General features: G+C 39.3%; 3 protein-coding genes across 3 annotated transcripts in view; 1 reads left to right on the top strand and 2 right to left on the bottom strand.

Annotated features, from left to right (window-relative positions):
• The first annotated feature begins 7,487 nt into the window (after nt 1-7,487).
• Nucleotides 7,488-110,883, top strand: SHOC1 (shortage in chiasmata 1). Its single transcript, XM_065656948.1, has 30 exons — nt 7,488-7,614; nt 8,805-8,926; nt 57,931-58,008; nt 60,981-61,110; nt 61,724-61,805; nt 67,667-67,848; nt 70,453-70,615; nt 72,510-72,612; nt 73,311-73,461; nt 75,514-75,618; nt 79,006-79,135; nt 79,994-80,088; nt 81,059-81,301; nt 82,448-82,897; nt 85,291-85,416; nt 87,195-87,371; nt 91,010-91,117; nt 92,868-93,055; nt 97,877-97,949; nt 99,392-99,461; nt 100,004-100,182; nt 100,699-100,804; nt 102,589-102,700; nt 103,679-103,800; nt 104,716-104,809; nt 105,849-105,980; nt 106,180-106,329; nt 107,431-107,602; nt 107,822-108,379; nt 110,783-110,883. The coding sequence occupies exons 1-30, from the start codon at nt 7,488-7,490 to the stop codon at nt 110,881-110,883; spliced, it is 4,629 nt and encodes a 1,542-aa protein (XP_065513020.1).
• Nucleotides 110,884-114,142: 3,259 nt separating this feature from the next.
• Nucleotides 114,143-120,717, bottom strand: GNG10 (G protein subunit gamma 10). The gene is made up of 3 exons (XM_065656149.1): nt 120,561-120,717; nt 116,456-116,587; nt 114,143-115,015 (listed from the first exon to the last, which is right to left on the bottom strand). Exons 1-2 carry the CDS (start codon nt 120,639-120,641, stop codon nt 116,462-116,464), a joined length of 207 nt encoding a protein of 68 aa, XP_065512221.1. The 5' UTR covers nt 120,642-120,717; the 3' UTR covers nt 114,143-115,015; nt 116,456-116,461.
• Nucleotides 120,718-124,494: 3,777 nt separating this feature from the next.
• Nucleotides 124,495-125,333, bottom strand: part of DNAJC25 (DnaJ heat shock protein family (Hsp40) member C25) — a 7,954-nt gene continuing 7,115 nt past the window's right edge. The window contains exon 4 of the mRNA XM_065656148.1: nt 124,495-125,333. This exon is cut by the window's right edge and continues 81 nt beyond it. Within this exon, the coding sequence (XP_065512220.1) occupies nt 125,292-125,333 (42 nt within the window). The 3' untranslated portion in view covers nt 124,495-125,291.

Genomic DNA, 125,333 nt, shown 5'->3' with positions numbered 1-125,333 from the left:
GTGGATGCCCCATCCCTGGAGACATCCCAGGCCAGGCTGGACGGGGCTCTGAGCAACCTGAGCTGGGTGAAGATGTCCCTGCTCATGGCAGGGGTTGGACTAGTTGAGCTTTGAAGGTCTCTTCCGAACCAAACCATTCTATGATTTTTTTAATTTACTGTTTCTGAGTCAGAAAGCTGTCTCGGTGACAGCTGCGGGACAGGATTGGTGTTTCCAGCATAGGTGTGCACCTGAAGGGCACTGAGGGTGCTGATCCTCCCAGCGCTGTGGGCTGATGCTAGCAGTCACGCTGCAGCCGGCATCAGCCGGGCCCAGGCACTGATAAAGCAACCTGGTGACTACCAGCCTTGGCTAGCTTTGGGCTAGTGTCCAGGTAATGAGCGTTGCTTGTTACTAGTCATCTAAGCCATGTGCCTTTATTTCGTTGGATTATTTTTAGCAATTCATGTTGCTGCGATGTTTCCCCCCTTTTTGAGGGGTTTTGTACAAAGAAACTTCCCAGTGCTTCTGTTCGGCTTTTACAGTTTACACTAGCATTTTAGGTCTGGGGTCAGAAATGTCAATTTATCTCTTCTGCTGATTGTGTAACAGGCAACCCCACGTTGCATTAACTGTTTTAAATTGAACTCCATTAATCTGGGCTATGCTGTGGAAAGACAACATTACTTGAAGGCCTGTACCTGCGTACTGGGCTTGCAAGATGCAGGTTCTTTCTGGTCTGGAAGAAGCACCACCATACATAAGAGATCATGGTTACCTGTGCATGTGAAAGTACATTCTTTCCTCAAGACTCTTGACCAGCAGCACAAGCTGAATGCTACCGTGTATGCATGCTCTCTAATAGGTTTTTTTCTTCCGCAGCCCTCAATTATTAATGCAGATAGAGTGTTCATAAATTCTGCTTAAGAACTGAGTCATGTTTTTTTAGAAAACGTTCTAGTCACCATAATGCTTTGAAACTGTAGAAGAACTATGTTTCAGAGTAGCTTTAGTTGTGTATAAGAAGTTAGGATGTAGAGATTTAAAGGCAACTTATTCTCAGAAGAAGCTAGGATCTCACATTTATATTGACTTAAGATTGTCTTAATGAGCTTTATATACATTTTTAAGCCATGATTTGAGTTGTCATGCTCAGTTTTGGCACTGTCACAAGACTAGTCTAGCTGGAGAATTATGAGCTGATATGTATGAATTGTTAGAATACAGCTAGTATAACCCTTATCTGCTTGGATTCCACCTCTCTTACAAGGCAGAAACAGCCTATGGAAAACAGTATCTTGCATTAAGATATGAAGTACAGTGAATTTAGGAAGACTGAGGGCCTGTCTTCAATACTCAGTTGAGAAACAATCACAGTTATTAAACTTTTTTCTGGTTTTGAATAACTATTGAGCTGAATAACTATTCTTTGTCCTAGAAGGTGTTTGCCTGGGAGATTATGTTGTCAGGCTGCTTATTTTGCGATAGCTGGGGTAAACGTCCATGCAAACAAACTTGGCTGAGGCTTCTTCATAAATAAAATGCACAGAGGTTGTTTAACCTGCTGCTGACTCTGATACTTCAGCAAACCACACCAATGTATGAGCAGTCCTCAAACAATATTACGCAGGAAACTGTCAAGCTGGCCTAAATAACTTTGGTTTAGAAAAGGACACATCTTTCTGCCATCCTCCCTGGGACAGCATTTTTTCCTGCTGGCTTTGTTGTTTGGAGAGAAAGAATTCTCTCATGAAGGGTTTAAGGTTAAAAGCTGCAGCACCCAACACTCAGGTCAATGTCTGATTAAAATGGAAAGCTCCAATACACTTTCAGGAGATTCTTTGGGAGTGTTTTGGAGGAAAATCAGGTGGGGTAAGGCCTTCAATCTGAGTAACCTCTCTAGTCAAACCCTGCCACATGATTTTTTAATCAGGTACATTAAGCTTAGTGGGGGAGCAAAGAGTAAAGGTTCCCTGAGCAAGGGGCTATCTGGAGCTGTGACAATTCAGTGGTAGAGAACGTGCTCCTGGTATCCCCTCTGTTAGTTGGAGTGCAACAATTCACAGTGTTCTTCAGATGGTACAAATCTGCCTCCTCCTCAAAGATGCGTCGTCGTGCCTCAGAGGCATGATACACCCTGGTGTTTTAATCAAATGCTTTGGACTTATGCTAATGTGTGCTGTGTTTAAATTAAAACAAAAACCCAACTCTTCCACGTGCTATAGGGCTGCTGTTCTTGGTTCATTCATCATTTTGCTGAAAGATTGATGAATTTAGTTAACAGTGTTTGAGTGTGGCTTTGTTGCAGACTGAAAAAGTTTATTTTAATAGAAGTCTCCTTCCTAAGGGTCCTAAATGGCCTAGATATGAGACTTGTTGCTCCAGCAGAAAAATGATGCAATATAAACACTTACATAATTTTGAATGGATATAAAGGGATACGTATATTAGATCATTGGCAAAAGAAAATCAGTGTGTTAACCTGTAGTGAAACTGGTATTATTTCTGAGAAGACTGTGGAAACCCAATCCACAAAGTTTCTCATACTAATATATCTGTAACCTTGTAACCCCTACACAGACTTCTCGGTTTCCTTCTTAACCGACAGAGTTTCTGTTGAAAACCATCGTTTACATAAGCTCTGGAGAGAGAAAATTGTGATTTATTATACTTCTCCATCTTCAGATGGCAAAATAGTTTGTCACCTGAATTCCAGTTAAAAATGTATTTAAAATCCACTGAAATGGTATCTCACAGCTTGTGCATGCCTTTGTTAGTGTTTCCAAGTACTATTACTCTTTCTGCTCAGAATGATATCACTGAGATTCTGGGCAAATAGGAGGCAAGAAAAAATTAGCTTTCTCTTGCTTACATGCATTTTTCTTTATGAAGATATGGAAATAAGGAGGCAGACAGTGCAAGTTTTCCCTGTGCATAATGATTTGATCCATTCATGCATCTGCACTCTGAAACTGCTTTGTAAAATACCTTATTATAAAGGAAATATGCATTGGTATGAATTGTGTGTCTTTGAAATGAAGTTTTAAGTTTTAATAATTTAAACTCTGAAAAGTCTGCCTCCAAGGCCAAGCAGAGTGTTGGATATGTATAAGTAACCTTTTATTAAAATACCTTTTTGTTCCTTTTCTTCGAACAAAATGTGTATGTTGCCGCTCAGCATGTTTGTTGTTATACAAATGTTCTATGTTGCACCTTCCTCTTGTTTGAATCTCTTTGTATGCAATCATTAGTTGGATTTGATATAAAAATGTATGCAATTGCTCTCTGCCTGTTAATCTCCCTGCCTAAGTGAGTTCAGAATTTTATCCAAGTCTTAGAGCAAATATTGAGAAAACATCTGCCTAGTAGAATGGAGAGAGAGACACCAAGCTTATCGGACAACTCTGCCTGTATCCTCTTTATTTGGCAATAACAAGCTCTCTAATCAGCACATGTAAAGTGGCCCATGAGGTTTAACAAATGCAGTTCTAGGCTAGCGGTAGTGCAGGCTGTCTCTTGTCTGATAATGTCTCAACAAAACAAACACCAGAGCTCTTACAAATGCCCAAGAATGGAAAAAGTTAAACATACAGCTTACAAAGAAGCCTCAAAGTACAAATCTGTGAGGAAGGAGACTTCACTACTTTCAATCTTCAAAAATCTTTTTGTAAGAGAATGTGAAAGCACTTTTTAAAAAAATTTCTCGAACAATATTGAGAGATCCACACAGATGTTTCAGTTACATGGTGTTTTTCTTGAGGAACTGATCCAGGTCTACACTAACATATAAACCATCTCCCAAGTATTGCTGTGGAAAAGTTATGCTTATGCAGTGAGCATTAAAATATGGAATACTTGGGAAGAGTTAAATTTATAAAACCAAAGCAAATAGTTTCACAGGGTCACAGAATAGCTGAGTTTGGAAGAGACCTCTGGATACCACCCCTGGTTTGGGGTCTGTCTCCATCTTCTTTACTTCCCCCGACCAGGTATTTGTGCACATTGGCAACATTCCCTGGAGCCTTATTTTCTCCAGGCTGAACCGTCCCAGCTCTCTCAGCCTCTCATATGTGAGATGCTCCATTCTCTCCATCATCTTTATGGCCCTAAGCTGGACTCACTCCACTATGTCCATGCCTCTCCTGTAGTGGCAACGCACACACCAGTGCGAACCAGAATGCTGTTTGCCTTCTTTGTCACAAGGGCACATTGCAGCTTGTGGTCAACTTTGTGTACCCCAGCACCCCCTGGTCTTTCTCTGCAAAGTTGCCTTCCAGACAGTGGGCCCTCAGTGTGTACTGATGCCTGGGATTGTTCCTCCCCAGATGCAGGAATTGCCATTTCCCTTTCTTGAACTTCCTGTGGTTCCTGTCAGCACATTTCTCCAGCCCCTTAAAGTTCCTCTGAATGGCAGTCCACTCACGTGTGCTGTCAGCCGCTCCTCCCAGTTTTGTATCGTCTGCAAGCTTTCTGAGGTTGCACCCTGTCATTAATGAAGATGTTAAACTGCGCTGGCCCCACTATTGACCCCCAATGTACTCCAACAGTGACTGTCCTCCAGCTGGACTTCTTGCCACTGATCACAAGGCTTGGAGCCTGGCTGTTCAGCCAACTTTCTGTCACCGTAGCCTTATCTAGTTCATTCCTTGTCAGTTTATCTGTGAGGATAATACGGGGGAGACAGTGATGAAAGCCTTGCTAAAGTTCAGAGTCACATCATCTAGACATCACCCCTTGTTCAGCAAACTAGTCATCTGGTCATAGAAGCCTATCAGGTTGATTAAGGATGATTCACCCTGCATAAATCCATGCTGACTACTCCCAAACACTTTTTTGTTCTTCACATGTTTAGGAATTGTTTCCAGGATTAGTTCCTCTATCACGTTCCCAGGGATTGACATGAGGCTAAACAACGTGTAGTTCACTGAAGTTCTTTCTGTTCTGTAAAACAAGAGGGATATTTGCCTTGTCCCAGTCTTAAGGAACCTCCCTTGTTCCACTGGACCTTTCAAAGACAATCAAAAGTGACCTCATGACGATGTCAGCCAGCTCCCTCAGCACTTGTGTGCTTCCCATCAAATCCAATGCTCTCATGTGTGTCCAGTTCTGCTCAATGTTCCCTAAATTGATCCTTCTCCACTGAAGGTAGGCACTGAGCACTTCAGTCTTCTCCATGTCCTTTGTTACCTGGTACCCTCCCCGCTTCAGCAGCGGTCCCACATTTTCTGTAGTCTTCCTTTTGCTACAGGGTACTTGTAGAAGCTTTCACAGTGTTCTTCACATTTCTCATCAGATTCAACTCCAGATGGACTATGGCTTTCCCTACAAGCTCAGAGAGTGTGTCTGTATTCCTTCTGGGTTGCCTGTCCTGCTCTCACCTCTTGTAAGGTTCCTTTTTATGTTTGATTTTGGTCAGGAGCCCTTGCAGGCCTTTCAGTCTTTTTCCTTCATACACTCTGAATATCTACCCCTTCTTTACTACTTTTCCCAGACTCTCTTTTGGTGTTCTTGTTCTTTACTCTGGAGGCCCTGTAGAGCTCAATCTTCCTTGTATTTTAATGGCTCTTTCTCCTGCCTTGCCCAGTGTTCTTGTCCTCTTGTTTTGTGAATCTCTTCTTTATCCAAACTCACTGCATCCTTGCTTGCTCCCTAGATTAAGTTTTGACACATTTCACAGGCGTTTGTTCTCCAAGGCCTACCCTCAAATGTGTTTGCCCTTTCTGGTCCTTGGTTACATACTCCAGAGTTTCTCCTGTTAATTTCCAATTATCAATGAGCAAAACCAGTGTGGGTTTGTTATAAGTAAGTGTTAACAGCTCCTCTTTTCCGTTTTCATCTGCCTTTTTTTTAATTATTATTCCTTTACCTTCCCTTGTCTGCATTCATTTTTATTGTGACATTTTCAGGAGAAGGATGATCTCTCTAAGGTGAAAACACATTATTTTCCAATGTACAGACTGCCACAAAATGGTCATAACTACACACCAGTGTTTTCTTTTGCTTTTTAGAAAATGTAATGTCCTATAAACAAATTACATATTCTTTCTGGGGAATATCATGCTATCCTCACCTCCTGGAAAACAAAACCACCTGACCACGGTATTTCAATTGTTGCTGAGCTACAGGCTAAGGAGAATGGCCAAGATTCTCCCTGTGTGGTGATTTGAGAAAAAGGGATTGTGATCAGCGGTGAGAGCATCTGGTTGAAACAGCTTGATATCGGTGATATTTTTCACATCCAAAGTTTTTCCCATGGAATTTATGCAAATCCTTCATGGACAACAATATCTGAGGTACAAAAAGGAACAGTATATATATTTGTAGGCTCAGGTTTTGGGTTTTTTTGGTTTGGGTTGGGTTTTTTGTAAGACTAAATCCTCTCACTTTGCAGGGCTAGCTTTGTTTCAAAAATAATCTGTGTTCTGGTGTTTAAATGCACATCAAGAGGGAAAGAGAAGGCCATGAGGTGTTACAACATTTTGCTCTGTTTAGATGCTGGTTTAAATTTATGTTCTTCATTAATAGTTATGAGAATCAACTTTGATTTTTTCACAAGTATCTTAAAAAATGTGTATTGATCATTGTCCAGTCAGATACACACTATGCATGGACTTTTCACTCTGACTAATTTATTTTTTCATTCATGGTGCTCAATCGGCCATTAACATCACCTCATAATGGTTACTGTCCTGTATGGACCATTCAGTTTTATAAATATAGGGAGAAGAATCAAACAAAATTGCAAATTGATTAGAGAGGCAAATCTTGCACGACTTTTCCAAGAGCAAGCATTCACTCAATGGGACAGTTTCTGAGAGTTTTCATCAATACAAACATTATTGTAAATAAAAATCTCTCATAAATAAATGCTGAGTGCAAGTTAAAATGCATACTACCAATAGAAATATATAGGTGGGTTTCTTTTTTAGAAACGTTGGACCCAAGCAGACACTCCCAGTTCTTGGCATCTAGCAATCTTTTTTGCTGTGAAACTGTTGCATTCTTGTTAACCCTGGCAAGGGCACTCAAGCCCAATTTCGAAGCCTTAGTACATTCAATAAAGGGAAAGTTGGTCAGGGAGTAAGGAACCAAAGGTAACCAGCAAGGGCTAGAACTAGGGGAAAGAATTTAGTCTGGGAGCAACAGAATAGAAATTGGGCTTGGAGGGCCCTCTCGGGCTGGAGGACCAAAAAGATAAGTGCTTTTTTAAGCTAAGAGCAAGAGTCAGAAAGGATGAAATCAAGGGAAAACATGATAGTGGGAAGAGACTCCATCCATAGAAGAAGTGAGCAGTGATGTTTCATGACTGAATATGACACTACATTTTAAATTAATGTTTGATGCTTTCGTCAACAATGTTTGATGCTTCCATCAACAAATACTTGATAGTCCAAGAATATGAATAAATACAAATAATATTGCTAGATGCAAACTAACGCAGAAATTAGTCCTTTAGAAAGCAACTGGTGTGCTCCTGGGCTCAAACACTGGACATCTATGGTACAAAAATGGTTGGCAAGGGTGGGAGGTGGTTCCTGAGTTCCGTGGAAGCAGATCCAGGAGCAGCTGGAACGCCTCCAGTCCTCTCTCACTGCTGCAGCCAGGAGACACTAGAAGCAAAACTGCCTTGGCCAGGTAGGTGAGCAAAATCTTAAAGATGTTTTTGTCCTTACTTATCAAAGCACCCCAGTATTTGGGGAGTAGAGGAAATATGTGCTTTGGAAAGATATCTGGCTTAGAAATCAGGTTCAGCCCCGCCTTGATGAGGAGTGCCTGGCAATTTCTGAAGTCCACAGTTAACACCTTGATTACAAGATATCTCCTGTGATTGAATATAGTCATCAAGACATTTCACAGGGTTTCCTGCTAATGTCTCGAGGGTCAGAATTACAGCATGCTTCGCTAGCTTCATCAGAGGCATCCCTAAGGAATGTCTCTTTCACAAGCACCTGCAGAGGTATGAGCTGTATTTGTGTCTTCCCCAACCACCACACAGCTGCCAAGCATTCAGGAATACTCCCTCATGGAGTGCTGAGATCTCCTTCTTGATATCTGTGAGTGTTTGCATGCAGTCTCCCAGAATTTGAGTGGAGATACAGGCTGAAGCCAGAATGAGCAGTTGTGTACGAGTAGCCAGAGCTCCCTGAGACATTGGTTCTGCCCCTGTGTTGGTTCTCATTGCAGAGTCACAGGTTCATAGCAGTGATTGAAAGGGACAGTTTGACTTGTCCAGTTTCTACATGGGTGCTGCTGGAGGAAGCTGGGGACAGTGTAGCCTGAGGAGAAAAATACACAGCTAAAATTGCTAGAAGAAAACTCATCTGGCTTTTTCTGACTGCTTTTTTTTAAAAAAAAAAAAATAGTGGCTATTACCCAAGTGTTTTAGAAACGGTTGTTTTCTAAATAGTTGTTAACACAATATTTCAATCGATCAAATATGAATGATCCCAGAGTTGCTCACTTAGCTTTTACTGCTCCTTCTCACTCATACCGCTTTGCTTTCTGACATCCTTGTTTCCTTATTTTGTGAAACCAAGCTCAAAAACTAGAGCTCTCCTCATAGGAATGTGATAAAAACTGCTGTGCAAATAATATTTCACCACAACTCTGAGCAAGTTTTCCCGACTCTTTCTCATGATCACATCTTATTAACCATGTCAAATACAGATAAACGTCCTGCAAAAGCATTACCTGGGTTTCAAGTAACACACCCTGTACCTAGGAAGCTCTGCTGCCCCAAAATATATTTATAGCGTAGTCCAGACTTGCTGTTTAAGACAGATAAATGTTTTTTCCAGAAGGGTACAACCACTCTTTTGTTGCAGGCTTGCAGTTGCACAGCCCTTTTCACAATTACATGCTGAACTGGGCAACGCTAATAGGTCGTGATGACCTGGGTGGCCACTCCTGCATGGAGTGTGATGAGCTGAGACTGCCTGAAACAGGGGTGAGCCCGTCACACTGAGAGTTTCAGATCAGTGCCTTAGATGTTCTCAGCACACTCACCCAGATCATGGGGATCATCTGTGCCCGTTTTCCATGCTAGTTACAGGCTCTGGCTTTGCACAGGGATGACCATCCAGTTAGACACAATGACAGTGGGGAACTAACATGGTGACCTGACATGTCTGAGCTGCCAAGTTTCCTGTCATGTCTTTGTGGTGCTTTGTATTTCTGCTGTGGTTATTTAATTACAACTCTCACAGTGAAGCAGCTGTTAAGTGGCTCAGAAGACTAATATACATTGAGTCTAGACAGGCACAGTTTGAAACCAGAGCTTTCAGTTTCTCTCTAGATAACTGATGCTATCTGCGTTTCTGTTTCTAAAAATATTCAATAGCATTTTTAGGCTCTCCGCAAATGAAAGATCACCCTTAATTGTGTTGTTACATCCTGCTTGACATGAGTTATTTGTTAAGAAACCAGGGAAAGCTGATGGGGAAATTAACAAGTTTCAGTTACCATTTAAGCCCATTACAAAAGCCCCACAGTTTAATGCTCTTCTAAATTTCTTTGCAATGGAATATTCTTATAATTAAGCACACAGCAGGTGAGAAAGAAGGCTGAGCTTTGATGCATTACAGAGGAGGTAGCTCTGAGAAAAGTCTAATAATGCCTGCATTTTAAACGGTGATTTTCTAAAATTCAGCATCCAGAATCACAGAATGTTAGGGATTGGAAGGGACCCCAAAAGATCATCTAGTCCGATCTCCCTGCCGGAGCAGGAACACCTAGGTGAGGTTACACAGGAAGGTGTCCAGGTGGGTTTGAATGTCTCCAGAGAAGGAGAATCCACAACCTCCCTGGGCAGCCTGTTCCAGTGTCTGTCACCCTCACTGCGAAGAAGTTTCTTCTCAAATTTAAGTGGAACCTCTTGTGTTCCAGTTTGCACCCATTACCCCTTGTCTTACCGTTGGTTGTCACCGAGAAGAGCCTGGCTCCATCCTTGTGACACTCATTCTTTACATATTTATAAACATTGATGAGGTCACCCCTCAGTCTCCTCTTCTCCAGATTAAAGAGACCCAGCTCCCTCAGCCTTTCCTCATAAGGGAGATGTTCCACTCCCTTCATCATCTTTGTTGCCCTGCGCTGGACTCTCTCCAGAAGTTCCCTGTCCTTCTTGAACTGAGGGGCCCAGAACTGGACACAATATTCCAGATGAGGTCTCACCAGGGCAGAGTAGAGGGGAAGGAGAACCTCTCTCAACCTACTAACTACCCCCCTTCTAATACACCCCAGGATGCCATTGGCCTTCTTGGCCACAAGGGCACAGTGCTGGCTCATGGTCATCCTGCTGCCCACCAGGACCCCCAGGTCCCTTTCCCCTACACTGCTCTCCAACAGGTCATTCCCCAACCTGTACTGGAACCTGGGGTTGTTCCTGCCCAGATGCAAGACTCGTTTTCCTTTCTTTAAGCAGAACATTTTTGTTTCTTCATTGTAGATATTAAGTTCTTTGGTGTTGTGTGAACTGGATGCACACTGGGGACTACTAGTTAGAAGAGACGTGGGATTACTAGAGCTCTTAGCATCATGGCCTTTTCATGTAGTGACTTCTGCTTTTACTCAGGATTTTTTTCCCCAGCTCAGTTCTTGACATTGACCCAGAGAATGAATGTTATATGAAGGTATACAGACAGGAATGAATTTGATTTGGTATGGACAAAGGGCAGAATGTGTCCAAAATTATGCCCCTGAAGTGGAATATATACTCGCCAGCTTCTGGAATCAACTGCCCCTACCAACCATCACTGTCTGTCATCAGGCATGCTGATGTTTGTAAGAGAAGAGTCTTGCCAGGAACAGGAGTAGAAGCAGCTGCTTGCTGTTGTGTCAATGTTGGTGATATCAACCTGGACATCAAGGAAGAAACAGTGGGAACAGCTGCAGGATCAATCAAAATTTTGCCGTGTACAGGAGCATGATCTGTTTCATTTATTGAAAAAGTGGAGAACAATTTCCCTCACTTTCTTTTAAGTCTAAGACCTCAGCCCAGAGTGTGAAGGTGAAAGCCACAGGGTTAGGACTTGATTTCTTCCTTCTGCTTGTCTCTCTGTGCCAAAAAGCCCCGTGGCAGACAAAACTGCCACTCTTGAATAGGTTTTCCCTTGAGTGAGCTTGGAGATGTTGTGGAAGTGTTGGCACCATGTCTGCAAGACACAGCTGCTGTGTCCTTTGCCTAAGGACTAGAAGTTCAGTCCTTCACTAGCAAATCACAACTAGGTGCATTACCTGAAATACAGGGAACAGGTTCATTCTGCATACTTGCCATTGTGAATCACCGTAGCATTGTGTGATGTATTCCAACCCAGTGGTGTCAGTGTAAGGCGTGACAGTTAATTTTGATAAGTAGGAAGCAAGTGTCTACAAATTACTGCATCCTCTGAAAGGGGCTATTACAAGATTGTATCTTCTCATCCATTTCTTAGTGACTTGCTCTGGTTTTTATTACATCGGGCATGTAACTGTGGTAAGTTTGGATATGGAAATACTACGTTCTACTTCTAGTATCACACCCTTAAGGGCCAAGGCGTCTGTAGAAGCCAGTAGGCATTTTTTTCTTCAGCTGACTCCATCACAAACATTTTGTGTACCCCCTCCTGCACTTTCTTTTTCACTCTCAAGCAAAGAGAAATATTGCTCAGGCAGCAAATATGTTGTGTGTGTGTGAGAGAGAGTTCAAACATCAGATATGGCTAAATGCACAAAGTTGCTTGGCCATCTGAAGACAGTTTTCTTGCATGTGTATTTATATGCTCATACAGCCTTAACTTGCTTTTCATTGGGGTGTGACATACTCTGCCAATTCCATGAGAGATCAGGAGGCTCGCCTAAGAGGCTTATGTCATACGAACAGGTGTGGCTTCAAAAGAAACTCTAGAGTATTTCCAACAGGAACTTATTCTCCACTGAGTCTTTTCACAGTTACCTACTCATAAGAATGGAGCTGGTAAACAAACTCTCTTTGGGCAATAAAGCTACGCGTAAAATCACAGAATCATGGAATAGTTTGGGTTGGAAGGGACCTTCAAAGGTCATCTATGCATGGCATGAAGTAATCTCTTTTCTCAAAAGGCAAAAATAAAATCTCAGACTTCTCTGGCTGGTTCAGATATTCACATGGCAACTTCCCATTTGAGATCCTTTTGCAGGCCCTTGATTTTTGAAGAGAGCTAGCAATTTTACTCCAGCCTTAATGATACAAATTACGGTAAAATGAGTACATCATAAGTCATACTTAAAACACAGGATTTGAGATTTTCTGCTATATGTCTGGACCAGGCAAAAAGAAGGTCATGGTAGCTGTAAACTCTCCAGGTACTTAGCCCTGCAAGACTAGATGAAGTCCAAAAAGCCTATGGCATGTTCCTATGCGCTGCAGGTCTGTATAGACCCTCCCCAGCACAGGCAGCTTGTTGCAGCTTCCTCGCCATCCCCAGCCTTGATCTGCTGCAGGGTAGGGTTTCTGAGGAGGTCTGTGGCTCAGAGATCTGTCTTCTGAAGTGCCTGCATGGAAAAAATCCTCTCCTGGCTAGATACAGGAGTTTTCCAAGCCCCTTTTTATCACTCTTGCCTTACTTAGATCTGCTGCAAAGAAGCAAAGAACTCACCCCACATAGCTGAGAACAGACGAGAGGTCTCATACCAATATAAAAAAAAGGATGAAATGAAAGGGTGGTTATATTTAAAAAGCAAGCTTAATTATAATTAAAAAACAAGCAAAGAAACAAAACCACCAAAACCCAACAATGACCACAAAAATCAGAAACAAAACCAATAAATGTTTGTTGTTACAGAGCCAGCTTGGGTAGGCAACGGGAAAAGTGGATCAATTGGGGAGGTGGAGGCCTTCGTATGTCTTGACAGTCACTGAAATACGTTGTAAGAATGTTGCTCAGAAAAATATATGGCAAAATTGTTTGGAAATATAGCCATGTGCTGTATGGGTTTGGGGCACATGGTTGTTTTTACAAAGCCTATGTATATGTCTGACTTGCAATAATTACTGTGTGTGCAGCTTACCAGAGAAATCCCAATCACTGTTCTGCAAGTGGGATTTCTCACTGAAACGAATGAAGGGCCTGCTGGCACAGCAATGTGCAGGAATGTTTGGCCCACAGAATTACATATTTCTGGTGATATGTAATGAAGTGCAGCACTAGGAGTCATTATTGACTAAGAGCTTTACTGAGAATATCTGCAGCATACACTTGTGTATCTCTCATGGTTGTGATTATGATGCATGCAGTGCCAGCCATACCATCAGCAATACACAGGGCAGAAAAAAACCTCCTCCCTCCTTCCCCAAGGTTCAACATGTATTTCCTACCTTTTTTTCCAACTTATATCCATTTATGTTTGTGGTTGGTTTGGTTGTTTTGTTTTTAAATTTCCATTCTTTTTCAAGTATACCAGATCTAGAAAAAACTAATTTTTGCACAAGGGACAGAACTGAAATACTGTGCTGATTTGCAGCCATTTCAGAATGGAGTAGGGTTTTGTTTCCAATCCTTCTGTAAGGGCAAAACTTTGTTTTTCTGACACTAAAATCATAGTTGCCATCACTCCACAAGAGCTTTTTCCCATTACAAACATTAACCTGAGTCCTAGAATTATGTGGTCTGTCTGTCTTTAGAGTCATGCCTTTAAACATCTTTAAGAAAAGTTTCCAAATTTATGCCCAGACCTTGCTTTTTCACTGCCTTTTAAGCCCAACCCCAGATGTTACATGGTATTTTAGTGCTAATAGTCCATTGCCTTCCTCTTCTATATACATAGTAGATTATTCACAAACCTGCTTACAAGTAAGATGGTCATATTTATGCAACATCTTTTGCAATCTTAGGTCTTAGAAAAAAGCTTATTTTTGTCACTGTCGGAGAACATGAATTCGAATGGTATGAAATTTAGTAGTGCTTAAGCAAAACCTGACCACATTGATCTGAATTTTATGGCCAGTGAAAACATGAGGTTTTATTCCATGCAGATTTAATTCCTTGGCTCTAGCAGGTGGGAGAAGCAGAAGAAATGCTATTCAGAAGAAATTTAACTCAGTGCCCAGCAAAAATGAAATGACAACCATTTGGCTGATGGACATCAGCAAAACATTGACATGAGATGTCCTGACCAAGATTTTAACTTCTATCACTCTACATCCATTTGGCCTTATTGGATTTTTACTGTAGGCAGAGGCCTAGCATGCCCAGAGCTCCTCACCTTGAGGAACAGACATACATACATTTTAGAAAGTGAAAGCCTTTCTGTGTGGATGCAGAAAGCAATCTCAACTTGAGAGTAATGTGCCTTCAAGTGATACCATTCATACCAACAGCCAAGCACTGTCACTACTGCAATGGTTTACATGGCAGGGCATGTATCAGACAATTTGAATGTAAGAATGTTGTGCATTTTGTGCTGTTTTATCTTGCCCAATGCCTTGTGATGCTTTACTGTCTCTATGGCATTTTGATGAGTCCAGGTGACAATATCCTTCTGTCCCTTTCTTGCTTGTATATGGGCGTATGAGCATGCAGAACCTTGTTTCACTGCTTGCACAGGTGAAGCAACCATGTCCCATTTCCTTTGTAAAGTGTATTACTATCTATAGAGCTCTGCAGTTTACAAATACGGTTGACTACATCAACCATAATATCTCATGACTGCTCCCTATTAAAGTATTACCAGGTACCAGGGTGTGTTCAAGGACGCCTGGGAGGAATACTGCCAAACCCATGATAAGCAACAGCAAACACACGAGTCACCCTCTTTTCCTTCGCTCTCATGTGCATTTACTACAGCGATCCTGACAAGCTGTGAGCGGGAGTTGCTGCAGGGCTGGTCTGCACCGGAAATCCTGCCAGGAGTGTCTCAGCACTGTTGTCGTCTGCCTGGCTGATTTTGTCCTGAAATGATTACTATACTGGGTATATATATATACACACATATATAGATATATATACACACATATATATATACTGCATATATATATATATATACACACATATGTATATACTGCATATATGTATATATATATATATATACAGCGGAAAGCGCACCCAGAGAAGCAAGTTTTAACTGTGATCTTTTCTTCCCTCTGCTCCTTTGTTTTGTTTGGGGTTTTTTTTGGTTAACGTTAACATTAACTGTTCTCTTCCCTTTTTGAATGTTTAAAAGGCATCCGTTTTCAGCCTGCAAGCTGATTATGAGCAATAATTTATTCTCACAACCCTTCAGTGAGGCAAGCAGGTACAATTATCACCATTTTACTGAAAGGATAATTGAGATGCAAAGTTTAATGGACTACTTAAGGCCACATGACAGTTAAGGTCTTATTTTTATTTACAGTTTTTGAACTATTTGGGAAGTCACACTCAGAGAAAAGAATCTCAAAAACGTTAATCTACTTCAAAGAGCTGTAAAGATCATTGATCCCAGTCTAAATTACTTTTTTCATGTTAGCCAGTGAGATCAACACTTGGTAAAATTCACTTAACGGTCCAGCTGTCTCCCTCCAGACCCAATACCATCATCCTTCTCTGTGAGAAGGGGACTCAACAGCAACATTCAGCACAAACTTTACTTTAAATTAGTTTGGAAGCAAGGTCATGGTACCAGTGCAAAGTCTTCCGTCAGTCATCTTCACTCAGAGTAAACCTTTCTTCTGTCTTCAGTTCACCTTGGTGATGGACTTCTTAAGCCACCTGACACTTACTGAAGAGTAGGAGAACCTGCACAACAAATTGTCTTGGAGTAGTAATAGTAACTTCGCTCTTCTCGCAGATGTTTTACTTCCCTGTATCTACACAACCCAACCATCCAATGTAGGAAGAAATCCCAGAAGATGTGAGCTTCTGTGCTCCTGTTTTCATCTTTGCATCTTATCAGCTATAGCATAGGGTAAAACTGTGATATCTTGCCTTATAGTCTGTTTCATGGCAAAACAAAGCTGACATGCCAGCCCATGCCCAATGGAGACCGTCATGCATCAGTCACTCCATGTGCTAGCAAAAGTATCAAACTACCTTGCCAAATATATTCCTTTCTGAAGTTCTTTGAGGTGCTTCTACATAAGACATACTAGGTGGAATATTTTTCAAGTCCACCAAAGTTGGCACCTTCCAGGAAGGCAGAAACCAGATACCCATTTAGCATTATTTCCTTTAATCCTGGTAGGATTTATCCAGGAATATTGCAAGAACAAACTCACCAGTAAGAACAGTGGTTTCCAGTTTTCATATTATATTTAATGCTTCATAAAATTCCAGGATACAACTGCATGGTATTAATAAATATACTGTACAAAACTAGGAAGTTATATTTCAGAACAAGTAAGTTCCCCTTTTTATTTTCATAGGAGGGTTCAGTCCATTGAGCTATTTCTTCATTTCTATATATATTTTTATTAATGATTTACATTTCAAGTCACATTTGTCTTCATCTATTGTTAAGTCATTATATATTGTTTTCTGTACTTCAAAAGTGAAATTCCCTCATTGGGTAACAGTTTTAGTAGGAGTGAAAGCACTGGAAGCAAACAGAGCCTCAGGAAGCCCTGCCCCGGCTTTTATTTTTACTGGGCAAAAATGCACTCCTCATGTGGACGCCCAACATTAGCACTGGTAACAAAGGAGCATGGGCTAGTGTAATATACATGAGTGTCATCCCTGGCACTCAAAGAGTCCAAGAAATACAGCATATTGCAAGGGAAAACCTGGATTGTAGCCAGGCACAGTTTCTCCATGCTCTGGCCAAAGCTAAGGATGCATTGCTGCTTCTTAGTTCCACTTGCAGTGTCTGTATTGCTTGCACTTCACGCAGTAGAGTGAATTTTGCCCTTAATATGGCAGTTTTCATAATGCATGGAGCCATAAGTGTGCTACATACTTTCAACTGAATTTTGCCCTATTTGGACTGATGGGATCAATAGGCTAAAAATATGTAACTGATTTTTTGTGGTATGCAGATTTCATTTAAAAATACTATAATTTCTTCCATCCTGAGTCCTACTAAAGCTTCCTTTGTTCTTTCTCCTCTATGCTTCATGAGCAGCTTGCAGCTGCTCTTTTAAACTGGCTTAGCTGAACTTTCTGAATCTTTCCTTTCTCAGTTACCAGCAGCAGAGCCAGAGGTTCCCGTGGCAACACAGGGGAAAACAAAGAAAAGCTTATAGGAGAGCTGCCTGATCCCCAGCTTTAAGTGGAGCTTCACAGTTGTATTGCGGTTGTGCAAGGGTCAATGTTTGAAGTGCCCATGCTAACTCTTAAAAGAACAGGCAAAGGACAGCAGACTGACTTTTGGGATAAGAACTATAAACAGATCTACACGTTTTTGTCTAGTATCCTGGGACCACTTAAGGAAGGTTGCTATAATGTATGTTTTTTCTCCATTGTCCTGCATGTCCTTGTAATTCTAAGATCAAGCCTATTTTCCTCATTTCCATAGCAACACCCATTAGTATGATGGAGCTGTTCAGCTCATTCCTTTTTGCTGCTGATTTTACCCAAAAAGCTGCTTTTGAAACTAACAGCTAAGAAGAAATATCCAGTCTGTGGTCTTTATGTCTCTGCTCCTCATGTGATAAGTACTGTGGAGACTGGGCAATGTGACCTCTTCCTTCCAGCCATTACATACTTTATCAGAACATTAGAGAAAAATGAAATTTTCCAACTAGGGTTTTCAATATAAATAATCTTAGCAATAGTATCTTCATTTCTTTGCTGTTACTAGGACTTGGGCAGGACCTATGTCAGCTCTAAGTCTTGAGCTTGCAGACTTGTCTATGTCCTATGAGTAAATCTAAGCTCAGGATCATTCAGTTCTGTCTCCTTCCCTGAATAAGTTTCCCTGTCTTCCTGAGCTTCCAGAGCTGGCTTGTCACCAGACGGGGGCTAGCTGAATGCCTATCTTGTCAATGTGAATTATGGGTCCTGGGTTCCCATTTCGTACCACATATAAGTAAACCTGGGGTATAATACCTCTGACAGGAGTACCTGGGGGCTGTGGCCACAGGATTGGTGGTATCTTGGTCATGCATGGCTTGTGTCACATTTATGTCGTGCACTGCTTCAAAGTTCGAGTGTGATCACTGTCACAGTGGTGTCATCTGGCCATGCAGTGTATGGTGTCCTTAATCCTTACCCATTGAGCAAGCTCTGCAGTATCTACAGATTAATCCAGGACCATTGTTGCCATTGTTCATATCTAAAACTATGAAAAGTTAAAAAGGGGGCAAAATTATGTAAAGGATCTGATTTGAGATTCATAGTGTGCTACTTAAGAAGGGAGGATTCCACAGTTCTTTATGAACTACTCCCAAAAAACTCAGCTGCTGGCACACAGGAATAAAGCAGACAGACAGCACTTACTCTTCTTAGTATTTACATTCTGCATAATGCATAGAAACTCCAGGCATGGATAGAGATGCCAGAATGGTTGATGTTGCACTGACAAAGGATGGAAAGACAGCCCTTACTCTAAAGAGCTTAAAGTTTGTAGTGCTGTTCTCCACACAGCGACAAGTGACAAAGAACAGTAAATGAAATTTGGGATGCAGCCCCTTGCTGTCTGGACAGTGGGGCATTGCTGGTGCCAGAGGGTGTGTATATACTGCTTGCGTGCGCAGAAGAATGGTGCTCAGCTCACACTGAGCCCCACTGCAAAGGCAGGTGTGAACATCTGTGCAGGTGTTCTTCAGCAAATGAACTGTGTGTGTAAGTGTTAAAGGAAGCAGACTTGACCTAAAAATATTTCATATGCATGGAGTTTTTCTTTTCCGCAAGGGAGACCCATCAGTGCAGATGCCTGGGAAGAGTGCACTGGATTTGTATATCCCACCATAGTGCCTACAACAGGGCTCCACTAGTTGCAGACCAGAGGTGAGGTCACTGGCTAGTGGGACTCCTGCAGCTGTTCTGCAGATAGACGAGTTCCCACAAGATGTCCTGTTCTTATGTCAGAGCACATGCCATAAATTTCATTTATGTGGACAGCTAATTGCAGTGACATGGTCTTTCCCCGCAGCTATCGGTGACACTAAAGTCCAGCTGGCCTGAGGGTCGGTAGCAGGCAGAGCAGGAAGATATCCGCTCTTCTCTGTGACCTTCCAAATACTAAGTACTTCAAGAAGAGAGCCACAAAGAGAAGTTTGTCCTCAAAAACACATCCCTAATCAGATGCCTACCCTGATTCTTAACAGGTGTGGGAATCCACCTATTCTGTGAAAATGAGATGATACTTTCATGATAGCCAGGAGGCAGGTTGAAAGCTATTGTCTCTATGAGTACTACATTATTTCCAACTCCAGGGAAAGAAAGAAAGGAAGGAAGGAAGGAAGGAAGAAAGAAAGAAAGAAAGGAAGGAAGGAAGGATCTGATCTAAATTCTTTTTAGTTTGACTGTTTCTTTCAGATCATTTATTTAAGAGCATTTACCTTTTAATCATCTCCAAGAGCAAATAAATCTGTTTTTGATGGAAGCAAGAGCTGAGACTCTAGTGTAACCTCAGGACTACAGAACCTGAGAACTCAAGACAAACAGCACCAATTACAAGAGTCAAAGAGAGGATTGCCAATATTGTTTATCTAGAAGTAGTGCTTTAACCCCTCAGGGGTTCTGTTCTGTGAGATATTGCGTACACTACATTGAAGGGTGGTCCCACCCAAAAAGAGCTAAACATTTAGCTGTAGAAGACAAGCTGAAAAGAGGAATAACTATATTTTAAGCACAGTTTTATAGATAGTCAACTTAGTTTAAACTCAAACTTATAGATAATACGTTTAACTAAGACCTAGATCCATATTACCTGCATCTGATCACACACAAGCTAAATATCTGTTCTTAGTGAGCCAGTAGATTTATTCAGTGATAAATGAAGAGAGAGAGGGACATGTCTGTAGAAAGGCACACAACCAAACTTAAATACATGTGAATAATGCCTTTCTTCAGGAGTAATTTATGCAAGTAGTTTGAATTAGACTTTACTTCAGTGATAGCTGGATGGGATGAATCACTCTGTGTGACTTGCGCAACATCACACAGGAAATTAATGATGGACTATGACCCAGAGTCGTCAGTCCAATACTTCAGCCCTAAAAGCACGTCTTTTTTAATGTACTGTTTTTAACTTAGTATGCTGCAGTTTACCTCCCTTCTGATCCAGCAGAAAGTTCAAGTTGTTGATGTAACCTAAGAAGTAAATGAAAATTAAACCAAAATGTTAGTAATCTTGGGTCGTTTCTTTTCTATCTGGGGTAGCAAAAGATCATTCTTTTCACAACAATTTAGTCTGGGAAAATACTGTGGGGTTTCCTTTTCATCTGAAGTATAGTAAGTTTCACTAAAGCTCTGTGTGCTGTGCAATGTAGTTTAAAAAAATATTGGTATTCAAGTATGAGACCAAATCCACACTTAGAAGCAGAGACCAGCTTTTTAAATTTCAGTATCAAGAGAAGTTATCTTTCCTCTGTACTGCTTTCATCACTGTGTGCTTATAAAAATGCTCTGTCTGATATTTCTGGGCTGATCCCTCCCTGCCCTCTGACAGTAAGAGATCGTCTGCGGTTATTGGAGATAGGCTAGGTCAACATCAGGCTGGCATTTCATTTAGCAAGTGGGCAGCATTGTGTCATCCCCTTCCTATTCTGAGTAATGCAGCTGTCATGAGTGTCAGGGGCTCGGGGAATGACACACTGGTCACTCATGTGAACCTCTGGTAATGATCTGGAAGTGCACACAAAAAAGATAAGGGCTCGTTGTTCCCTGACCGAGGTCCTCTGGCAATGCATTGCACAGAGGTTGCCCTAACATTCTTGCTGGCCTTCAAATCTTTCAGCTGGTAGTCACCAGAAGTCTGCCACAAGCCTGTGTTTCTTGAGGCTGTAAGCAGAGCACGGGGAGCCTCTCAGTCCTCTCACATGGGAAAAACTAATGGATCTCGATCCGGATGGAGATTTTCCAAAAGCTGTTCGTCACGAATGTGCAAATATCATGACCAAATTCCTATAATTGGCTTTTTAACGTGAGAGGTAGTAGTGAAAACTACATTATACTGATGTCTGTGAAGAGCGTAACCATTTCCTAACACCAGGCGTGCAGGTGTACTGGAGAGAGGCCTGTGGTTCTGCAGACACCGCTCCAATTCTGGCAGCAATCATCCAGCTTGCCCAAATTCCTTTTTCCTGTCTTTTTTATTTCTTTTTTGTTTGGAAGAGACCCTCAGACCATTGAATCCAGCCATTAACCTAACACTGTCGCTGAACCACGTTCCCAAGAACTTCATCTACACGTCTTTTAAACCCCTCCAGGGATGGTGACTCCACCGCTTCCCCGGGCAGCCTGTTCCAATGCCTGACAACCCTTTCCAGGAATAATTTTTTCCTAATACCTAATCTAGACCTTCCCTGATTCAACCTGAGGCCATTTCCTCTCATCCTATCACGTGCTACCTGGGAGAAGAGACCAACCCCCTCCATGCTACAACCTCCTTTCAGGTAGTTGCAGACAGCGATCAGGTCTCCCCTCAGCCTCCTGTTCTCCAGAATAAACAGCCCCAGTTCCCTCAGCTGCTCCTCATCAGACTTGTGCTCCAGACCCTTCATCAGCTTTGTTGCCCTTCTCTGAACTCTCTCGAGTACCAGAGTTGGTCTCCAGTTCCAGAGGTGTTCACAGAGTTTCCCATGATGTTTCCCATGTCAAGGCATGTTTCTGTCAACGTTCCATGCAGAGAAATTGTAGAAGTTGCATGAGCAGTGACAACATTTCAAACTATTTTGTCATATAACCTCCCCACCACGATTGAAAGAATATGAGAGAGATGGTGGAGACGTGCCAAGTGCACTACTCTACTGGAGCGGCTTTCTGCACAGTGCAAAATGAGAAAAGCCTACTGTCACTGGAATGAAATGTTAATTTTTATCAGCGTGCCTCAGCAGAGGAGTTGCTCACTGTGCTGTTTGGTGGTGCTTTCAGTAAATCCTGGATGGATGCTCTGAGAATAGCTGGGGCTGTGATCTTCATCTGGGCTCTTTCGTACCTGGAAAATAGCATGCTATGATGAATCTTGCAGTATTATTCCACAAGTAATAAAAAGCTGCTATGATCTTAGGCTGAGGATCAGTGACAGAATGCCTTGAATTTTTCATTGTACCTGAATTTCCACCCTGGTTTTTTCCTCCTAGTTTTATGCCAGTTTTATGTCATCAGTGTGTGGGCTAAAAGACTGCATGTTTGTTAATAGCTTAATTGCTTTATTTTCCGTGACTGGTCTTATTACAGGAAGTATTTTACACTTACAATCACGTATTTACTGCTTCCTGGGAGAGTTTCTGTCTCATAAAAGACCAAAGAAATGCTGCAACTTTCTGCAGAGTTTGCTGGGACGTCCAAATCACAGACACACGCTTGTGCAGGATCTGTCTTCTCTTTGCAGTCCACATTCTGCAGTTATAACACTCCCAATATTATGACTTAAAAGAGAGAATATATACAAGTTGTTAAAATGTCAGCCTTCTTTTTCCTTTGGATGTTCCTAATTCCTGACCAACCTCTCCTGATGATACTCATAGCTCTTTTCAAAACCAGCATTTCTCCAGATACACACATCCATGTTGGTAAACTGACCAGACATAAAAACATCTGCAGAAGCCACATAGCATAGTCTGGGTAAACAATTAGTACAAAAGGCTCAGTTAGATGAAGAGTATCCTTGAATTTTATTTGCTTTTCTCTTAGCAACAGCTATACAGTTCAAAAGCATGAAGTTCTTTGTGCTGCCTGGTTATCTTTGTATTTGAGAGAAGACCGTGCAAACATAACTTCAATGCGGGATAGTATAGATCATGTCAAGAAGAAAAATTTCTTCCTTCTTGGTTTAATTCCGTGGATAAATATGACTAAATGCCTCTCTGATCCTGATTACATCAAAGTTTATATTTGTGACAAGTAACTCTCCAGATCACTTTTCTCACAGTACAAGCTTTCCATGTTCTTCGGCATATGAAGGTTCAACATTTCATTAATGAAGTTCTTTGTCACAAGGAATTGGCTATATTGCTGGGAGAAGGCAAAAAAAAAAAAGAGTCCATATCTCCCACCTGATCACCTGCATTAATTCTGTTCAGATGAAGCACACGACTTTTAAAATTATATGAATGCTGTGCTTCTGATAGACCCTATCATGAAAACCCTGGAATGTCTCAGCTGTCTTGCATGCTCTATGCTCTCCGTAACGAGATCTGCAAATCTAAAGATTGTCAGATTATCTTATTTTACAGTAGGGTTTTTTGCATATTTTACCCACTCTGGCAACATAACGGGAGTAAATAACAGCACTTTGAACAGGGGACACATCAGCCAGAGAATACTTTATTGTAAGGAGCATTATTATACTTAATTGTAAGAAACACTACAAAAAGATTTTTTTTTTAATGCACTTGTAGCCTGTTGAGACACAAACGCATACAAGATTTTGACCTGCAGGTTGCTAGTTCTGGTAAAAAGCACCATAAGCAGAAGAAAACGGAGTGGAAAAATAAGAGAAATGCGGACCCTGTCTGTTTATTGTGGGCTCAAGTAACATGGGGCACACACATCCCTCCTCTAGCTAGAAATCCAAGCTCATCTGTGTGGCAGGACTGTGAACCTATTGTGCTTGCCTGTATAATACTGCCTTCACCTAAGATATTATCTAAATAATAATAAATGCCATATCAATAGCTTGGACATTTCTTGTTTCTCACCCATCTCTTCTTTGGAAATGATGCTGAATGAGACTTATCAGTTTGAACAGACACCAGTCTACCTTTGTGATTATGTGGGCTGTGCTGCTATTAAAATCAATGATATGTGTATACAGGAGACAGCACAAAACTCGGAATGCAGAAAGCCCATACTTGGGACAGTTTCCAAGCTGGAATTTTCCCAAATGCACTATGCCACATATTTTCTAAATTTTGGTTTTAAAAGATGAACACATACAGTTAAATATATCTGTATATATATTGAGACATTTTGCCAACAAAGTAATGAGTCAGGACACCAAATATATGATCTGGCTTTAAAATGATGAAGTTTGCTCTTTTCTTATTAAAACAAATAGGTATCTAGTTGTATTCAGAGCTTTAAACCTCTTCAATTTGAATTTTTGACCATACATCAATGTAGCTCACATGTTCAGGCTTCTCTTCATTTTGTAAAATATTGTATTTGTGGACAAATCTCTGAAAAAAAAAGGCATCATGCTAAGAAGGATCTTGCATAAAAGCAGTGCAACATACAGCAAAAAATAAGTTCACTCTGATCATTAGTATTTTTTTTTCTTGCAACATGTTTGCTGCACCAGGTCAGCTTGGTGATCTTATAGTTTGGATGGAGTTTTAGCCCTCTATGTCATTTGCATGATAATACTAGAAGCCAGTTTCACTGAAAAGTACTTTTGCTGATGAAATCTAATTATATAGGCTTCGGTTCAAAGGAGCGCTTTAGTGTAAAGCAAATTCAGTGAAACTGCCTTTATGCTTGGAGCTACCTATATATCTAAATTATGTCCCCTTTCCACAAGAAAATGGTTGATATGGGGAAAAGAGAGGTGTGTGAAACCTCCTTATTCCAATTCTTCTAGAGGTCGTGCTTACTTGTGGTACATCTTCTCCATCACTATGTGCAAAGTAAAAGGCAAAAAACATTTCAGCTAACATAAACAGCAAAGATTGACAAGCAGAGTCTGATGGCCTTAGAAGGAGTTTTTCTAAAATATCTCACTAGATCAAATAACTATCTTGTATTGAAATCAAGGAAGGTTTGACAATTGTGCATGTAAGTGTCTTTACATCTTATTATCATCCAAATGCTTTTAGAAATTCAGTCTGCACATGAGCTTAGGTGTTACTTGTTCTTGTCTATCTGTACAGGATACTATATGAAGCAGTAGTTGGTAGAGCGTTAATTTAAAATAATTAGAATCGTAGAATAGTTTAGGTTGTAAGGGACCTTCAAAGTTCATCTAGTCCAACCCCTGCCATAAGCAGGGACATCTTCACCCAGCTCAGGTTGCTCAGAGCCCCGTCCAACCTGGCCTGGGATGTCTCCAGGGATGGGGCATCCACCACCTCTCTGGCCAACCTGGGCCAGTGTTTCACCACCCTCACTGTAAAAAATTTCTTCCTCATGTCCAGCCCGAATCTCCTCTCTTTTGTTTAAAACCGTTACTGCTTGTCCTATCACAACAGGCCATGCTAAAAAGTCTGTCCCCATCTTTCTTGTTGGCTCCTTTTAAGCACTGAAAGGCCACAACAAGGTCTCCCTGGAGCCTTCTTTTCTCCAGGCTGAACAACCCCAACTCTCTCAGCCTGTCCTCGCAGCAGAGCTGCTCCAGCCCTCTGATCACCTTGGTGGCTCCTCTGGCCCCTCTCCAACAGGTCCATGTCTGTCCTGTGCTGAGGGCTCCAGAGCTGGACACAGGACTCCAGGTGGGGTCTCAGCAGAGCGGAGCAGAGGGGCAGAATCACCTCCCTCCACCTGCTGGCCACGCTGCTTTTGATGCAGCCCAGGATACAGTTGGCCTTCTGGGCTGCAAGCTCACATTGCCGGCTCATGTCCAGCTTTTCACCCAGAGACACCGCCAGGTCCTCCACTGCAGGGCTGCTCTCAATCCACTCATTGCCCAGCCTGTATCCATGTTTGAGATTGCCCTGACTCGTTTGCAGGGGCTTGCATTGGGCTTGTTAAACTTCATAAGTTTGCACAGACCCACCTCTACAGCCTGTGGAGGTCCCTCTGGATGACATCACCTTCTCACTAGAGTATCAACAAAGAAATACTCCTCTGTAAAAGACTCTAATCAGTATTAATCAGGATTCTTGCAAGTTGCTTTCATTTTCCATATATCAGACATGTAATGCTCAGTGAATGTCAAGTTGGTTTTTATTGTCACTTGCTTCAGCTGAGAAAATACTTACACATGTTGCACTTCCGAATTATGTGGGGTGTTACCTGACATGGGTGTTCAGTCACCCATTATCTTTCACTCAGTCACCAAATTATCTTTCACTCAGATAAAAAATAAATCAGGAAAATAAGTGAGAACACGCTAGCTATCAGCTGCCTGCACTGAGCTCTTTTTTTTCCGTCGCATGATCCCAGATTGCACAGTTCAGGACCAATCTCTTGCACAAATGAGGAGGCATTTGTGGAGAAGTAAAGGAAGGATATTTCCTGTTTTTTCTAACAAAACTCCGTTTCTGTTTCCAGGAAAGCTGCCTCATATTAGTGCCTTTCTATCGTCTGTCTGTGAAAGACATTTCCTACATAAAATATTTCCAAAAGCTTTTTACATCTTGCAGTTCTTCAAATAAGAGGATTTCCAACTCTTCCTCTGTGTGATCACCTCCAGTCTGAAAGACATCATTATGAAGAAATGTGTTTCCTGACAACCTACCTATGTATTCTTTAACTCAGTTTATCTCGTTATGCTCTATTGTACGATGGAAATAAAGTGTTTCCTGGTCTTTCAGCTCTAGGCCAAAAGCCTGCTAAGGCCTGCTAATATCTATGAATATTATTAGAACTACAGGACTGAACTTGGATATATTTCAATAAAGCTGTTAAAAATTAAATTTTCGTGGTGTTCTACATGCTAGCAAGTCAGACTTTACATGTAGCAGCAAATAAAACTTCATATGTAGCACCTAATTAAGGAATTGGGAATCTTTTTTTCTTTATTTCTTGTGTTTATATGTTCACGTTCTTTTAGTTGATTAAAAAGTCTATTTCTCACCCCCTGTTGAGAAAATAGTTTTCAGCTTAATCTTCCCCATTTCTTTGAATCTCATTACTTGTTTACTTGAATCTCTTTTCTGCTAAGAACTGGACTTCTTGGTTTTGTTTGTTGTGGTTTGGTTTTGGTTTTGGTTTTGTAAATTTGGGGTAAAAGGAAGACAATGAGCTATAAATATTGGCTTACAGAAAAAAAATTACTAAAAAAGGTGGGTTTTTTGAAAAAAAAAAAAATCTCATAGCTTCTACATCCTTTAGCTTCCAATGTTTTGTATGTGTGTGTGATTCATGATCCTACAATTAAAAATGGGTCTCTGATGGGATGTTGCATCAGCTATGGTGATATGTAGATTGAGAACAACAGAGCACACCTGAACACGTTCCCACAGCATTTTTCAGCCAACTAATTTACCTTTTGCAAACATGCTCTTTTTTAGATAAGACATAATTTTTTAACAGGAACTACTGTACTCCATTCAAAACTTTGAAGATGACTGAAGAGTGTAAGTTCAGGAAAAAAAAATCAGTTTCAAGGCAGTTTAAACAATATGACAATATCCTTTATCACATGCTTGTGCTGAGGATCTGATCTCCACCATAGCCTTTCAGGTGCTCTTTAATGCCAAGGATAGAAATAAAAAGACATAGTTGCAATTGATTTAGGCTAAGAAAGCAGCCTTCATGAAGACTGAAATTATTTTATATGCACTTAGGCAGTCTATACCTGCCTACATGTAGAACAATGACAGACTACCTAAAAACATGAGAATATTATAAAAAAAAATCAAATGGGGAAATCAAAGATAGGCACTAAACAATACTTGTCTTTAGTTCTGTCTTCATCCATGGTGAAATGTATTTATGGATATATTACTGCCTCCTCAACTTACCCGAGTGGTTCTTTGACCAATACGGTGAAGATTCAAACTTTCATAATTTGAGCCAAATTATACAAAAAATTGTTTGTCCGCTAGAGATCAAACACAAACTATGGATATGGTGTCCAGACCCTTTTTGTATGGAAGTACAAAGTGACTCTCTCTCTCTCCAAACCACCCTACCACTCTGCATAGTGCTCAGCTCAAGTGCTTTAAAATTAGGTCATAGAATAATTTAGATGGGAAAATACACATATAGATCTTTGGTCCAACTCCTTCTCAAAGCAGAGCAACTAGATCTAGTTGCTTGGTGTCGTGCTAGAGCTTCAGGAATATGGTTTCAAATGATTAAAGGGAAATAATCACATCCATTAAGCTTGGAGCATGCTCCTGACCAATGTGTTGTCAATGGCAAAGATGAATACATGCTGTATTTACCAGTCCTCACTGGCACATTGATTATAGTCTTGCAAGAAGTCTCTACCACAGGACTGGCTGGATTGTTCCTGGAGAAGCTGACGCTGGCAAAACAGTGTATTAACTGAGATGCAAGAATTATGTATTTTTACGGTCCAGAAAACAGGCCAGATGGGCCATCTTGGCTATAAAAGACACATTATGGAGCGTTTGCTGGGGACTGGGAGTACAAAGTATTGCTCCTTAGCAGAAAGAGACTATCTACGAATAGCTCTGAAACTCAGCTTCCACCAACTACCTTGAAAAACTACTGTGTGTGTATCGTATCTTCATCACAGCAAGACCAGAATTTAGCAGGGTATGACAGCTTCCTTTGGCATTTATCAATGAACAAAAAAAGTGGGGTTTTGCCCTTTGAGAACACCAGTGTTTTCCAAGATGCATCCTAACTCTGACTGTCCCTCGTTTTAGGTTAAAAAACAACAACAACAACAACAACAACAACAACAACAACAACAAAACCTAAACAAACGAATAATGCAGCATAAGAATGGGAAACCTCATAATCTTATTAGAAGAGTGGAACTGCATCTGAAACATCTTAGCTAGCCACCCTGAAAAGTAAAGACCTGTGCCAACCAACTAGGGACTTCATGAGAAGGCCCAAAACAGGCTTTTTCAGGCAAATCTGTCATCTTCATAAGCCCAAGGCTCTATACCCCAGGAAAAGAAAGGCCTTGGACTTTGTAACACAGTCAGCATAGTTGCAAAGAACAAGTAGAGCCTCTTTCTTCTACCACTGATGTGCTGCACTGACCTGCAGGCATTGAGATGATTTGCATAAGAGAAGTGGTCATCAAAGGCCAAAGAAAGACCAGTGGAGAAGGGGTTGTCTTCTCCACACAAAAGCCACAACAATGAGGAGCCAATTGTGCTGAATGGTGTTTAACTTCTTCCACATCCTGACACAGAGAGCAGCCAATGAAAATCTGTGTAGAAACTGCCAAGCTACTGAGCAAAGCATTGGTTTGGATCTAGTCTTAAAAGTAGCCATAATAAAAGATCCTGTCAAAAGACAAACAAATGCAAAAGACCATACAGAATTTCAAATACCAATGTCTCTTCGTCCTTGACCTTGCTCATGTGGATTGTTTTCATCATATACATGTCACCGTTTTTCAGTCAACACCCTACTTCTGAGTCTCCCCAGAAGATAATTGTTAATTCTGTGTTTCCTCCAGGATGTCTGTGAAAGCCTTCATTTGTTAAACTATTTTCGGGAACACTAAATACTCTTACATTATTTATAGCATAGCTGAAGCTGTTTCCCAAATTGTAGCTGTTCTGTAATTATTTTCCTTCTCGTTTTATTCAAGGTACGTGGCAATTACTGTGATGTTGTTCTTGGAAAATGTGCCAGAAACTCCCATCTCCAGGATTTATTTTTTCTTATCTTTTGCTTACTGAAATATTTCTAGTATAGAAGTATTTTAAGCATATGCCACCATACATATTACCTAGAAGCAGTTAAGAGATATCCTTTCAGAATATTAGTTCCTCTATTCCTTCATACATGCAAATTCATAAAACCTTGCTGATCCAATGTTTATTTTACTAAAATAGATATAACCACTTACCACCCTAACAAAAGTTGCTAATACTGTATTGTAATATAACTCAATCGATCCTGATAACTAAACGTAAGAGGCCCAGCATGACTGGGCCCAGATATCACCAAACAGGAAAAAACACAAGCAGAGATTCTCGGCATGTTTGTAAGTTCTTCATATAGACAGGAGCACACACCTGCAAAGCAGAAGGAAGACTCTTCGGTAGTGGATATGCCAAATAGCACTGGAGTTCCTCCAATACCTTGAGCAGACACACACTTCATCCACCAAGAGCTCTGGGTGCAGTGGCTTAAGCCGCCAGGCGCGCACACACAGATATTCACATTCCTCTCTCTCTTTGCATTGTCAGTGCTTCTTCAAACACTCACTGATGAGCTGGAAAAACCGGTCTTGTGTTTATTTCTGCTTTTTGGTTACATGACACCTAGCACAAGGAACTCAGACTAAATGGAAGAAGGAGAGGAAGACTTCCCTTCTGGGTGGCAGCTTCAGCCAAAACAAGAAACTGCATTGGTAAGCTGCAGTGCCGTGGCAGTGTAAGGAGACCCAGCTGCTGGCTGTCCTTTCTGGGGCTGCAGGTTTTCTCCCTGAGCAAAGGGTCCAACAGGTGCCAGAGCTGGCCAAGGGAAGGGCTGGGATGTACTCTTAGGGTGGAGGTCCAATCAGGATGATGCTGCGCCACAGTGATCACCAGGATTATCCATAGCTTCACAAGGAGGAAGCAAATTGTGTGTTAATTCTTGGAGCTGAGGTCTGCATTAGCTGATATCATCACCAAAGTCAGTGTCTTTTAAATCCACCTCTCATATCCCTTCCAACCAGGAAAAAAATCAGCCCTTATATGTGAAATAACCCTAAATAACCCTATAGACCTATGCAACACCAATATAGAGCAATCAAAATTGTCCTAACTTGAAGATTCAATTCTTCAGTAAGTACGAACAAAATATATGCAGCGTGTTTAGTAGTTTACACCACAGACTTTCACATTTGCAGACGTCTGAGAACAGACATTTTATTCAAATAGAGAAGTCATTTCAAAAGAGAATGATCAGAGCTGATATATACTGAAAGCAGAAAGACAGCTATAGGAACTACATCAAAACTCAGAGACACCAAAAGGGAAGGGCAGTCCCTTACTCTGAACCAAGAAATAAAACAGCTAAGATATGTACATTCCAAATACTCAAGGGACAACATCTTTTCTGTAAGAAAACAAGACAGTAAAGCTAGTAGGATAATGGAAAGTTAGGAAAACTACATGACAGACCAACTGACAGTACTGCACACTGGGTAAACACACAGCCATGAAGCCTATCTTTATGTGGCTGCAGTATTTGAAGCATTGTCTGCAGTCGTGATGCATTATTATAATTACAGTCGTTTAAACAGTGGCAATACTTGGATAGCATGTCCTGCAATTAAATATCTTCTGATATTTTCTCATCACAAAAAGGTGGATGACTCATTGATACATTTACTCCAGTGATGAAGGTTGCCTGAGAAGCTCCTGCATCCCTGTTCCTCCTGCCCTGCTGCTTGTCACTCAATGGCCCTCCAACACCCCTACGCTCTGCCCTGCAGCTGTCTGGGGGCTTAAGAAATTACTTGGGCTAAGGGTCAAACATTTTTTCCTATCTGAGAGGACTTATTTGAAACGCAGATAGTTCCAGAAGCAAGTCTGATCTCCCTATCTGCTTAAGTGTCCACACTTTGCCCCATTGTACTGTCTGAATGACAGCCATGTCATTTGACAAGCCTTACTTATGTTCCACCTTGCCAGAATTAAAGGGTGGGACTCACTTACTATTATAAGTAACCCCGGTAATGTGGGGGGGGTAATCCCCAGGTGGGCGGTCCACGTAGGTGCCCATGAGTCATCTACACAGTATGAACAATAAATATTAATGCTTACAAAAATGACATTAGCTCTTACTCATCTTTGTGGCAAGAAAAGAGGGAGTGCATCCAGGTGGCCACCTTGTCAGCCTAAGTAAAGACAGCTCCCAGGGTTAGGGTGTGGTACAGGTGAACTACTCTAATTTTGGGCTGCTGCTGAAGAGATCGGTTAAATTATCCAGCTGCCCTGCTCTCTCCCCTCTTCTGTGCTTGCCACTCCTCTCTCATCACTATTGGTGCTTGTTTGATCAGCCTGATCATAAAGCTAAACTGATATAAAAACCAGCCCTACCAAATAAATAAGTGAATAGTTTTATCCTTGTTTGGCTTCCTAAACTGACTCACCTCACTCAATTGACTCCTTCAGTGGGTCCCAGTTGTTCTGCAGTGTTTACCCACCATAATCATTACAGCAGTGCCCTATCTCAGATATCAGAAAGTATCACCATTAGCCTAAACGTAGGTAAGCCAGCAAATATTGGTTTGATTTGCCTGGATTTGCTAGCATTTGATCTGAGGGCAACATCTTTAAAAGCAACTACATAATACTGAGGAAGTGTTTTGCTGAAAGACTTGGCACAGAGCTTCTGAGGGCAGACAGGACAGGAACTGAATTCCTGTGAGTGCAGAGAAACTTACTCAGCGGTTTCTGCATCAAGCCTGTACCTCTGCTAGATAATTTCTGCACTTCTTTTCAGCAGATCTCCAGTCCTGGAGGAGATGAAGAACCTCTGAGTTAAGTGTGATTTCCAGTGATTAATTGGCTTCATCGTTAAAAATTCATGCCTTACTTCCAGCCTGAATTTGCTTAGTTTTGACTTACAGCAAGTGAATCTTCTTATACCGTTGGTCCCTTGACACTGGTGTCCGTTCTACATACCTATGGAAACAGAGCACCATAAAAAGCAGCTTTATGAAACTGTTATTTCACTATCAGGCTCAAATATTGCTGATAAGAAGTGGATTGCTGTGAATGTTCATATTGTCCCCTTCATCTCTTTCCTAAGGGCTTTAGGAAGAGCTGTCAGGGGAGATGCCTTACCATAGCCGTAGCATTTGTTGCTCTGCAAAGTTCATGCAGTCATGCTGTCAAAAAGCTGGAATGATTTTGTTTTTCTGAGAACAGCGTACTCAGCTGCATGTATTAGGGATTTTTCTTTTTAGCAATTATCTGATGTGCTAGGCAATGGCCACAGCTGGAAAAGAGACATCAGGTTGTTGAGACCACTGGGCAGGCGTGATGCCAAGATATCTATTCTTGGATGCTCAAATGATCTGTCAACCTCATCAGCAGACTTACAAGCTGGGACGACTTTTCTGAAGTTTGACTGGAAGGACTAGCTGGTTTTATACTTATTTTGGAGCTGCAAGATAAATAATTTGATGGATCATCCCTTATAAGGTTGGTGTGCCTTCACTGCCTGATGAGAAGAAGAAAGGAGTCCAGGCTTGCCTTGGTACCCATGCAAGCCATGCTGGTTGGTGGTAGTGACTTCTCCATTAGAATCTCATCTATCATGAGGGCAATGGGCCCTACCTATGGTGGCCTCCAAGCCTGTGAGAGAAGCTTTTTTATCATGATGTTGAGCTTCTGTATACAAAGCCCACCTTCTCAGCTTTAGAGCTGGAAAATACATTCATGACATTCAGTGAGTGAACCCCAAAGGGAAAACAGAAAGAAACCCTGTAGAGTGCTTTTTTTTTTTTAGGTTTAGTTATCAGTGAGACTTTGCAGATTATTTTGCCTTTAATGTAATGCATATATTAATAAAACATCCACAGATCTCTATGTAGACATGTGATATTTAATAATATAGGTAATAAAATTATATTATATAAATAATAAAGAACTAATGTAATGTGTCCAAAATTTCCTAGGAAAGAAAATCCCAGAATACATAACAAGCTTTCATTTTAATGTCATGGTTTAACCCTAGCTGGCAACTAAGCACCACACAGCTGCTCACTCACTCCTCCCCCCTCCCAGTGAGATATGGATGAGAATCGAAAAAAAGTAAAACTCAGGGTTTGAGATAAAAACAGTTTAATAAGACCACAAAGGAAGAGAAAATTATTAATAATAATAATAGAATATACAAAATTAGTGATGCACAATACAATTGCTCACCACACATTGACTGATGCTCAGCCTGTCCCCAGGCAGTGATTCCAGCCCCCTGGCCAACTGCCCCTGGTTTATATACTGAGCATGATGTCGTATGCTATAGAGTATCCTTTTGGTCAGATTGGGCCAGTTGTCCTGGCTGTGTCCCCTCTCAGCTTCTTGTGCACCTCCTTGCTGGTAGAGCATGGGAAGCTGGAAAGTCCTTGACTTAGTAGAAGCCCTTCTTAGCAACAACTAACACATCAGTGTTCTATCAGCACTATTCTCACAGTAAATCCAAACCACAGCACTATACCAGCTACCAGGAAGAAAAATAACCCAGCAAAAACCAGGGCACTTAGTTATGAATTAGTTATGAAATAATCTTCACCATCTTAAGATAAAGCTGTATGCTACAGGGCTTAGTAAGGGTTGCCATAGCCTCTAGGATATTCCTAGGATTTAGTAACGTGAAGAAAACAGCTGCCCCATGCAGCTGCACATCTGTGTGTTCTCACAACCAGCCATGCTGAGCCTCCTTTTGTGTGCCGCTCACTAGCAGCAGCAGCTGGGATGGCAGTCCTTGCAGGTGCTAAGACATTGAGCCAGTTTCACCCTCTGAATTTTTCAGGCCATTAACCACCAGCTGTCTTGCCTCAGTGGGATGGTTCTACCACTCCAGAGCCTTGCCATACTCACCCTCAGGACAAGCCCTGCTGATGGCTGAACAGCAACATTGCCCTCCAAGAGTTCTGAGGCTGCAGAGTGCATGTGCCGCAACGGCAAGACAAATGCCCTTTGCAGCCCAGCCTCAGCAGGGGAGTTGAGTCCTGCCCTCTTCCCTTCCAACTTTGCTCTCCTACAACAGAAGAGGAAATGATTCAATGAAGAAAAGGCTAAGTCCAGAAGCAGTCATGTATTTTTCATGGTGACATCTGTAATCCTTTATCTCTACAGGCACAGTTTATCATCCTTTAAGAGGACAGGAAGTGCTCTGCACAGTCATAGTCACGGTATTAATGCACAGTCCATGCAGAACTTCAGGTATGCTGACAGTATACATATCCCACAGAGCTGCTGACTTCCCCTCGTAGGCGAAATATCACGTGCTGACACACTCTGTGAACTGTTCTTTGGACTCGTCTTCTTATACATTGTTCTGAAAAGTCATGCTGTCAACAGTGGATCATTTGTGAGTGGGGGTCAAATAATGACTGTCACTTCTGCATGAAAGAGGCCTGGTGCAAAATAAGATCTATCATACTGCTACACTGTAAGATCTGTTGAACTGAGGAAGATACACTGCCTTAGATACAGAACTATTTTCTTGGCAGTCATATTCATGTCTGCCTGCAATCCCAGCCTGAGAGTGTAAATACTCAGCACTCAAGACCAAATGGGCTGCACTGAAGAGTGATGACCAACCTCCTTGCCAAACTGCTTAAATATTTGAAAGGTCCTCACCAACTGAAGAAAAGTAAACTTCTCTTCACCTATCTTTGAAAAAGATTTAAAGGACACACGGCGGAATCGCAGGGCAGTCAAGCCCACCAAGGCTAGACCAAGTCCTCTTGAAGCACTCTTCTGGGTGCAGGAAGGAGGAGTGACTGTGGACAGTCATCATGGACCATCTACTGGTAAATCATAGAATCATTTCAGGTGGAAGAGACCCTCAGGATCATCGAGTCCAACCATAACCTAACTCTGGCACTAAACCATGTCCCTGAGAACCTCATCTAAAAGCCTTTTAAACACCTCCAGGGATGGTGTCTCAACCACTTCCCTGGGCAGCCTGTTCCAGTGCCTGACAGCCCAGCTGGGTGTCTTCTGTGATGACCGGAACTGAGGAGGAGGGGAGAGTAGTGGATGTCATTTACCTTGACTTGAGCAGTGATTACAACACTATTTCCACAATATCGTTGTATTCAAGTTGGGATATCACCTCCTGGATGGGTAAATAAATGGTGGGATGAAGTGCCTCAGAGGCTGGTGGATAGTGAGTCATACTCTGCCTTGAGGCTGGTAACCAAGAGGGTCCACAGGGGTCTGTACTGGGTCCAGTCCTGTTTAAGATCTGTATCACTGCCGAGGTGGACAAGGCGAAAGAGTGAAGTTTCATCGAGTTAGCAGATGACACCAAGTTGCAAGGACCAGTTGATAATGCATGAGAGCAGGCCTGCCGTCAAGAGGGACCTGGATAGGCAGGAGAAAGGGTCCGATAGAGTCCCCATGCATTTGGGGCTGGAGCAATGTGTGGCACTGCCTTGGGCAGGCAGTCTCATGGCAGCAGTGCTGGTGGGGTTGAGGTCAATGATGGGGAGAATGTCCTGGGGCTTGGTGGGCAGCCAGCTGAGCAAGCACCAGCCATGCCTCTGATCAGCAACAGGGTCCAGCAGCACCCGCCGCAGTGTGAGCAGAGCTCGGCTTTGCAACAGAGATGGCTTTGAGGCACCTAAGAGCTCTCCAGCAGCTATGGGGAGGGGATGGAGAGGGCAGGGACCGGCTACTCACTGTGGTGCCTGGGAAGAGGATGAGAATTAACAGGCATAAGCTGAAACCAAACAGGTTCAGGCTGGAGCTAAGGAACAACTTTTTCCCCACAGGGACAGCTACACAGTGGAGCAGGTTTGAACCTCAGATGGACAAAACTCTGAGTATCCTGGTCTTCATAGCAGCTGATCCTGGTTTGGGCAGAAGGTTGGGCTAGTGTCCTCCCAAGGTCACTTTCAGCCTGAATGACTCTGTGAATGTTTTTTATGTTGAATAGTCTAAATCCTTTGTGTGAAAGAAAAAACTATCCTTGAGCCCAAAAATTCCTATAAGACTTTTCATCCTCTGTGGTTATCTTTGCCAATGTACTGAGAGTGGATGCGTAATTGGAATTATTCGTATGGTTTTATTGTGATAGAAGTGCCTTTTGGAGGCTTTTGGCTGTATTTCCTCCTGATTATTTGTTTCTAGAGATTTAACTCTTCTGCAATGTCAGAAAAAGCCCTCTCAGCCTTAGAGTCCTTCATAAAAATTCCTGTGGCGTTTTGTGCAGCATTCTGACTTTCTGGTCAGGTTTCACATGGCTAAGCACTGAGTTGGAGTAGATTTTGGCACGCCAAGGCAAAAAACAAGTAGGCTTGGCTTTGTCCTGCACTCTGGTAAATCTTTCAGCCATGTAAGAGTGCTGTCTCAAGACACAGGATCTCAAGACTGTTCTGTGGATGTGAGAATTAGGTGAAAGATGAGTGTGGAGCAAAAATCACTGGGAGCTGAGTCAGGAACACAAAGAGTTTCGTAATATTAAAAATGTTTCTCTCTTCCAAACAGATCCTACTGTGTAAATACTCTAGTATGTAACATTGGGTCTGACTAAGAAAAGCCTGTGCTTACAAGCACATTTGGAGCCGAGGTTCAATCTCTTATTAAGTGTATGTGCCCAGTGCAGCATAATGGTGCTCTGGTTTGCATCGGTATCTCTAAACTGCCATAATAAATATCAGCCACAGTGAGGATGTTCACCTTGGGAAGAAAAGACAAATGGCTTGATTAATGTAAGACTGGGCAAAACACAATGAAATATCACATGAAGATCAGGGAACGGAGTATCTGACATTTGAAAGAGTGATTTTTATCTTTGGTTTCTGTGATTTTAGTGTCTCTAACATCAGCTGCAGTCACAAATACAGCTGCTCACAGAAAATGACTGTATAACTGAAGAAAGCCTTTGCTGGTTTGATTTTTCCCAGCAGAAACAACAACTCTGTGTTCCCTGGCCAAAATTCAGGGGTTTTGTCTGTAAATAAATTTTGGTTAAGAATAATAACAAAATTTTTAAAAAATTATAGAAGTTAACATCTGCAAAATTAATATAAAAGGGAGAGTGTAATTGTGTCAGAGGGTATGTAAATCTTGGTGACAACATAGCTGCCACAAATTTCAAGTACTCTTTGAGTTGTAAGTTGCTTCTTTGCTTCCGTCTGCTTACTAAAAAATTTCCAAAGGGAATTACTTTGTTGCCTTAGCCTTGCCCTTGTACCTTTTAGGAAACTGTTGGTTGTCCCAAAAGTCATTTTGCATAATACATATTTCAAGGATGTATCAATCCACCCCAAAAGAACAGAAAGAGCCTGACAACTCACTTTAATACCTGTCTTCTTACAGGACGAGCTTTAAGAAAAAAAATTATCAAGATTGTTTGTTTCAAGTAAAAGTTAAGTGGTTGGTTATTATAGTGCAAATGAAGTTAAACCAAAAGAAAAACAAACAAAACACTTTTTTAAACTGTTTGAAACTGTGATGTTGCCCAGTAATTTCAGTTCATGGCACATACTAACATGGAAATTTCCTTGTAAGTCTGGTGTTAACAAATAACCAAGAGATGCTTCTCGGCTTTCACAGCTGAGGGCCTCATTCCCGGAAAAAAAAATCACCACAGCCTCCAAATGCTCCATTACAAAACAGGGCACAGGCATGGGATGCAGCTTACTGAACACAGCCTGAAGTTGTTTCAAATCAAAGTATCAGAGACCTGTTCTTTAATTCACATTAGATAAACTCGTAAGGGGTGTGAACAGATCAGAAACATCTCTATATTGTGTTTTACCTTCCTTCTTTCTACCAAATCTACGAAAATACAAATTAAGCATGGTTAGTTTTGCTTCTTTGTATAGAAATCTGATTTTTATGCTTTTGCTGTTCAAGATTTTGCTCCAATAGTAATTCTCTGCTTGTCACCCTGCTCAGCAGATGGTAGGGAGAGCTGACTGGACTTAAACTTCAGCTGGACTTGTTCTTAGGCCACACAACACACATCATGAAAACCTTCCCTTAATTTTCCAAAGTCAAACAAAAGCTATAATCAATGTCGTATTGGTAACATGGGAATTCTGACAGTCTCAAGACTTCTGACAGATCCTGTGAGTGAGACACCGGAAGCATGACATGACATGTCAGCATTGCAGAAGACAAATATAGATGTCAGTACGCACCTGCCCTCCCTACAGTGCTGATGGAACACACAATTATGCTCTGCAGGTGTAACGTAACCTTCTTGCATGACTGTATCATTCTTACACCTGTGCATTATAAATCATGCACTGTAAGAAGCTTTCTCATTCAAATAACTTTTGTAATTTACCATTGCTGCGTGGCATTGCAGGGCAACTAAACATGACACATGAAAATGGATGGACGCCAGGAAATGGATGTCAGAATGGGATTACTTGGCATGCTGTGAGGATACAGCCTTGGTAGCTTTCTGATCTCAAGAACAAGGAAAGGGTGTTTGATTTTTAAACTTATTGCTTTATGGGCTTGGCTTTTTATGCCTTCCTGGAGGAAAAATGGTGGTAGTATGAGTCATGGACTAAGCAGGTCCAGGACAGGAGTTAGCAATATTAGTGGGAGTTACAGATGGAGCGTGCTAACTGAAGCTGCTGCTCCTGCTGACAACTGAAAAATGACTGTACTACTCAACTGACAGTACAGGTGTCTCCAGGTGTGTAGAGAAAATGGATAGAGACAGTGCTATTCACACAGACCCGAAGGAGGGGAAACAAGAATGCACTTGAAACACAACTGTGTAGAAACTCATCTCAGGTTGGTGAAACTCTCAGCACAAAAGCAAGCTGCAATGATACATGTAGCAGGGACTGGGTCATGTTGCCGGAATGTGAAGCAAAAGCAAAAGCTGCTTGTGACTGCAAGCACAATCCAGTGGTAGTGGGGACATCTGACAGACTGCACAACCTTCTCCTGTCTGTGGGTGGTGGTATGACAGGAATGCTGTGATTTCACTGCAGAAGAGTATCCTGGTGATCCTTAAACTTGTTCACCTCAGGATTGCCACTCACTCTCTGTTTAGTAATCTTCATACAATTGTTGACGCGTGAAATTTTTGCTGTTACTACAGCTTTCAAAGCTATGATTCTTTCACCTTTTCCATGAGTCACATAGAGGGCAGGATGATTACAGCCTATTGGGACAGATTCTGTACATAAGTTGTTCCAACTATATTGACAACCCTATGAATTTGCACCAGCTATCTTCTCCCTCTTTTCCGTGTCTTCAGTAGTTAAGTGTAATGTTTCAGCAGGAAGCCAGGCAACATCAATATCATTAATTCCTATAGTATAAAACCCCTGCCCTTATGCACTGCAGCCAAGATAGGAAGGGAGAGCTCCAGCCCAGAATGACGAACACCCTTGCAAGGTCTTGGCATACCAAACCATTTGCTTGAATACAGTCTTAAGCAGAAACCTGACTTAATGACATTTCGCAATGATTATGACATTTTTCGTCCGTGATCCTGAAAGTACATAGTGATGAAATAATTTACTCAAGGTCAGGCTTGGAGCCAGGGATAAGAATTGGCATCAGAAGTGAGAAGGCAACACTTAGCAGATAAAATAAAGCATGTTGCATGTTTTTAGTTTTATCTCTAGCTGTTGAGCAAATAACATCCTCGATATTGTCAGTCCTCCAGATTACATTAGATACTGCATGTTAATAATAACTTGTGGCTACCAAGGGTAACATATGCAGCAGAAGAACTGGACCTATTCCTCAAATGGATCTATCCTTGCTATGAAGTACCTATAGAATCTATTTTCTGTATGTTCTTTTTTTTTCCTTAAACAAAGAAAACCCTTGTAATTTGATTTTACAGACCAATAAAGACAGAAACATTTTACTCAACGACAATTTCAGTTTCAGTGATACAATACTTCAGTAAACAACGGAGGGCGGCTTTTCAGTAGTTAATCTTTTATGGCACTTTAATGTCAGCCCAAAACAAAGCCTCCCTCTGTGCTCCATCAGGGGTGGAACACGAAACCAAACAGATGACTAACTGGAGTCTGAAGAAAGTTAGAGTACAAATTCCTGGAGACTCACAGATGACATGTAGCTTCCTGGATTAAATCACTATTACATCCAGCCCAGTCTTGCGCCTCCTCCAGCAGTTTTCAGTATTCAATGCTTCTAAGGACTGGCTAAACAGATAATACCTGGTTGGTGTGGAAACACCTAATGAAAGGTAAAAGGTGAAAGGAAGAGGAATAGTCTGTCATTACTGGTGTGTGCGAGACTGTCTGACCACAACACTGTCTTTCACCACCACCAGCTGTTGGAGTGATAGTTATCAAAGTACAGCAAAAATAGCATCAGCACAGACCTAAGGCAGACAGCTGCACATGGACATCTCCTGAGCTCAGGTAACTTCTGATCTTGTTCATTATGTCAGTGCTTCTGTGTGGTTAGAACTGAGCTCTCCTCGGAGACACCACTGCTACTGTAAAGCCTTGAAACTTTTAATTGTAGAACTCTACTTACAATAACTCCATAAAAATCACATTCTTTAAGGCCCCTTCCCTATACCAAACATCACAGTTCCTCAGTGAAGTCCAAATAGCCAGTAGTGTGGTATCTGATTTATTAAGTCATGGGCCTAGCAAAAAGATGCGTTTGTTTTGGATTATAACGTCCAAGAAGCTGTCAACACTTTATCCTTCTGGAAGTGTTTAGTGTACAGCTAAGCCTACAAAAAAGGAATTCACTACCAGCTGTCAGTCCTCCTGAGATAACGATGTCACTCCCTGCTCGCTGCCCGCTGTGGTAAGGACAGGGACACTTACCCCATAGACAAAGGATTTCACCTGGCAGTTACTCGCTTCCTCAGATTCTCCAGCTAGGAACAGGTGACCGCAGAGAAGATCAGGTTCGAAGTCTGCAGTGGCCATGGGGAGATCTTTTGAATACCTTTTCTAGCCAGATAGATAGCGCTAGATGTGGTCATGCAACTGAAGAAGGCTCTCAATACACAACGTCCATCCAAATGTCAAAGCCCACATCCAGTCTCCTCCTGCCTCTGCCTGTCAAGAGCATTAGTGTTGCCAAACTTCCAACTGCTCTTTTCTTTGGAAGTGAGTTTTCAGAACATCATATTCTCCTAAGCCAATTCCTTCCCTCATTTATTTACATATTTGCTGTATTTGTTCAAGGCCCTTCATTCTAATGATCACAGGGCACTGCTGACTCCTTTGGCAGGGGGAAGGAGCATTTTCATCCCGTGTTTTTTTCTCATTATTATCTGAAGGGCTTGACAGACAGCAGGCCATCCTTTCAGCAGGAATGGGACTACTCAATGTTCAAACTAGTCCTGCTGCTCTCCCACTTGTAAGTCATTCCTAACCACAGTAGAAACTGCTGAGATAATATCTGAACTACAGCCTTGTTGCGAAGCTGGCACTTATCTGGCTTCCAAGTCTTTGGAGCTGGATGATGCAATTACCTGTCAAAACCAGCACACTGCAGGATGTCAACCACTTGGCTTCATTTCAGCTCAGACCAGAAGATGTCAAGTCTGAGACAAGAAAGCATCCAGAGAAACTGTCAAAAGTCTCTGACAACTCCATCTACGAAGGGGAACTGCTTAATCATAATTACAAAAGCCCCTAAGTTCAGACACTGTCTAGATGCACCTGTGCTTCTTTTCACCATAACACCAGAAATATCTTCCTCTTTTCCTGCATGGAAAAAATTACTCTCTCTTTTCTATGATGTAGTGCACATCTCTATCATTCAAGCTACTTACAGCAGGCTATAACAAGATATTCTCCCTGTTCAGGAGACTTATGTAAACCTCCTCTCATGAGGTATAATGCTTCCTACCACTGTCAGCATCTCCTTATTTCTGTTACAGTTTCTGTCCTGGTAAATGTAGCTTGCCAGGTATAACTGAAGTGCTATTGTGACAAAATACTAAACATTAGCCAGTCTAGATGTTTAGAGATGCAAATCATATAATTGTGTCTTTATTACAGAGTTATTCTTCATTTTATGTGCAAAAATGTTTGGTTAGAAAAGATCTCTGTATTTAAACGCATATGTAAGCCTCACAAGTTAAAAAGTGTCATGCATAAACCAAGCAGACAGATTTTTACTAAGCTTTTACATTGGTATGCAATAGTTGATAACTCACACAAACCTCACAGATTTGCCTTAGCATCCTATTTGCTGCCTACATATACATCACAAATTATTTGACTTAACAAATGTTCTTTTCAACTATATTATTCAAGGCTTGTTATTTTGCTATTCATTAAGAAAATGGCCACATTGGCAATTAATACTGTGGCCAGTGCTGAAGCACTTATCTTCTCCACTCCCAAAGTGCCTGAGGCTGCTGCTCAGGATGGCTTCCCAAGATGCTAGAGCAGTTTTATCCAGTCATAGACCTATCCTGAAGAGAACTATTCAAGCTATTTACAAATATCCACTGAAGCCAAGAGAACAAAAACCTGCAGCTAGTCAGTAACTTCGGGTCAGTATTAATGCTGGCTTATCGGATACAAATAGCCTGTCTATTGCCTTTTCTATTAAAAATTTCATTAATATCTAACTTTTCACAATTCCGTATATGCAGGAGAAAGCAAATGTAAACGCCTCAGATCTGTCACCAAATGAGCTCACAGAAAGTAGCAAAAACTACCAATAGTTAGCAAGTACAGGAAATGTACCTGCCTCTTAGGGAAGCAATAAAACACTTAGTGTTTTGATTTCTTTATTATTATTATTATTGATTTCATCAGAATAGTTAGATAAACATGGAAATATTTGCAAGAACAAAACTCGGGTCAGTTTAAAGACTTGATAACACTGAAATGCAGGTCAGCAAAAACTAAGGATGTAGGGAGGGCACTTTAGGTCTTATTATTTTCATACGCACACACATATATATATTCACACCCCAACTCCAAACAGTTATCTTAACTATGTTTGCAAGGAAACTGAAATAATAGGCAGAAAGGAACCGTGACGATACTGCAAGAATTAGTCATGTAGCAAAACTAAAGGTCACTGCAACTGGTGCCATCTGAAAGGAACCATCACTGTGCACATCATAAGCATGAAGTTATTTTAACCTGATAACTACCCTGCTATAGTCTTTAAACATCATTAACTTTTACATATTTTTAAAGCCTAAGGTTATGATTTTAAATTATCTACGTGTAATGGCACCCTAAGTAGCATTCTGGAGAGCACCACAGTGTCCACAACTTCAACAGGACAGGGCAGTGTGATTAAGCACTAGATTTCTAGGGGAAGAAAACCAAAAACCACCACCTCTCACTTACTCAATTGAAAAGCTTATTACCTGCACTTCCAAAGCAACAGACTATAGCAATATTGAATGCAAAGCAAAACAGACCCATCTGGAATACTCTGAATTCTCAGATCAAAGCTACACATCTTTTCTTTAATATTACAAAGGATTAACAGCATTTGGATGCACAGAAACTGTCTTTAGAGTGATGTCTGCAGACCTCTGAGTCATATGTTAAAATGTCTTCCTAAAAGATAAGAGTCTTGGCACTTCCTCTGGAGGGACTGAAAAAAAACACAACCAGAGAAGGAGGAAGAGAGGAAATACCAAGTTTTTTTCTCCAGTGATAACAAAATCCCGAGAGGATAAGATGTTTTGTGCTGTCAGAATAAAAATCCCAAAAGAAACAAACCAGTTTAGCTTTCCGTTTGAAAAGATGCTTTTGAGTCAAGACCTGCTCTTTTTCTTTCCCAAGCTTGAAACCTCTCTTCAGTTTAAGACTGCTTTCAAAATACTGAGTGAGTTAGAAATTCAATGTACACACTGGAACATGTATAGAATCTTATGGAAAAAAAACCCCTCAACACAATAGTGCTACACTGGCTAGAAGTCTTTGAAGTGTTCTGATGAAAAGACTCAACTTATTTCTAGGAAATAAAGTGTCTGGGGCCAAACCCACCATGATGTTCCAATCAAATGTAAGTTTAAAAAAAGAAAAAAAAATTGATGTATTGGAAAAAGCTGTAGAAGAAAATGGGGACAGAAATGAAAAACCCTTCAGGGAGTCAATGGTACAGATTGTCACCATGCAATCTAAACATTCTAACTGTAGATATATATTCAGAACAAGTGTGTCAAAAGTAGCACACTCCCTGGCAGAGGGGAGTGTGTCTTTCCCCTTTAACAAGCTAAAGCAAGAAGATCTCACTGTATTTTGAGCTAAGACGCAGCCGGCAGAAGGCAGCTTTTCCAACAGATCACGCAAGGCAAAAGGATCAAGTACAGCAACTTCTTTGCAGTCTCTCACTCTCAAGCCCCCTTCTTCAGCTCTTCTTTCTTCTTCTGGTGATGGGAAGGAAAAGCATGTCCTGCCCTTGGGAGCCCACACCATACCCTGCCTGTCTATGGGAAGAGCCAGCACCTGAGATTCCCCTACAGAGACATTTACACACAGAAATCCGTTGAGTAGCGTATCATGGAAGCATAAGCTGCAGCAGACATGATTTAGAATCAGTTATTTTTTGTCCAGGATGACAAAATGAAACCAGCAATTCCTTACTGTATGGAAATTCTCCTAAAGTAGCAGTTGCTCCCAATATCTGTCAAGTTTTTAATATCATGGGAGAACAGATGCAGCCAGAAAAACATTTATAACGACTACTCTGAACTACACAGGCAGGCACAGGCAGCTCCCAGTTTAATTTAGTATACACAGCACCACTTGGCTGTGAGAGCAGAGTCACCACTGGCATGAATTGGCAGTTTTAACACAAGCCTTTTTCTTTGTGTGTGGTGGGGGGATAGCAACATCAGCTCACGACTTGTGTTTTACATAGACTTGGGCCATAAACAAATGCAGCAGATGTAAAAAAACTGAAAACTGACAGCAGCTGAAATATAACTTATTCTTCCATTCCATCGACAAGTTATAAAACTATCTATAACGTGCATTTACGGAACAGAACACAATAACTAAAAAAGTCTTTTATTGAGAACAGATCAGTGCGTCTTTACAAGAAAGTCACAAGTTCAACATACAAAGTCAGAATTATCATCAGCAATGCACCTTTCCTGAAGAGGAACTCCTTGTCTTTTATCAAATGTCAGCTGCAAGAGTGTGTAAACAAAATGAAACAAAACAAACAACACACACCAAAACCCACTCATACCCCAAAAGCTCTATTTAGCTTACATATATATATATATAACATGCCTTCATAGATGAAAACAGTATCAATTTGTACTTCAGGTCCTTCTCCAGGAACTAGCTATAAAAGAATCAGACAATTTTGTGTTAGTGGCACAGATTTAAGTTCTACAAACCCATGCATGACGGTTCTTGCTTTACAACATTTTAGCAGATGGAGACTCCATGGTTGACCACAAAAGTGGTCTTTAGATTCAGTGCCCCTTCCATGCACATTGGCAAAGAACACTCGCCTTTGAATGTTCCCATACTGCTTCATTGACCACCAGGGCTCAGGAAGCAGATAAGAGAGATGAGTCCCTGGCTTGTATCCTACCAGAGAGACTATGGGTGCAAGCTGGGGAAATCAAGCCATTTTTTTGAGGCCTCTGCTGTTCTGGATACCCAAACTGGCAAGAGTGGAGTACGTGTGGGAGACAAACAGGATGATTGTCTAGGTGGTATTGGTTCAGGACAATAATGTCAGTGTTCTGGAAGATGACCAGTCAGACCCAGCCCTGAGCCTCCCACAGCTGTGCAGCGGCAGTTCTGCCCTTGTGTGCCCTGTGCCCCAGCCCCTCACCATCTCGAAGGCGATGGGCACTGGTGATGTGCCAGTGTCCTCCCTGTCCTGGGGAGACCAGAATGGGACACAGGGGTCCACATGTAGCCCCGAAACTGCCAAATGACAGAGGAAAGCACTTTTTAAATATTGGTATTAGGTATTAGGTCACAATAAATATTGGTATTTATTGGTTCTACCTTTTTTTTTTTAAACTGGGTTTTATTGGGTTTTTGTGGTTTACTTGATTGTTTATTGGCCAATCTTGCTAAAAATTCTTCCTGTCAGAAGTAAAGTCTGCTTTTCCATCTTGAATGTTTCCAGGGATGGGGCATCTACGTTCTCTGGTGATCTGGTGCTATCCTCTGTGGACTGCCAGGGTGGTTCTGGCTCCATCTTCACCCACCGGTTCGGTATCAGAGGGGAGAGCTGACTGAGGACAGACACCCTCCATTGGCTTCCTCATCCTCAGATGGAAAAAAAGCCACCTCAAGGCCCCAGTAGCCTCCAGTGGTGCTCCAGTGGAGTCCAGTGGTCTTCAGCGGTGTCCTGCAGCCTCCAGCAGTGCCCTTCAGTCTCTGACGTTCTCCAGCAGTGTCCTGTTGTGTCCAGCAGTGTCCTTCGGTCTCTGACAGTCTCCAGTGGTGTCTGTCTGTCTCCAGTGGGATCCAAGGGACTTGTCCTGGTGCTACAGGATGCCAGCCAGAAGATAGCAGCCCCTCTCCTCACCTCTTCTCCAGGCCTCAGGGCAGAGGTGATGCCCCCCTCACGAGGGGTGGGGGTGCAGGATGGGAAGCTGGGCTCATCTGTGGCTTGACAGCCGGCTGATCTTTCTGCAGAGCCTGCCGGAGGGAGGTCGGTGTGGAGGTCAGTGTGGATGGCCCATCTCCAGCTAGCGTCGGCTGTAGGGGTGGCACCACTTTTTGCGAGCTGGCTGTTTGGAGCATCCCTGAGAGCCTTCAGCCATCCTGCCGTGCCAGTATCCCAGTATCAGTGAGGTATCCGCCCAGTTTGGTGATCCCCACTGGCAAATGGACTAAAAAACAAGAAAAAAAAAAAACAACACCCCACTTCTTTGTGCTAGAACTGACAAAGAGAAAAGAGGTGATGTCTAAAACATGTTGTCAGACAACATAAGCAAAAGTCATTAATGACTTGGTGCTGCATGGCTGGATGCGCCTTCCCTTTGATGACGGAGCCTGCAGGAGCAGCTGTAAGGGCCACATGTGTTCTTTACAGTGCAAGTAGTTCCTCAAGAAACCACAAAATTCATGGAATGATTTACCTATCAAATGTGTAACCACTGAGCACCAGAACACAACAATTTCTGCTAAGTGGTCTCTCCTTTCTTTGAAACCTGTTTAGCCCATGTGCTGTATTTTAACAGGGTTATAAGAATCTACTAGGAAAAAGTGGTAAGAAATACTCTGTAGCTTTGTCTGTGAATGAAGTTCTGAATAGTTAATTGAAAATTTAGTATTTATTCACTAGAATAAGGGCTGTTATGCTAAATGTGTTGCCTTGAAGTCACAGTCTTTCTTCTGTTTCACTGAGTTAGAAGTTTAAGAAAAATCCTCTTGTTTGAGCTATACATTCAGCTGCTCAACAACCACATGGGCCTGATAGCTTGACCACCATGGCTTTTTGGCACAAACCATATTTTTTTGTACATAGGGGTATAAAATGGGTCTGTGTCATTGCACGTGTTCCAATGTATAGGAAGTGGCTGACACTGTTTATCCTAACATGTTATAAGTTAGTTCAAAAAGGTAGGAGAATTGGTGTATCATTTCAACATCTCAAATATATACAATGAACATTTATCATTTACATGAACATTTATAATTTATAATTTATATGAAACTCTGAAAAGTGTAAGCAACTTGTGCTGGCAGTAGGTATCATATAAAGAATGAAGGACAGTGATGGATCAGATCACACCTATTCTGAAACCACCTCATTTTTCCAACACCCAAGTCACAACCATGCATAACTTAAAACAGAGGGGCCTTCCCTGGGCAAAATCCAGACCTAATGGGACTTAGATCCAGCAATTTATTTTGTCATGGTCAATTTTATGAGCAGAGGCTCTATACATAACATTTATCTCTCTTGCCTTTTAACTACAGTTATATAGGGAGAAAAAAAGACATCAGGCAGCCCAGACTTTCTGTCCTAGAACAGGTTGAATTGCAGATTCTGGAGGCCACTATTTACATTCTAAAGCATTATAACTAGAGGGAAAAGATTATGAATGCAAACTGTCCCACATCATCCCAATATTATTTAAGCACATTAAATCACTGCTTATATTTTTAATAAGAAAACTGCAAGTAATGGTACACGGTGGCAACAAATTTCTCAACAACAAAAAGCCTCCTGTAGTGGGCGTCAGATTACTCTTGCACTGCACCTGCCATGCAAGGGCTCCAATACCATGATCTAGAAGGAAAAACAAAATACCACAGGATAGGGATAGTGCAGAGCGAATTGTTATAACTCCTCCCATTAGCTACCCATTAAAATTTGACCTTATAATACTCTCCTGGGTCCTGCGTATCTGGATCTTGCTGCTTGGAAGTACTGAGCATCTACAATCTATCTATCTATACCAAGTACTCGTCCTCAGCCCTTCTATACAAATCAGTGTGGTATGTACTTGAAATTTGTAAAATGCCAAAGAACTAAGTGGTTATGTTAGACTGACACCTACAGGCAGTCTGTGGTGGTACGGTCTATATAGCATGTTACAGACTTGCATTATTTCCTAACTGTGGACATAACACCGCTATTTTTAAAAATTTTGAGAACCTTTGCAATTTCATTAAATTATTGCATGAATAAGGTCCACGTGCTGCTGAGTACAACTGTCTCACAGACAAATATGGCAGCAGATTGCAAAATAAGCCTCCAGAGATGGCCGCATTTGGTGCAGTTTGGATGTTCTAAAACAGACATGCATAAGCTGCTCACTACAGAACAATTTTCAGCCAGAATTGTTGAAGTTCACAAGCCTGCTAGAATGGGATACAACTACAGGTAATCTTACCTTCAATAAAACACATTCCAAGAAAACCTTCTGTCAAAGAATAACAAGCATTAGATAATGACACCAAACAGAAATATTTTAAAGCCTTAGTTTCCCTGTTAGCCACATTTGCAGGTGAAACCAAATTATCTAAGCTTGTGCAGCAAGTCTCTGACCAAGGCAAAGAACAGCAAAGGCCCCTTCCCGTTTTCATCTCTGATGGCTCCTAACATGAAAAACTATGGAGCTAACTAAAAATATTTGGCCAAATGAAATTATCAGACCCATCTTTTACAAGAGCAGTGGAGTCTCCAGACACAGTAGTGTTCAATTCCAGCCAGCACTTAAAGCCAGAGAGGCAAGTTCCTCAGTGAAGTGATCCCATGCAATGAGGACAGCTGGCTTCCAAACAGAACTCACTGCTCAGGGATAAATACATACCTAGTGCAATCACAAAATGGCCATCATGAAATCATGTGGTACTCCTACTATTGCTTCTCAGCACTGCTACTGGAATTGTCATGTCCCACCAAAGAGGGAGATGGAGGATGACAGGAAGTGCCCATCACAGCTGAGCATGGACACCATACTCTTTACAATGGTTGGAGGTTACCCTGATGTCAGGGCTGTGACCCACGAGGGAGGAAAGCCCGTGTTTCTTGCTTTATCACCTGTGATTTGACCTTCACTCCTTATTTGCTGTTCTAGGCACCTGCCTGCTTTGCCCAAGAGTAAAGCCAAGCTCGCGGAACAGCCTGCAACAGCTATTCCATGTCAGCTGTACTGGTGGCTACTAGCTCCACACTGCAAGAAATTGTGCAGCTGCCCTTGTACTTTTCATTTATGTATCAACGTATTTCACAAGCTTCCCCTCAACGACACAACTCATGGCTTTAGGACAAAAAGTTGGGCTACTTTTCCTTCTGGCAACTTAGAAATTCTGTTGCATTTTTCTCATTTTTAAGTTTGCAGAGAAAACATGCAGGCATTCTCCACACAAATATGGCAGACAACACTGGGCCCAGAGCACTGGAGAAATTACTTGTTTCTTTTGCTACCAAACATCGTAAGATTTTGACAGCAGTCTAAAAGGTGGTGTCTCTCTTTCGTTGCAATGCAATGGATTTAATTCTAAGGTACATACTAAAGAAAAAAAAATCTTACCTGCTAGCAAAACTGTGCTGTAGGAAGGATGAAAAATAGGCAACAGAAATTTGTCATATTTATGAGAAATGAGATGCATATCACCAGACATGTACAAGCCACAAAGCAGATTTTGAAGGCAGGCTGACCACTGAGCCTCAAGGGCAGCCAAACTGATATTGAAATGACAGTCAAGAGACCTGTCTGGATAACCTTTCCTAGCTGGGTGGAGTAGTTGTTATTACTTACACTTCTCTTTTATTCTGAAACACACTTAAATTTCCATGTTCATGTAAGAACTCTCTGTTCTGATTTTCTGACAGCCCTCATTTCTGTTACTGAAAAGATGAAAAGAGTAAACCGGAATTCAAGCAGTTTTCAGTGGGTCTAAGAAACTCAAACTGGCCCAAACTGAGCAGGGGCACCACACGCATTTCACACTGCAAACTGAGGAATGGGATTTTGGTAGCAAATGCTACGGATAAACTGAAATGCACCTTTGGGACATCTTTCCCTCCTGTTTCCTAACCATTCACCTGCAATGGAGAGATCATTAGAATCATAGAATAGAATCATAGAATCATTTTGGTTGGAAAAGACCCTCAAGGTCATCGAGTCCAACCATAATCTAACTCTGGCACTAAACCATGTGCCCAAGAATCTCGTATAAATGTCTTTTAAACACCTTCAAGGATGGCGATTCCACCACTGCCCTGGGCAGCCTGTTCCAATGCCTGATGACCCTTTCTGTTAAGAATTTTTTCCTAATATCCAATCTAAACCTCCCCTGGCACAACTTAAGGCCATTTCCCCTTGTCATATCACTTGTTACCTGGGAGAAGAGACCAACACCCTCCATGCTACAACCTCCTTTCAGGTAGTTGTAGACAGCGATAAGGTCTCCCCTCAGCCTCCTTTTCTCCAGGCTAAACAGCCTCAGTTCCCTCAGCCGCTCCTTTTTGGACTTGTGCTCCAGGCCCCTCACCAGCTTCGTCGCCTCCTCTGCACTCTCTTTAGTACTTCAATGTCCTTCTTATGATGAGGGGCCCAAAACTGAACACAGTATTTGAGGTGGGGCATGATCATTTCTCTAGTTCTGCTGGCCACACTATTCCTGATACAAGCCAGGATGCTGTTGGCCTTTTTGGCCACCTGGGCAAACTGCTGGCTCATGTTCAGCCACTGTCAATCAACAGGCTGCTGTACAGTCATCATAGGCTTTGAAGAAATCAGGAAGAGCCAGCTCCTTGTACAAGATGGACGTTCTCCAATTCTCACCGTTGTATGCTCTCACAGCCCTGAAAAAGAGAGTCTGAAAAACTGGCAGAAATGAAAACCAACAGTAACTCATCTGCAGAAAGCTGCGCGTAAATTCAAATCCAGCAACCGATGTCTCTGCATTTCTGGATTATGACGTAAGCTGTTATCCAGATGATATGAGGACAACAAATACAGATGGGTAATGGATTTTACCAAATATTTCCTAGACTGTAGAGTCCACAGTTCCGCTTCAGATCAACAGAAAGCCTGCTGGATAGAGGGAACAGAGTGAGTCTAAAATACAGGTTTTGATAAAAGCCCGAGAGCTGAGAATTACCAAATGCAACACAAAGGCACAACAGAGGTGATGGAGGAAGACGGCAAGAGGGAAAGGAGAGCAGGAATACAGAACATGTAAGCAAATGAGATCCTTGAATCTCACCCAATGAGAGGAGTAATAGTAGAGTTCCAAAAGACCAGACTGAATAAAAAGCGTACCTCACAAGGTTTTGTCTCCAAGGCTTTAATATGCTCCTCAGCATCAAGTATGCTCTTATAGTAGGCCATATTTCTTTGCATCATTTCATCATCTGGATGCTTCAGAAGAAATGTGTGAGCTGCTGCAATAGCTTTTGGAAGGTTATTAGCCTAAACAGGGACAGGAAGAAGAGGAAAGGGGAAAAAAATGTTAATTGGGAACAAAAGTCAAAGTTTCCCAGTTTTTGTCAACAAACTTTCCTGCAGCTTCTGGATTCCCAGCAGATACAATGGTACAGTGGAACTGATATAATTCTTCTCTGTTTTACTACTAAATGCATCACTAACAACTTTTTTTTTTAATGTTAAAATCTATTTTTGTTGCAGATAGCATAGATTATCATTTTAAGTTAAAAAGACTGTTTTCCCTTCCTCCTGGCCTGTTCATAAAGCTCACAAGGCATAAGAATGTACTATTGCTCCTGTGTAGGATTAATCTCACAGCAATTACCGATGCTAACCTATGGCTACTGAACAGGAGTCATCTCTTCACATGTTTACATGCTGTTTGTGTCACTTCTTTGCCTAGCAGCACTAAAGACAATATTCCAATAATGTATCTTCCTGATGGCATTATGAAGTTAGAGCAACCAGCAGGGACTTGCTCCATAATTGTGTCCTAATGTACTGTGTGACTTCCTGTACCCATTTTTAAACCAACTTTAAATACCATTAAAGATGCTTTGTGAAGTATGTATTCCTCATGTACAACTGCATGTGTCAAATGTACTTGTGTGCATGCATTTATATTTTTTATTTTATATATTTACATATTTTTATAAAATATATAATCTCTATACACATAATGAGGGAGAAAGAAAAAGTCTTAAGTGTGTTTGAAATGTTAAAACCTTTTCCCTGGTAAGCCAAGATCCAGGTTCAGCGGTGTCCTGTGGCTCCCAGTGGTGTCCTCTGGTGTCCAGCAGCATCCTTAGAACTCCGACATTCTCCAGACGTGTCCTGTGGACTCCAGCTGTGTCCTTCAGTCTCTGACGGTCTCCAGCAGTGTCCGGCTGTCTCCAGCGGCCTCCAAGGGACTCCTTCTCATGCTATGGGGCTGCCAGCCAGAAGATGGCAGCCCCTCTCCTCACCTCTTCCCCATTAAAAAAAAAAAAAAGACAAAAGAAAAGTTTTTACAACTTACTGAATTTCAGTTTCTACACAAACAGGCCCTGAAACAACAAGAAGAATTTGGGTCACACGTTTTAAAAAGCGTCGCCTACCATTTGCAAACAAAATAAAACAGATTAAAATGAAGAATCCAAACAAGACCATTTGAAGTTATTTATTTTAATAAATACCTCTATAAATGTTTTTCACTGGTAAAAAAAAAAAAGTTAGGCATCATGTACTGACTGCATTTAGTTGAAAAGAAACTGGAAAAAAATACAGGCTAATTAAAATCAATGTTTCTTTAAAAAAATCTTAACTAAAATTTGAAAAAAATAATAAATTATTAGGAGAGGAAGAGATGAAGTGACAGTACTGTTGTCTGGCCTTATCAGTGTTTAGAAGAGAGCTCCAAATATTCCCTCATTTAATGCTTTGCCTTCATCACCCTTCTCCTGTTAGTTTTGCTCCACTGGATTCTGTTTTTTGGTTTGGGTTGGGTTTTTTTAAGTACAGTGTTTCCCATTTCTGCCATTTTTTATGTTGGCATCTTGTTCCTCTACTCACTGGTGAAGGCTGGCCAGCTACATATATATTATTTGCCTTTTCCTATCTGTAAGGATCTATAATTTCTCATGTTCTTAGCTTGTTCATATACCACAGGTCAGGGCTGGAAACTTACAACACACGATTTAGTTTATTTAAAACATGTTTACCGGATAGCTGATTTAACTCATGAACAAAACAGATTAGATCAATCACTTCAGTCCTTTACCCTGCATGTCTTCTTTACAATTTGTAACTTATACTGGTTTATTGCATTATTCATAGAATCAACCCAAAAGACCTATAAATATCTTGTTTTCTGATGCAGATTCATTCTGCAGTAAGGGCTAAAATCAAATATTTCATCATCATTTTTGGCAATTCTAAAGAGCAGCCCCATTATAAAACATGAGGATTAGAAACACATGCAGCTGCCAAATTCCATCTCATCTCTCCCCACGCTCCTTACCCTGACAGACAATGCTAACTTGCATTCATCTTATTCTCATCCAAAACATTCTCAGCTTAACTCGCAAGAAATCCAACTAAGGTCCAGCATGTAGTATTACGAGGAAAGTATGTGCTTGCTCAGTGAGTACCAAAGCTACTATTTCCGTTCCGACTGGCATCCTGCATGGAGGAAGGCTTTGCCTGGGTTCAGGTACTGAGCTGGAGAGGCTTCTTCCATTCATAATCTTAATTGTAACAGTAGTAATATACCTCACACATACCACTTACCACTTTTTATCAGTCATACAAACTATCCACATGTATCTGCTTAATGGTTGTATGTACCGACATCAGATCTACAGGTATATCTGAGGAAAAGAGTCATGGAGCTAACTATGAATTGCTGCCAGTTTTCTTTTGCAGGATACGTACCCCATCGACACTTCAATCGGATGAAGAAAACCTGGAGATATCATTGTCATAGGATATCTCTATCCCCTTAATCACAGTATGTGTTGCTGCATTGTTTCTTGGAGTAGCTGTTTAAGGTACTTGATCTGCTCTAGCGGTTGTCATTACTTTCACATTTTCTAGGTACTTCAAGGACCTTGCTATTGAGGGGCATTTCTCTGCTGCAACATCCTGTTCAATTACCCATAATATGCTGTTATTTTGTTTCCTGGTCTGGGGTAAAAACATGCATTTCTCGGTATTCCAACTGGGAGAGGAGTGTGTAAAATCTGGTGGGGAAAAGCAAGCATTCCCAGCATGTCTTGACATTTGTCAGTCCAGAGATTAATCATGGCCAGGGCCACAGCAGAAATTTGACACCAAACTGCTTGCTGAGAAACACAATTTGTTCAATAGGCAAAAACCTGAGGGAGGGGGAGAAATTTAGGCAGCCAATTAAAAGACCAAAAAAAAAAAAAAAGGCAAGCAGTTTTTCCAGAAGTTGACATCTACTTGTAGTAACTGACATTTAATATGCTCGCTGGGCATACGAAGTGGAAGCATTTCTGGATATTAGATTTTTGTCCTCATTTTATTTCTGTTCCAAACGTAACAGCAGGTCAGAAGCTTTAGATTCTGTCAATTTAAAAACTAACCTTAACTCTTTCTTTAGCTTCTTCTCCCATACAAGCGGCTACCAGCAGACAGAAGATGAAACCTAGTTATTTAATCGCATCTACTGCTTTAAAAATATTTTCAGCTTTGAATGCCATGTAAGTTTTCCAATGAACTCCTCCTGATAATTTTCCTTTTATATAAAGATTAGTGGCTATCTGCTTCCGACTCCTCAGCGCTGCGGCCTGTAAAGCAAAGGCTGCGGTATTTAAGAATAATGCTACATCCCCAATCAGTTTCAATGGGCTCTCCTGGACTGCTCTATGGAAGTTCTGAATAAATAGCCCTTTCCCTGAGGTAACAAGGCTGCCCCGGGCCCCTCAGAAGCCAGGGCCAGCAGTTTAAAGGCAGGTGGCGCCCCCACCTTCGACGGCGGTGGCTGAGGGCAGAGAGCACACGTGCCACAGAGAAGCCGTTGGGAGCAGAAAGGGCGGGAAACCCGCTGACCGCGCGGCCGCAGGCGCCGAGGCCGGGAGGGACGGCAGCCAATTGGGTGGACGGCAGCCAATCAGAGGCGCGACAGCCAATCAGGGGCGCGGATTCCACTTCCCACGCGGGCGGGAGGCGGGGCGGGGCGCGGCGGGGCGGGGTCGTCCTGAGGGAAAGGCGGTCGCGCCGGGGTGCGGCGGGGAGGTGCTGTGCTGCCGGTTAGTTTGTGTATGTATTGCTCTTCGTTTCTATTGTACATCGCCACCTAGCGACTGCCGGTTCTTTGCTGATTTTGAGAACTGCCGATTTGAAAACATTTGATGCTGGCAGAAATAACCTGATACTTACTTAAAGTGATGGTCTCTGGAGTTCTTGGAAAATGAGACAGGAACTGGAACAGGCTCCCCAGGGCGGTGTCACGGCCCCAGGCCTGACAGTGTTCAAGAAGGGAGTGGACAACGTCCTCAGACACACGGTGTGAACTGTGGGGTTGTCACATGCAGGGACAGGAGTTGGACTCGATGGTCTTTGTGGGTCCCTTCCAACCCAGGACATTCTATGATTCTTTGGTCATATTGTTTGCAGTTTTATTGTTTCTCTTAAAAACTTAAAAATCTTTAAGTGTACTTGGCTTTCATTGTATCCTGACCCACTAGTATTTCTAAGTCCCACTTTTTCCGTTTTCAATTGGAAATTTGATGCGTACCTGATTGAGATGTTTTAATGTTTAGTGATTAAGTGACAGACCCTCAAGAAACTAGTAGGACCTTAAGTGGCTACTAAGCAGTTCACTACCATTAGCTGTATTAATTCACAGTTATATTGCTGCAAGTAATAGTTGCAATTCTATTGATTACTACCTGTATGAATGCGTGGTTATATTGCTACAAAGAAATATTTAAAAATTATTTGTGTTAATAGTAATAAGTTGCACTTCTACTCCCTTTTTTCAGTTAGCGTTAAGGTACAAATCTATCCCTCCTCACAAACCTTCTTGCTCCACCCTTCCATGCCAAATCTGTTGGACATAGAGCTGATGGAGGGTCCAGCAGGTTGTCCCAAGGGTTTTCCTTAGCCTCCCCTGTGTTTTTCATCCACTGGTCAGGTTCACCACTGTCTCTAATCATCCACACTTCTTAAATCAGAAGGTTCCCTTCTACTTCATTCTCTATCTGATTTTTAGCCTTATTCCCTATTTCTTTCATTTTCCTGAGCCCACACAATTTTAGCCTAATATCACGTTAGTGATTCCTACTGGTACATATATATGAAGACAGACTTGTGTCACAAGTTTCTCTTGTGACCCTACAATTCGCATTGGTTACATTTCATTAATGTTTTAGACTTTTTGGATAGAATTATCTTACTTTAGCATTGACTCTCCTACCTAATTTTAATTCAGAACAAGTATTCTCTTGCCTTATGCATACCTGAGCAACACTGTATCCTGTTTTACACCCATACAGTATCTTTGTATAGTTTTCACCTCACTCCTAGTTCCCAGCAGAAATATCAACTAATTTAGAGACCTCGTGTTCCAGCAGGACCTCTTACTTACAACTCGCCTGCTTATACAGTCACCTTTTCCTTTGTAAACCCGAAGGAGAGAAAAAATATCCCCTCATAAATACACGAGGCAGTGAAAAGTTTAGGTAGCTGAACTGCTATCTTTAAAAGCTAATTTAGAATCCATAAAATTAATTTAATATGTCCAATTCTTAAAATTATTGCTTAGGGGAGGTAATATGTATTGCTTACATTCACTTAATGGCTTGAAAGATTTTCTGTGAAACAAGCAGCAAGAGGCATAGCTAAAAAAAAAAGCCCAGTTCCTTTGGATAAAAATCAAATGTCCATGGTCTGTAGTTGGTCTGCTACATCATTCCAAAAGAAGAATGCTGAATGCTTTGGGTAGCCGCCTTCTACAGAAAATTCAGTCCAAGGTGCATGTGCTAGCAGAAATTAGGAAGTTACTTGTGTTGAACCTTAATTTCAACTTTCAACATTCTTGCATGATATGTGAAGTTTTAAACTAACGCATATTCTATATATCTTGTAGACAAATGAAGTGTTGAAAGCATCACAAAACAAGATGTTTGCAGCTTTACAGTATCGCGCAACAGACTACTTATATGAGGTATAGTTTTAGTATGGCTTATAGTATTCTGAAAGAAGCATGGCAGTAACTGAAGAAAAGACTGAGTGCACATTAAAAAAAGATATAGAGAACTTTCTTAGGAATTCTATTTCAGTGAGGTTGTTATAGTGCACTTGGTGGGATAAAACAGTGGAGAGATTACAGTTTGGGTTTTTTAATTGAAGTACAATTTTGCCAAAACCAAAGAGTTGGGTTTTGGTTTTGTTTTGTTTTCTTTTATGTTGCGCTTTTAATTGTGGTTTATAGCCACTTTCCTGCTCTGAGCTTTCTTTGGAGAGTGCACTGTGCCTTCTAATGCTTAAAATTAAATTAGTTACCTTTTTGGAGAAATAATGCAATTTTCTAGGTATCTTAATATGTGCAAAAGAGAAGAATTACAGTTCATGACTTTTCTTGCCTGAATTTTAAGTAAGGCAGTGCTGACAGCAGGACAAATGAAAGTGGTAGGAAGAGAAATGTTTAGTGACCTACCGAATGACTGCTCTGGAACAGAGTGTGAATGTTGCTCTGTAACACCTCCAGAAGGGGTTAGTGGACGTGATCACACATTTAAAAGTATTACAGACCTGGATGTGCAAGGGATATGCAGTGCTAAAACAGCTCCTTATTCCACTCTTGTGCCTAACTTCTGCCTTCCTGCTAGAAAGTACATGATAGTTAAGCTGGCTTTTCAAGCATTTGGTGTATCAAGTCCACTTACCTAATGCTTCCAGTTCTTAGGAAATGCTGGAATTCGATGAGTGTATTAAACTCTGATTCCTACACACATCTGGCTCATGTGGATGTGGAATACTGCTCTTAGTGCAGTCGTTTATGCATTTTTATCAACCCCAGATATAGTTTTTCCAGCAGCCCAGTGTCTTAGAAGAAAGGAGCCTTTTCAGTTATTAAAGACACAAGAGTTCGATTCCTCATGATCCTGAGAGCTGTAGGTGTGATTACAAAGTCATCTTAGAAGTTCAACATTCTCTTATTTTGTTAACTGACAATATATGCAAGCTGTATGGAACTATAAAAATGCACATAATATCTCTTTATTGCAAGAGAAATTTGCAGAGATCTCTACATTTCCTTGAGAAATAGGGGTAAATGTGGACTGATTAAACGCCATAGCCGTTTCTAATGGCGTTGAAAAACATTTATGTATTTGAGAAAGGCAAGAAAGGCTCTGTATTAGCAGACTTTGTGAACTACTTCAGTTTAACCTGTACATTTAGAACTAATTCATTTTAAATGTTTTATAAAATGCATTTTTCCTGTTTTAAGGCCATTAGCTGTGACGATAGCCCTAGGATATAATTTTTCCACTTTACATCTGTGATTGTAAACAATTTTAGCTATTAAGCTAAATTTAGCCTCAGTAAAACCACACAGTCGTGTTTAAAAGGTCTTTCTGACTCTGTCATATTATTGCTTGTGTTTATTTGTTCAGTAGTTTCTACTTAAACTCCAGCAGGTCATTCCTCTGTAACCTAGGAGTACTTTGAGAGCTGTTACGTCACAATCCTTACAGCTTGTTTTAAGGAAGAGAAAGGTTATCATTGGCCTTTCTGTTCCTTTGATCTCTACCAGGAACTTCACTAGCTGTACTTTATGATAAATGCAGTTGTTTCAGTAGTGCCTTCAATACCAATTACTTAAACTGACATGTGGCCAGTAACATGTAGAAGACCTAGGACCAGTTTCCTGTAGTTGCCTTGTTTCTGCTGTCTTTGCCCAGAATTTGTAAAGGAGAAGGTCACTGGTGAAGTCTCATGCTTTGACTAAGGCAAGAGGGAATGCATTGGATCAGTATGGTGTTTATCAATTTTTTAAAAGAGCCTTCTGAAGAAAAGATGCTATGATAGCAGTAGTTTTTGCCTTTTTTTAAAAATCAACTGACACTTACAGAATTGAAACTACCCCACAAAGGATTAAACTGAAATGGAAAAAGGATTTGTAATAGTGACCTTTCACAGAAGTAACTGTGTTTGTTCACATTGCTTCCCATGTCTTATTTTCTTTTTTCATTTTCTTTCTGCCTACACAATGGCACTGTTGTACTGGTAGCAATCCAAGTCAGTGAACTATTTATAGTTCGTCACCTGAGATGTCTAAAGGTACAAGCTATAACTGGTTTGACAGCATATGCTGAAATGGGTGGACATTTCTAGGACCTAAAAGCAACAGAGCTGAAAAGAAGCAATGGACTTAAAACTAGAGAAAAATTTCTAGTCCCGTTCATGATGTTCTCCCACATTTCTATAGGTAGTTGCCTTCTCCTATATGCCTTTTATACCCTGCAATTCTTGAGGACAACTTCTTTCTAAGCTATAAACTTGTTAAATCCAAACACCTATGTAAGAATAATTTTTCTCTGCTTCCTCAACTCACTGTTTTTTCTGTTGTTCTGTGCTATTTATATAATACTGCATGCAAACTTCTGTGACAAAAGAAATATTGGATAGTTTATTGCAGGTGGTCTTCAGTGAAGAGTAACTGAAATTGCCACATTGACAATTTGATTCTAGAATTCAGTTGATTACTACCATTCTCCCTTGTTGTTTTTGTTGAAGATAAAGGATTTATATAGGGTTTTTGTTAGCTGATAATGGCACATGAAAGCTGAGAAGCTTTAGAATATTACGAGCACTTAAAACAGCAATAGTAGGAATGATTTTAAATTATTTCTGGTCAGCTTATACACATGCGTCAGTTCAGGAGACCAATGCAAGTGTTAAGATAAGCGCTTGTAATTGCACAAACAATGTTCGGGGAAGTGTAGCTAAACATATGTGCAGTTTTGCATATGCAGCAGTGTAGATTAAAAGTTATACGTCTGGTAAATGTTAATATCTTCTGTTAGTTTGGACTGTCAGTTGTTGATGACAATGGGAGTGTTTGAAAAGGTAGTGTACAAAAAGAAAAAGTGGAACTCTCTCGTAATTTCATCACATGCCTTTTTCGTGCAGAGCATGGCAAGGCAGAAGTTTTCCATCTGGAGATTATCACTTTGCTTTCCTCCCTGCTTACATCAAGATGGAGAGTATCATCTCACTGGACTCTTTGCTGATGATAAGTATAGGAAGCCATGGACTAGGAGTAGGTTATATAGTCTTTAAGTTTTAGTTTAGATTTACTGTGGATTAAAGGAAAAGCGTCTGTCCGTGCATAATACGATAAGTAAAAAAATAAATATGATAAGTAAAATAATAAATTATTTCTGGAAGTAGGAGTATGTCAGATCATATAGCTCTTGATGGTAGAACATGTTCATTGCCTAAGTTGAAACAAATAGGTAATGGATATTTATTTGTGAATGGCACCATAAATAAGGGTGATATTTGATTAGTTTGTAGAGATCTCTGGAAAACTTACTGTCTGGACATGTGGTTATGAAAGAAAAGCAGTGATCAAAGATAAGTAAAATACTAAATCTGATTAGTTGGGAAAGGTTTGAAAGATGATGCTGAGGTTTCGAGATGTTGAAAAAATGGAAATTTGCAAGCATAGAGATAAATATATGTATATATATGTATTTGCATCTTTCTGGTTTATCTGCATTTACTTTTGATAAAGGAAACTAACAGCATTGTTTCCTCTGTATGTCCTGTGTAAAGTTTGTTTAGTCTCTGCAATGGTTTGATCAATACATAAAAATAAAAATTTATTCTAATGTTTTTCCTGTGATTCTTTTTCTCTTTTTTTGTCTCAGTTACTCCAACACAGAACATGATCACTATTTCAGTATTGGATCAGTGGAAGAAAAGTTTATCTGTGGAGGATTTCCTGGAAAAGTCAGTAACATTAAGTTTAAAACATGTATGATGCCTTTGATATCATTCAGGTACTTTGTGAATCTTAAGCTAATGGCAATAACGGAATATGGAAATGTTTTCTGAAGGTAGCATGAGTACAGTGCACTGGAGGTAGATGTACACTGTAGCAGACAGCACAAAGATGGCTTTTCCACTTGAAGTAGTATTCTGTTCATATGGAGTTCTCTGCATCTTTACCTCATTTTTGTAATGGTTGTGTAATCTATTTATGATGTTGGAGAAAATGTCTGAAATCTGTGCATGAACTTGAAGGTAAATCATGAGGACATTTTTCCTCTCTCCATCTCTTAAGACAGTTATCTCTTTTAACTGCAGGTGAAGCTCTTTGAAACATGGTATTTATAAATCTTTGAAAAGGTGTAAAAGGCAGCTATAAGAAGTCAAACTTGCATTATAGCAATTGAAGATAGATGTATTTATGTTAAAATTGTATATGTAAAGTCAAAATGCATAAGATGAACTCTGAAATAGAGTTCATTTTAAAAACCATTTGGCAACAGTCTTTCCAGCATACATAAGACATGAAAGAACATTATGGTTCTGCAAAAAAACCCCAAAAAAAGTGTGTATTTCTGCTCTCAAACAATTGTCAGTGTGAAAGAAATACAGAAATTACGTTTTTGGTTTTACAGACCAGTCTTAAAGCTATGTTATCTTCAAATCTGCATTAAAAAATGATTGTGAAGAAAACTTGTAGTTGCAGAATTATGTAATCATGTAAACACCAGGCTTGCCAGTACCTTTCAGCATCACTCTTTGTGATTTCGCTATGATACAGTTTGCAATTGCATTGCTACGTATTATTTTTTCTCTGCTCATTCACAGTACAGAAATGATCATGCTCATAGAGTGGTTCAAGGCTGTGCAATGAATGATGTGGCTGTCTGTGAAATTCTCCTTCTGTTGTGTCAATGGAGAGATGCTTTTCCTGTAGAAGTGATACTGCATGAAAAGGGAGTGCACAGCCCTTCAAAAACGTAGTTACTGCAGGAGAAGAAAACCAGAACAAAAAGCACATAATGGGAAGTTTTTTGGAGAAAAAACAAAACAAAACAAACAACTTTAACCTGAATTTAAAAGGACAGTTAACTCTCTTGGTAATCTTCTGTGTAATTATTTGATCATTAGGTAATAACCATAATAGGCTCTGGAGAGGTTGTGTTTTCCTAATATTATGTAATTCGTGGAGCTTGGTTAAAGAATGCTGTCTGGGGAGCTGATTCTGGGTTTGGCTTTGTCAAAACTCCTGTATATCATCTGAACCAAAAACTCTGCAGTTATCCACTGAATATGCTACTCTTATTTTCTGACAGACCTAGAGAAGATGAGTCCTTGTAACTGAAGTTGCTTGGAGAGTGCTAGTGCTTTAACATGCAAAAATGCCAAATACTTTGAAAGACTAGAGAGTTCATATCTTAGATTGGCACACAGGATGAGTATCTTAGTTTCGTTCTAGAGAATGCAGATTACAATATTACCATTTTAATGGAAATCTTGTGAACATTAATGAATTCATTTTCTTTTTTTGTCATAATGCTGTTAGAAATATCCAAGACAGTGTATTTGTATTCAACTTGGGTTTTGTTAAATGACCTACAGTCATATGCTCAATAATGAAGATAATAGCATTGAACAAGTTTCATGACTCAGTCAACTAGAAGATTTGAAAAAAAATTGTTTATAAGCACGGCTTTACCAAACACAGTACCCAATAGAGCATGACATAGTGTCACCTTTTAAAAAGGGTCAAAGTCCAGTTAAAAGTTTTCTGATGTTTCAGTGACTTCCTCTGTAATTTTCAACATTATTTTGCTTTTTTTAAAAAATAGAAGGAATAAATAACTGGAAAACGTTCTCGACTTTGGTCCTTTGGTTTCATAGTACTAGTCTTTACCTTCTGAACACAACAGAGAGATGAATACTTTGTAAGAGAATTGAGTGGGTTTCCTTGTGATGCTTGCATTGCTCTCTCAGATTGATGGGAAATCTGTTCTATGGGCTAACAGCCATTCTTCTCTTGTCTCTCTTGGGTTCAGATAAATAACACATGTTGAAGTGGCTAACTTTTAGCTGTGTAGGCCCTCCTTTGCATCTTGTCCTTAGGCTTGCAGTACTAAGTAAAGAAATGTCTGAGTGCTATTAAAATTTGGACTTGAAGCCCTAACTCTTCCCTAACATTTGACTTACAGAGAATGCACATGATTTGAAAGCTGGGCTGACTTTAACTGCTGAAGATAAAAAATTGAAATTTTTAAAAAAATATATTAAAGAAAAGAACAGTTTCAAGTGGACACAGAAATTTTTTTGTGCTATAGAAATAGCAAAATCAAAGTACAAATAATGCACTTACTTGTTTAGGATGCCAAAACCAACATGGAAATGTTATTTTGGAGACTTGCATTTGAATAGCTTAACTAGGGTTAGACTAGATAAACTCTGGAGGTCCCTTCCAACTTCAACCATTTTGTGATTCTGTAATCCTGTAAACTGGAAGCATTCAATCATATTTTCAGGTTTTAATTCAGTCCAGCATCTATCAATGTAACCAGTAGACCACTGCATTTTTGAAGAAAACTATATAGATTTTGAAATTTTATGACAACAATGTAACTACAAAATGAATTGCGTCTGAAAAGATTCTGCCTTATGATGAGCTTGAACTGTAGGTTTAGATTAATACTGAAAGGTGCACTGAAGAAAAATTGAAATTATATTCTGCATCTTCAGGAAAAAATAAGACTATTATATGTACTATAATAATCCTTGCACCTTCAGAGAGTGATAGATGTTTTGAGGATGCTGCAAAACCCATGCAAAGATGTCACCCAAGATGTTGTCTAGACTAGTAACAGTAACAGAAAAAGAAATTCCCAAGTAAGTTGTAAAGACACAGTGTTGTTTAGATATCAACTGTTAACAATCAAGAGTCAGTAGATGCCATCTCAAGGGATATTAATTGCCAAGAATGAAGAAATGTATTAGACCAAACAGCATTTACTTCTACTTGTTTTAGCACTTAGGTTGGTCATAACATCTAGAGAAATCTGAAGATATCATTGTATGTGTTGGACTGTAGTTACGGAAAATTTGAGATACTTTATGTATTTTGAAATGAGCTGGGCTTAGTCTGTGTACCAGTGAAAGGTTAATTGGAGTGAGACTAGGAAACAAGAAGGAAGGAGTTAAACTTAGGAGGAAAGGATGTGTGTGTGCTTCAGGTTCTTCAAATGTTTTGCATTCAGTTTAAGGTAAGTAAAGAGAATCTAAGTAACTCAGGTATTTTAGGATAGTGGTTTCCCTGTGAGTGGGACTGAGCAGTATTAATCCACATAATTAATCACAAATCATTTTAAGTATTCCTGATGGGGAACATAATATACTACCATGTATTTGCAAAGCAAGACACACAAAAAAGAGGGAAGAATGAGCAGTCAATATGGTAGGTGGTTTATTTTGCATATTTAAAACTTGACCTCCAGTAAATATTTTTTTGGTAGATTTACTGTTAGTAAGGAACAGAAAGTGAGTAGCATGACAAGTACATTTATGGATAACACTCATTTCTTTCTAACAGTCACAACAACAGATTACAGGAAATAAGCAAGATGTTATAATCTTTTCAGAACTGGTTGGAAACAAGCACTAAAATGTTCTGCTATTGTAATTTAAACCAAGGGTAGGCATTTTTTCTGGAGTACAGTGTTCACTGCTGGGTATGGCTCACAGGAGAACTGTAGTCCTGGAGTTATACGAAAAGGCAGAACCAGTTAAAAGATTCTAGACTTATGGTTTGACATAATATTTATCAAAGTATGTCCCAAATGTGCTGATATGTAATACAGTTATAATTGAGTTCTGTATCTTTGGATTGCTTATCATAAGATGCAATACATTCTATTCTAAAACTCTGCTCAGAAGATAACTTTATTCTGTTCTAACAGTAGGCACAAGTTTTTACTACTAAATAGGGTCTTTGTGTAGATTTTTTATGCTTTTCTCTGTGTTTAAAAACTTAGGTAACTAGAGTAGGAGAGGAGATACTTTGACAAAAGCTTGTCAACTTGGGGTTTTGGGGATTGTGATCTTTTTGTTAATAGTTCTTCATGTAAGCCAGTGAGGAGTGTGAGTGACTGAACAAAGAGGTCAGTGAAATGGACTGATATGTTAGGGAAAACCAGTTCAAAGTGCCAGGGAGCCTAATAGCCCCTTGGAGAGACTAAGAAACAAGAAGAGGACAAGAAATAAGTGGAAGAAAAACACCGAAGAGGCACAGAGTGCCTAGGCAGGGTTGAGAGAACACCTGGCAGGGCAGCATATAAGGAAGTGAGTCATTAATCCCTAGAAATTACCAAATGACTTAATTAGATAAATCCCTTTAATTGTATAAACTGCCTTATTAGCTTCAGTACATACACTTAATCACTGAAGTACACTTAATACTGCTGAAAGTTTCACTTCATATTGTAAACATCTAATTGAAGATAAATACGTTAAATCTAATGTAGTACCTTCTGTGTTCAAAACACTGTACAAGCATAGATGTATGACTTGAACATATGTTTCTGCACTTAGCATAGCCTGTCATTTAAAGTATTTACCATTTTCCAGAACAGCCTTACTAAGACTGGAAAAGGCTGGCCCATGTAGTCTCAAATCAGCAACTCACTTAAGCATGATCTATCTATAAAAATATAGGAAACCCCATTGATTTCAGTGAAGTGGGCCAACGTGTTACTCGGCACAGTGTTCTAAGGTCCATGGATTTTCAAAGACATAGGCCATATTAAAGTTTGGACATTAATTGTTATCAATATTGCATAGTTATTGCTTGTGAACTATACTACTTATAGTCTCAAAATTAACTTTTGAGCTGTACTCAAAAATGTTGTGAAAGAGTTGACTTCTTTTTTAAAGATGTGTGGTAGAGATTCCTTGCCATTACTACCTAAGCAGGAAGGTCTATACTGAAATTCAGAGGTACACTTATATAAGGATTCCATTTATGACATTTACCTTCAAATGGCTAGCAAATAGCAAGACTGCATAATGCAAAGGATTATTAAAAAGCTGAATAAATCAATGAGATGCACAGTTGAGAAATCAGTTGTCTGAAATTATACTAAGTTCAATAATTATAGATGAGCAGAAAATTTGGGTTCTTCAGAAGTGTTGGCACTCATCAGTCAGACTCAGTTTGTTCCAGTCCATTTATATGAATAACATAGCATTAACATGACCGTATTTTGATTAGCAATTACAGATATTTTGTCTGTGTCTGGATGCATAATTAGCTCAAGACTATGATTTTTTTTTCTGTTGTCAAATGATTTTGCTGTTTATTTGCCAAGCAGGTTTTTTTCTGACGAATAATAGTAGTATTGAGATTAGTATGAAAAGCGACACGAAAATGAAGTGGTTTTGTTTCATTTGTCCTGTCTTTTCCCTATTGCAGTTACCTGCAATTTCTGCATGATATTTGAGATGCAGCTATACGTTTAATCCAGCAGCAATTTTTTGTCACGAATGTTATGACATCAATAGGTTTGATGCTCTTTTCCAGCCTTTATTTTTTTGTTCCATTTAATGCTGGTGGTAAACAAAAGGGGCTTTTTCTCAAGGAAGATTTAAACATGTATTTTGACCACGGATCTAGTGAATAGTTACAACAACTCTAATCCTGATCTTCTTCAGAGAATATGGTGATTATAAAAGTTCTTAGAGGATCTTTTTGAGTGCTGTTGATTCACTGAGGAGTCAGGGAAGTTATGACAGTGCTTTTACAACAGCTTAAGTGTCAGGTGTTTTCTTCTGCTTTTTAGGAAACCTATCTCCTCTCTAGCATTCCATATTAGTAATGAAGTTATTCCAAGTTCAAATCCCTGCTCTCAGACGGACATAGAAGAATCTCTTTTATTTCTGAAGAATGTTTTTAAGGAAGAGTCCATTGAAGACCAGTATTCAAAGATTGACAATGCTGCTGAATTTAAAGAACAACGGCAAGGTAGAGTGTTTAATTCACTGTTTTCTAACTTTCTGTGGAGTCAGCTTCTGAACTTCCATAATTTTTGTGCATGATCCAGAGACGTTGAAGAAATCATTTGGGTGATCACAGCCTTTGCAGTTGCAGAAGTTATAACCATTTAAGAGAGATTTATTCCCTGGACAAGCAGGGCTTATCTTAACAGTTCAGGATAGATGCAAGCCAAAACAAGAGTCAGGCTGATCAAATATACGGCAGAAGGTGATAAAAAGTATCACAATAGATAAATCTTACCAGGCATTGATCAAAATGCTAATGATCCTTTGTACTTCAATAAAATTAGATCCTTGTGGCATGTTCTCTTAGCATGTCAGGAAGGAAAAGAAGTAAGCAGTTTCTGCTTTGTGGTTGGGATGATGATAGTTTGAATTGGGTTATGCACACATTTAAAATGTAGCTAATAAATTTTTACTGGGCTATAGCAGTGGAAACCAGTAAAAAAGTTAAAATCTGTGAAATATGAAGCACATTGAATGGAAAAGCTAAAAACTTAATTTGGTTCAGTCATTAACTGTAGAGCTCTAATCTTCTTCCAAGTTGCATTAGATTTATGAGATTACAAACAAATTTTCAGTATTTAGCATGCTGTTAATAGCCTTTCTGTTTTGCATAGGCTGTGTGTTATGAGAAACAGGTCACAGTGGAGTGATAACCATCTTTATACCGTTAAGCTAAAGAGACTAACTTTACACTAGCACATGACAGCACTGGCAGTGCAGCCCGCATTCAAACATGAACTGGGTTTTTTCTCCTTGCTTGATAAATAACTTGAGCATATGCTTAAGGCTATTAAAGTTATTTTTAAAGTGCTTTCATGAATAGAAATTACTGAATCAAAGAAAGTGATGATATTGCATTCATGTCACAACTCTGAAAAATAAGCTTTTTTAAAAATGTGGAACTGTACTTCCTAAAATCGCAAAGTGGCAACTGAGTTTAGTTCTGTATGGATTTCGAACACTGGTGTTTGTGACTTTCAAAACCTACCTATTGCTCCACTTGTAAAATTCTGTTTTAGGAAAGCAATTAGGTAAGTGATGCATCTATTCCACTTTAGGAGGGAACTTCAGTAAGTGTGTAAGTGCATTCTTGCGTAGGCATGCTTTCCCGATGTGGGAAGTAAAAGGTTAAAATGTGTTATAATTAACAAAGAGATGCACTAGTTAAAATATTTGAATCACATGAGAGTAGTGAGATTAATTGAAAAAGCCCTCCTTTTTTCATAAACTTGAAGTACTAGAGCCACTTGTAATAAAAAAAATACTATACAAATGACTATAATAAAAAATAATTAAAACTGTAGCTAAATTGAAATAGTAAGTGCAATCAAGGGCAAAGTTGTGCCTTATTGGACCTGATATAATGTTAGGATATTAGGAGTTATCCTGCTGTCTTTGAACTAACAAAAATTAAATGAGATATTATTTGAGGACAGCATGATCAAGTTTATGTAATTGAAGCAGTCTTTTTCTTCTGATTTATTTTAGCACTTATTTTTGTGATCACTATTTGCCTGAATATTGAGTTGCTTCCTACCTTGTTTTCCTAGTTGTCTGAAGAAAAGAAAGAAGAATACATCAGGAATTTTGTAAATTATGTCAGAAATATGTCAATTTTTAATTGGAGGTACTTTAAGCTTTATAAGCCGCTAGCAGTTCTAGTAGTCTCTCCTGAACTGTTCATCTCATAAAGCAGAGCCAATTTATAATATGGCATTTATTTTTCAATCGATAGATTTCTTCATGGGGATCTGTTTGTGTTAGTGTAAAATAATCTGGAGGAAATATAATCAGTATCTACCTTCCAGTTACTAGGAAGGAAAAGAAGGCTATTACGGATAGTCATCCAGTGAGTGAGAGGAGAATGTGGAGAGAAGGAGGTTTCCATGTTGATAAAAAATAAGGAAGATGAACAAAAAATCCACTTTTCTATATGTATTATATCTGTATAATATGTGTGTATATATGTGTGTATACTGTATTGCAAATGTGAAGAAGTGCATCAAATAGAGTTGTGATTACTGCATCAGTTCTGTCTCATGGAACACAGTAGTCTAAACTCAAAAGAAATTAAGGTCTGTAATGTCATCTTTCTTGAAATCATAATAACTTCTAACCTATATTTTTGTTTGCTCATTTTGTAAATAGATGTTGTGTTCTTTCAGAGTTAGAGAATCTCTATTTAGGTTTCACTGCGTACAGAGAGACTGCCTCATTTCTACATAAAAAATTGCACTGAACTAAGTTTCTCAGCCAAAACCTACCTCAAAAAGTTCCTTTGTCATACTTTACAATCCAAACAAGGAAATTATAAGAAAGTACCTTTTCTTTTTAACAGGTGTTATATAAGACAAAAGAAAAAGAAAAAGAAAACCAAAGTTTATCACTTGAACCATTGGAAGTTTAGACTTCAATACATTTAGAACTTAAAAATCCTGAAATATTTAAAGTAAAAAGTAGTTATTTTTTGCTGATACTTATAGCATTCCAACACTTGCTTAACAATTCTTTTTATTCTGATAATTCTTGTTATGTTTACATTGTTTGTTAATGTATTTTTCTTCAGATTTATGTGTGGAAGAGGAACTTGTTTTTATTGATAATCTTGAAAATTTTCATAAAAAACTGCCTACTTCATCTCTGCTTCTGAGCAGACTACAGTTTTTTTTAGTGAAAGATCCCCTTTTAGATTCTGAAGGACAGAATTTTACAGAAGAGAACATTTTCAGGTATCTACAAATTGTTCTATAATATTAAACTGAACTAATAGTTGGTGTATAATGCCATTAACATTTTAACATCTGTTGTACGTTAACTGTAACTAAATTATGTTTGCAACAGGTAAAGACTTCAGCTTTTCTTCTTACAAAAAAATGACTAGGATAAAATTTATACACGTTATTTAAGAAAACTGGATAAAGGAAATTATGTCATTTTTACATTCTGTAAGTGTGAACTGTACTCAGGATTTTCATTTTGGAATACTGAAAAAATGTCCATCTTTAAGGGACCTGGTCCTCTCTCAGACTGACCGATTCCCTATCAGTAAAATGCCACTGAACTTAGTTGGAGGAGGATTTTACACATGCTTCCAGGTTCCTTCCTTCTTAACGTCTCAGTCACGCTGTCAATAAATCTATGCTCTTACCCGGCTGCATTGTATTTCTTCAAGTTTAAATATTAATTAGTCTTATGTTTTTGCTCCGTTTCGTATTGCTAGGTTGATCGAACTTAATTGAATGATGTCATATGTCAGGAATTTAAACAAACTGGTGTTAATACATTAAAACAGGTATAAATTATATTCAGACTGTGCCTAGTATTTTGTAAATACATTCAGCTGTATACATATATTCACAAAGTCTGGCTAAATTTTGTACTGATTTACTCCATGTCTGGATGACTTGTGTAGCTTCCTTTGCACTTGGTAGAGTTTCATGATTCACAAACAAGGCAAAGCAGATTTTAACTGATTTAACTGTACATATATAGTAACAAACCAAGGAGGAGTGGGGTTATTTGCCTGGTTTTTCAAACATCAGCACTGATCTTGCATTGAGTCTCAGACACATGACTGTGTGCATGTATAAGCACTGTAAATATCCAGTGAACAGAACATGATCCAAATTCTGCAATGACTTTCAGAAATACCAGTGACAGGTGAAAAAAAATGCAAGCGTGAACCTTTACAGAAATAGCTCTGACTTGCTGATCTGCAGCTTACTAGCAAAGCCACCAGCCTTCTCAAGGTGGGAGTCCAAACTTGCTAGTGGAGCACACAGGCAGATGCATTTAGACAAAGAGATACAATTAGATGGACTTCAGATAAAATTCAATTAGCATCCCGGGGCTAGGCATAGAACAATTTATACTCTTCAGTCTAAAGTATTCCTGCAGGAAAACAGCATTGTCAGGGACTGATAGGAAAGTATCCCCCCAAAAAGTCATTCTAGAATTAGTACCTGTAATGGCCATGAGGGGCAAACCTAATGAAAGGTTTTCTTTCTGCTTGAAAAATTTTCATCCCTGTTCTGCTTGTATCCTTGCTTTACAAGGCAAGTAGTAGCCTCACTCCTGAGTTTTGCTTCTTGGCATTTTAAAAGTTTGTCAGTTGAACCAGGGAACATACTTTTAGTTTTCATTTTAGTTAATAGTGAGCACACTCTGCCTTCTTTGGTGCTCAGTGGTTCCTGAAAATAGAAATTAAAGGTGACAAAAGATAAATAATGTCAATGTCACAGATTACAGAAATTTGGTATATAGCAGAAAAACTTCACATTAGAAGAAAATTAGGTCTGCAGCTTTTGCAGAAAGCATTTTTATATAACAGGACTTATATACTGAGATGATGAACATTTTTTTTTTCTGTAACTTTTCTAAGGCAGGTCCCAAATTAAGTGGTTCTACTCTGCATATAATGTACTATTTATTGAAAAAGAATTTCGGTAAATTAAACAGATTGGTACAGCATCCCTTGGAATTGCTTTCTTAGAAAAGCATGGATTTAAAAAACCAAACAACTTTTGCCACTTATATGGCTATCAAAGCTACTGCTAAGACTTTCGGTCTTAGATATGAAGAAATACAAAAAAGTCACTTGCTTTGTCTTATGATCTTTTAAAGGGAACATTTGACTTTGCAAAATGAAGTGGAGATGCAAGGGAGTAAAAAAGAATTGCAGGGGATTAAAGAAAACTTCCATACTGTATCTGTAAAAGATGAAGAGGTACCATCATATTATTTCTTACTATTATATTAGCGATTGCTTTATGTTATGCATGTGTTCATCTGCAAGTCATTTCACTGCATTCTTTTCATACTTGCCAAATATTTGTAGCCTTCGTATTTCCAAGATTACAAAACACTGATATTATTTGAGTTTTTTTATTTCTTGGATGCTGTTGTTGGGAATCTCCACTCTGATCAGCTGTTTCTCCCTGAGACCTGATGTGATGGCAGTTTTATGTAGGTACTGTTACGCTAAGAATAAAAATGAACTAGAACAGGAATCTGTGACATGTGCATGGGAAAGAGGAAGTCCTAAGACATGTTCTGGGATCTGAGGGGCCAGCTTTGCTTCGTTTTTAAAAAGAAGTCAGATGTATTTTTTAGTCAATTTTTCAAAGTTCTAAAAAAACCCCAAACTGCCAATTAAATAAATGAGGATTTTACTTGATTGGGAACTGTAAGTTCAGACCCCCCCTTTATGCTCCACTGACTGAATCTGAAATACTGTAACACTATTTTTTTCCTCTGTTTTTAGCAGATCTTCATGTATGCTGCATAAATGCCATATGACTTCTTTTTTAAAAGCTCTTAGATTGGTTTAGAATTAAGCTGTTTCAAGATTTTGAAAAAGCTTAGGCTACACAGTAGCATCAAAGGAAATTTACTTGCCATTCTGTTGTGATTAATGTTTTCCAGTATTTCATGTTGCCTGTTCAGTTCTACAAACCCAGCAATGGCAGGTCGGAGTCTCTTAAGTTTCCGTCATACTTGGAACTGAAAGAGTTGTTCAGTTTAGCTCCAGAAACTATGGCTGATGAAGACATCTGCAAAGAGGTGATCAAACAAGGTGAGAGCTGGTTTTCTTAAATGCTTCACCTGATTTTCCTTTTATTTGCACACATTTAACACAATCCAGCTCTTTTATATCCAGTGCACAGCCTATCAAATACAATTTCTCTGGATGAGACTGCCAATGGTGCTATACCCAAATTTCTGAGTATTAGAAATGTCTCCTCAGGTAGCCAGGGGGAAGTGAACTATTTGCCATTCGGTTCTATCCATAGTTGTGTTGTAATCTTGGAAACAAACATAACATGAGCTGTGATTCATTAAATCCAGTCTACCATTAATATAATAATGTAGTGTTATGTTTTCTTAATCTGTAACTAATTCTACTTTCAGATACATCCTCATGAGCATTGTATGCAGTATTGTCATATCATATGAATTTCTTGTATTACATTGTAATTGCCAACATGAAAGCAGATTTCTGGGAAAAAAAGGTTAAATATTTCCATGGATAACAGGAATATTCTAAATGACAGTAGTAACTCTTTAAAGGAATTTAAGAGGAGGTACTAAATGCTTTTATACTCCAGATAATTACACCTTTAGTGACAATTAGTGGCTACTGGATTGAGGTCTATGACACTATTTTGTGTAGTGAAAGAAAAAGACATTGCCTGAGATATTTTTGGTTTGATTTAAAAAAAAAAAAGTGTTTGGTTTGGTAAACAAGTGAGGAGAACCACTTTTTTGGCTGTGTCGTAGTTTAACTCAAGCTAGCAATACAACCATGATAGCCACTTGCTCACTCCCTCCCCCCACCACCCAAATAGAGGAGAGAATCAAAAGGGAAGGGAGAAACTTGGACTAAGATAAACAGTTTAATAAAATAACAAAATACTAATATACTACTAGTAAACATATATATATAAATATAAATAGAATATAAAATAAAAGGTACTTAATGCAATTCCTCACAAACTCCATCCACACAGAGCAGCCAGTCCCAGGAAGCAGCACCTGGTCCCAAACAGCTGATCCCAGAGAGAGAAAAAAAGAGAAAAAAGGCAGAAAGGCCCAGAGGCCTCTGCAAAATGATAGGATGGCAAAAGGCCAAACTAAGGAAAGTCCTGAACAGAACTCCCCTCAATAGGCCTCCAAGAGCGAAGAGTTGAGAACATGAGAGAGAGAGCGGAAGATCTCGACTCTCCTTAAATCTGAAGCTTGACACTAATGGAATAGAATACTTTGATTGTTCAGTCTGGATGTCAGTCAAGCTCTGCCCCATCCATGCCCCAATTCCTCAATGCCTCACATCGGTGGGCAGAGCTCAGAATGTCCTTGGCTCTCAGACCAGAGCAATTAAAAACATTAACTGTGTCCTGGGGTGTTATCTCTTGTTCTCAAACTAAGTCCAAATAATAGCCATGCTAGCTACAAAAAAAAAGGGTTCTAACTGCATGAAGAAAATTAATTCATTTTCAGTCGAACCAGCACAGATTGACACGAAGCAGCTAAAAGAAGCTTCATGCTTCTGAGTGTGGAGGGTGTGTGCTAGAGTCTATTTCTGAAAGGGCAGCAGTTTGGAGTAATCCAGTCTCTTATTGAAGACAGGAACAATACTTTTTAAAGTGTGCATTTGACTAAGGCAGTTTCATGTGCATTCTGCTGATACTTGTAGTACATCACAACGTACATGCCATGTTCCAAGCTGAATGACCCAACCTCCACTGCAAAGGTTTGAGGATTTTGTACATAGACATCAACCTTTTATTCTTTTTTGTTCTGTTTTAGTCCTTTTTAGTAGCAAGAGAATCTACATCATACACAAACTCCTGGTAAACTACATTTAGGCTACCTACTTGTTCCAGAAATCACATCACTGTAGTCATAAGAACTTTGAATAGCTCGGATAATGACTATACTAAATTGTATTTTTTTCTTTTAAGGGACAAAAGTGACCACTGCTCTCTGATCAGCTACAGCATACTAAGCGTAACTGTAATTTTTCATAGTGATGCATTATGGAGATTCAATAAAAAATTTAAAAGAAAAAATTGCTCTGACAGGAAAAAGGAATAAATGATTCATTGGTGGCACTTTATGTTTTCAGATCTCAAAGCAGAAATTACATACGAAATAGAAACATCCAAGTACTGTCCCATACCACAAGAGGTTTGCTCCAGTAATAGAAGTATGTTGGAAATCTGTGAGTCAGGTAGGAAGATCTACATAAATCAAGGGGAGGTATTTAAAATAAATTCCTCAATTGACAGTCCCTATATTCTGTTCTTGGGAGTACGTTTGCTTTGTGTAATCTCCTATTTTGTACCTGCACCTTAAGCAGCTAGAAGTGCCATACTCCTTTCAAGAGTTTTAAAAGCTAAACACAATCAACTTCGTAGTTCCTTCATGTTGCTTTTGGCTGCAAGTGGTGTCTATATCTTTTGCACTTGATTAGCTTTTCAGATTTTTTTTATCTAACAACTCATCTAGAGGACAGAGGAAAGTTAAGACATATTGATTAAAATTATGGAGTAAAAGAACACAATTTAAAATTTGTTAAAGTCTTACGTAAATGCTTTCAAAAGAGGGTGATGGAGGACAATTCAGGGAGAAGTACTGAGTATACTTCCAGGGGTTAAAAATTCCTGTGCAGCCATTTTGGTTTGCAAATGGTTCAGTAATGCTGTGTGATAGAGAAATTAAGCCACATAGTCACCAGAGCTGTTTTCCACAGAAATAAATTGAAAATGTTGAATATTAGCTAATGTGTGTGTGTTCAATCCTGGCTCCTGCTACACTGGCATCAGGAAATCCTTTATACATACCCGCCTTTAATAGCTTGAAAATGCAGTCAGGCAACCTGGTTACAATGCATACAAATGCCGAACAGGTTTGGTGTATGACTGTACAGACTAACTATACAACCTCAGTTAAAATTTATTCAGGTTCCAGGTGCAGTCTCTCAAAATGGTGGGTATTCTTGCCAGCTGTACCGTTTTCACAGCTTAATGTTGGCTGGCTAAGAGAGGCAGAGAAATGGCTGTGCTGATGACATTTTTCATGCAGAAAAGCAAAGAGTGACATTTAGAAATTGATGTGATCTGGGCAGGGTGGTGATCCTTGAATAAAAATGTACTTCTTGCCCTAATGTGTATCCTAGCTTGGGAAAAATCTAGCCATTATTGCATTGAACAGTAGTAGTATTGTCCTCCAGTGCATGTTCACTTAATAATTTTCCATCCAGCAGTTACTAAAATCCTTGAGAAATTTTGGGTTTTCTCCAGACCAAGACCTCGCTTGTCTCAGTTTCAATGTGATTTATACTGGACTGATGATTGCCCCCTCAGGCTAACAGCATCACACTCCTTATATTGTATTGTAGTGGCCTTTTGGTGGGAGCAATCATATCAACTCAAAAGTGTCTGATATAAAAGCTCAAGGCAAACCTACTATATATTGTCCCACCAAGACAAGCGTGACTAACTGTAATCTGAATCTAGTGAGCTACCTACAGCTCTTCTAAAGCTTATGATGAGCAAGAGGAGCTTAGATGCAGTAGATCTGAGAAGTCTGAGACCCTCCTGCTGTATATAGCAATAACAAGTTGATTATAATTTTAGCTAGGATATTATCTGTTCTTCCAGAGTAGATTAGTAATCAAACCATCTTGAATTGTTTTAAAGAAAGTGGTGGCATTGATCTCTATTGCAAGTTTGCTGGCTTAGCTCTGCCTTTGAATCAGGCAAAATTCAATCATTGGGGCACAGAAAGCTTCCATATCCAGAGAGAGAGTTCGGGGTTTTTTTAAGTATATACTCAGATCTGTAGGATAGAGACCTGCAAACCTGTACATGCCACTACTAAGACACTCTGCTAATGGAAGTTCCTATATCAGGTGTGAAATTTCAGAAGAGATCCCCTACAGTCTTCTCCTTCTAATTAACTTTGCTATATATGAGTTACCAGAAGTGAAATATGTTTGCCTGAACTCAGAAACTTGAAAACAGTCAGAAAAGAATGGCATTTTCAGTAGACATTTCATTGTTTGCCTTCCATTCCTGGTACCTATGAGGATTGTTTATTGATAAAAGGGTTGAGGGACAAGAGCATTCACTTTGTCATTAATGCTCTGAGAAGTGGAATGGCACCCTGAGTGGAGGCAGAGTTTAACTAATGTAGCTTGTCAAAACGTTCCAGTCTCAAAAGCAAAAATAACTAGACAAGAACAAATATGAACAGTACTGCTCAAAGAGAATCAAAGAGAAATAATTTTTCTTTTTGTATATGTCAGGAATTTTTGCTATCCTGAGATCAACCCTCTGTCTTATTCAAAGAAAATCACTAGATTTCTTTTTCACCACAAAAAAGTTTGTGATCTGAAGTTCACAGCAGAAGTTCACGGAGCTTTTTTGATCTAAGTAAATGGCAAAGGAATTGTATTGATTGGAAATGCGTTTCCTTCTTTTGTAACCACTTTTCTTTCTTACTTTTTTTTTTTTTTCCAATGTGCACTGTACCTTCTCTGGCTTTCTAACGCTGCCCTTTATCCTTTCTACCCTTTGGGCCATACAATCTGCTTTTTAGGTTGGACAAGGAGCAGCTGTAAGCGTCTGAGCAGGTGGCTGATTAATGTGTGCCAGTTGGCCAAACAATGTGTGTATGGTGATTGCAGCTGCCTGCCGCCTGTGGCAATGAATAGGGGTTTTGCTACAAGTGTTTTTCCTTATGGAGACACAATTTTTCTGGCTGTTAGTTTCCACAGAACAGGGAGTAACTGTGTTCTTTGTGGCCTCTATTTTCTAGTCAAGCTTAGCAAGAAATATGATTAGGAGAATGCTAGAGAGATGAATACCAGAGGAATCATGTATAGTGCCAATTTTTATGGAATGTCACCAAATTCAATGAAGTTGCAAATTCCGTATTAGATTTGAATGAAAAACAATAATCCATTAAAATGTCTGCATTTAACATGATTGGCAAAAAAAAGGATGTGAAAAGTGACTTGCAGGGGACTTTTAACATGCCAGGTTTGTTTGTATACTGCTTTTAAAAAAGTGGTGTTGTAATTCATTTCAGTGGTCATCCCTAAAAATTAAAATGAGTACTAATTCTGCTTGAAAGAGTAATTTTGTGTTTGAAATTATGACTTTCTGAAGTTCCTGAGCCCATTCATCCGAATGTTACAGACACCACAACATTGTCTCAAGTCTCTGTCCCATCTAATTAACATCATTTATGTGGGAACTATCTAAGAAGGCGCACAGGGATGAACACCTAATATCAAAACCTCAGCCATAGTACCTGGTGATTTAACCATAAAAATCATCTTACATGGAAGGAGTATATAGCCAGAACTACATTACAGAATGAGTAAAGGAATGTGATCTACACATTATTATCCCCAAACTGTCTGGAAGTTAAATGAGAAGTATTTCGGTTTTATTGCTTAAATAGCGAATTTTCCCATGAAAATATTTTGTATTTTAATCCAAAACTTGACTAGTGTAAAATTACTAAGTATGTGTGCTTCATTCACAAGTAGCTTTGTGATTTAATTCTTTAAATTTTTGTTTTGGGTGGGGTTTTATGCAATTTCTAGCTATATATGTTCCGTATCTAAAAGATGAAATGGAAGTACCTTTAACTCCTCCATGCAGACAACAAAGATCATGGGTTAATCTTCTGTGCACAGGACTTCAAGAAGAACCTATTCCTCTTTCTGGTAACAGGTATTGAAAACTTTGTAGTGATAGATCCTGCCATAAATCCTCTAAATCACACATCTTCAAAATTAGTGCAAAAATAACTTTAGTCTATCTGTGAATTGGTAGTTGTGTTCTTTGACACAGCTGCATATTTTTGTGTTGTGCATGAAAGAGGGAACAGAGTGAATGGTCCGTGTCTGCGGCTTTTCAGGGGAGCTTGAGAAAGGAAATGGCAGTCACTACTGTAGAATTCTTTCTCCTGGGGGACTTAATAGCCTGAAAATCTAATCTCTTTTCTGGAGTAGGCAATTGTAAATATTTAAATATATTTATGTAGCAAGTATGTATGTGTGTATCTACATTAATTTATACATATGGTAAACACATATGTTGAGCAAGTATCACCTACAAAATCTGCAGAAGAGATAGAGGAAGAAAGTATTGTCTGTGTTTTGGGGATATTCCCCAACAATGGAATTTAAACCTTTTCATGCTGACATAGGATCAGGATTGCTTCATTCTTTTCTTCACATCTTGTTTGCAAGACTAGCATTTTTGCCTTGCTATCTTTCTCATATATGCACAAAGAATTTAAATATCCTTTTGGGGAGGGAACCACAGTCTAGATATAATTTTTATTTGGTGCTGCTTTATTTTATGAACCAGCCTTGATGGCTCCTCTCCTTCCTGTTCACCGTAGTGTTGCATGAAGTGACCTTGTATATGGACAAGAAAAAATTTTTAAGGATGAGTGAATGAATGAATGAACTGAAAATTTAGAGAGAAGGTAGATCTTTAAACGGTAGTTTTGTATAAAATAAAATTCAAAAGGTAATGCAGTTAAACTTCATACCTCTCAGTCTTGTTTGATGTTCTTCTTAGTATTTTGATTACAGAGCCCTCTAGGGAATACTTAGAATGTTCGGTATGGCAAGCAGAGAAGTATTGGGATAATATGAACTCTCTTTTGCTTGTCGGTAAGGATTTCTAATTGATGTTGAAGAGTTCCACGTCCATGGAAAAAATATAGTAAAAAGATAATGTTATATTACAGATAATGTTATATTACATTTTTGGAATCATTGAGATTTATCCAATTAATATAACCCTCTGAAGTTTGTATTATCTTGTTCTTTTAGTACATATACAAAATTACAGTATGGCAACATAAAAATTGTTATGTCATGTATCCTTCTATGGAGGTAATTTGAATGAAGTAAGTTTTACTTTATTTTGAAAATGTTCAGCTCACTACTACTAATTATATTCAATAACTGTGGTAATTGAAATTGGGCCAGCTGTTCAATTCTTTTCTGTGTACTATTTTCCTTAAGTAATGTTTCAAAATATGTATCAATGATTAGAAAATGCTGTTAGTGGAAAATAATAACTTGACAAGAACTGAGTTCATGTTAGGAAGCAAAATATAAAAAACCCAAAATAAGCTGCAGGTTATTTCTGACAGTACCAGAATACTCATTACCACTGTTCTTTCATTTTATTTGCCTTCATTTTACAAGTTTCAGGATTCATTTATGTATATTGATTTATGTTGTCCAACTCATTTGTGCGTTCATTTATAGTTGAAAATAATATATCGTAGGCCCACTACTATTTAAGTTCATTTTTTTTTCGGGTAAGGGTTATGTTAAATCCTTGAAAGCACAACAGGTAAACCCACAGATAATGAACAAGGTCATTTGTAGTTTTAGTAATGCAGCTACACGTTATTAGATCTTCCCCCTTACTTGTACACTCCGTAAATAAAAAGCACACTTGCTCTGATAACACTGCTTTGCTATTAGTGGACACTGAGTTAAAAGTGGTATTATAAACTATGGATATATGTAGTAGGTCATCAGTACTTGGGAGCTTTCGTTTCCGAAATGACATTGTTTTCATTTTTCTGGATTACTAATATTATATGTTTATTTCTGTTTTTTGTAGAACGTCAGACAGTTAAACTTGCATATCAGCATCATTTGCTTGCAGAACTGAAGGAATTGTTACCACTTGAGGTAGAAGCACCAGTACTTAGCTCACTAGAGGAGGGCTGGTGGCTTCATTTTGGTTTAAATCCAGCCTCCATAGAAACTTTGGAGCAATTAAATATAGATGCCAGTAATGCAAACAGTTTGCTTCCTACAGAAGTAGAAACGTTCACACAATTTACATCACGTCAGTTAGAAAGTAAGTACCTTCTTTTAAAAAAAAAAAAAGATAAAAAGGCAAACTCAGGTGCTTTAAAAGAGAATCACGCAGTGACTGTTACATAGCTCCAAGAAGAAAGGAAATCAAAGATTTCTTTTGTCAAGAAAAAAATGTTTTATAGCAACGTGAAGTAGCAACACTACTACAATTAAATTTAGAACAAATTATAAGAACAGAAGTGTTAAACTACACCAAGTTATCTTTTCTATTAATGTACAGATGAAAAGTAGCCTACATCAGCCATACTATTTTTTATTAAAATACTTTCATACAGGAGAATTGCTTAACAAATAGCAATTTTGCATTGGAATATTTTAATAAGTCAGATATTCATGTAGTCCTATCTGCAGACAGACAGTGGGGAGAGTATGCTACAGTGAAAATTCTCTATTTTGTGATGCTATTCAGAGGGGTTTTTATGCTGCTGTGGTTTCAGATGTGAAGCGCTCATAAGCTTCAGAATTTCTCATGGACCATTATGCATACTTACAATCAAACTTTAACAGAAAATGCAAAAAGTTGTTTAGGTTTTACTACATAACTGTGGCCTGACTGCAAGACATGAATTGTGATTCTAGAACTCCAGGGGTTGGCTACAGCATCATATATTGTGAAACAAATAGGCACTGCTTATGAAAGAACATTTCCACTTAACTGCTTTTTACCTATCATAAAGGTTTAGCTACTGTGTTTAACATGGATGTGCAGCAGCAATACAAAAAAAATGCAGTTCTAGTGAGGCATGTACTTAGAGGGAGCTAATTTCATTCTTTACTTCCTCTTGTTCCTCTAAAAAAAACATCTGTTAACCTTTTCATCTTTTCTTCCTAATTAAATGTGTTACACCCAGTTGCCTAGAACTCTTAACACAAATAAGCACCATGCAGACGGTGAAAACTTCTCCAAACAGTAGTGTGGCCTTCTGTTTCTCAACATTGTACATTTTTGCTTAGGACTAATCAGTACAAATTTTCTAAAAGTGGATTCTAGTGATCTGGGAAGGCAGCAAGAAGAAATTAAAAAAAAAAATGCTTTCTCTATAATTATCCAAAATATTTAACTACAATCAGGAGGAAGAACAGAAAAAAAAACGTTGTAGCAGATAAACTAAATTTTATTTTTTAGGATGGCTAGAAGAGAATTCTGTGACAAACCAGGAGCTAATTTCTGCTGAAAGACATCAGTCAGACAAACCAGTTAATCTTCACATGTCACCGTGGAATCAAAGGCAGTACTTTGCCCTGCATATGAATGCTGCATCATCTGCCAAAATTCACAATACAAATACACCTGTGGAAGAGCTTACCAGAGGAAGCATAAAACAGAATAAGGTAGAAGAGGCAATTTATTTCTTAAACCAAGAGAAGAAAAGCCCCAAGTCATCTGAATCAGTCAGCTGTAAAGACATATCTTCCAGACAAGATAACTCGTCCAGTAGTCAAAAGCCTGCATCATTTTCACTTGCTACAAAATGGGACGATGATGATTCTGATCTGAGCAATTTTATCATGCTGAGATCTAAACATACACTCACTCCAAGAGAGGAAAATAATGATGTAGATAGTCCTGAAAAAGGTATGTGAACCAGTTTATTTTGACATTTTTCCAAGTTTAATTCTGCTTTCTTATACCAGCTCCAATAGATGCTAGTTTATGCTAGTAGATTTATGGGGAAAAAATTCCTTTGAAGTCAATGGTAACATTTTTATGATCTTTAATGTAGCTGAATTTTCAGCTAGCAATCTTACCTTTTGTTTTTTCCTTTAGGTATCTTAGGGGATTTTCTTTGTTTTGATTGGGAGAGTGCTTTTGATCTGGGTTTGGGGGTTTTTTGGTGGTTTTTAATAAAATAAACATATGAGTTTATTCCTGTTCTGACAAAGTAACTCTAAATGGTACTTACTTCACAAAATCTCTTCTATCTATGTTCTGAATCAGATCTCCTGGCCTCTTTGGATAAATAGTAGTTATCAATTGTAGTGATCAAATATCAATTATCAGGACTCTTACTTTTGTAGAACCAACATAGCCTAGACAATGAACAAGAGTTACAGTTCTTTTCTGGAAAGAATCATTTGAGCCAGTTACCTTGGTGCAAACCCCATCAAACAAAGAGGCAGAACAAGTTTTACAGAAAACAGAAAGTTTTTGGTAGCCCTGTTCTTGCTGGTAATAATACTTATGTGAAAGAATCTCAGGCTATGCATTGACTGCTGCAGAATGCAAAACAGCATAGTGGGGAAAGAAGTACAAGTATATACTTATTTGTTTGGGTTTTTAAAAAATATTTGTGACACAAAATATTGGGAGACAGTGACATATTTCCAGATTCACTTTTCAGGATAAAGTCATATTTAAAAAGAATATTTTTCATTTTTGGACTTACATGGCAGAATTTTGACAATAACTTTTATTGCTTCAGATATCTGTCCCAGCATTAAAAACAAAAATAACAATAGTAGTAATAAAAAGCTTTCAGCAGGAATTCCTATCAAATAGGGATATTTATTTAACTGCAGGTTTATGTAATCTTGTGGAGTGAATTGTTTCTTGAAAAAAATTCTGTTACTGATGCTGGTAGCCATGCATGAAACACTTCCAGAAAGCAACAATCTCAATTTTTGAAGTAGATCAAGGTATCTGAAGTTTTATGCTACCATCTAGTGAACTCTGACTAGAACTGCATCTTCTTGTGGATGCACTCGACCCCCTGCCCTCGACACTCCTAACAAGAGGTCCAAATGTATTGGAAGACAAGCTATGTTACATTTACAAATAGACTTATGGAGGTTTAAGTAAGTTAAATACAGTTTAGAGTATTTTTACAGGTACAGCCCAGTGTTGCAGATCAGTTATGTTTGATATATAGATAACCTGTTAAAATGTATAGGTGTTAACACATTGATGTAGAAATGATGTGAAGTATTGTACACTTTTTCTAATAATGAACAGTTTTTATTAAGGGTCATTCGAAATTTAACTGAAAATAAGAAATGCCAGAGCTGCTTGTAGCGCTCTTTCTCTATTGTCTTTGTTGTTTGGCTTTTTTTTTTTAAATGTCATTGTGTATAATATTTAGTTCAGAAAGTACATAGGAGGGAAGTAGTAGAAACAGTTCATTGATCAGATTTTGAACCCTATATAGCTTTTCAAAATCAGGAAAGGTTTTTTAACTTAACTAGAAAAAAATTAATTTTTTCCTTTCTTTCTGTTTCCGTGTGATTAGTTTGTTTCCTGGGGAAACTGGCCATTCTTAACTAGAAAAAAATCAGCAATATTTAGGAGATACCTATTGAGCCAGAACCCCTCTCAGATACAGAGGTAGAGCTGCCAAAGGAAGACTTGGAGGCAGAAGCTGTAGTTCATGCATCAGTATTTAAAAGGAAGAAGGGAAGGAGACTTGGAAATACTAACATGTTGCAAAAGATGGCTATAAAACAAGAGAAAGTTCTTTTCAATAACCATTTTTTCTTTTTTTTTCCTACCATTTGCAGCTTCCCTGTTCTTCCTGAGTCACTTACAGTATCAAACCTTTTCTACTCACACTTGCTATTTTTCATACTCTGAGCTTCTTATAGTCAGTACCATCTTTCCTTTCAGACATGTTTTAATCCATATAAGGGCATAGGAGCTTTCCTTTGGAGCTGTATTATAGACCTATAGTACCAGCTCCTTAGTTTTTCCAGCTCTGTGTTTCTGCCCTAATGAAGAGGAACCTGATAATGCCTGACTTATCAGGCTGTGAAGGCTGACAGGGCCTCATCTCTCTCGGTGTCTTCATGGTTCTTCCATACTGTATGAGCCCATGAAAACAATAAATTTCATGAAAAGAAAATGCATGTGTCATAGAAACTACTTAATTTGAAAACATTTTTGCATGTAGACTCATTTGTAGAATAGTTTCCTTATTTATTGAGCTGGTTTTGTGATATTGTATCTAAATGTTCACTTGTGGTTTAATGATTTAGTACTACAAGCTGAAGAACAGCATGTGGATGTTCACAAAGAGGACAGTTCTGTATGTGAGACTGCAAGAATACAGGAAAAAGAACAAGAGAATGAGGACAGTATCACAGTCAATATTCAAGCATCAGGTATAATACTTTGGATATGCTTTTTTTTGTATAACTTTGCAGTATATTTTTTATTAAATAACACTAATCAGACAAATATGGAAATTATTAGACTTATCCGCTCCTTGAGACTGAAAATATTCCAAATAGATGGATATTTATTTTGATGCAGATGTGAGAGCAGACTATGGAATTCTTTCTTAAGACTAACAGACTTCGGTGGACAGGAAATTTCTTCATGCCAATCGGTACCCTCAAATTATTTTTCTGCATTTTTCCCCTGACAGAGCAAATGAGAGAACTGGAGACAGAAGGGATTGGTAGTCATTTTGGTAGCGTCTTCAATGCAGTAATAATCCATTATGGATTTATCTCTTGTATAACTGAGCCTTACCCTATGAACTCTTGCTGTTGTATTTTTCAGGGCATTGTATCAAAGAACATGCACTGACAGTTTTGTCATGCAATAGAAATGGTGGAGAAGAATATAGAATATATTTATCCAAGATATTTGACAGCCTCAAATTAAGCATGCTCAGTGCTAGAGAGTTGTAGGCCTAGCACAGATTAGTTTGGTTTTCTGTGGAAATGCATTCACTCCAACCATGTACTTAATGGTGAAAGAACCAATGAAAAGAGTAGAGCAGTATCTGTTCCTGTCTGAGATAAGAATTGTGTAACAGCTGGACTGATGTCCTATTACAGTCCTTGAAATAAAGTGTGTTTCACCATAGTGGCCTTGCACATGAAGGAAAGGAATCTATCCCAAACACAAACTACAGCCATTTTAGAAAGATTCACACAAGTATTTTACTTAGCAGTGGAACATTGAAGAAGCATGATTTGAAATACACCATTAAAAAAAAAAATTATACATTAATACAGGAATGCCTGAATAAAATTATACAATGGCCATCCAAAATACTATAGTGTCTGACCTATTTCCAGAAAGACTGAAAAATTGGACATAATAATATACCTTTTTTTAGAATGCTTAAAAATATGAAGTTATTAATTGCTCTTATGAAATAGGGCATTGGCCAAGTGAAGTTAAATGAGCTGCTACTCAAATAATTCCTATAGATCATTTGAAAATATTTTTGAAAAGTAAATCTTTGAAAATGAAGAATTGCAGAGTTCTGATCTTGTTAATATGACCAATTCAACTATCATTTTTTAAAATGGTTAGGAAGGAGTTTCACCTTGCTTGAGGAATAGGACATCACTTTCAACTCATCCAGCAATTGACAGCTCTGTCATGGATGCTAACAGCAAGAAATTCAGTTGTGATTTGGAGACAATTGTCAAACAGCCACCCAGAAGCTATTAAAAGCTGTTAGTATGAAAAAGAAAGAGACCAACAGATTGGCTTGTTTAGCCTTTCCAGACAAAGACATTAGAAATTAAATACCAGGGAAGGAGAAGGGCTGTTGAAGTTATAGTAACAAGTCAATATAAAGGGACTAAGTCTAACTTTAGACTACAAAGTAGAAGAAGGCTGTAGAACAATTGAATAATAGTACAGTGTTAGTGGGAATCACAGGAGTAAAAAATCCTAACTTTTCATTATGGAGTTTGATGACTTTATGAAATGCATGGAATAACACGGTTGCCTACTGTGAGGAGCAGCTTAATTCTACCACCCAGGAGGCTCACTGGCAAGCAATTGTTTTAATGTTATAGCTTTCATGAAGAAGAGAGTGTGCTTTGTGTTTTGTCAGGTCTTTTGAATAGTCTTGTCCACTAGTCATATATGAAACCAAACTTTACTAATATGTTTTGTTTATTGTGCTATCCAGAAAGCCAATGCCAGGCATACTGCCTCTTGGAAGAAGCAGCCACTCCTGTTCTAAAAGATCTGACACATCTGGGTATACTTGCTTCTGTAAACTGGAGCTTTAGCAGCCTTAAATTTGACCACACAAGGTTTTTCTTAAAACAGCAAGAGAAAGCGATATGTGATTGTTTTAAAGAAGGTACGTCTTTAAAAAAATTTTTTTAATCTTCAATATCAATATGGGTTTAATGGATGACATAAGGTTCAAGACGTTTGACAAATAAATGGTAAAACTTTCAGCAGTTTATCTGGTAGAGTTACAGTGATTGATTTCCTCTTTTATTTTCAAAATAATGCTACCTAATTCTTCAGCATTATGTTTATTAACCTCAATATTTCAATATAAAAATACTCTAATCTGATTTAATTTAAAAATATTTTAGACATGCTTCAGAAATGTTGCTTCTGTATGAAACAATGTTTAAATTATTTATTTCAGGTTAGATTTTAAAATTAAATCTGTCTATGTATTTTTGTTGTTGCTCTCCTTTTAGTAGCTATTGCTTGTCACACCTGCATGACGAAAAATGCTAAGCCTACATTTGAAACGAGCAGAAAAAAAAAATATTGATTTGTTTTCTTTCTGACTTTATTCCTCTTCTATCTGATATGTGAAAACCCTATAGAACCAGAAAAATTAAAGAAAAAGCCAGCAAGATTAGTGATCCCTTACAAAGATTTTTGGATATATATGAAGAGAGGGGCAGGAAAACCTTACAGCAAAATACAGGCTGTGTTTGAGGAAGATTTAGAAAGCTATTGGGTATTTTGGATTATTTTTTGAGTTGTACTGCTCATAGTTGAGAACGGGTTGTAAAGATAAGATGCTAGGTTGTCTACTACCTGCCAAGTTTTTCTATTATGATGTCACAAGTTGTGCAATAAACTCTAGCTATCTAAACTTTATTACTTTCTGTGCTTAATGTATTTTTCTCAAAATAAAACTATTGATAAATTACAAATGAGAGAGAAGGCAAACACAAAAAAAAATGTAGTGGTCTCTGCGTAATGACAGCCTGTGATCTATAGAATTACCATGTTAAAATTGCCAGTAGCAGGGTTCTCTTAATTTGAGGGAGCTTACAAAAAAGCAATACCACCCTCACAAACATTAGGAAGAAACTCGGTATCTATATCTGTATCAGTGAATCACAGAAAGGAAAACATTGCTGAGGAAATTATGGAGAGAACAGCTACACTGTTCTTAAAGATCAAGACAAAAATATGTAAGAGTCTGTATTTTAATTCAAGATTATTTTAAGAAACCTTAAATCCTTTCAAATGCAGTTTACATGCTGTAGAAATGTATCTGAAAGTAGAAGCTGGGCCAAGTGACGTGCTTATTCTAATTTCAGGGCCTTCTTTATTTGTAGATTGGCTGTGCAGTATATTACCAATTGCTAAAATTACAGCAATGAAATAAATGAAAATGTTTAATGGCTGAAATACTAAAGAGGCAAATAGTCATCTCTTGGACCTTCCTTTTAAGGGCAAATGTTTTCTGAGGAATAGGGAATATATACCCATCCCTTGTTATACAAAAATAACTGTTGTTGAACACAAAATTCACCTATGAAATAGATGAGTCTTTGGACTACAGCTCAAGGAAAGCGATAAAAACTTTTTGCTCTTGGTATAAAATACCGAAAAAGGTCAGGTTGTTTTAGCTACTGTAGCCTGCACTGAAAAGAGAGAAAAGCGCGAGGGAAGTCTTGCATTTTGTTCACAACTACAGAAGCAGGAGATAATTTTCTTGATGGAAGGTCCATTGAAACAAGGAAGACTCTAGCATACCTGGTCCATTAGTAATGAATATTTCTCTAACTGTATAGAAGATTTTAAAACTTCCCTGGTAAATTACTTCACTCATTTATTGCCTTCCTGGTTTTAAATAGATCCGCAATATCTGATCTCATTCCAATTTACGCCAGAGTATGCTGATGTATTTTCTTATTAATCCTCCAGTGAACATAGAAAACAATCACTTACTACAATGGTGTTGATCTGTTAGAAGATTATTATTCCTCTGATGGTGTTTTCTTTCTGCACCAAATATCACCAAATGCTCCATTTTTTGGTCATAAAATCAAAGAATCATAGAATGGTTTGGGTTGGAAGGGACCTTCAAAGCTCATCTAGTCCAACCCCCTGCCATGAGCAGGGACATCTTCACCCAGATCAGGTTGCTCAGAGCCCCGTCCAGCCTGGCCTGGGATGTCTCCAGGGATGGGGCATTCACCACCTCTCTGGGCAACCTGTTGCAACATTTCTTAACCCTCATTGTAAAAAATTTCCTCCTTGTGTCCAGCCTGCATCTCCTCTCCTTTAGTTTAAAACCCCTTGTCCTGTCGCAACAGGCCCTACTAAAAAGTCTGTCCCCGTCTTTCATATAGGCCCATTTTAAGTGCTGAAAGGCTGTACTTACTGTCTTGCTTTGTTTCTAAATGACCTGTGCTCCTCGCTGAGTTTTTGTGGTGAGTGGTGTCAAGAGCTGGACATAGTCCCTCAGTTTCAGCACCTTCACTGACAGAGATGAACAGCCACTTTCTGTCTTGAAACAAAGTAGTGGTAATATCTTTGTCTTCCATGCTGCTTCCAAATAATCCTTCTGAATGCTGTGTTCCTGAGTTTGATTTTTCCTTCCTAAGTGCTTCACTTGTCTTTTTGAATTAAAAGCTATGTTGATCCCAGTACACAGAGCTATCTAGTATTTTTCTTGTAGATTGCATTTTTTTAGTAATTCCTTGATCAGCTGTAGTCATCTATTCTCTAATTATCTTCTTCATCCATTTTTAGCATCTCGAAGTATTTTATTATTAAGTCCACTTACTCTGCACTAGTCACATATTTCCTTTCTTAAGATAATGAACTACACCACTCCCTGTATGGAATTTCCAAAAAGGCTTTCCATCTTCAGTCTAGTAATTCCTTCCTGTTCAGTCAAGTCCTTGAAGATTTATTCAAAATGGATACATAATACAGAATAGGTAGCCCATCAATTGTTTGATTTACTCTGTGGGTCCAAGAAGCAGCAAATGGCCTCCAAATTTACCTTCTCAAACAGGGTTAAGATTCTCATCAGGAGCAGTTAGTTAGGTTTGGGGAAGGTAATATCAGAAGTTAAGAGTCTACATGGGTCATTACTGGAAGACAATAGGAATTTTTCTCATGATATGTGTGAAGACTAGCTGAGTCCAAATCATTTGCCATAAAGAATGTGGCTGTTATAGTCTAAAATTAGTTGAAAAGCTTCTGTGAAAAGCTCCATTTGAGGTTATCACTACTTTAAAATGGCTTATTGATTAGTGCATAATCTGCCATTTTGATTCATTGGAAAGAGTTCTAAAATGTTTGGAAAATGGGTTAAATGGAGTTACAGTGCTATTGGTAAATTTAGTGACTTGACTAGTCGGATGAGGAAATAGTAATGTGAACAGCTGGGCTGGTATGATGGACCAAAAGATGGGAAATTTATCAGTTTCCATTAATATTTAAAGATCGTCTCACTAAAATCAGTAAGGCAGTGTACATTTAATGGCAAATCCAGGGGAACTGTTATCCCCTGCTCCAGCAAGCACCATCTATCCCTACACACCTTTCAAAACCACTTCCCTGTGTGCCACTTGCTCTGGGTTGGATGACATGGGAAAAGTTACGCTAGATCATAAGCTATTCACCAAAATTCTGAGATACCAGGATCTTTTAAATTGATTACATATGTATAGTGTGATTTCTGAAGTTTTATACAGACCACACCTGTGTCTTTTATTTGTAAAGGTAAAATAGATGAGAAGGAGATCATGCTGTTCAGACATGCTGCTCTGGTGCACCTGCTGGTGACAATTCGAGATCTTCTGTTAACGTGTGGCTTGGACACAGCACTAGGTTTGTTTTTAGTAGTGAGTAATGATAGCCATAAACCGAATGCTTTGTGTGTGTTCTGCAGTCCATCCTTCTTGTTTGTAGGCTGTGATTGTTTGCCATCAGCATAGCTCCAGCATAGCTTCAGTAGGATATTCAACCCCCTTTGCTTCCTTATCTCTGTTCCATCATTAGAAATTAATTCACTGCAGAGTGTGCTTCAGTAGTGTATATGCTCATATAATGACTATATATACCACTGTTTATGTTACATGGATTTGCTGAAGAAAGATTCATATGTACTTCCATGTATACAATGTTGTCTTGTACCTCAGAATGACAAATTTTCATTAGAATCTCTGTGTGGAAACTGAGAAACATGCAAAGATGTCAGGTCCTTTGTTATTCACAATCCACCTCTTGTGAGTGTGGAACACTTTCCACTTAAAAATATTCTTAGGCTCCTTGGAAATGAGGTATTAAAACCGAGGACATTTTAAGCAAAATCTGAAGTATTATCTAACGTATCATGAGTCAGGGAGTTTGAAGTTACAGTCCAATTCTTAGCACTGGACTTACAGAGAAGCTTTTTTTTTGAGCTTTTCTGGTCTTATGCTGCTCAGATTTGGAATATGAAAATTTGTCATAACCCAATTTTATGCCCCAAATGATAATGCCATGCTTGTTGAGTTCCCATAATTGTGTATTGTGAATTTTCAGATAGGTCTATCAGAATAGATTCATAGGGAGCTGAAGTCAGCTTTTATGAATGCCCTAGGAAAGTGAGGATCCCTCTGTCTGTATAGGAGATAAAGTGGTTCAGAGCATCTAACATCAGTCACCACAAATTATCCCTTGATGGAGGATGTTTCCTTAAAATTGAAGTAAAATGGAAAACGTCTGCTGTAAACTGAACTGTGGGGAAAATAAATGATTTTGTATTCACTTACATATTTCTAGCAATGAAAAAGTAGGAAGAAAAATATGGAATGAATACATAATTAGAATTTTAAGTAGAACTCTTTTCTACAGTTACTATAAACAGCATAGGAGGATGGGAGGCAGACAAATGAGCAGTTCTTCCTCCCCTGTTCTATTGTAGCAAAAGCACTCCTAGATAATATTTCAGAATTACACAGCACCTGTCCTTCCAGATCCCAGCAACATCTCACATAGGAAACAGCAGAAGTAAAAAGAATCTGGAAAAAACTTAGAAAATTGAGCCGGATACTAAGTAGGCCCTGTAAACCTCACTATTGTCGTCATGTGCTATGCTGTGTGATTTATCACATAGTTGTCTTACATGTATTTTTTCTTTATGCATTTTCAAATACCCCCAGCATTGTTCACCATTTATATACAAAAGCTATCATTCAGAGTCGAGAAACAGTTGGGATAATATGAAGAGTGGTGAAAACACAGGACAAGTAAAGCTTTTGACAATGGGAATATAAATAAAGTTGTTATTTATTATAAATTGTGTGGATTAGCTAAATATAATGGTGCTCCTACTGGTATATCCAGCTACAGAATGCAATGTTCTGTAATTCTAGCTGGAGTGATATAGCAGATAATACAGTACCAGTTTTATAAAGGTCACTTATTTACCTGATCAGTACTAATAGTATCTGTCCATATTCACGACCCATTAAATGTTCATCTTTTTTGTGTGAGATACCTTCATATAAATTTTAAATATATTTGTAGGTTAAGCATAAACCTTAGCAATTATCTTTTGTCACTGCAATCACTTCTTTTGTTGCTTTATTAACAGTTTATTTGTCCAAAGCAAAAGATATCTATAAAAACATCTTAGAATCCTGTTTGAATAACATCTGGAGGCAGTTGAAGATTGTACAGTACAGCAGCCAGAAAAAGCACGAAACAAATCCCAAAATAACAGAGCTTCAGTGTCAAATGTTAAATTGGATGCCAAGTTGTGGAGAGGAGCACAGTGTTAAGGTTAACAATATAAATAATTTCTCTAAGCAAACAAAACTTCTCTGAAGTATATGAATATTATAAAACCGTCTTTCAACAAGGGTTGGTTTATGGAAGAAAGTCTCGTAATTACCTTTCCATCTCACAGTATCTATTAAATAAGGGTAACAAAGTTTAAGACCTATATCGGGAGCAGTTTCTGTTTGATTGAATGTCCCCTTGTTGCATGACTGAAATAACATGCGTATGAGTTTTAACATTGCTCGGTCTTCATCATGTTGCGAGTGGTTTTGTTTCCCAGTAAGTATATTGTATCCCATCCCTTAGCGAAAATTATATCGTAGTCTTTTATTTGAAGGCCTCAGACTTCTGGTGTGAAGAGAATCATAGCACTATTCAGGATTGTGCACTTGCTCAGTGTGGCTCAGAGCACATGCACCATGGAACACTTGGGTATTGTTATCCATAGATGACCTCTGCTTAACCCACGTCTCAGGCCAATCTCCTGGCATTATGGAAGAAGCAAATAGGTGGTAGTTATGGCATGAAGGTTAGAGTTGTGAAGGAGACTCAAGTTATCCAAAGATTTTTTTTTCTGGATATGTGAATATTTTGGGTGATACCATGCAGTGCAAAACACCATTTTCCTTTGCAGAATATTTATTATTAATTTACAGAATACTTATCACGTAGTGAAACAGAAGAGATAAAATACATAGTTTTTTTAAGCATCCTGACTGTTTGAAATAGAATTTATGCTGCTGAACACACAGCCAAAAAAGACAGATCTTCAAGCTTACTTTCATTTATTTTAATTTCTTTCCATACGTCTCTTCCTGGAGCTTTCTTTTTCTTTTGTTTTTCTTAAGAGTTGCACTAAGAGCTCTGAACATCTTTTGATTAAATTTTCCTGAGAAGAAAAATATGATAGCTTATTATAGATCCTTGTAGAATTTAAAATGGACATGAACCAAACAAAACAAAATGCTATTGCTTGTCTTGATGTCTGTCCTTCAGTAGACCTTCTAAGCTGATTTCAGCATAATTTTCGCGTTCTTAAGAGTAACACATTTTGCTTTGTGATACTAGGATTATGCAATACTAGGAGACATCTAACAACTTTGTCATCTTAATGTCAGCTGAGTGGCAGCTTTGCTTTTCTTCTGAACTCCACTGGATGTGACTTTTTAAAATTTTAACTAAAACTGTCCTGAATTTTGACTTCCTTGCTTGACTTAAGGTCATGCACACATACCCATGCAATGTAAGGATATATATTATTTTATTCATAATTATACGACTGTTTACTCTTCCCTAACATTCAGAGACAGGTTTCAATGAACCAGAATAGGCAGAAGGAGTATTACAGTCATAATAAGAAGTAAAACTTATATTGAATAAGCTAGTTCCTGTTCTGTCACATCTCATCAGCACCAGTTGATATGATGTGAAGTATGATAATCCGGTTATCCTTTTATTAGCCAAAATTGCAGGATTATAATGGCATGTTTCCTTTGTAAGCAGTGAGTTGCTGATGGAATAGCATAAACTGAACTTTACTTTTTGTTTCATTATCTTTTGTACTCACGATTTAGATCAAACATGACTAAAAATGTCAGCTAGGTCACAGCAACTTGTAATGGCTTCTCCGATGTATCCTGTGTGAAACAGCAAGTCTGCATTTTAAAATGCAGTTGTCCAAAACTGCTTTGAAAGGAACCAGTGGATTGTCAGGTGGCTTTTTGTACACCAACATATGGAAATGGAAATCAGCCTTAAACTTGTCAGCCTGACTGATATCCAGAAGTTGTTTTCTAACAAGATCTAACACACTATTAGGATTTACATATATAATTATCTTGCATCTGTAGTCTTAGTAGTTGGACAATGCCATGTGCCTCCTTAAAAGTCTTATCTTGTGAGCACCATGAAAAGTGTGTATACAATGGCATAAAGGTTCAGAGATAATCCTATCTGAAAGTATAATGTAAATCCCGTATATGTGTACGTATTCTTCTTTACATACTTTGATTGTGTAGCACAAGTTCAGTTTGTATCAGTTGAAATTATGGACAAAGCAAACACCTTCTCTGGTAGTGATTCTTTTTAAAACTGTTGGTTCGTTAAACTCAAATCCTTTTCAGTATTTTCATCTTAATCAGTTTTGATGAGTCTTGGAGAAAAGCGATCTCTGGCAGGAACATGTCAGTGTTCTCCATCTGTGGTCTGGAAAATCTTTCTAATTAGTTCAGCAGTACATGTAGTAGCTACCTCCTCCCTTAAGTACATCACCGTCTTGCAGGCTGAATTCTAAATATGTTCAGTTTAAGTTTTGCCTCTATAGGGATAATGCCTCTAATGTGACAGTGATAATCTGTCTGATGCAACAGTAATAATGTGATATAATGTCTTCAGATAACATCTTTAAATAGCATTTTTACATTGAATCAAATATTCCAGTTTAAGATTTGTTCCAGGACAGCTTTGTTCATAAAACTGAATTCCAATACTGATGTCTTCTATAATGTTGTTTCTCCAACTCTTGTAATCGTGCACTGAGTTTCAAATTGTTGGTGATAGGAGAAAAACCTCCAGCAAAACTTCAGCCCTGGATCTGTGTAGAGCAGACTTGGAGCTGCTGAAGGAGCTAGTTAGTTAAGTCCCTTGGGAATCTGCTTTTGAAGGTATTCAGGCGCAGGAATGCTGTTCGCTTTTTAAGAGTCATCTCTTACAAGCACAAGAGGAGACAATTCCAAAGTGTTGGAAGTCAAGCAAGCAGAGCAGAAGGCCAGCTTGGCTTGAGCAGGGACCTTCTTCTAGAACTTAGGCAGAAAAGTGAAGTGTAGGGATGTTGGAAGTAAGGACAGGCAAAATGGAAAGATGACAGAGATGGTGTTTGCCACTATAGGGAGAAAATTCATGTGGCCAAAGTTCAATTAGAGTTCAGGGTGTCCAGCACTGTGAAGGACAACAAAAATTTTAAAAAAAATGTTGACAGCAAAAGGAGAATCGGACTTAACATTGGCCTGTTGCTTGACAAGGTCAGTCAGCTCACAAATAGGGACGTAGACGTAACAGACATTACTTTTTTCTCCTCTGTCTTCAACACCAATGCTGGGCCTGGGATCCCTGGATCCCTGTGTTGGAAAACTGCGACTGAAGGAATTATAAACTCCCAGCTAACCCTGAACTTATCTGAGACTTGCTGCCCCAGCTGGGTGTGCATAAATCTATGGGCCGCAATGGGCTTCATCCCAAGGTCCTGAAAAAGGTGGCCGATGTCATCGTGGGACTTTTCTCCATTTTTTTTTAATGGCCTTTGGGGTCTAGAGAGGTCCCAGTTGACTAGAAGCTGACAAAAGACTTTCAATTTTCAAGAGGAGAAAGAAGGAAGAACCTGGGAATTACAGGCCTGTCAATCTCACTTCAGTGCCTGGTAAAATTATGGAGAAGGTTATTCTGGGAATTACTGAAAAACACCTGAAAGACAACGTGGTCATTGGTCACAGCCAGCGTGGGTTCACAAGGAGAAAGTCTTGCTTAACCAGCTTCATTTCCCTTTGTGGCAAGGTCACCCATCTAGCTGACCAAGGGAAACCAGTGAATGGGTTTGGGTTTTATTAAAGCTTTTGATATTGTCTCTCACAGTATCCTCCTGGATAACCTGTCCAGCACACAGCTGGACAAGTCCACAATATGTTGAGTGAGCAATTGGCTGATGGCTCGGGCTCAAAGGGTTGTGGTAAATGGGGTTTTGTCAGGCTGGTAGCCAGTCAGCAGGGAAGTTCACCAGGGGTCAGCTCTAGGGCCAGTGCTTTTTAAAGTTTTTATAAATGATCAGGATGCAAGAGTCAAATGTACATCAAACAAGTTTGCTGATGATACTGTAGGAGGAGCTGTGGACTCCTTTGAGGGTAGAGAGACCTTACAGAGAGATCTGGATAGACTAGAGAGCTGGGCAATCACCAACTGTATAAAATTTAATAAGAGCAAGTACCAGATTCTCCACCTGGGATGGAGTAATCCCGGATAGAAATATAAATTGAGGGATGAGAGGCTGGAGAGCAGCCCCATGGAAAGAGATCCAGGGGGTTTGGGTTGATGGCAACTTGAAGATGAGCCAACAGCGTGCCCTCATCGCCAAGAAGGCCAATTGTGTCCTGGGTGCATCCAGCACAGCATGGCCAGCCAGCCAGGCAGGGAGGGGATTGTCCCGCTCTGCTTTGCACTGGTGCGGCCTCACCTAGAGCACTGTGTGCAGGGCTGGGGACACAGGATAAAAAGGGTATAAAGCTGCTGGAGAGTGTCCAGAGGAGGGTGACCAACATGGCAAAAGGCCTCAAGGGAAAGACAAGGAGTGGTTGAGGTTACTTGGCTTGACCAGCTTGGAGAAGGCTGAAGAGCGGCCTCATGGCAGTCTTCAGCTTCCTTACAGGGAGCAGCTGAGAGGAAGGTGCATCAGGGAGAGTTCAGATTTGACATTAGGAAAAGGTTCTTCACTGAGTGGGAGGTGGAGCACTGGAACAGCCTCCCCAGGGAAGTGGTCACGGAACCAAACCTGTCACAGGTCAAGGAGTATATTGACAACGCTCTTTGTTTATGTTTAGGTAGTCCTGCAAGGAGTAGGTAGTTGGACTCAATGATCCTTATGGGTCCCTTCCAACCTGAGATATTCTATGATTCTGTGATTGTTATTCTGGGAAACTCTGAGTTTCCCATTTTTGCTACCCGCTTAGTCAGTCTTGGGCTTTCTGTACAAAGGAGAGAGAGAGAAATATGTGTTCAGGCTGAAAGAACATTTTTTTTACCGGCCTAGAGTTTCTTTTCCTTGTCTTCTTCCAGATACTAATCATAACAAGGATGGACTCTGAGAGAGAAAAGGCTGCCCTAATTCACGCTTTATCTAGAGTAGAAGGTAAATAATTATTTTTATGTGTACTTTTGAAAGAAAAAGTGGCTGGTATTCTGTGCTTTGCTGCATTCCCATTTGTATACTTTTTGCAGATGGTTCCCCATTTTCTCCTCATCAGGAACTTTTCTATATACTTTTCTCACTGTTTTCTGTTTCCTAACTCTTCCATTAGCCTTTTTTTTCTTGTAATTTTATTTTCCCCTGAGTAAGAATTGCAGTATGATGTTTTCTTCTGCAAGAGAATGGTAGTTCATCTGTCAAGTCAAAGATTTACTTAATAGAACAGAAAGGAGATGTGGGCTGCTCATTGCCTAATTATTGCATTGGTTGTCTTGGTCAGATTGCCTCACTGTTTTTAGCTGATGGGTGATCTGAAGTTCTCTTACTTGTGAGCTTACTAAGAGCAGTTAGAATTTAAGTCTTAACTACGGTCCCTAGCATAAAACCTTAAATGAGCAGTTAGGTAGACATCATGATTTCTCTTAGCCTTCTGTTGCTGATCTTGTTTGCTAATTTGCTAAATATGTAAGCATAAGCTGTAGCAATCTATTAAACTCAAGGAAAAAATAATACTGCTTCCAGTATCCTGGCCCCTCAATGGTATGAGAAACATTTTCATCAATCTGTCATTTTATATGTGTAATTTTTGCACAAGCTTGTTCAGTGTTGCAGATTCAGCTGGTAAAACAAATGTGTTTCAGGAAGATTGTTATTTCAGCCTGTACTTGTGTTATAGAGCAAATCACTGATTCCTTTCATATTGCTTTTTAAAACTCTTTTTTGTAACTCCTCCTTGCTTGAACTTTATAACACTGTCATGTATTGTGGTGTTCGTTTGCCTTTAAAAATAAAGTTAGATTTCCCATGGTCTCAAAAGAAGAAAGCTTGTCTTTTAAAATGTTTTGGAAGGGAGGAGGCATTCTCGCAATGCTTTTACTAATAATAATATTCAATGAAAAGTATTTTATTTGTTTGAAGATCTTAGCACGTGGATGCAAACACGGGTCCAACTAACTAAACTTTTGAAGAGACACATATGTGTTGTACAAATATCCCTTTTTAGCTACATCTTCCAGTCATACTTGTAAAACTTGAAGTGTACTGAAAGTGTAGAGGAATATAAATGATAAAATGGCAAATATGCTTCCTTTTGTACTAGCCTTTAATTTTTCATTTCATGGTAATCGAGTTGTGAGTTTGTGAGACATTTAACTTTTTCATATGACTTGTTTCTTGGGTCCAAAAATTGAAGTTTGAAGTATAATGAAATAATTATACCCCTCCAGTGGAATACAAACTGAAATTGTGTAGGACTCCATCAAGACAAACAATGTGATACATAAAATTTTGATATCCTGTGCTGTTCCACGTCTGTTTCTTATCACTGTGCATTGATTCATACAGAGGCTCATTTTTTTGATAGAGGCTTTAATTTTTTTATGCAGGTTTAAAAGCTATGGATTTGAACTCTGAGAAAAAAGGAACGTTTTTAGGTTGTAAAGATATCATAAGCAGGTAAGTTAAATTATTGATTCTTGAGAACAAGGTCTTTACTCAGGACTAACATCAGTGAAACTCATTACTTTTGCTCATTTCCATGTGACTTTCCAGTCCTAAGTAAAAATTTCAGAATATGGATCTATTCCATTCTGGGAGGGGAGAATTTTGTCCACACCGTAGTAAAATGCTTAGTTGTGAGGCTCAGATGAATTTTTAGAAAACATGAAATTGCATGTTTTTAACTTTTAATTTTGTTTTGCAAGTTTTAGAAAAAGGTGAAGGGAAGGATGTAAGAGAAATAATGACAAAATATGACATTGTAGGAAAATATTAATACTTCAGTTAGGTAATTGGAAGGGTGGAAGTACAGCTTTTAATTTTTCAATTAACTGTTAAAGAAATTACAGTTTTAAATTCAGGAAGGGTAAATACTTTTTGATAAACAGACTTAAACAGTGATAATTCTTCAAAGTAAAAATGTGTTTCTTTTGTTCTGAGGGTAATTCTACCTGAACTTAATTTTTGTTGTTGTTGTTTTTTGGTTTTTTAAGCCTTAGTAGATATTCCTGTATCATTGTACATAATCAGCAAATCAGAGCTGACTTCCCTTGGACACACTTCTCATTAGTAATGGAATATGATTATTCTGAAAATTCTTGCTGGAAAAATCTGTGCAAAAACTTGAATGTAACTTACATGACTTTTAAGACCACCCTTCCAGAAACATTAAAAATGGGTAAGTGCTCTCCAGGATTGTAATGAACAATAGGGCTGGCATATGAAAGCAAAGCATTTTCTGTTCCCTAAAATGCTATATTCATATGCCTGTGGAAGAGAATTATAAGTAAATTATGAAGGCTAAAGCTAAGCAAACAGAGCTGGTTTATCTGTACAGCAAGACAGGAAGGTGTTTTTCTTAGGGTGTGAGCCTAGTTTTGGCCAGGATGTAGTAGTAAATGTTGGTTTATAAAAGACTTATGCCAAGTTCACAGGTTGTTTACAGTTACTACAAGCTGTATCCACCCTTCCTCATGCAAAGGGAATGTTGCTGTAGATCTAAAGGAATATAAATCAAAGCTTAATTTCAAAGAGATTCAGATGAATTTATTTTTTTTAAAGGCATATAATGGTGGCATCTTAGTGGGGATGAATAAAACTGCGTTTTTAAAAGATATGACTATTTAAATTCCTAAATGTATCTTTAGTTTTTTTTCTTATGAAACTGTTATCTTACATATACAAAATGTTTCAGGGAATCACTGTGGTTCCTGTCTTCTGGAGGTACAGATTCCGTATGTATTTCTGACAACTGAAGGTCTTCTTAATATGCCGGATATCCTTCAACTTCTGGAATCTAAGTCAGTGAAAATAACCTATTTAATCTTATTGAATATTTATTTTCAGCTTTCCAGGATGTGTATCTTGTCCTACTATATCATGTAGCAGCCATCTACTTAGCTATCATGTACATTACTGCAATTACACTGGTAGCATTTTAAGAGACAAAGATGATTTTTCTGCTGAAGTTGATAACTTAATTCTATAGATACACACAGATGTGAACCAGAATGAAATTGGGCAATTCGTTTTAATTATGAGCTGGCACTTTTAATCAAAACAATTTTTTTGATTTTCTGCTTTTCCCTGAAAATTGTAATATTATCCCAAGACATCTTTTTGCATTAGGGCTTCTTGGTGCTTGGTAGACTTTGCATTTAATTCTTTAAAAAAACGGTTTTAGATTTTTTGGTTTTTAACTACCAGAACTATGCTAAAAAAAAACCACATCAAAGCAAACCAACAAACAAACAGTAAGACGGTCACTTTTTTCCGATGCATCACAGGTTTTCGGAGTGGCTGAGTTAAAAACAAAAGCTACTTTGTTTGAAAAATTCAGACCCGATATTCACTTACTTTAAAATACACTTTAACCTGTACAAAAATTCCATCTTTATAAATCATTGCATATGTGCATTATTTTCTTTGACATAATTTTATTATGTTTTGCCTTCACAGTAATAGATACCTGATAAAATTAACTTTTATCATGAGGAGGAAAAAAAAACCAAAACGAAACAGAAAACAGAAAGAAATCGGGAACAGAGGAGCAGCATTTCTTAGACATAGTGCCAGAGATACAGATGTTTGATTTCACCATGTTGCTGAAGAGACACACCAGTTTTAATCCTTGCTGTATTCTCAAGTCAGCCATGAAACCACTTTTGAACTGCCTCTAATTACAGTTCAATAGGAAAAAAAAACAAAACAAAACAACACAGAACAAAACAAAACCAAAAACTTTTAAACTCTGACCTGTTCAAATTCTCTGTTCAGCCTGGCCATAAACTAAATAGCCAGGAATGCTTTATGGTATTTTCACGTAAGCTCCTTTTAGAACTCATGAAGTAGTTAAATAGGTGAGCAAAGAGCTATGTCGTTTCAGAAAGGGTCACTTTTTTCTTAATGTCTGAATACACTGTCCATCCAAGTTTCTAGAAGACTTACTGCTGGCAGATTCAGGTTTATATCTCTTGTGCTTCCTAGGGATGAGGCCAAGTAGTATGACGATTGTACCTTGTCAACCTCCCCCCTTAGTCAGCCATGACTCCCTGAAGGCCCCAAGCGTGTGATGTTCATTCAGTGACTCTTTGCTCACACAGCTGTTAACAGGAGGCTCTGCTGCTGGCACTTCTCGTTCACTCAGAAAAATTTGGGATCATACCAATGGCAGTCAGGGAGTTTTCACTCAGTTTGGTTTCCCTGTGCTGCACAATCATGAAAGGAAGAAAAGAAATGCAATATACATTTAATTACACAAAAGGAGTAGCTATTTTCTTGATTTATCTATCTTAGTTTCTGTATGTCATCTTATTTTGTGAAGTCAGAGGATGTATATGAGGTCATATTTGGTGTGGTTAGCAACATAATTTAATTAATCCAGTAATGTGTCATTAAGTCGCTGCTACATTGATGTGTATTCTTCACGTATGTCTTAAAGTGAACTTGAGCATTTGAGAAAGATCAAGATATGAAAAGACGTGCAACTTTAAAAATTGTATTGAGAGATCAATGTTATTAATTTATTTTAAGAAAATCTTATTTTACTTAACTGAGATTTAATAAAATAATTTGATTTCTTCAGGTACAGCATTACCTTTATTGAAAGAAGCAGTAGTTTCTCCTTAAGGCTCTTTGGAAGTGCAGATCGATATGTTGTGTTGACAATAGATGAATGTACTGCTATCTTTCTGCAGGTACAAAATCAAACTAGTATGTCCAAATTCTGTTATGTATTGGGTCACTTGTAGACCATCTCTGCAGCCTTCTAACCTGTCTTTCCTTCCTCATAATAATATTTAATTCATGCATTGTTTCACCACACAAATTATTTCCAAATTCATTAACTCTAAAATTCTGTGTCAGTTTGACTAGTTTAAGATGTTGTCATGTCCGTATCTACATTTTTTCACAGAAGTGTAACATTTGACCTGAGATTGGATTGTATTAAATCTAGTTAAAGGATGCATTATTGAAAACAAGGTTACATAGAGGAATAGTTTAATAATGAATTAAATGTATCTGTGGCTATATGCTCTTATCAGTATGCACGTTAATTCCTCCCATTTCAGATAGTTATCTGAATTGCCCTGGAGAATACCATGTCTTACTTTTAGCAAAAAGTAATCATTTAGACAATAGCATAACATTTAAATTCTGGTATGCAGCGACAGATGACTTTACAGCTAGAAAAACTGCTACTGAAAGATAGATGAAGAATAAAATAATCAATTAGTATTACAAACACAACACAGATATTCCTACATGTTACTGCAAATGCTACTGCAATTAGCGATGTACTTGATTCAGTGTAGGTATAATATGATTTATATAGGTTAAGTAAATACTTCAGAGGTTTATAACAGTATTGTACGTTATTAAAGTTCTCAGAAATCTTAAGAACACCCTGAAAAGTTAGTAGCAGTGTTTCCTCTTTACAGAAGCAAAAAAGAGACATGAAGCAAGTGAATCAGCTTTTAAGGGTCAAACAAATTTAAGTTGGGAATGCAACCTAGTTTTCCTGACTACCAGATGTGTATTTAATGCCTCTATTATTTACCTGTATTTTTGTTTGATCTAACTTCTGCATAGTACAGCAATGCACATTAAAAGCTTGTGACAGCCATGGTAATATATTTATTTAGTTTTTACTTTTTATATTAATTTTATGGTAGGGTATGGAAGAACTAAATTATGATAAATCCTGTGACGATGTAATATGGAAGCTGATGGCGTTATCACTCCAATACACATGCTGTTGGATCATTTTCTATTCCAGAGAAAGACTGAGTTTAGAGTAAGTTATTAAATTCTTCTGTCATCTCGGTATTTTTAAAGCAAACTTACCACTAAAGGAAGCTTCTTATTAGAACAAGCTAACACTCTTTGTTCTTTGAATTTCCCTGTAGGAACACATTTAGAACAATATGAATATTGTTAACTCATATTTCTAGTGTGCTTTGGACTTTTTGCTTAGTTACAGTGTTGTCATGAAAAACTCAGTGGAATGATAGAAGTATCAGTAATCACTGGGGACCCCCAAAAAACAGTCAGCAAAGATGTTTTTATGTGTTAGGATGTTTTCAGTTTTACACAAGAGGTAAAGAAATGGTAGTTGTAACAGGATTTGAGGCAGGTAATACTAATATGAGGTGTATTTCAAATTAACAGGTACAGAAATTTCTTAAGACTAAGGATATTAACCACTGGAATTATTCTTTATAAGTGTTTGAAGTAAATTAACCCCTACAAATACATGGTTATGAATTACCGTGTTAGCCTCGCTGTATAGAATTTGCAACAGGGAGACACTCTTCAAATGTTCTTCTAACCCATCAGTAGTTCTCCTTTTGCTATGGAAGCACAGTTTTTGTTGATACAGTTTATAAGCATTCCTGTACTACCTATTGTGAGATTTCTTTCTATGAGCAAGTGGTAAGTTTTCCATGCATCACCTCTCCTCTCTGTGTAATTTTTCTCCAGTGCCTGACCCCCATCCAATCCTTTTGCTGCAGGCCAGGCTCACTTTGCTGTGGGAGCACTCAGTCACTTCATGTGTCCTAGTTCTCCTTTCACAGATATTAATTCTCAAACTGTACTAGTATGCTCAATTCCAAGAAATGAAACAGACATTTATTAACACATGGAACAAACATTTTGGTATTATTACATGTGTGTATTAAATACTAATGGGCTAATGACACTTTTATAGGTACAGTCTCAGGGGAGATACTCTGCTCAACCTTGTCTTAATTTATGCTGCTCTAATTGAACTTACACAGAAGTCAGAAGACTTTGAAGTGAAGGTAATATTTTTTGTAACAACCTTTCTGTTTTAATCTTCATTGTATGACATTTTAAAGTGCCTAATCAAGTATGCATTCTGCATCAAAACCTTGTAATAGCTTAAAATTATAAAAATAAGAGAGGGGAGCTTAATTCGGTGCTGCCAAAGTCAGTGAAAAGACTGTATTACCTGCAGTACAAGTTGAATCAAATAGCAGCTGAAGTGTTTTTATGACTAGGAGTCGAGAAATGAAATCGTACCTTTAATTTTATGAATTATTAGAATTAATTCTGTTTATGTCGTAATTTGAAGTTTCAGATTAATGTTATGTTACTAATGTGGTAGAAGAAAAAGGCAATTTTCTCTGGTGTAAGCTAGATGGTTTTGTTTGGTTGGTTTTGTCTGTGGGATTTTTTTATGTGGCAAGATATATTAACTTTTTCATTATAAGTCAGAAAATGCAGTATCTAGAATAAGCAGCATTAGAAAATGGGGCAGAAGTTTAATTCAGCTTGCCAAGATGATGTCTGTAACATTACTTTTGCATGAAGTAACATCACTTTTGCATGAAGTAACATCTTTTCAGGCAATTTTAAACTTATTTTCATATTAAAATTTGTTTCAAATTTAACTGGGTAAAGGAAAGTTAAAGAGACAACAAGGCTTTTTTCATTCCATGTACTCAGCAGTGTCATCTGCGAGGAAATTTCTTACACCTCCGAAGTGTTATACATCTTCTTAAACTACATTAGGTGTTTCCAAATTACCTGTTTTATTAGGAACTCATACCCATAAACTTGATCACATATAAAAGGCCTACAGGATAAACTAATTTCACTTACATAGGATTTACATAAATGAGGAGTGTAATTTGCAGCTAGGCTAGTGGTCAGAGGTTGGAGTTCCTCCACATGGTAAGCATGGATCAGGTTTAATTATTCCACGTTACCAGCTGTTGTGCTCAGGGTCACCTTTAAGCTTTCCCATTTAACTTCTGGAGCAAATTAAGACATTCCTTAGTATAAGTTGTAACCAAAAATTTTATGTATCACTTTTAGGTAGTTCTTACACCAGGGATTGAAGAGGCAGCACTGCTAATTCGTCAGATTGCTGACAACATTTTGATAACATCTAATATCAGTCCTCAGGAGTGGCTGGACAAATCCTGGCTTTCTGTCTTGCCATCTGAGGTTTGCTTATCATTACATTAAATTATACTGTTTTCTTCCTGTTTTTCCTACTCATAAAGTTCTAGGCTTCTTTTGTTGTTCTCTTAAAGTATATTGCTAAGATAAGCATTATTATATATTATACATGTAAAGTTTGGTTTTATATATATATATGAAAGTTTGTCAGATATCGATCTAACAAATTGATTTCCATCTCCAGACAGAGAAATGCCTGCTTACTTTTCCATGTATCAACCCTCTGGTTGCTCAGGTTATGTTAAAGAAGAGATCTTCACTGAACACATTGTTTCTTGCAAGCTTTGATCAACTTCAGGAACTTCTGCCAGAGGTTCCAAAAAAAGTTTTAAAGGTTGGCCAAAATTAATTTATGTATTAGATAAATATTTTTTGCACTATTGCGATGCATTTTTTTTAGCTGATGCTGCATGCATATTTGGGGGTATCATTTAAAAACTAATTATATGCTCTAGCATATAATTCAAATCTAAAATGTTGAGCTTGCTAATCTCATCAGAGTTTATCAAGTCACCATGTTCTTGTGAAGATGATTAGAACATTTCCTTAACTGGAAAAAATACTCGTTTGAGTTCTTCAAGCTTCATCGTATCAAATATTGTATCGACATACAAGCTTATATGTTTCCCTAATATAACAAATGTTTTCCATTTAAGTATTTCCAGGCCTTTTTCCCTTCCTCCTTCTCTTCTTCCCTCCCTTCTTTCCTTCCTCATTTCCTTCCTTCTTCTCACACAACAATAAACCCACCACTTATAAATTCGTAGTACTAAGCATTTGAAAGAGCCCCGGGGGTTAAGATTAAGAATTCTATTCACTGAAGTGTCCACTCTGCAGCTAGAACTGTGTGGTCCTACTGTTTCAGTTGGGCCAACTCTGAGAAAATTGTAGACTGATTATTTTCAGCTAATTAGATTTCAAAATGCACAGTTTTTATCCATCAAGAAAATGGGAGGACAAGCTTCTACATCAGAAGCATACAGTTAAGGTGAAGGATCAAGTCAGTAGATCTTTGGGCACTGAATATCAACTCGTGCGTGTTATTGTAATAACTGTATATGTGTAAAGCCATGTTTACTGACAGAAAAACAGAAAAAAATCTCGTCGGTTTAATTCCTCTTTGATGTATGATATGCGCAAATCCATTGCAGACACGACTTCCTACAGTCCTGGACTACTGAAAGAGAATAAAGTATATTAAGACATTGAGATTTTCCTGTGTTTCAAGACGCAGGCTATTACTTACTCTGTTTATAAATTTAAGACAGGTACATGCCTCTCCCTGTGTATTGGTAAGATTTTTTTCATTCCAGTAACCAAAAAAATTATACATCTTAGGATCCTAACAACTGGTTTAAGTTTTGAATTTGACAGTGTAGACATGTACTATACACACTCCTCATGTATCCTCAATTATCAAGTATTTTGGTTTCAGCATTTTAGTGACATGACATCTTCGTACAATGTAAATGCTGCTGCTCCACTAGAAACAGCAGTGAAAGATGCATCACCCTCAGAAAACCAGAATAACTTCAACACATTCTGTCCAGATTATAAACAAAATCATCAGTCTTTAGAGCTGCTTGGTAAGGCACAAAACAGCACAGGTAATGTCTTGTATTACTAAGAAAATGTGTTTCCTTTGGAAAAGAAGTTAAAATCTTAGTGTATTAGAATCTTTGTCTTCTAATTATGGAAATGTCAGTTATTCTGAGGAGACAAACTGCATTAAAATGCTCAATTTCATCTTGTTTTTCTGTAAAATGTAGAGAAATAAGCTAAGTTTTCATTCTCCAAACATAACGGTTCAAATTTTTCTCTACCAGGAACATCTGATATGAATTCTGAAGGCCTAATTCCTCCATTGAATCATCATCAGGGTTTTTTTGACTCTGATCTTCCAAGCTGTATGCAAAAGAAATCTTGTTCTTCAGACATAATTATGGGAAGGAAGCAGAATTTCTTTGCTGTGCCAAAGGACTGTGAAGATTTTGCTCATCTCGATGTTACGAATTCTCTTCATGTTCAAAGACAGCCTTTCAGGGTGCACTGTAGCTCCGATCATTCTTCCAAACACTCAGAAAAAGAGGATTTCTTTTCAACTTTCAGGGACTATGCACCTCAGGAGAGCTCTAAGAGTTTTCTAGAAGAATTAGAAGACACAACATACAAGAGCCCAGAAATTCTGATTGACCAGACCCCATGGAATGACTCTTCATCCACAGGCCCCTGTGATTCCTTTGCATCTGATAGTTTTCTCTCTAATTTCTTTGTTGACCCACATGAGCTTCAAAGTCTGAATTTTCACCAAATAGGCAGAGAATCTGAAGGAAAGAGAAAACAAAATCTACCATTCTTACGGTCAAATGAGAAAAATAGAACAGGTATGTCCAAGGCAAGCAGAATTTTCTGAAATTCTGTTTGTATCTCAGTTGGACACAGGAGTATCTGTAAGACTAGATTTTGTATATTCTTCAAATAGTTGTTCAATCCAATCCAACCCGACAGTTTCATGTTTCCTTTACTAAAAAATTTACTTGCATATATATTTCTTCTATGATAAAATCTTCCTAAACATCTCTTTTCTGTTTTGAGCATAAGAATATTAAAAAAAAAAAAAATAGGATTGTGTTACTGCCATTATTTTTCCTTGCTGAAGTATTGAAAAGTGGAGTTCTCCAATATTGTAAGCTTCAGCTTCTTCTCTCTGACAGTGCCTGAAATGTCCATAATAAATATGACAGAATTGTTTTAAAAGTTATGGGAAAGATTATTTTGTATACATAGGTTTGGACAAAAGGGGGAAGAAAAGATTTTCTCTAAAGAAAGAAAAGGTTTTCTCTAAAGGACAAAAAGCAGATTTGGCAAATTCAGAGAGTGAAATTTAGATACTGCTAATGGCTGTGATTTTGCTGTTGGTGTTCGTGGAGTAAGAATTTCACTCTGACAACTTTCTAAGTTTGTTTCATACAGTTCCCTTATTCTTGGAATATTTTTTTAGCTGTCTCCAGGGCTAAACTCTCCATCTTGAAATCTTTCCAAAGCATATTTCTTCGAATAGATGGTATAGTGTGCACTTCAAAACCTTGTTTACCCTGAAGGTGTGTACAGTCCTTGTATAAAATCTTCAGGCTTCTCTTTTTTTTTTTTTTGGTCATTTTCTTATCCTTGGTTTACTTTCTCAGAAATAGTCAGCTTGAGACCTCTTTTATAAGCCATAATATGTATCCATGGAGTCTTAAAAGTAAGAAAGCATCACTAGTCCCTGTCAGGCTAAGTATTGCTGTATCATATATTGTAGTATTTTTTTTAATTCTGCCACTTCCCTATAGGTGAAGTGCCACATTCTTTAAAAATACAAGGTTAAGCTTCTTAAACAAAATGCATAACTCCTAGTTTGGATTATTTAATTTATGTTTCCTCTGTTGCTGCCTGTCCTTAAGTCTCTTGGTGTTACAGCAAGATCAGCACAGCATTAAAATGCTTTCACTAATTAGACCAGACTCATTCATGAAAACACAAGTAACTAATTGATACCATTATATTTCATGGGCTGCTTAAGGCAATTATGGTAGTAAAGAGAGGAGAATTTAATTGGATATGGTGAACTGGTTTTAAATTTCAGCCTATATAAATCACAATGTTCATACAGAAACTCTTAACAGACCTGTTGGCCTTCCATTGGGATTAAAATCGAGACCTGGAGTATTACTGGGTAGATAACATTATTTCAGTAACCTGTAACTGGCACTGATAGTATAAAATTCTAAATACAAGAGTTTCAGTAGAGATGGGGGAGATTCTTCTGGTACCATATGTTACAGTATTCTGAAAACACTGTGATCTCCCACTGATAAGCTATCTGTAATACTCTTGCCCAGTAGGGTAAAGGTGTACTTAAACAACATGAATCAAATCAAAAAAAGGAAAAGTGATTTTTGCTTTAGATTTGGGAAGGATAGGCTTGTTTTACTTTATTATCCACTGGCTAGGGGGAAAAAAAAGTGTACTAAATAGTTGCACATGTTAATGAAAAAGAACACCTTAATACAGTGAAAGCCTTCTGAAGTGCCAGATTTAAGAAATGTGGAATCCCAAGTTTAAGAAATGTGTACAAGGTCAAGTTAAAAAGACACATTAGGAACCCTCAAGGATTTCTTTAGGCTTCAGTTCAAACTTTTATTAAACCACAAACAATTAATGCTAATATGGCAAGTCAGTATTTCCACAGGAGCAGATGAAACCTTTAGGTCAGTGTTGAAGTTTTCTGACAACACTTTTTGTAAAGACTAAAAAGAATTTTCTTATAGTAACTTATTTTGAATAAGCAACTACTCAAATATTTTATTGTAAAAATACTTGAATCTTAAGAATGTAAGTAGCTTTTTTAAACAACTTATAGAAACATGAACATGTGTCCGGTTAAAAAGAATTAACTTTCACAACTACTGAATAGTACCGAGTGTAATGTTAATGAAATAGAAATAAGCATTTATATCTTTACTGAAATATCGTGGTTAAGCATAGTGAAGGTTGATGTATTTATTTTGTATAAGGTCCTCTGTTATTATTACAGGACAATATGCATAAAACTGATCAGTTGTAGTAAGTAGTAGTTAATATTAATCTGTATACATTTAATTTTACAGCAGTTGATACTTTTCTTTTAGAGCATCCTGGTTAAAGCTAAAGTCTGTTGTTGCTTCTGAGAAACACATAGTTAAGTCTGCATACATGTTGTATTTGAAGTTTATCGTACATATATTTTCTTTCCACTTCTTTTACAGATTCAGCATTTGTGGGAGTACCAGAGTTCAAAAAAAAGAGACTGTCATATGAAAGAGTCCCTGGAAGAAGTGATGGACAAACACGTCTCAAATTTTTTTGAATGAAATGGGGATTTGCATACTACACATACTTTTTAAAATTCTTAAATTCTTTGAAGGAAAATAGATGAAATTAATTTTTTTGTTTATTTTTAGAGAAAAATAGGGTTTGGGAATCCTTAAAAATTCAGGCTTCTTTTGTATGTTTTTAAGATGTTACTAAACAAACTAGTTCCTTGAGCCTGGAGAATTACTGCTTCTCTGTTCGTTCTTATGGGTGATATAAAGGTACTTTATCACTCTTTATACAAAAATAAAATATTAATTTTTAAAAAAGACACTGAAGACTATTGAGGTTTCAAGGCACCTATGTCTGCTCCCAGAGCATGCAGCTTCCCAAACTTAAAGATGGACCAATCTGCCCAAATCTCAGGGCTGCTCCTGAAATTTTAGAGCTTTCTTGCACTTAGAGCTGTGACCCTTTATATTTGTCCCTTGGGCTCAGTTCCGCTTCTTCTGACAGCTCCTTTAGAAACTGCATGATGAGTTCCTGAAAAACATATTTGTTTTGTGGACATGTGAAAGACATGTTGAAATTTAGGATTCTGATATATTTCATTGGGAGAACTAAGCCGTGACCCTTAGCTCTCTCCATAATCTGGTGGAAAGACATTTGTTGGCATCCACATCTTTCAGTCTGCTATAGTGCCTCAGCAAGTAGGGAGATAGGAGTCACCTGGGAGGCAGTGAGAGAGGATAGAGTAGTACCAGACCTTCACTTTCCATCAAAAGATTTGGCAATGCAACTGGAAATAAGTGTGGGAGCCATGTTAGACAGTAACTCCATTCTGCTGGAGGAATGCATACCCAGTTTGCACAGGTATGCCTGTCAGCTCCAGAATGTCCGTGTCTGTTCAGTTGCCTTCAGCTGACGTGATTCAGTTTTCAGACTTACAAAACTTTTAAACTTTGATGCAATAACAGAAAGGGGAAACAAAAAAATAAAAACAACCACCAAGTTCATAGTTTATGCTTGCAGTAAAATATTTTCTTGACATCGATCCTTCATTAAATGCATATTCATTATTTGGATAACAAAATCTAGCATTTAGAGGAGAAAGCTTTGGTCTCTCAAAGAAAATGGAGTGCTGAGAATTCCTAAAAGCTGTGATGACACCAATAGTGATCTGAGTTCACAGTAATATCCCGAAGTTATTTGTGCCCAAATTGTTTGCAAGACTTTAGAAAACCCCTTTCAAGTGTAATGTAAGACCTTTAGTAGAATGCAAACAAGCCAGCTTTTCCCTACTTTGCCCAGAATAAGACTTAAATAAAAATTGCAGTTTGCTTACTATTTCTGGCCCATTTTTGTGGTCACTTGACCTAACCATTTTCCGTCTCTTTGCATCATGGGTTTGGCTCTGTTTTTCAGCACTGTCTCCCAGACTGAAAGGCCCAGAAATCTGTTCTTTTAGGGAGTGCAGCTCTAGGAAGTCTCAGTCACAGATGACCACAGTGGAGAAAATTATAGCTGCCACTGCCAAGCTATGGTTTTATGTCCTCATTCCCCACAGCTAAGGGCTGACACTGTACATTTCACATGAACAGTCATGGAAGACTAGCTCAGATAAGCTGTAGATAACTTTGAAGACAAAGGCATGTCACCTGCTTTAAGTAAGTGAAGAAAATTCAGGTGCTGTCTGCATTAAACTTCCATCAGGGAGAAAAAATATCCTCAGCAGACAACCGTCTTGGATGGTCTTTGGTAAAGGAAGTCAAGAAGTTCTCCACCCCACTGCAGATGAGACCTGTTGGAGCAGAGGCAGCAAGCGCAATGCTGTTCAGTGTTGGTTCGGTGAAGCAGCGCAGACCTGGGTGTACCTGCAGCTGGAGATGAGACACTGTCCAGTTGACCTGGCAGGGATGAGACACCTTGTTCTGCTCCTACAGAAGCAGACAGTCAAAAAGGGGACCGCAAAAGCTCGGTTGCTAAGACGCAGGCTGCTTCACTTAGCCAACACAAAATGACCAGCAGCTGCACACTTTGTAAAACTGACTCCCCACGGAAACCCAAGAGCCTTAACACCAACCAACTGTTCTGGAGCTCATTCCGATACCTGACTTTTGTCACGGACCATGCCTGGGAGGACAGAGGTGGCACTGATGTCATCCCTCTCCCTGCTTGTACCCAGCAGCTCAGCTGCACTGCCCTGAGCACACACGGGTGCAGCAAGCACGTTCCTCTGAAGAGACTGGAATCTGTGTTCTCCTCATGTGGGACTGCAGAAGAACCACCATGCTCGCAGGCACACCTGGATGAAGCGCTCCCACATCTCACAACCGCTGCACAGCTCTTCCCACCCACCGCTGGTGCCCGGTGTGGATGTGGTCAGGACCTGCCGTGTGCCCACGCTGGTGCTCCGGCTGGAAGATCCCACACGGAGCTGGACAGGGCAGCCAAGCGACAACAGCAGCTGCCGAGCAGCGGCCACTCTCTCCTGCACGCTGTAACTTGGCAGCTCCTCATGCCAGCTCAGCAGCCACTGCAGAACTCCAGCTCCAAGTGAGGACACTAAAGCGTATGCAGAGGGGGAACCCCAGGGAGAGAAACAGATGTGGGGTGGTTTTATTGCGGGAGGTTAAAGAAATACGAAGTGTTTGCTGGGGAGGGAGTGGCCAGCAGCCTGATGCTGGCTGTTCAGAGGCATTTGATGGACACTGTCATCCTCCCCCTCCCGGACTCAAGCTTTTTGACCTCAATCTGAGCCTCTGATCACCTCTGTGCAAGAATAACCATGCTTCCTCTAGACTTCCGCCGTGTGTGCATGTGAGTACTAAAACAAAAACTGCCATATTCAAATAACCTACAATGAAAGGAAGCCAGGGCGAAGAAAAGCTCTTAAGGAAGGATGTTCTCGTCTGTGTTTAGAGGCACAATACATACTGGTGGTATTATGACTCCCATTTCAATGTCCTCCTGCAGCAAGAATAAAAATCTTTTGGCAAAGACTGAGCTGCATGAAGGACTCTCATTGACCCATTTCAGTGAATATTAATGAAAATTAAATACTCAGATTGCAAACTTCTTCCTTACAGTCTCAAAATGTTTAAGTGAGCAGGGTAACATTGTTACTACTTACCACAAAAATGATAAATACCTATAAATATGATTTTTCTATCAATAAGATGCATTTTCTAAAAATCCAATAGCAGCCTTGCCAAAAAGCCAAATAGCTTGAAGCCTCCCACTGCAAAATCAAAGTATCCTCTTCCTCACAATATCTGCTCTTTGTTACAATTAAACAATGAGTTCAAAGCCGGTAGGAGAAGGAACTTTATTTCCAAATTTCTAAAAGAGTAATACAAACAATAGAAAGTAGACAAAATTAAAAACCTATTAAAAAAGTTTGTTGTCCTTGTAAAAGTGTTCTATAAAAAATTGAAGGCAAATCACCAAGCACATTTTAGTAAGCTTTGTGTATTGCAAACCCTGACAAGTGTGCATGCAATTATCTTTTGGTGTCCATGGATTTTTAGTGTCTGTTTGGTCACATTTTAAACATGTCAAGGAAATTCCACCACGGCAGTACCTTTACAAATACAAATTAGAAGTATTACAGATTAGAAGTCTTGTAAGAAACATGCTCGTGCTACACATTGTGCCCAGCAGTTTCTCATATGTGTCATTTATAGACTTCGATGCACTTGAAAAAAAATGTAGTTCGGTCCAGCTGTTGCTAATGGAAGCAAGATTCCCCTGGGACCATTAGTTCAGTACTAACAACATTTAGTTTTATACATTAACAATTCACTTTTTGGATGTTTTATTTTGGAGAAAAAAAAATAGTTTTTACTATCGCTCCAGTGTAACAGTTCACCAATACAGGATTAAGCCATTGGGTAAAAATTCATGTGTTTTTGTTTTCTAAAATGTAAACTTCAAGTAATATTTGTATAGTTAGCATAGTGCAGTAACAATGGTGATGGTTATTAAAAGTATAAGAGTTACATTAAAAAAACTGTAAGAACATTAGCAAAAGATAGTGAAGTACAAATTCAGAAGAGCAAACAGATAAATATCTAGGACATAGTTTTAGCCATTCAAATGTTAGGACACAGAGAGAGACTTTTCTTTTGAAGGAAAGGCAGTTGTTATTCATGTCATGCTTGAAGGCAGCTCTCCAATGACCTTCCCTATAACAGGAAAAAAAAAAGTTTATTAAATGTCATTTTCCTAAGCTGATACATTTATCTTACAAATTATGACACAAAACCTCCTTTGCACTGAAAATTAAAAAAAAAAAGAATAACCACTTTCCTTTGTTGGATGTTGGCACCCTTGAATACCATAAATTTTTTTAATTGGCTTTTTGACTTTGCTTTCATTTTTTATGATCATAAGATAAATAACAATAAACTAGATAATTGATCTATCAGCAAAAGATGACTAAATGACATATTGGACTGAGCTATGAATTTCTCAAAGTATCATAAATTAATCAAACTTGTTTGAAAGAATGTTTCATATCTTGTCTGGATGATCCTAGAAATGCATACTTGAATCCTAGAAATACATACATATACGCACAGAGACACAAAAAAGGTGGAAAGCTGCTCCAGTAACAGAAGAACACATGCAACAGTCACTATGAATTTTATCTTATTTATCTTATCTATGAATTTTATCTTATTTGCAGGAAGAATTAAGGGTAGCACCTAAACTAAGAAAATCTTCTGCTTGTGCCTTCTCCCTGCCTCAAGTTTTTCCAGAAGAGCATCTCATGCTCATTTGTTCGGTCTCTTCAGCTTCGATCCTGTTTAGTCAAACCTATGTAGCAACAATCAAAACCGCGCTACTGATGAGGCACAAGCACATCTGCAAGCTCAGGAACCCTGGCAGCGGGAAGGGGAAGATTTTACAACCGCTTTGTTTTCTTTAAGGGCAGAATTTACACTAGAACATATTCTTTTCACTTTGATAGCACTCTCAAATAAAGAACAGAATTCAGTGGTTCTCCCTCTCTCTGTTGCTTTTTCAGATCTCTAGCAGGAACTATTTTTATTTTTAAAGAGTAACCCCTTCTGAATATCCTAGTTCCACATTTGTTTGTCATGCAAAGGCAACAAGATTGCCCAGCGAAAGTTACGGTGTGATCCTGCCCAAGGCCACCAGCGCACATGGCCCTTCTTCCTCCTGCTGCAATGACTGGTTCTTGCTTAAGCTGTGAGATAGGAATCAGAACACATGCAACTGCCACAGCTTCGTCTTACTTATTCAAGCTGGGTACGTGACTGGTTTTTGTATCTGGCTGTGTCAAACACAGCTGTGGGTCACACACAGTTTTTACTGTTTTGGATGCTGCTAATTACCCTAGAGCTGCTCAAACACAAAAACTAACCAAACAAAAACAACTCATAAACAAAACACCTCTAGAAAGAGCTGTAGGAAAGAGACATGCTTCAACTGCCACACTTGAAAGAAACGGAAAACAATTTGTAGAGCCAGCGGGGAAGTGGTGAACACTTCACTACCAAGAACTCGACATTCAAACAACTATCACCATGTGCTCTTGTCCCTCCTGGGGCTCGAGCTTCAAATCAGAGTTGTTGTCGTGGTATCTGTGACTTTATTACCTGATTTCAGAGTAGAGCACAGGATCGGGGTTCTCGGAAGGGATTGCTCCCTGCAGGAACCCCAACAAGCAAGGCATCTTTGCAGGCATTTTGCATACAGTACTGCTGGAGTTCTGCAGCTGCCTGAGAGACCTGGGTAAAGGAGAAAGAAAAACAAATCCAGAGAGGAAATTAATTCATTCACAAGCATCCATTAGGCATTTCTTCCTGGATAATCATTATCAAACAGAGCTGGAGAGCAGCCAAATCAGCTCTTGGATTTGAAAGCGCCAAGTCAATCAGCACAGACACATGTTTAGGAAGCTCTGATGAAATACACATTAAATATTATGCCAGTGATGGGCCAGAGGAGTGTAGAGGACTGAGGTGCAAGTGCGATGGAATCTGCCCTCATTAAAATGCACAGTGCTGTGACCACAATATTTTCCAGTGTACTGTACTATTTTCAGGTTTATATTTGAACTCTTATATCCTCAGATAATTTATAAAAAGCATTTTCATATCCAAACTGTTAAGCAACAACAAGCATAATAAGGCATGAAAACAAAAAGATGAGGATGAAAAGCTTTTAAAGACCAAATTGCAACCTTCCTCTGGCAGCAAAGTGAGGGCTTCAAGTCACAGTCCAGCCCCCCAAGAGGACAGTCCAGAGCTGCAGAACAAGGTGCAGAACGCAAAGGGAAGAGGCCTCCAGCACTCAACTCCCCGGGTCTCCCTATGGATGGCAAGTGAGTCGTGTGCCTGTATTTTTAAAGTAAAATGTAGGGGAATTCCCAGTTTCTCAGACACTGCTAACAGCTGCAGGGAACTGTCAAAAATCAATGCTATCTGCTACATTTTTTACAAAAGGAAATACTGAGCATATTGGTGGGAACACAAGTTCCCCTCTGCCTTCATTACAGAACTCCTGAAATACCTGTTTGTTTTCTGACACAACTTTGCAGTCTTGCCAGCAGAGGAATGAGATAATGGCCAGAAGGACCATCCCCACTTCCCAGCCTCCTGATTGAAGGCGCCACCCTGGAACTCTGATGGGATTTTGGTTCTGGGCAATCCCATCTAACAGCATTGGGAAGGATGCGGGAAATCTGGCCTAGTGTGCTCTTCATTTGCTCTTTCACTGCTGTCCTGCTCACCGCCTCCCAGCTCTCCTCTATGACATTCATCCTGGAAACTGCCCAACTTTACCCAGCAGCTGTCAGCATTTCAGGGAGTTGATAAGAGCACCATTTTCCCACAGCCTCACAGGTTCTCTTGAGCAGAGTACAGAGAGGAGCACCCGCAGCAAGGATCCCTCCTAGTCAGTGGGATTTGTCACTCCTCCTTTCCTTGAGGACAACCTCCTTCTGGAGGCTGCAAAGGTCTCCCACCCTGCCCAGCCCCTTGGGCCCCGGCACATTAACACTCCCACCTCAACTATGGTGCTGACCCCTTGCTGGTACCTGACTGTGCCACACGGGGACGTGCCAATGCTGATCAGACCAAGGCTGCCTGGAGCTTTTTCTGGGGAAAATGAATAGCAAGTCACTCAGGGCATGGCTTGCCCTAAGAGCACAGCACAGTCAGCAGTTCCTCACTGCATCTCCTTGCACTTTGCTGCCAAACTGGCAGCCAAGAGGGACCGGTGTCCTGGGTGCACCCAGCACAGCATGGCCAGCCGGGCAGGGAGGGGATTGTCCCGCTCTGCTCTGCACTGGGGCGGCCTCACCTGGAGCACCGTGTGCAGGGCTGGGGACACAGGGTAAAAAGGGTATAAAGCTGCTGGAGAGTGTCCAGAAGAGGCTACAAAGTTGGTGAAGGGTTTGGAGAGGAAGCCGTATGAGAAGCAGCTAAAGTCACTTGGTTTGTTCAGCCTGGAGTAGACTGAGAGGAGACCTCATGGCGGCTACAGCTTCCTCACAGGGGGAGGAGGAGGGGCAGGTGCCAAACTCTTCTCTTTAGCAACCAATGACAGAAACCAAGGGAATGGCAGGAAGATGTGCCAGGGGAGGTTCAGGTTGGACATCAGGAAAAGGTTCTTCACCCAGAGGGTGCTGGACACTGGAACAGGCTCCCCAGGGAGGTGTCACGGCCCCAAGCCTGACAGTGTTCAAGAAGAGACTGGACAACGTCCTCAGACACACGGTGTGACCTGTGGGGTTGTCCTGTGCAGGGACAGGAGTTGGACTCGATGATCCTTGTGGGTCCCTTCCAACTCAGGACATTCTGTGATTCTATGAAACAGTGCAAAACGTACTGAGCTGCATAAGTCCTGGTGCTCACAGAAGGATACACACCTGATTTTTGGCATCTGTGTGAGAGATACCTTTACAGCAGCAGAATGTTGTTCTAGGACAGATTTGCCTACTCTTTAGACCTACTTATACCCCTAGAACATTCTTCACTCCTCCACTTCACACAGAAGGTACAAGGGTTTCTGCCATATTTCATCACAGGACAAACACGCTCCCTGCAGCAGCCTCCTGTGTGCAAGATGTGTGTGGGTACTTCTTTCCTACTTAGTTTCCTCTTTCTGAAAATACTGTTCCTGTCTGCTTTTCTAGCTAAAGGGTAAACAAAATCACCATTGGAACTGTGTAGTATTGGATGTATTTTTAAAAATCCTTTCATATCCAGCTCCCATCTGAAAACACATTGTCTACTTCAAGTAGCCAAAACAACATTTTCTCCTGTCTCAGTGTCTGCTAAAACTGATCCAAATGGGGTTTCACCAGCTGAATATATTCCTCACTGGTTTTAGACTGCATGTCAAGAAACTCAGATGACACTTTTTATAAGACACATTTTTAATCATGCATTTCATTTGCGCAATGGCACTAACAGGTTCCTGGAACAGCAGAGCTGCACACAATGCTGCAAGATGAGACTGAGGTCTCACCAAGGCCAAGCCTCCCTGACGTACGAGCAAATCCATAATAAATATGTAGCCTTGAGAAGTCCAGCTCCAGAATATGTTACTGCCACAAAGTAACCTCCAATAAACTACAAACTATATTTTTTACACCCCACCCAAAAAAACAACAGGGAAAGGCTGTATGCCTAAAAACGAACAGGAACAGAGATCCAGGCTGTTGCTGGCGGTATAAAGCAACAGAAATGTTTAGTCAATCATTTCTGTGTGAAACAATATCCCTCTTGCCACAAAGAGCCTCCATTTCTACTCTGCATTGTGCCATCTCACGGATTCCCACACATCATTGCAGTGATAAACCACAGTTACTTTTGATGAATCAAACATCTGCTGACTCAGTATTTGCTTATAAAATTTAGTATCATTAATGAATTGATCAGGGTGATGTCCAAATGCTACAGTGGTTTCATCCTGCAATAGACACTTCAAATTTTCAACAGCTCAGAACAGGAATAGTGACAAAAGGTATTTTAAATTATTTTTAAAGCAATAAGCGAGGTTCCTGCGGCTCAATATACTAGCACTGTTGTCAGACTAAGGAAGCTGCTGTTTCATGACTGCCTAGAGAAAAATGGTGATGATGAGGGAATAGGAAAGGAATAGGAAATACAAATTAATTTGCTCTTCATCACAGCCTGTGCTGGATTTTGTGTATGGCTGGAAAGAGTCGACTTCCCAAAGCAGTTGTGGACCCCAACACATGCTGGGAACCAAGAGCTGTCGTGGATGCATCTGCATGGGTGAATCCGGTCTGCCAGGGCAAAACCAAACCGGATCTCGGGAGCTGGCAGATGACAGCACTGCCTCGCTAGCCCGTCTTTGTCTGGAAGTCTGCAAGCAGAAGATGCATGCATGCGTAGAAAATTGCCAGCTTTCCCCCAGCGTGTCAGCTGGTACCAAACAGACCGCCCCTCCCTGCAAACCCGCCAGCGCTCAGAGCCGGGGGAACTCGGCTGCTCCCGGCTAGGGAACTGCCCTCGATTATCGTGCTCGCTGGTGCAGAACTAACCCGGCGCTGCTGCATTATTTATCACAGCTCCTTCCAGCAGAGAAAGCCACTGAACCCCACCGCGGGCACCCCTCGTCGCCCTCCCCCCGACTCGCTCCCAGGGCGGGCAACGCGGACAAAGGGGAAAGAAACGGCAGGAGCAGCTCGTCCGCCCACTCCCGCCCCGGGGTGCGCACCCCGCTCACCTTGATCCTCTCCACGGCCGCCTCCAGCCTCAGCTGCTCCACCAGCCGCTGCATGGTGCTCAGGCTGCCGCCCGACGACATCCCCGGCCGCCGAGGGACGGACGGACGCACGGAGGGAAGGAAGGAAGGAAGGAAGCAGCGGAGCGGAGCGGCTCGGCTCGGCTCGGCCTGGCGCGGATCAACCCGCCCCCGCGGAGCCGCCCCGGGGAGTGGCCGCAGCCGCCCCGGCACCGCCCCGGCCGCCACAGCTGATCTGGGGATAGAAAATCCCGCTGGTTAAAATAGGACAGGAAGAAGAAGAAGAAGAAGAAAAAAAAAAAAGAAAAGGTGAAAAAAAGGGGGGAAAAAAAGAAAAAATATAAAAATTAAGAAAGTAGGAAGGGGAGAAAAAGGGGAAAGGGTGGTGTTGTGTTTTGATAAGGATCATGGCCAAAACCATTGTGGCAAAACTAGTTCCTGCAGCCCCAGGACTCGGGAGATGACACATTCAGTACAGGATGAACTGCGATTTACACATCAACGACAAGCTAAGGAGCCACAGCCCAGGCCGACTGACCCATACCAGAGGTGGGGGATGTGCTGGAGGGCACACAGCTCCATCTTCTGGTATGCCCGGCTTGGCACACGAAGGAGAAAAGCTGAGACCCTTCAACGTGGCCCGGGACTTGTCCAGACTTGTCGATCTTTCGCAATCGCCCCTTCCCCCCAGACTTTCCGTTACTCGGAGAGCTATAAAAAAGCTCACCTAAGACAGCACTGGTAGGGAACCCACCACCCTGAGGACCCTCCGCGCACCAGCCTCGCCGCGGGAACTGGACCAGAAACCCGAGGACGCTGCGCTCCTGAACTACAAACCCCAGCACCCTCGTCGTGGGACACTGGAGGCCACACATCATCATACACCACGCTGCGGAGTCGTAAAAGTGGTTGGATCACCCTTTCCTTTCTTCTTTTCTCTCTGCTCTCTCCTTTTCTCTATATCCCTACTTCTTTGTCTTGCTTTCCGTAAGTGGTGATATATTACTCTCCCTATCTCTTATACCTTAGTTTTCCTTCCCTCTCTACCACTCTCTTTCTCTCTTTTTCCTTTTGAACATATAAGAGTAACATCATCTTAAGCTCTGCTGTTGGATTCTTGTCAAGTTTTGTGTTATAGCTACTAATGATTGCCAATACATTGCTTGTAGGACCTTTTGCTGTTAAGGTGTTGATAAGTTCTGTGATACCATAAAATATTTTTGCCAAGCCACTATTCACTATAACTAGTATTCCAACACGTACTTTTAGTAAAATTCATAATTGAATTGGACCCCTGGAGTGATTGTCTGCCATCCACTTCACATAGCCGTGCAGAATTACCCGGAGTTAACTCACACCTGGTCTCATCTGTTGAGTCAGGGCGTGTGTCACGGTCAGAGTTAACTCATCCCTCATCCCATCTGTTGGGACGGGACACGTGGGGAAAGGAGAAAAAGACGGAAAAAAGTAAAAAACGGGGGCTAAAGAGGGGATTGGGGGAAAGGAAAAAAGCAAAAAGGGTAAAAAATGGGGGAAGGTGAACAAAAAGGGGGAAGGTGAAAAGGGTGGGGAAAGAGGAGAAAAAGGGGGAAAAAGAGAGGCAAAGGGGGAAAAGAAAAAAAAAGGTTAAAACAAATAAAAGGTTGCTCCTGAACAGCTTGCAAAGGTTGAACTAACAGCCTGCCCTGCCCACAGGCAGCTGTTGGGCTCAAACTGCTCTGCCGCTGCTGCCAGGGTTGCTGGGTCCCCCCTGCACTGTTTGTCACTTCTTCATGAGTGACCATGAATAATTAACTTGACTTTTCGGTGTGGTTTTGCCAGCCATCAGTTTGCTGGCCTGTTAAAAAGCTGTCAGGATGAAGCTCATAGCCTCGAATGATTGCTCAGAACATAGCGACAAACAGCCATGGACATGGTTGAGCCTCTATCGAACTTCAGCATGGTCATGGAGAAGACTCATGCTGAATGTGAAAGGCCCTGGCTCTGCACACATTGTGCATATTGAGTGAAATGCATGTTTCACCTTAGATAAACTATGTATTCAAAAGTACGTACACACAACAAAACAGACACAGTTATTTGGAAAAAAGTGAATAGGAGGCGAGGTGGTTCTTCTCCAAGATCCTATTACCTTGACACACTTTTTCACACAAAGATCTCACTGCTACCCAGTCCCAGCAGTACTTGTTCATGCAAACACTTTGGTCATTTTCAGTGGCATTACCAGCTGTAGTATTGTAACTCTCAGCAGTTTCATTCCTGCTTTTTTTTTTTCTTACATATATTTACTTGCTTTGTCAACTTAATTTCATGATAAATTAGGGCCTGAAAATTTATGCCCAGAAGACAGACATCGTTTACAACTACAATGAGACATTAGGCTAGAAATGTTCATCAGCCTTGGCTAATGAGGTGTCACCACAATGCTGACAGCTTTGTAGATACACCAGTTTTTTCTGTCCTTCACCACAGAGATGTTGCTGCAGTGTCACTGCTCAGTGAACTTTTTCTGCAGGCCATGAGTTTATGCCCATGCCTGGTTATTTTCAAAGGGCTCATATGTCAAGAAAAGAGGTAACTGTGAGTTGGCCCAGCAGAACAGCTCATTTCCAGCAGCCTGTACAATACTTGCTAACTTTCCCTTCTCCACTCAGTCAGTATCAGACCACGGTTTCACAGAGGCATGACACAGTTCTGTCCTTCCCCAGGGACTGCCCTTCTGCTGCACTGATTTCTTACTGTACTGTCAGGTCAGGAAATTAATCCCGATTAGAACTAACCTGGGCAAAAAGGGAAAACAGATATGTGTTTTGACTGTTTATTTGTATAACCCAGACACTTGTCTTGGGAGGGAAAGGATGGAGCAAAATGGGGCACAAGGGCAAGAGCAGCAGAGCTTTTAGCCCATGAAACTGTGGCCACAGGTTTAGATCCTCTTGCATGCACTTGCATAGTTCTTTCCCAGGTATAACTGTCTTACCTAATAATCAACAGCATTTTACTTGTGCTTACCTTTATTCCCTTTGTTTCTATCACAGCAACTTAATATTTCCCCCTTCTATTCTCACAGAAGGCTGACTTGTCTTTTGGGGGATGAAGCAGCAACACATCCAAGCTGTGAAGGTCTTCGTAGTGATCAATGAAAGCAAGCACAGCTTATTCTAGATACCTTCTTTAACAAGTTTTAGATTTGAATTGACCATTAAATATAAAGTGAATTAAGTTTATAGCTGCACTACACGCAGCAGAGATGCAGGACAAATCTAGCAGTCCCTCTTCAGTTTTACTAACACACACAGAAGTTAGCCATTTAGTATAATACTACTAGCATGCTTCTGAATATGTAACACTTCAAATAGAAAACTGAGATGGGACTCCAAGAACCAGTGAAAGCTAAAATAGCAAAAGACGCTCAGAGAACAGTAACTCTTCCTCAAAGAATGAGGACGGGTCACCTTTGCAGAATCAGAAATGTCTCTCTTCAAAACTTTAAAACTTTTAGCTATTGTGGGTTTTGGCAGTAGCCAAGTTCAAGAACTTCTCTCCCAGAACCAGTCTCCAAAGAAGCCAGCTAACCTAGCACTGTTTTCAGCAGAAACACTTCTGAGGAACTTGCTTTTACAAATGTGACAAGTGACAGGAGAGGCCTGATCTGGCTAAGCTCCACACCTGACCCCTCCCCACTAAAATTCCTGAATAGAAATATGGTAACAGAACCCCTTTTACCAGCAAATCATGCGAGTTCTGACCTGGGCTGCGTTGCAGAGGAATATGCAGTGTGCTGTTGTGAATTATTTATTCTAAGTATTCTGAAGTCTGACCAGAAGGGATAAACATGAAGAATAATTTATATTTAGAATTTAAAAGAAATTCAGAATGTATATTACATAAACTTTTATTTACATAAGGCATCAAAATTGCCCTTTTAAACAAAAGGGTCGTTTTCCCTTTTACCAATACTTTGGTGAAAGAAATGTCACATTTAGTAGACTAAAATTCACTGGTACACTTGCTCGGAACGAGCAGGTATAATCCAACATACAAGATGAAAAACCAAACACAAAATATCTAAGCATACTATTTCATTAATCACTCTGTAGAACAAAGAATTAAGGCTTGTTTGCATCACGATGATCATCAATCATGCATCATTTATTCCCACCAATAATAAAATTCATTTCCAACTGCAGCAGGAATAACAAAAGAAGAAGTCTGGTATAATCCCCATGTTGTCTACATCAAAAAACAATTTGGCATCTTAGAAATTAGATTGAAGAGTAGGGGGAAAGGGAGAGGAAAACAGAAAATGGCCCTTGCTTCAGAATCCTTTACAAGCATTTCCAGTGTCCATTTGCAGGAACCCTTCAGTTTAAAATGGAAAAGCAGGACTTTCAAGGACTGATCTAAAAACATTTTCAGAAAGACTAAAGTTACAGTTGCATTGATCATGAATATGAAATATGTAGAGAAAATACATTGTTTGGAATTATGAATTCCACACTGAGATCCCCAAGTAAATGGCATATATACATTGAGCTGAGCTGTTTAATGTCTGACTTATAAAAATGGTAAACCTGTAATATTTTTCGGCCTGATTTAATAATTCCTGAGTTTTAGATCACTGCTGAGACACAGCAGACAAAACTCTGAAAGATGTAGTGAAAAGATTTGCAAATCACTTTCAGCGTTAGCACAGATCTTGTTCAGCAACTTTCAGTCATCAATAAAAGTCAGTCTTCCAGGTCCTTCATTTTT

This window comes from Caloenas nicobarica, chromosome Z (genome assembly GCF_036013445.1).
Source record: "Caloenas nicobarica isolate bCalNic1 chromosome Z, bCalNic1.hap1, whole genome shotgun sequence".
Lineage (NCBI taxonomy): Eukaryota > Metazoa > Chordata > Aves > Columbiformes > Columbidae > Caloenas > Caloenas nicobarica.
Note: the sequence above shows the minus strand (reverse complement) of the source record. Positions and strands in the feature narration are given on the sequence as shown.

Bases quoted from the DNA above. Each gene is read 5' to 3' on its own strand.
- SHOC1 (XM_065656948.1), top strand. From the start codon at position 7,488: ATGGTTGGCAAGGGTGGGAGGTGGTTCCTGAGTTCCGTGGAAGCAGAT. The intron at 100,183-100,698 runs GTAAGTGCTCTC...AAAATGTTTCAG, and splicing joins TCCAGAAACATTAAAAATGG to GGAATCACTGTGGTTCCTGT. The intron at 105,981-106,179 runs GTTTGCTTATCA...TTCCATCTCCAG, and splicing joins TTTCTGTCTTGCCATCTGAG to ACAGAGAAATGCCTGCTTAC.
- GNG10 (XM_065656149.1), bottom strand. From the start codon at position 120,641: ATGTCGTCGGGCGGCAGCCTGAGCACCATGCAGCGGCTGGTGGAGCAG. The intron at 116,588-120,560 runs GTGAGCGGGGTG...TCCTTTACCCAG, and splicing joins CGGCCGTGGAGAGGATCAAG to GTCTCTCAGGCAGCTGCAGA.